Source organism: Bubalus bubalis, chromosome 9 (assembly GCF_019923935.1).
Source record: "Bubalus bubalis isolate 160015118507 breed Murrah chromosome 9, NDDB_SH_1, whole genome shotgun sequence".
Lineage (NCBI taxonomy): Eukaryota > Metazoa > Chordata > Mammalia > Artiodactyla > Bovidae > Bubalus > Bubalus bubalis.
The window spans coordinates 89,057,204-89,184,513 of NC_059165.1; the positions used below are offsets into that span (position 1 = coordinate 89,057,204).

At 46.0% G+C, this 127,310-nt stretch overlaps 4 protein-coding genes across 7 annotated transcripts in view; all 4 read left to right on the forward strand.

Annotated features, from left to right (window-relative positions):
• The first annotated feature begins 2,310 nt into the window (after nt 1-2,310).
• PDLIM4 (PDZ and LIM domain 4) lies at nt 2,311-16,795 on the forward strand. 2 transcript variants are annotated; one of them, XM_006054017.4, is made up of 7 exons: nt 2,313-2,496; nt 6,962-7,113; nt 10,647-10,728; nt 15,299-15,480; nt 15,688-15,851; nt 16,234-16,351; nt 16,471-16,795. In XM_006054017.4, exons 1-7 carry the CDS (start codon nt 2,404-2,406, stop codon nt 16,673-16,675), a joined length of 996 nt encoding a protein of 331 aa, XP_006054079.1. In that variant the 5' UTR covers nt 2,313-2,403; the 3' UTR covers nt 16,676-16,795. The 2 variants fall into 2 exon arrangements, with proteins under 2 accessions (XP_006054080.1, XP_006054079.1); XM_006054018.4 differs by lacking the exon at nt 16,234-16,351 and having other exon boundaries at nt 2,311-2,496; nt 16,471-16,541.
• Nucleotides 16,796-34,651: 17,856 nt separating this feature from the next.
• LOC102411035 (solute carrier family 22 member 4) lies at nt 34,652-86,544 on the forward strand. The gene is made up of 11 exons (XM_045166622.1): nt 34,652-34,851; nt 41,224-41,718; nt 56,175-56,278; nt 57,809-57,963; nt 65,455-65,626; nt 69,742-69,868; nt 73,889-73,989; nt 78,715-78,929; nt 80,169-80,351; nt 82,506-82,641; nt 86,150-86,544. Exons 2-11 carry the CDS (start codon nt 41,326-41,328, stop codon nt 86,223-86,225), a joined length of 1,662 nt encoding a protein of 553 aa, XP_045022557.1. The 5' UTR covers nt 34,652-34,851; nt 41,224-41,325; the 3' UTR covers nt 86,226-86,544.
• Nucleotides 34,850-36,031, forward strand: LOC123466172 (solute carrier family 22 member 4-like). The gene has a single exon (XM_045166623.1). The coding sequence runs from the start codon at nt 34,954-34,956 to the stop codon at nt 35,356-35,358; it is 405 nt and encodes a 134-aa protein (XP_045022558.1). The 5' UTR covers nt 34,850-34,953; the 3' UTR covers nt 35,359-36,031.
• A 27,082-nt stretch (nt 86,545-113,626) lies between the features above and the next one.
• Nucleotides 113,627-127,310, forward strand: part of LOC102399168 (solute carrier family 22 member 5) — a 26,438-nt gene continuing 12,754 nt past the window's right edge. For all 3 annotated transcript variants that reach the window (XM_006046050.4, XM_044947866.2, XM_025293075.3), the window contains exons 1-2: nt 113,627-114,329; nt 121,093-121,196. In XM_006046050.4, coding sequence (XP_006046112.1) covers nt 113,937-114,329; nt 121,093-121,196 — 497 coding nt within the window. In that variant the 5' untranslated portion in view covers nt 113,627-113,936. The remainder of the gene's footprint in view (nt 114,330-121,092; nt 121,197-127,310) is intronic.

A 127,310-nucleotide genomic window follows, 5' to 3' on the forward strand; every position in this document is an offset into this window, starting at 1 on the left:
CAGACCCTGTAAACTGCCCTGTGACCTGGTGCTTCAGCATAATAGGGATTCAGCAGTACAGCAATCCCCCAGGGAATAAGAGCAACAAGCCTGAAAAGGAAATTCTGAGAGTTTCCTGGAGGGCGCACTGGGGATGGACTGAAGCAGCTTGCCTAACTCACTGTCCAGAAGCAGGGCATCTCAGCAGTGAGCCTACAGTGTGACTCCTAAGAAGGTCTGCCTCCAATCTCCAGGAATACAGCCTTGCCCAGGCCTGTGTCCTGTGGGAGGGTGCTGTCCAAAGCGGGCCTCTGACGTCCCCTCAAGTCAGGGGTGCCATCAAGGACCCACTGTGGAGGATGACTGCCATGGACCCTGGAACTACCCCAGAAACTGCTCAATGAAATGGAAAAGTTTATACCTCTGATTTTGGAAGAGCCACTCCCCACCACACCCCTGTCTTCGACCCTAGGGGAGAAGCCTTCAGAGATGGATTACCCAGCCCAGAGCCTGAAGGGCTAGGAAAGACATACTCAAGCGGACCACCCCTGGACAGGGGTGATATACTTCCCCCAAAGGAAGTAAAGAGGAAGGCGGTGAAGGAATTTCAGGATGGGGGTGGTGGTCGGGAGTCCTGGGGGTGTGTAAGCTGGGAGAAGTCTGAGGAAGAGTTTCAGGAATCCACTATGGGATCCCTTGGGCAGGAACTTCCTCAGCCTCCTGAGGTCCCGCCTCCCCACAGCAAAGATCTGCACCATTTACATTCACCATGGCTCTTGGAGTGCCGATGAGGCGTCTGATCACCCAGTCATGCAGTGCACTTAGTTCTCAGACAGTCAGTGACAGTGTCAGCTGCTCCCAATCTCCACATCATTCAGTGGGGTCCAAGTCCTAGGGATCCTCTGGCCTAAGGGCCCCTGAGAGACCATCCAGCCACTGACTCTTTACTAGCCCTTCTGCTTGGTTGGTCCCTGTTGGACACAAGTCTGTACAGAGTTGAGCAGAAACCTCCTTGCCCACAGAATTGAAAGTCCGATGACTGGCACTCTCTGGTTATGTCCCCCCAACCCATACATTCCCATATATATCCTCCAACACACATACACACACCACTGCCACACACACTACTCATGTTTCTCTGCCACCTGAACAGACAGCAAACAGCACCCCTTCTCCCAGAGAGGCATCCACGTTCCACCTTGAAGAGCACACCCACTTCCTTGGACTACCCTAAGTACGTGCCTCTCAAGTGTCCTCTTTCTTGAGGTGTTATAGATCCGACAGATCCGTCTTACCCCATAACCTGTTAGCCTCCCAAGGGCAGCGTTCTTAACAGAAGTTGGACAAGAGGGCACACAGAGTTATCAAGAATGGCTAAATGAGGGGCCTCCTCAGGGTCTGGAACAGCACACAGTGCTTCCCTGATGTAGCCAGTCCGAAGTGTCCATGGTGGCCTAAGAGTGGTCAGTGGGGCCCTTACCAGGCCATAGCTCCTGCAAATGTGGCACCCTGAAGGACAATGGTTGAGAGAGAAGACCAGGAAGGTCCCAAGTGAAGGGCTGCCCCAGATTCCACTCTGCTCAGGTACTTCACACCCCTGCAATGTGGCACAGCCACAACTCTAGCCACACTAGTTGCTCCTTTCCTAGGTAGGTAGCTTTCCAAAACTCCTTACAAGGGAGGATGAAAAAGGGCCATGAATGCAGGAAGAAAGCCCGGGAGGATAGGGCAGCCGGAGAAGGCCTGAGTGTCCTGGGGAAGCAGTGACACTTGTAAGGATAAGACAGAGCACCCAAGAGAGCCTTCCTGACCTCCCCAGACGAGGTCGGGTACTTTTTTGTCCCCCCTCCCATACTCGGCACTGCCCGCTGTCAACCTGAGTCTGTGACACTAGCCCAGGTCTGCTCAGGGGCAGGGCTTCAGTGCTCGCGGTTCAGAGGACTCCTCGCAGAGGTGGGGCCCAGAACTGCCTGCCAGGACCCTGACGAAGCAGGGCGAGGCCCCATCCCCCATCTGGGCAGCCCCTGCCCCGCATCTTTCCCCGGGCTGGGGCGCCGCCCCTCAGAAGCAACTTCAAAGGACCCGGCTTGAGCTTCCGCAGCCGCAGAGCTGAGGCTCGGGCAGGATCTCGGACGTTGGAGCCTTCAGGGTCCGGGGTCTTGAGAACCTGGTGGGGGTGCCGGGCTGCAGGCAGTCGGGGCTGAGGAGCGGGTCCTCAGAGCCCCCCGAAGTGGGAGGGTCGGGTCAGCCGCGGGGCCAATCCCGGCGCGCAGGGAGCGGGGGCGGGGGCCGGGAGGAGGGGGGGTGAGGGGGCGGGCGGGCCGGGGGCGGGGCGCGGCGTCCAGGCGGCGGCGGGGACGGCGGCGGCTCCTCAGTGTCCGGCTCAAACTCCGGCTGCGGCTCCGGCTGCGGCTCCGGCTCGCGATGCCCCACTCGGTGACCCTGCGCGGCCCTTCACCCTGGGGCTTCCGCCTGGTGGGCGGCCGGGACTTCAGCGTACCCCTCACCATCTCGCGGGTGAGTCCAGCGACCACAGGGCGGCGGGGTGGTCCTGAATCTTGAGACCCAGCCCTTGAGGTCCACTCGGGACCCGGATCCCCGACGTCCTGGAGGCTCGGAGGCCAAGTGTTGGCCTCGGTGACCCACAGGCTGTAGAGGCGGCTTCCAGGCTGGGCAGCGCTGCCCCAACCCCCTCCCCCTCTCCCTGGGCCTGCCCGCCCTGCCCTCTGAGGACCCCTCCAAAGAGTTCACAAAGCAGCCTCCCTGCTGGCCTCATTTGGGGGGACTCAACCGCAGGCCATGGAAGGGCCAAAGTCATAGGCCAGGGATTGGGACTGGTCAACAGAGGCCCAGAAATGCGGCTTACATTTGAACCCCTCCTGAAGATTTGGGGCAAAATGACTGAGAAACCCCTTCCCTATCAAGGGTCCCTGCCAGCAGAGCTGTGTGACCCCAGAGAGGTCTGGGGTTCTCTCTGAAACTGAAGAAAGAAAGAGCCAGCCAGTTCCCCTCTCTGGTTTTGGTCAGTCTCTCATTCATGACCTCAGTTGTCCTAAGGGGAAGTGACCAGGAATTTCTGTCTTCCAGGGGAAGGGGAAGCCTGTCTGTGCAGTTGTGAGACCCCCACAAGACTCACAAGGCCAGGGGTCAGGATAACCTCAGCCCAGTTCCTCAAGTTTCCATGGCCATGCACTGCCCCAGGCTTAGGACAGCGGAGGAAGTGGAGGGGGCACAGCCCCGGGTGGTGGGTAATCCAAGGGGAACAGGGGAGCAGAGGGGAGGACTCGGGCCTTGTTAGGGGGCACCCAAACTGGGAAAGACGGGATCCTGGCCCAACCTTGGGGTCCCATATTTGAAGGGCCAGAAGAGAAGACCCAGACTCTGCCCCTAGGAGTCCCAGTGTAGGGGACCAAAGAAGACAGAACCCTGCCCTTGGAGGCTCCCAGTACGAAGGGAAGAAAGGCAGGGACCTGGGGCCATCCCCTGACCCCACACAGGCTACTTTGGCCTTCGAGACCCTGTGTCACGGGAACTGAGAACACCTTCCCCCACCCTTCCGCCACTTCTTGCCATGGGGGCTGGACCAAGCTGGCTGGGCTTTCCAAGATGTCTTTCTAGTTCTTGGGAGGGGTTGGGCACCTGGTGGAGCATGGCATCATGGAATACTGTTTCTGGGGGCCAGGGTGACAGGCAGGCCCAGCTGTCCTGGGAGGATTCCCACATCTGCCCTCACCCCACTGCCACTAGGTCTCTGGGGCTGAGTGAGGTGGGCCTTCGGCGCATCCGGGAGCCTTTCATCTCCCACTTTCCCGAGAGAGCCCTGCGGGGTGTGGGTGTGTGTGTGTGTGAGGGGGCGGGAACACATCTGTGTCTGCCTGTGAACGTCATGCTGTGTGTCCACCCACCAAGGCAGGCTCGTGGGGGCGCTAGGCAGGCCAGCCGGCCAGGCACCCTGGGTGTGAGGCCGCTGACAGGCTCAGCGGCAGCGGCTGACGGCCGTAGGCGGCAGGGAGCAGAGACATCTGTTGCCCACGCGGCTGCCTGCCTGCCGAGGAAAGGCCTCCACACGTCACAGCGGCAGCAGCAGCGGCCTTGTTTGGAGCCGATCAGGATGCAGGCCGCTGGCAGGCAGACAGGCTGAAAAGAGTTTGCCGGGAAGAACCCCTTCTTTGTCCCCCAAAGTCACACAGCAGCAGCTCAGGCCTGAGGAGCCAGGATGGCTAAGCCTGGATTTGGGTGGGATCTGGGGAGATTTACAGGGCTGAGGAGGCACAGGCCACGGCTTGCCCAGCAGGTACCTCAAGGGTAATTCTACAGACACTGATGATATGTGGGAGTGTCCTCACCAGGGGGGTTCAAAACCCAACCCCTCCCACGCTCATGGGGCTTCCCCCACCCAATGGAGGCAGCCACACTCAGACAGAGACGAGGCTGGCTGCCTGACAGAGCCGGGACTATGCAACCTCAGCCCACAAAGCCTCGGGGAGCCCCCCAAGAAAAACACTGTCCAGGGCTCCTTCCTTGCAAACTATAGTGACTGCTGCCTTGGCATCCTAATGGGTGTTGCTACTACCAGGTCCCTAGATGCCCCAAACAAATACCACCAACTGTATGCCCAACTCCCTGGAGGGGCTTTTTGCCTCTAGACCAGGTAGAGTGACACAGGGGCTTTAAAAGTAGCTGCTATAGGTGAGGCCGCTGGTTCATGCCCCAGTCTCTCAGCTGACCTCCCTGCTCCTCTGTCTCTTCCCTTTATCTGTCTATCCTGCATTCAGCATCCAGAAAAATCGGCCTGCATTCAACTCTGTCCTGTGATTTCCCTGTTTAGAATCCTCCCTTTTCCCCAACTGCCCGGGAGAGATGCCAGCTTCTCTCCTGGGCCTACAAGGCCCGCAGGTCTGGTTCCTGCGTTTTTTCTGATTTTGTCTCTTCCATTCTCTCCTCACCAATGATATTTTGGCCACAGAAGCCTGCGTTTACTCTCACTCCAAGATGAGCCATTATACTTGCTGATCCTTCTACTCAGAACACCTCTCTGTTTTGTAGAAATGCACACTGTGGTTAAGAGCAAAGGATTTGGAATCGGTTGGCCTGGGTTGAAATCCTAACTCTGCCGGTTATCAGCTGAGTGTCCTGTGCTTCTCTGGGCTTTGGTTTCCTCATCTAGGAAATAGGCTTGCCTTGAGGACTAGTGAAACAATGCATGTAAAGGCAATTGGGAGAGTCACGGTTTCCTGGCCTTGTGCCCTCTCTGACCAGAACTCCCAAGCTAGCAGCGCTGGCAGAGCCCCAGCCACCCCTGCTTTCGAGAACTTCCTCCACCCACAGGGGCCTGAATGCACCCCTTGTACTGGCTGAGTCATCCTGCCACTAGCCACCCCCTGAGGAAGAAGACTCCTCTCCAAAATGGGGAATGGGGCAAAGTACCCCATACCCCAAACCTCTCTTTCTTCATCTGTAAATGAGGATGAGAACAGCCTCTGTCTCATTAGGTGGTTGAGAGGTTGCCATGAGCTGGTTATGGCTAAAGCACTGAGCCCAGGCCATGCCACAGAGCAGGTATCCATGAAGGAGAGGGGCCTGGCAGGGCCCTGACGGGGGAGGGTGGGATGGTGCCAAGCAGGTGCCTCCCCTGGGAAGACAGACTTATCTTGGTGCCAGTGTCCAACAAGGGAATATTAATGGTGGCTGAGGGTATCATGCTGTAGAAGAATATTCCTTGAGGCAGCCTGTTTCAGGGCAGGTCAGCTTGGCAGTGCCCACACCAGAACTCCAGCCAAGGAGCTGCCAGCTCCTCAGCTTTGTCTACTCACTACAGCGAACTGGCTAAGCGGAGCCTGGCCAGGCTTCCAGGAGCTCCCGCCCCATAGGAACAGTGTCACTGACAGCTCTTGAGCCATAGCTTGACACTAGCAAAGAGGCTGGGAAGAATGAGGGTTCCTAAAATCTCTCTCCATAGGCTGTGCAGGGACCAGAAACAGGGTAAAGGATGTCCTATTGCCTGAATTCCCCCCAGGCTGCTTACTCAGGCATCCCATGAGTCTATCCCCAGCCTCATGTGACTCATGTCAAGGGATCAGCATTGAAGGAGGCTCCAGTGTGGACGCTGCTGACCCTCTGGGGTCCACAGTGGCACCAGGGTGGCCTCAGTGCCTGTCCTCCAGAGGAAAGGGAGCTGTGATCCAGGAATGCAGGCTGGCAGCTGGAAGTAGATGGCCCCCAACTTGCCTGGGGAAGTGACAACACAGAATGAGGTGCTAACACTGTTAGGGGAGCTAAGTGGTAAAGGGGGCACACAGGGTACAGTGGGGCCCCAGATGAGAGGCTCCAAGGGGAAATGCCTCTGTGGAGAGCCTAAGACCTGAAGGATGACGAGGTAACTAGGGTTTAGGGGCTCAAAGGAGTGTGTTCCGGGTAGAGGTAACAGCAGCTGCAGAAGTGTGGCGGTAAGAGAGAGCTCTCTGCTGCCTGTGAGTAATTCACGTGGTCTGGATAGAGTGTGGGTAGGTAGAGGTAAATATGGAGGGATGGGGATGAGAAGAAACAAGGTCACTAAGGGTTTGAGTGTCAGGTCAAGGGACTTACTATGTGGTCTGGCTGGATGGGGCAATGTAAGCTATGTGTCCATGTTTTGTATTAACTATCTATTTGAGAGCACTTATCCCTGTGTGTCCCCTGCATGTCCATGGGCATATATGCAGGCTGCAAGAGTGACATCGTACTTGTTCCAGCCCAGAGGAGTCTCCTGTCTTATGCCATCATATCCTACCAGACCTCCGTGAGCTGGAGTTGGGGCCTTTAGAGCAGAGGCTCCAGCCAGGCCATGTGGGAACTCAGTCAGTCTTATGGTATGCCCACCACAGGTCACACTGGCAGAAGGGCCGTACTGGCATGGTTCTGGGGTCAGCAGGGGTCTGCAGCAGAGCCTGCAGCAAGGCCATGTAATGACCAATGCCCAGCCATCTGGCTTGTCCATCCACAGGTCCATGCTGGTAGCAAGGCTGCCCTGGCTGCCCTGTGCCCTGGAGACCTGATCCAGGCCATCAATGGTGAGAGTACAGAGCTCATGACACACCTGGAAGCCCAGAACCGCATCAAGGGCTGCCGTGACCACCTCACGCTGTCCGTGAGCAGGTACGCACAGGGCAGACTGAGCCAGAACGATGGGGGTGAGTTAGGGGAGGGTGCATTCTGGGTCACCAGCACCCCGGGTGAGCAGGGCCTCACACAGCCTTTCTGCTTCTGTTCCCTGGCACCCCAGGCCTGAGGAGCAGCGCTCTCACAGGGGGTTGGCAGGCACTGTTTGGAGATGTGGGTGGCTTAAGAAAGGAATAAGCCCCCATTTAATCTGTTGCTGGAACTATGTTGGGGTCTTATGGCAGGGAGTAGACAACCCCAAATCAGGGCTGAAATAAGACCTGGGGTAGCCTCACGCTGGAGGTGTTGGTGGTGTTGATATCTGTCCTTTCCCCACCCATGAGTAACCAGCTTGATGAGCAGTTCAAAAAATTTAATCGCCCAACACCTTGTTTAACCGTCAAACCGATTTGATACAGTAAAATCTAATATAGGCTCCACTTTACATGTGAGACAACTGAGATTCAGAAAGTTTGGAGGGTGCTTCAAGTCACACAGTGGAGCAATGGGGAAGCACGATCTGACTGACCTCAGGGCTCTCTCACTCTCACCAAAGACGCCACTCCCTCTGCTTGACTGCTGACCCGTCAAGCCTTGCTGAGGCTGATGGCAGTTGGCTGGGTCCTGCCTCAGCGGGATCTCCCTCCCCCTGTCTTCCCTGGATCCAGAGAAGTCAGACGTAATTACTCAGCTCTGCCACGTTCCCTGTTAACAGGGACTTTCCACGACCCCCTGTGGATGTATGTAGGCGAATCCTCCCCAAACCACAACGTGGCCAACCAGGCCTTAGAGCCGGTGGGGCAGAGGGTAATCCATTGGCTCAGAGCTGTTAAATATGGTGGGAAGGCTTCTGAAGTAGCCCCATTTGAGTCTGGCCCTGCTCTGGGCTGAAGTCAGGACCTCTGACTCTTCTCCGGGCTGAGTGGGCCCAGCTGCAAGTCCAGGGCCTGGTACACTCCACCTGGCTCGCAGTGAGGAGGCCCTGGCCCAGGAGTTCAGCAGAGCTGGCCCTCTTCCAGACTCTGAGGGCTCTTAGGTACACGAGATGACCTCCATGAGCCTGCATTTCCTTCTCCATTAAGCACGATCACATTCATCACCCTCTCTGAGACGGGGGTACAGGCTGGCTGGGGGAAACATCAGCACTGCTCTGCCCACGAGCCACCCAACTTGGCTGGGTTCCTGGGCCCTGACTCACCTCTGGCCTTGACTCTGCTTGGCTGTATAAAGGAAGCCCTGGTAGTAGTGGGGCGAGGGGCAGGGGAGGCTCACAGGGGGCTGATTCAGGAGGTCCACAGAGGGAATAATGTCAGGGGAGGGTGGCAGGATGGGGGCAGGGTGGAGGTCCCCCTTCCTTCCTTCCTTCCCTGGTCATTTGTTCCGAGCCAGGCATGGATGGAGCCAGGGGTCCCCTGACCTGTTCCACTCTGGGTGTTTCAGCTCCTAGATGCTGCTGGACATGGAGCCGGGGAGAGCACATTCTCTCTTATCACGGATTCTGGGCTCCAGCCCCAGCTCTGCACTTGAGAACTGTTCTATTCTCCAGCTGGTGACTTAGTATCAGAGCCCTTAGCTTCCTCAACTTCAAAACGGAGGATCTGGGATTGAGTGATCATGACATACAAGGTCTGCTCAGTCAGGATGAAAAGCTGGGGTCCTTTCCCCCAGCCCCCTATCCCTAATTCTCACGCATGCAGATTCTGGGGGATCAAGACAAGGACCACCTTGACTTTCTGGGCCAGCATCTCTTGTCCTGGGGACTGTCTCACCTACAAGGCCCCCGATCCCGCTCTGTCCTGCCTGTTGTGCCAGCACTTATGCCTGAGGCCCTGACGTGGGCCTGGCGAACTGGCTGGAGGGAGCTTCTGTGTGGAGCTCTGCCCAGGCCATCCTCCCTACCTACTCTCTTGTGTACAGAGAGCTCTAATCGTCCACAGACTAATTCCAATTCATCACAGGATGAAAAGAGAAGTAAAGGCCCAACTTTCCCGCTATGCTTACTTTGTCTGGAACTCAGTCAGATATCCAGCAGTCCAAGCTAACCCACAATGTCTGGGTACGTTCTGTAGGTTCAGGACCTTCCTGGCATCAGCTCCAACCCCAGGGCCTCTGGTCAGATCCCTGTCACCTATTAGATGTGACACAAGATGGATTTGCACAGCCTACCCTTTGGGGGACTTAAAGATGGCAGATAGAGCTACCTGCCCAGCCTAAAGTATGGAGATCTGGGGGTGGAATTTGACATACAAATAAGCCTTTCATTCCAATCTGATGCCTTGGGCTACTCTCTTGGCTCTGGGTACTTTGTACCCTGTGATCCTTAGACCTCAAGTTTGTACCTCTCTTCTGGGCAGGACTTCAAGGAAGTATAAGGCCAAAGAGCCACACGAGATGTCCTAGGTTTATCCTGGCAGAGTTCTGAGTATGTCCAGGCCATAGTTAGAGCTGTGAGCTAGGGCAGTAACTTGGGAGCTTGACTGAGGGTGCTGGAGCCAGATGCCAGTGGGGGTGGGACAGCAGAGCCTTGATGCCACAGGCCTCTGAAAAGCTGTGGAGGAGAGAGGTAGCCTGCAGGGGACCAAGGAATGGGCAGTGGTGGGCAAGAGCACAGGGACTGTGGACTACAGGTGTGGTCAGATCGTTAAAATCCTCTTCTGAGTGGAGGGAGAGGGGCAGGGTTGAGCTGCTAGCCCAGTGGTGAGACTCCTGAGAAGTCCCAGGAGGCCCTGTGGGGTGGAGTTGGGACATTATTCCCCTTCAGTGTAACCAGCCTCACTCACACTCACCTGCCAGTCCAGGGTCCACACACCCTCCTGGCCTGCCTTCTCACAGGACTAGTTGGTGGCAGGACTGGGCCCCAGGCTTGTAGCCTCTCGGCCCCGCCTGCCCCACTGATGGCAGGTTTATGATGTTTTTCTCCCTCCTGAGTGGTGTTTGGCTTTTGGTTTCTATGGCGAAGCAGGAATTTCCTAATGGCCTGTTTCCCATCTGGGCTGGGCAGACATTGGTGATGACTCTGCCGGCGGCTACAGGAGGGGAGGTGCACCCCACAGAGCCTCCATCTCACCTCCCCCCACAGTCCCCGGGTGCCTGACCCGCAGGCCTGGGCAGAGCTGTGGATGGAAGAGAAATGAGCAGTGGGCTCCCAGCTGATCAGTGTGTGAGGCCTGGCTTGCCCCACCCCGCCATGAGCTTGGCCCTCTTTGTGTGGAGCTTCCGTAAGCGACAGAGAGGGTGGAAAAGTGGGGAAGCTGCAGGGCTTCCTTCCTAGGAACCAGACCAGAGTGGGAAGGAGCAGCTGGTGGAGAAGGGACACACAGCCTACCCCAGGATCCTGAGCTGTGTCTCCTTGCCATAACGGCTGCCATTCTGGCGCAGGGGAAAGTGCTGGGGTGGTATCCTTATCCATGCAGAGTAACGAGCCTGGTCCAGGGTGGCCCTGGGCCCAGACCCCAACCCTTCTTGGTCCTCGTCCCAGGCATAGTGGGCTAATAAGCAGAGATTTGTGACCATCCTAATTTCTGCCACAGGCCTGAAGGCAGGAGCTGGCCCAATACCCCAGAGGACAACAAGGCTCAGGCACACAGGATCCACATCGACTCCGAGGCCCAGGTTTGTACATATACCACTTGGCCTGGCCTGGCCTGGCCTGGCTCAGAGCAAGCCCAGGGCAGAGAGCCTGGGCCTCAGCCACAGGTTTAACTGCGATGTCCTCACCGTAGTTCTCAGGTGCCCACGCCAGAGACTGAAGCAGAAGGCTTCTTTGAGCCCTGTCCATGCCCCTTCAGGTGCTCCCCAGGTGATGGGTATCTGCAGTGGGCTCTGCCTGTACCCCAGGCAGTCCTGGATTCTGAGACAATAGTGCCTGTGATGGGCAGAGACTGGGCCAGGCTTTGGCTCAGGGCTACCACCTACCCAGCTGGGTTTCACTCTGTTGCCCAGTGACGCCAGATCAGGAGGAAGTCACCAGGCTTGGGGGCAGGGTGGGGGACAACCACAGGCTGTGGAGTGACCACAGGCTATGGGGTACTCTTCTGTCTCATCCTAACCTTGGGCACCTACCTGGCCAGAGCCAACCTTAGAATATAAGGCACTGCCTGCCTATCCAAGACTGAAGTTTTCTCCTGGCCATTCTGCAGTTGCATCTAGCAGACCTCAGGCTGCAGGCCTGTCTACTCATTTACCTTTCTGTGTATGACGAGAGTCACAGCTATGGTGCTGTCCTCAAGGAGTGTAAGGTGGGGCCAGGCTGCTTTAGGGCCTCATTTTGCCATGGGCCTGAGGAGTAGCCCAGGTGGCAAGGCTGAGGTATCCAGAGTGAACTTAACATCGCTGGGGCCACAGTTTAAACAAGGTGGAGACTCGACTGGTCTGTGATGGATCCAGAACTTGGGACCTAGCATGTGGGACTGTCTGTCTCTCCATGGCGGCTTTGCTGTATGTACCAGAGGGAAGGATTTGCTGTGGCCTCGCCCTCACCATCTATCCCAGTCCCCATCTTTCTCTGATGTTTGTTCCCAACCTTGCTTTTACCGGCATCCCTTAGGCGAGATATATACCATATGCAGGAAGTGCCCATTCTGGAAGGGGAGAAGCACCTAGCAGTTCCGGGATGGCAGAAGCCAGGGGTCAAAGGAGTCCAGAGAGGTATAAAACCCAATCAAGGGATCAGAGAGGACTGGAGGAGGGCATATCCAAGCCATGACCTGAGGGTCTGGGAAGAATAAGGCAAGCAAAGGGGCTTGGAGAGAAGTGTGCCACATACAAAGTGAAGCACATACAGAGGCCCAGAGGTGAGATTGTGCACCAGAGGTTCAGAGAAAAGTCCCAGGGGTCGCTGGGGGCAGAGGGGAGGGCTGAGGGCTCTCAGTTTCCTCTGCCCCGGACCTCAGCTGTTCTTGCAGAGATCTGTGGCCACACCTGCGTCTCAGGAGCTTGCTCCTGGTAGTCCCATGGACCCATGGGGACAAGGGGTGGGAGACACAGATAAGTCAGCCAGGCCTGATATGGGGCTGACCAATGGGGACAGTGTGGTGCAGGCCCCCAGCTCATGTGTGAGCCCGGCACTCATGTGTAAGTGTCAGGCTTTGCAATGTGAAGCTCAGGTCTGCTGAGTCCTCAGGGAGAGGCTCTGGGCCAGGGGGGCTGGGGTCTGGAGGGCAGTTGCCCCTGCCCCCACACTTCCCCTCACTGACCTCCTCAAGGGCCAGACTGCTGTTGGCTCAGGCTGGAAGCAGAGGGATTTTCCAGGAGCAGCAGGGCAACCCCTTAGCTGCTGCCCCCATTTTGTACTTAAAAGGTCATGAGCTCTGTGGGTGGTGACAGAAACATCCCCACCCAGCCCCTGCCCGGTCGTGTCCTCAGTAACACAGACACAGGGCCCATTGTCCCTAGACTGCTTCCACCCTCTGCCTGCAGGGGGGATGGGGGTGGGCCCAGCTGGAGCCATCCCAGGAGGGGAAAACCACAGCTGGCCCTCAGACCAGCACAAGGTACCCTGGCACTCACCAACTGGGGTTTCAGGCCCTCCTTCCATATAGGGTCATAGAAGACTTCTCTCAGGCCTCACATGGGAACACAGCCCAGAGTGAAGGAAGGATGGTGATCAGGAAAGGTTTCCCAGACAGGGTGGCATTTGAGCTGAGAACCAGGTGATGGTTTAAGGCAAGCCAGGTGCAGCAGGCAGTGCAGGACTCAGCCTGTCCTCTCCAGACAAGCAGAGAGCCGAAGCTCGGCCTCTGGGAGGTACCACCCACTCACCTGGATTTAGTGCCCACCTCTGTCCCAGTTGGGTGTCCCAGATTCTGACCACAGGCACGTGGGAGCTGATGAGCAAGCCCATGGTTACCCCCATGCTGTGGAGTGACACATCGAGGCTTCAACAACTAAATCAGCAGCTGGCAGGGACTCCGGCCCCGACAGCACACGGGCACATCATGGAGAGGGGAAGTTCAGGAGTTGGGGCTCAGGAATGCTCATGACAGCCATTCATCCAATGATGGATGCATGCCAGGCACTACGCTCAGCGCTTTATATGCAAAGGTCTCATTTTATACCCACCAGGAACTTATGATATAGAAACCATCGTGCTCCCCTTTCACAGGTGAGGAAACTCAGGTTCACAGAGGTGATATAACTGGCTCAGTGAGTGAGTGAGAAAGTTGGGACTCAAACCAACACTGAGGTCATCACGTGTGTCTTAACCGCTGAGAGGCTGCTGCATGGGTGGCCATGGGAGGGGCAGGGGCTCTGATGACCCTGCAGTAAACCCTCACACCCTGCTGGGCAGGGGTAAGTGGAGGGCCTTCTTTCTCTAGGTCCTTCCAGCCCCGCATCCTGTTGAAGCCTCCTTTGTATGGGGCCCAGCCCTGCCCCCACAGTCCATGGCCCATCTGGTCCCCATTAGAAGCCAGGCCAGCCCCGGCCTGCCTGCCCTGCAGACACACGTGGGAGAGTGCTTGGTTTTCTCAGGGGCTTTTCTTGGACCCAGTGGGGTAAAGGTTTTTCTGCTGCTGTTTCCTCATTGATGGGGGCCCACCTGGGCAGCGAGAGACCCTCTCCTTTGTCTTCTAGGGTGGGAGAAGCTGGGACTCCAACCCTACCCAGTCACTCAGCTGCTACTTCACCCATTCCTCATGCTCCTGCCCAGCTCAGAGCCTGTAGAAAGCAGCAGCTTGGGCAAAGCCCTGCAGGCTCAACTGTGCCTCAGCTGGAGGCTGCCCGAGTCCTAGGCTTGCTCTTTCCCCCGGTGGTAGGCCGCCTCTCCTCCCACCTGACAGCCCTGTTCACACTGTAGAATGGAGGAACAATTTATATGTCTCCTCCCAGACTGGGGCTGAGGACACCTTCATGGCCTGGGCTCTTGGGCCCTACCCTAAAGTCAGGGTGCTCTGGCCACCAACTGTGTCCCTGTCAATGGATAGGGACATGGTCATTCCCAGCATGACCAGCTCTGGTTCCAAGTACACATAACTCTGTGTGATTAGGTGTATGTAGGTGGACTGGCTGATCCATGTATGTTGCCTTCCTGCATGGGTATGTCTGTAAAGGTATTGTGAGAGTGTGCATGCCTGTTGTCCTACTGCTGAGGACAGGCCTGTGTGCCCACAAACTAGAGGCAACACAGCCCTGAGCACTGCAGGGACAAAGGTCCCCAGTCCCCATTCAGACCCGCACCTGCAAAGAAACTTCCCTCTTCCCTTGGGTTGAGGAGGCATATTCAGGGCATCCCTCCCCTAGATGACTCTGTCATGGGCATCAGGCTGGCTGTGGGGTCGTGGGATGGGGAGCTTTGAGCCCTGGCCTGCTTTCTGCCCCTCATCTGCTCCATCTATGGAAGGCCACCCATTTTTTGCCTGGGAAGCAGGAAGTGGGGGTGAAAATACAGGTCTAGAGGGGGCTGACCTCACAATGGTACCTTTTCTTAAAGAAAAAAGATTTATTTATTTGGCTGCACTGGGTCTTAGCTGCAGCATGAGGGATCTTTGAGCTTTGTTATCATTGCTTGCTGGATTTTTAGTTGCAGCAATCAAACCCTTGGTTGTGGTATGTGGGGTAACGTTCCCTGACCAGGGATCAAATCTGGGCCCCCTGCATTGGGACCCCAGAGTCTTAGCCACTGGACCACCAGGGAAGTACCACAATGGTACCTTTAAACCTCCTGCTCCTGCCAAAGGGTCCTGGGACACAATGATCGATGACCCTTCCTGGCTGTAGAACAGGAGTTCCTGTTTTGCATTCCCAGCCATGGGCCCATCTAGTACCCAGCACGGTTCTGACAGGTAAAAAATACCTGGCACCAGGACCACCTTCGCAAGGAAGCCACACACTCTGCAACAGACACGCTGGCCTTAAAAGGCTTCTTGGGATGGTCCTGCCCAAACACCACTCACATGGGCACTGGGAGTCAGAACCACCACAGGGCTCATGAGCCAAGGTTGAGTCTCAAGGATTCAGGGCTTTTGTGTCTGACTTTCCATAAGCATTTCTCATTTCTTCAGGGGTTGAACCAGGCCCAAGGCTCAGCCTTTCCTCCACAGACCCGTTCCCTGACTAGACACCATAGCCCAGAGATGCCTGAGCAAGAGTAGCCACCCAACACCCAAGAAGGCTTGGCGTAGCAGGGCATAGGTGGGTGTACCACAGAGGGTCTCCCAGTGCCTCCGTTTTCTCTCTCTCCTAGGATGTCAGTCCACTGACAAGCAGGCGGCCCTCAGCCACCGGCCTTGGGCCAGAAGACGGCAGGCCAGGCTTGGGATCTCCTTACGGGCAGTCACCTCGCCTCCCAGTCCCTCACAATGGCAGCAACAGTGAGGCTACTTTACTGGCCCAGATGGGTGCCCTGCACGTGTCTCCACCCCACAGGTAGTACAGAGGCAGGACCTTTGATGCCCTACCCAGTTCCTATCTTAATTCCTGATCCCTCAAATCTCACACCAGGTCCCATCTTGACCCTTAACCTTGGGTCTCAGCTGGTTGCATTCTAACTCATGAAACCTCACCAGAACCCTGAACTGGCAGGGGGAAGGCTAATACTGCAACCCTGTCCCTTCGTGCATCTCTTTCGTCCAGCACTGACCCAGCCAGAGGCCTTCCGAGGAATCGCGACTGCGGAGTCGACCTGGGCTCAGAGGTGTACAGGATGCTTCGGGAGCCAGCCGAGCCTGCAGCTGCGGAGCCCAAGCAGTCAGGCTCCTTCCGCTATTTACAGGGCATGCTGGAGGCCGGCGAGGGCGGTAGGACTCTTTTCTTTACCTCACCTGCCTTCCCACTCCTTGAAGTAGCAAACTCCGCCCTCCGAACCTGTCCCATCCGCGCTTTCGCGACCCCAAGTCTTGCTTCCCAGCCATTAGCCCCTCCCACGTGTCCCGCGTGACTGAGCGACTGAACAACAACGCGTGTTCTCTGCGCCTCCTCACACCCCTCGCTGCACCGGGGCTTTCTGATTACCACTCCACTTGTATCGCAGCTCCTCCTTTCACGCCCTTCCAACCCCCTCCCAATCTCTGTAAGGGTGGCTCCGGAAGTAGGGCGCAGCCCCGCACTCCGCAGAAGTGAAGTTTTCCGCTTTTTCTGACCTCCGCAATGGGCTCTTGCAAATCGCTCTCTGTCTTTCAGGGGAACGGCCTGGGCCTGGCGGTCCCCGGAACCTCAAGCCCACGGCCAGCAAGCTAGGCGCTCCGCTGAGTGGCCTGCAGGGGCTGCCCGAATGCACGCGCTGCGGCCACGGCATCGTGTGAGTACCTCCCCTGCCTTCCCCACCTGCCCCCAGGGTCCTCCGTCGGAGGCCCTGAGTAAGGCTGTGCTTTACGGAGCTGTCAGCCCCTGACGCCGTCCTCTCCGATCACCCACTAGGGGCACTATCGTCAAGGCGCGGGACAAACTCTACCACCCCGAGTGCTTCATGTGCAGCGACTGCGGCCTGAACCTCAAACAGCGCGGTTACTTCTTTCTGGACGAGCGGCTGTACTGCGAGAGCCACGCCAAGGCGCGCGTCAAGCCTCCCGAGGGCTACGACGTGGTGGCGGTGTACCCTAATGCCAAGGTGGAACTCGTCTGAGCCGCTCCCAGAACGTCGCATCCCCGCCTCTGCTTCTTTTAACGTCCCCGAGCGGTCCGTGTAAATATGTGTTTGCGCCCTGGCTCTCTAATAAACTTCCTCCGCTCCCCCTGCGCTGTATCGGTGCCCTGGCCTGCCTCCTTCCAACACAGGCTCTGGCTCCAGAGTGCTGCACTGGTTCAGATGCCAAGCATTTTCTCAGGCACTGGGTATAACGGTGAGCAAGATACATACTGTGCTGTCTGGCTCAGATGGTAGAGAATCTGCCTGCAATGCAGGAGACCTGGGTTCGATCCCTGGGTTGGGAAGATCCCCTGGAGAAGGAAATGGCAACCCACTCCAGTACAGTTGCCTAGAGAATCCCATGGACAGAGGAGGCTGGCGGGCTGCAGTCCATGGGGTAGCAAAGAGTCGGACGTCACTAAGCACCTTAGTATACCTGTCCTTAAGGAAGCCACAGCCTGGGTGGATGGCAGACATGAATCACAGGCGCAAGTCTATTAATAGGGAGGGGAGGTCTGAGGTGCTTAATAAGGGGACATCACTCCAAAGGGTTTGATCTGGATGGAGTCAAGGAAGGTGTCAGCTGGGAACTAAGGGATGAGGGAGGGAAGAGCTCTTCAAGGTGAGGAACTGTGTGTGCAAAGGAATGTTAAAAGCGAGCACAGGCAGGAAAAGCCCCGTGTGGGCACCACCAGGAGCGCGGGCGGCCCCTAGCAGCCGCAGAAGGGACTACACCGCGGGGATATGCCGGGAGATCACCGGTTTGGCTGCGGGCGGTATCTGCCTCCCGGCCAGCTCAGCATTCTCTCTTCCGGGTCTGCACCCGACCCCCGCGCCACCCCCCCCCGGCCCCGTCGCTGTATTAGTTCCTTTCTTTCTCCTTCCCCCGCCCCTCTGCCCACAAGAGGGCGCGCGGAGTGAGTGAATGAGTGAATAAGCGTGTGCGTATGTGTGTATGAGAGAGGAAGATTTTAGAAAAGAACACTCGCCTCCAAAGTCGAGAGTAAACGCCACTCTTCCTCGGAGGCCCGGCGGTGACAGCGTGGTAGGGCGGCCCTGAGCCTTTCCCTGCTCCGTTGCACAGTCCGGTACAGACTCGCACTTTTAAAAAATATGAGTGGTAGCAGAGTTGATGAATCCTGGCTATTCACACACGATAATGACGCGTCCTGGACTCCGGGTCACGTGGGTTAACCCTCTTGTTAAGTTACTCAGGACAGGAAGCAGCGTTGTTTATTTAGTGAGCCCCGAGTAGTGTACGTTTGTGCTGTTTTCAATTTTGTACTATCACAAACCAACCACAAAAGACTGCTATCAGTTCACACTCTCACCATCAGCATACGACAGTACTCATTTCCTCATGCTCCTGCCAACTCGGGGTATTATCAGGTTTTTGTTTTTATTTTTGCCAATCTGATAATAAAATGAGATATGTAGTTGCTTTAATTTGCATTTTTCTAATTACCCCTGGTGGTTCAGATGGTAAAGCCTCTGTCTACAATGCGGGAGACCTGGGTTTGATCCCTGGGTCAGGAAGATTCCCTGGAGAAGGAAATGGCAACCCACTCCAGTACTCTTGCCTAGAAAATCCCATGGACAGAGGAGCCTGGTGCAGGCTACTGTCCATGGGGCTGCAAAGAGTCGGACACAACTGAGCGACTTCACTTTCTTCTGATTACCAGGGATGAGCATTCATTCAACAAATATTTGTTGTGTTTGCTAGTGAGTGCTGAGTGAACAGGAAACAGAATGGTCTTCTCCTTCCAAGAATTCCTCTAAACCCTTCACTCATTTTTCCGAAGTTTAACTGCTTAATGATAGATAAGAACTTTTTATATTTTTGCAAGAATCATTGTTACTGGACTCTATTCCACTGAACTGTTTTCTTGTTATTGAGACAGTATCATATTGATTTAATTATTACTTTTTAAAGAGGTTAACGTGCCAATCTCTCCTCCTTGTTCTTCATTTACAAACATGTCAAGATTATTCTCGTACATTTCCATTTGTCCAGCAATTTAGACTCAATATGAGGTTCTGGAAAACAAACCTCTCTGAACTGTGACTGGGGTTGCCCTGAATCTACAGACTCAGGTAAGAACTGGCTACAGTCCTTTCCTCCCAGAGAAATCTGTGATCTCTGCTTATTCTGCATTTTTTCAGGTTGATGAAATAAAAATTCAGATCTTAAGGCAAGACCAAAAAAAAAGTAAAATATAGAACTTTCTCTGCCCTTTGGCCTCCTCCACAGGTGGTTAAACAGACCTCCACACTGGCAGAAATGCCTGCTCAACCATAAAGATCAGTTTTTCTCCAGGTACCAGCCATGTAATTTCTTAGAAAGTAACATTCCTTTCTCAACCTTCTAAGGGTTCATGCTGACCCACCACCACTTGCCTTGTGTGTGCAAACATATTTGAGGAACTTTATATGCAATGCCAATATATAATTTCCCTTAAAAATAGCGACCAGTGCAGAATAGACTGGTCAGACCACCTGGGTAAATACTGTGCCACAACCTAAAAGACATTCTTAGCTTAAATACTTAACTTATGAGCTTATTAAGTTACTAGATATATGTCTTATATTCTGCTTATTTTACCTGATTATTGTTTCTTGCATTATTAAACATGTGACTGAGCCTCAGATAAAATCAATGATGATTAGGCAACTTGAAATGACTGACCAAATATATAGTTCCATAAGATTCATGATAATGCTAGTGTAACTAGATATGTGAAGAAGCGACAAGAGGAAACAACTTCCTGGACCAAAACAGGCTAGTGAGATATGCAGTCCAAAGGCTTTGGGTTACTGTTAATAGGGCCTAGTCCAGTAATAGCACACTGAATGGCCCATCAGTGAAATCTCCAACTGACCTGGGAATGAACATTCCTAGTGCCGTGAGACAAATTGGTCATGAAATGTACCCCCTGCCCCAAAACCTTGGTTGAAATTAAGACCAAAAGGGATTGTAAAATCAAAAATGTTGCCATTCTACAAAAATGAAGTCAGTAGCCACTGCAGTCACTGACTTAAAACAGACCCTGAAAAGAAGGGGAAGATCAGGATGAGGCAAGGCACTCTGTGTTTTGGAAAAAGTGGCAGAAAAGGCCTTCAGATTTCAGGAGAAAATTTTTATGAACTTGGATTCTTGCATCTTCCCATACTAAGAAAAAGCACTAAAACCATTAACTAAGATGTCTGCTGCTCATGACTAGCAGCAACCTTCTCCTGAGATGTGAGCTGGATTGCTAGTATCCCCTTAATGAAAATCACACGTATACTGACCTCCCCACCTTTCCTTGTCGAACGGTCCTCATAGTGCTCTCAGACTGTCTGTTGGGGATAAACCTCAGTTTAACTCAAATAAAATCTTTCATTTCTTTCTTAGGTTGACTATTTTTTTTTTCATCCCCAGAGTGTTGTATAGTACTTTTGTATATTTTCATTTCCATTTTCTTCTCATAGATTTTGTGTTCCTGCTTTAATTTGTTTTCAAGAATTCCTTCTAAGGCTCCTCCCACATACCCTGCCCCTCCCTCAAGGAGCACAGTCCAGGGCAGTAGGCAAGTGTTCCCTGGAGAAGTGAACTTCCCACCACCCCTTGGGCCACACCCAGTAGGGTGGGGGCAGTGAGGAGTCTGCAGTTCCCTCCCCACCCGTCTCATCTGCAGACCAGGTCCCAACAGCACCAGGCTGAGCAGCGGCCGACATGCATCCCCAGCCAGGTAAGTCATCAGTCCCAGGAGCCCCTGTCACAGGCCCCCCACACCTCTCCCAGACTCAAACTTGTAGAGACCTGGCTCCTCACTCCCAGCAGCTGCCCTTGCTCACCTTAATCCCACAGTCACCACCACCCCACACATAGCCTACCCAACCAAATTGAGGGGTTCTTGAGTTGCCTATGTACCAACAGCCCCTCACGATCAAATAGGGCTGCAACAACTATTGCTAAACTCTGTTCACCAGTGCCAAATGGAAATTTGGAAACAGAGTTCTGGATAAAGTAGGGAAGAGTAACTTTTATTGCTTTGCCAGACAAAGGCTAATGAATGCCCTCAAGACTGTGTGACCCACCCTGGAGGAGGTAGTGAGGCATTTAATAGTGTTCAAGGGGCAGGGTGTGATCAGCTCGTGAATAGTTCTCCGATGGCTTGACATTAAGTTGAAGTTTCAAGTATCATCAACTTTCTGGTTTCAACCAATGTAGGGTCTCTGTTCTTGGGGTCAGTGGTTTTCATCTGGTTGGGGTCTGCTTCCTGGTAAAAATCCTAGAAGTGTGTGTCAGGCCTGTATCTGTATCTTTCAGGGAGCTAGGCCTTTGGAGATTCTGCCATGTGGCAGATTTATAGTCTAATTGTTACCAGTTCCCCAGCCCAACAGCCATTCTTTGTTTCTACAACTTCACATTTCCCAATCATTAACTTGTGAGTCGGCCTTTTACTCCAAAAGACAAGGGCAGCGGGACCTGTACATTGTTTTTCACAAGCAGATCAGCCCTTGCTGAGGTAGGCATCCTGGTGAGGGCTAGGAGGACAAGAGCCAAGGGGAGTGGCACCCAGAGCTGCCAGTCTTCCCTGTTTCGAGGCCCAGGCTCTGTGCATTCCCCCAACTACCAGGCAGGATCCCTGTGGAACAGGATCTCTGTGACCCAGGGTCCCAGTCCTGAGACAGAGCAGCTGAGTCTCCAGGAAGAGACACAGAGCCAGGATCCGCAGTTCAGAGTGCCCAGCCCACCAACCCCACCAGACCGACCTCTCATTATTATCCCCGAAACTGCCCCTCTTCAGGTCTTCACCTCAGGAGCCTTCAAATCAGAGACTTGGACATCATCCTTGACATCTCCGGAGCCATCCCATCCCACCCATCACTGTGTCCGGGGTTCTGCCTCCTAAGTATTTCTGGGGTCTGTTTCAGGACTCCTGGAGGATTCTCTCACTCTCTTGCTTCATGGACCTCCTTCCCTGGCCAAGGGCATGGCCCTAGGGCCCTCAGGATGGAGCCCATGACCGATCAATTACTGGCCTACCAGTTAAGGCCTCTCAGACTTCAGGTTGCTGACCAACTGCCTGTTTTTACTTTCTCTGCTACACAGGACAGGGGAAGGCGATGGCACCCACTCCAGTACTCCTGCCTGGAGAATCCCATGGACAGAGGAACCTGGTAGGCTGCAGTCCAAGGGGTCCTTAAGGATTGGACACGACTGAGCAACTTCACTTTCCCTTTTCACTTTCATGCATTGGAGAAGGAAATGGCAACCCACTCCAGTGTTCTTGCCTGGAGAATCCCAGGGACGGGGGAGCCTGGTGGGCTGCCATCTATGGGGTCGCACGGAGTCAGACACGACTGAAGTGACTTAGCAGCAGCAGCAGCAGCCACACAAGACAGTTCACCATTCTCTGAGCAATCCTGCCTTTTCATCCCCTCAAACATTTTCTCAAGCTCAAAATGCCTTTACTCTTTCTTCTTCATTCAGGAAACTCCTAATCACTTTTGACGGCCCAGCTCCACTCTTTCCTCCCAGAGTAGAGCATTGGCCAGCCCGTCCCCAGACAAAGTCAGTAGTAGCTCCCAACCACATGCCCTCCCTCCATCCTACCCCTTCCATTCCTTTCCGGTGCTTCTGGCACAACCTGTTGTCTCCTCAGTCAGAGCCTGGCCCATACCTCTCTCCATAGCCCAGATCCCACCCAGGCATGCAGAAGTGCAGGAGCCCTGGGGCCAGCACCTGCCCTCTCTCTGACACACACATACCCTGGGCCTCCCTGCCTCTTACCTCCTTCCTCCTCACCTTGCTGTCCTGGTTTCTGCTGGCATACTGCCTAAACCCTGAAAAGGAGGTAAGGCCACCTCAACTCATTCATTCAACTATTTACTAAGAATCTACTATGTTCCAGTCATTGTGCTGTGTAATAGGAAACATTTTGAACAAACATATTTAAATTTTTTTCCTTATTTTTTTGGCTGCACCATATGGCATGTGAAATCTCAGTTCTCCAACTGGGAATCAAATCCAAGTCTCTTGCAGTGGAAGTGCCAAGTCTTAACCATTGAATCACCAGGGAAGTCCCCTGAGTAAACATATTTTAAAAGCACAGATTATAAGCAGTGCCTTAAAGGAAATAAATAGGATTCACGGTAGAGAATAAATGATCCCTTCACATCAGGAGTGGGGGAGCTTCTGTGAGTACATCTGGGAAAACTACATTTCAGGCAGAAGGTACAGCGGACACAGAGGCCCTAAATGGGGCAGAGTGGAGGAGACACAGACTTGTGTGTTCTAAGAACAGAGAAGCAATGTCTGGAGTGGTACCAGTGAGGTGCTAATAGAAGCAGATGAGCTCAGAGAGAGGTGGGTGGAAATCCTGCCCATGTTAACCTTGTAAGCCTCAGGAAGGACTTTGGTTTTTACTCTGAGAAGAGAAGCCAGAGGAGTAGCATGACCTGGGCTTTTATGTTTTAACCAGGATGACTCTATCTGCTGTATGGAGAATAGACTGTCAGGGGCAAAGGTAAAAGTAGGGAGACCAGTTCGTAGACTTGACTGCATTCATCCCTAACTAATCCCTAACTAGCCCACTTCCTTCTGCCTCCATAGCTCCAGCTCCAGTTCAGTTCCCCATCTTCTCCTGCCTGGGGCTGTATCAGCCTCCTGCCTGGCTTTCCTGTCTCCTGTCTGGCTCCTCAATCCTTTCTCCACACAAGTCAAAGAGTTTTTAACATGCAAATCTGATTATGTCACTCTTGTTTTTTAAAGCTTCCATGGCTCCCCTTTGCTCTTAGGACAAAGTCTAAATTCCTGTACCCTGCACGCAAGGCCCCAGGAGGTGTTCAGTTCAGTTCAGTTCAGTCACTCAGTTGTGTCCAACTCTTTGCGACCCCATGAGCTGCAGCACACTAGGCCTCCTTGTCCATCATCAACTCCCGGAGTTCACTCAAACTCATGTCCATCGAGTCAGTGATGCCATCCAGCCATCTCATCCTCTGTCGTCCCCTTCTCCTCCTGCCCCCAATCCCTCCCAGCATCAGGGTCTTTTCCGATGAGTCAACTCTTCGCATGAGGTGGCCAAAGTACTGGAGTTTCAGCTTTAGCATCAGTCCTTCCAATGTACACCCAGGACTGATCTCTTTTAGAATGGACTGGTTGGATCTCCTTGCAGTCCAAGGGACTCTCAAGAGTCTTCTCCAACACCACAGTTCAAAAGCATCAATTCTTCGGCGCTCAGTTTTCTTCACAGTCCAACTCTCACATCCATACATGACCACTGGAAAAATCATAGCCTTGACTAGACGGACCTTTGTTGGCAAAGTAATATCTCTGCTTTTGAATACGCTATCTAGGTTGGTCATAACTTTCCTTCCAAGGAGTAAGCATCTTTTAATTTCATGGCTGCAATCACCATCTGCAGTGATTTTGGAGCCCAAAAAAATAAAGTCAGCCATTGTTTCCACTGTTTCCCCATCTATTTCCCATGAAGTGATGGGACCAAATGCCATGATCTTTGTTTTCTGAATGTTGAGCTTTAAGCCAACTTTTTCACTCTCCTCCTTCACTTTCATCAAGAGGCTTTTCAGTTCCTCTTCACTTTCTGCCATAAAGGTGGTGTCATCTGCATATCTGAGGTTATTGATATTTCTCCCCACAAGCTTGATTCCAGCTTGTGCTTATTCCAGCCCAGCGTTTCTCATGATATACTCTGCAGAGAAGTTAAATAAGCAGCATGACAATCAACAGCCTTGACATACTCCTTTTCCTATTTGGAAACAGTCCATTGTTCCATGTCCAGTAGTCCCTGCTGAACTTCACTGACAGCCCTGACGCAGGCCGCTGTAATCGCTGTTTTGTTAATCTGTATATTCAGCCTCTTCAAGATCCTTTGCCAGATTCTAACAGGCTTCCTTGACCCTCCAAAGAGTTAGCAATGAAAACTGACTTCTCCCTTTTGGTTCTATGTGACAAACTTTATTGCCCTCAGCTTCCACCTTGAGAACCAAGGAAAGGGGTGAGAGCAAGAGAAACTTAGATGTTGCTTCATGCTAGCTCTCCTTTCCTGTCCAAGGACTCAGACCCTCTGGGGGCACTGCAGCCTGGCTCTGGGGGGATAGCCCATGAAGAGCTGAGTCAGGGGTGTTATGACCCACACTGTAGTGCCCAGAAGCCTAGGCTATGAGCCCAGAGAGTCTCTCTGACCACTCGGGGAGTGCCCTGCCCCTCCTCCACCTGTGGGTCTCCTTGTGTAGCTTATCTGCACTCCAGCTCCATCCTGGAGCTCATTCTTACCCAAGGTAATAACCTTCTTGATTTTGGGCCCCTGACTTGCTTTCCACAGCTCTGGGTAATTTCCTGATTTATCCTTTTCTTACACAATATTCAAAATTTTCCCACAATATAGTCCTTGGTATCTCTAAAAAGTGGTGGAAGTCTAAAAAGAAACAGGTAGTAAAGGGGTCTCTCTAATAAGCATGGATTGTCCTTCTGTCCCCTTTCTACCACAAGTAGGAAACTATACTTGGAAACCAATTTTATCTTTGCTCCTGTCTGATGTGGACCATTTGTGGCTGAAGGCAGGGTCTAGAAATCCCAGGAAAGGCTGCCAGAGGCCTCACTTCTTCCTGCAGGGTCTGGTGTTGGCCTCAGCCATGTGGGCTCAGGGACCTGACTGACCAGCCCTGAGCAGGTCTGTCTCCCCTCTGAGCAGGTCTGTCTCTGCTGAAGCACCACATCACACACCAGCTTCTTTACCAACATAGGTAGCAGCGGAAGGACACTTGGCTGCTCCCCAGGGTATTCTTGGCCTAAAGGCACATTTCATGGGAAGCCAGAGCAATGTTACAGACGGAGAGGAAGTCTCAGGGGATGCAAATTTTGTAAAATACAATCGGACCTAATATGTCCCAGGCCTTCATCTTCAAGTCCTTAGTGAACTGATATTATTCTTCTTTCATCCTCACACAAACCTGAAAGGAGGTACAATTATTATCCTCATTTCATGAAAAGCTGAGAAACTCGCCAAGGTCACATGCTGGTTAGCTGATCTCATGGCGAGGACTCCCAGAGCAACTGCAAGCATGCGTCTTCCCTGGAGAATGTTGCCTGTCCTACCAATGGTCTGGAAACCCTCTGAAGGGTGCAGACCTATCTCTGCTTGTCAAGGTCCCCAGAGCAGCCCAGAGTGCAGGTTCAGATTCACCAAGTCCTCACAGAGCCAGGCTCCTCCATGGACCATGAAACAGTGGAAAATGAGTTGAGTCAAGGGCTTCCCTGGTGGCTCAAATGGTAAAGAATCTACCTGCAATGCAGGAGACCTAGGTTCAGTTCCTGGGTTGGGAAGATACTGTGGAGAAGGGAATGGCAACCCACTCCATGGACAGAGGAGCCTGGCAGGCTATACTCCATGGGATCCCAAAGAGTCAGACACGACTCAATGACTAACACACACACACACACACACACACACACACACACGCTTTGGGACTGCATGTAGACAAGGCTGATGCCCACAACACTTGTTCATAAGCTCTGGTCAGCACAAAACCACCCCCATACGTGCCTGACTTGTGCTTGAGGTCAGGTCCTGATCCCTGTGCTAAAGGACTACTCTGACTCCTCACCCCTTCTCCTCCTACTTCCTGTGATGCCTTCTCAGCCTGTGTTCCTGTCCACTGCCCTGCCTGTCCCTGACCCAGCTTCTCCCTTCTCCAAATGCTCATCCTCAAGAGTGATCCCTTCTAAACTGCTCCTCACCTCTTTCTATAGTCTCGCCCAGTCCCACTGAAGTTGGTCAGGGGAAATAGAGATCAGAGGCCCAGCCAAGAGACGGTTCTTCCTCTACAGGCTTGATGTTAAGCAGGCTATGATTCCAGTTAGGTTTGTCTACTTCTCAGCACTCAGAACCACTTCCACAGCAGATTTCTGCTTTTCCCTACCAGATATCCTACTCTCCCATCAATTCTTGGAGTTCTACAACTTGAAGTCTTTGTCCATGCACAGGGCCTCAGAAACTCTGCACTCAAGACCACTTCAAAACATTATACCTCCAGCCCAGGCCTCTAAACAACTGCCCATCTCTACCTGGATGTCCCAAAGGCACCTCAAGTTCAATACATCCCAAGTGCACTTCATCATCTTCTCTCCAACACCTCTTATTCCTGTGCTTCTCAGACAAAGACACCACCATCCACACAGCCATCCAATTCTCCAAATTTGTCGTCATCCTTGTCTTTCCCCCTCCCTAATCCCCGTATCTAGTTGGTCATCAAGACCTGTCCTTGCCACCTCTTTAACAGCTCTGAATGCATGTTCAGTCATTCAGTTGTGTCTGACTCTTTGCAACCCCATGGACTGAGCTCTGTAGAGCTCTGAGCTCTCTCCTCCCAGACCAATCCCAGTGGGGCTGGGTGAGGAGCCCACCAGGCTCCTCTGTCCATGGGATTCTCCAGGCAAGAATACTGGAGAAGTTGCCATTTCCTCCTCCAGGGGGTCTTCCTGACTCAGGGATAGAACCTGGGTCTCCTGCATCTCCTGCATTGGTGGGCAGATTTTTTTTTTTACCACTGAGCCACCTGAGAAGCCCCCTTAACAGCTCTAGAATCTAATTTCTCAGCCACCACCACCATCACCCTCTTGGACAGCTAATCATAGTCTCTTCCCTGGTGTCTCTGCTTCCATTCTAGCTCCCTCCTTTGCATTCTCAACTTGGCCACCAGAGGGAATCACCCTAAAACATAAGGTTTTCCTCTGACTTCACTGCCTCAGAATTAAATCTAAGGCCATTTAACAATTAAGAATTTTAAAAAGATGTTCAACATAACTAATTATTAGAAAAATTCAAATCAAAACTACAATGAGGCATCACCTCACACCAGTCAGAATGGCCATCACCAAAAAGCCTACAAATAATAAATGCTAGAGAATGTGTGGAGAGAAAGGAGCCTTCCTACACTGTTGGTGGGAATGTTAATTGGTAGAGCCACTATGGAGAACAGCATGGAGGTTCCTTAAAAAACCTAAAAATAGAACTACCATATGGTCCTGCCATCCCAATCCTGGGCATATATCTGGAGAAAACCATAATTTAAGTAGACACATGAACCCTAATGTTCATTGCAAAACTATTTACAATAGCCAAGGCATGTAGGCAACCTAAATGTCCATCAACAGATGACTGGATAAAGATGTGAGATACACACACAGACTCTCTCTCTCTCTCTCTCACACACACACACACACACACACACACTCACACACACAGTGGAATATTACTCAGCCATGAAAAAGAATGAAATAATGCCATTTGCAGCAACATGGATAGACCGAGTTCAGTTCAGTTCAGTCGCTCAGTCATATCCAACTCTTTGCGACCCCATAAATCGCAGCATGCCAGGCCTCCCCATCCATCACCAACTCCCGGAGTTCACCCAAACTCATGCCCATTGAGTCGGTGATGCCATCCAGCCATCTCATTGTCTGTTGTCCCTTTCTCCTCCTGCCCTCAATCCCTCCCAGCATCAGAATCTTTTCCAATGAGTCAACCCTTTTCATGAGGTGGCCAAAGTACTGGAGTTTCAGCTTTAGCATCAGTCCTTCCAGAACTGATCTCCTTTAGAATGGACTGGTTGGATCTCCTTGGAGTCCAAGGGACTCTCAAGAGTCTTCTCCAACACCACAGTTCAAAAGCATCAATTCTTCGGCACTCAGCTTTCTTCACAGTCCAACTCTCACATCCATACATGACCACTGGAAAAACCATAGCCTTGACTAGACAGACCTTTGTTGGCAAAGTAATGTCTCTGCTTTTGAATATGCTATCTAGGTTGTAATTTCATGGCTGCAGTCACCATCTGCAGTGATTTTGGAGTCCCCAAAAATAAAGTCTGACACTGTTTCCACTGTTTCCCCATCTATTTCCCATGAAGTGATGGGACCAAATGCCATGATCTTAGTTTTCTGAATGTTGAGTTTTAAGCCAACTTTTTTTACTCTCCTCTTTCACTTTTATTAAGAGGCTCTTTAGTTCTCCTTCGCTTTCTGCCGTAAGGGTAGTGTCATCTGCATATCTGAAGTTATTGATATTTCTCCCGGCAATCTTGATTCCAGCATGTGCTTCATCCAGCCCAGCGTTTCTCATGATGTACTCTGCATATAAGTTAAATAAGCAAGGTGACAATATACAGTCTTGACGTACTCCTTTCCCAATTTGGAACCAGTCCATTGCTCCATGTCTGGTTCTAACTGTTGCTTCTTGACCTGCAAACAGATTTCTCAGGAGGCAGGTCAGGTGGTCTGGTATTCCCATCTCTTTCAAAATTTTTCACATTTTGTTGTGATCAACACAGTCAAAGGCTTTGGTGTAGTCAATAAAGCAGAAGTAGATGTTTTTCTGGAATTCTCTTGCTTTTTCAGTGATTCAACAGATGTTGGCAATTTGATCTCTGGTTCCTGTGTCTTTTCTAAATCCAGCTTGAACATCTGGAAGTTCACCATTCATGTACTGTTGAAGCCTGGCTTGGAGAATTTTGAGCACTACTTTGCTAGCGTGTGCAATGACTGCAATTGTGCGGTAGTTTGAACATTCTTTAGCATTGCCTTTCTTTGGGATTGGAATGAAAACTGACTTTTTCCAGTCCTGTGGCCACTGCTGAGTTTTCCAAATTTGCTGGCATATTGAATGCAGCACTTTCACAGCATCATCTTTTAGGATTTGAAATAGCTCAACTGGAATTCCATTACCTCCACTAGCTTTGGTTGTAGTGATGCTTCCTAAGGCTCATTTGACTTCACATGCCAGGATGTCTGGCTCTAGGTGAGTGATCACACCATCGTGGTTATCTGGGTCATGAAGATCTTTTTTATATAGTTCTTCTGTGTATTCTTGCCACGTCTTCTTAATATCTTCTGCTTCTGTTAGAGTCATACCATTTCTGTCCTTTATTATGCCCATCTTTGCATGAAATATTACCTTTGTATTTCTAATTATCTTGAAGAGATCTCTAGCCTTTCCCATTCTATTGTTTTCCTCTATTTCTTTACATTGATCACTGAGGAAGGCTTTCTTATCTCTCTGTGTTATTCTTCGGAATTCTGCATTGAAATGGGTTTATCTTTCCTTTTCTCCTTTGCCTTTTCTCTTCTTTTCTCAGCTACTTGTAAGGCCTCCTCAGACAACCATTTTGCCTTTTTGTATTTCTTTTTCTTGGGGATGGTCTTGATCCCTGCCTCCTGTACAATGTCATGAACCTCTCTATCCATAGTCCTTCAGGCATTCTGTCTATCAGATCTAATCCCTTGAATCTATTTATCATTTCCACTGTATAATCATAAGTGATTTGATTTAGGTCATATCTGAATGGTCTAGTGGTTTTCCCTACTTTCTTCAAGTCTGAATTTGGCAATAAGGAGTTCATGATCTGAGCCACAGTCAGCTCCTGGTCTTGTTTTTGCTGACTGTATAGAGCATCTCCATTTTGGCTGCAAAGAATATAATCAATCTGATTTCAGTATTGACCATCTGGTGATGTCCATGTGTAGAGTCTTCTCCTGTGTTGTTGGAAGAGGGTGTTTGCTATGACCAATATGTTCTTTTGCAAAACTGTTAGCCTTTGCACTGCTTCATTTTGGAGTCCAAGGCCAAGTTTGCCTGTTACTCCAGGTATCTCTTGACTTCCTACTTTTGCATTCCAGTCCCCTATGATGAAAAGGGCATCTTTTTTGGGTGTTAGTTCTAGAAGGTCTTGTAGGTCTTCATAGAACCATTCAAATAATACTATTACTTAACTTGTATGACAACCTCACCCCTAAAATCAAGAGCTACTGATCAGAAGGCTAATGACAACTGCCACAACAGAAAATAGTATTTCCTTATAAATTTCCAAGATTCAGACCAGTTCACAAGCTCAGAACCTATTGATCGAAAAGGAGGCCAAATCTCTTTAAGAAATAACTCTCCTATACTGCCAAAAGTATATATGATAATTATTTCCCTAATTTTTCCCCACAAGGGATCTGTGACTGTCTCAGGCTACTCAGGCTGCTATAACAAAATACCACAGATTGAGGGGCTTAAACAATAGAAATTTATTTCCTCACAATTCTGGAGACCGGAAAGTCCAAGATCAACTGCTAATCAATTCAGTTCCTGGTAAGTCTTCTTCCTGGCTTGTAGATACCTCTCTGACATCCTTTTTTTATAAGGGCACTAATCCCATCATTAAAATCCCACCCTCATGGTCTAAACCTAATTATTTCCCAGAGGGCCCATCTCTAACCACACCTCTACATTGGAGGTTAGGGCTTTAACATATGAATTTTGAGAGGGCACAATCAGTCCATAGCTGTGGCCTTTTACCTAAATAACTCTGGCCTGAGAAGAAGGAAAGACCCAGCCTTTTTGGATACAGAGTATGAGCTGGCACTGATACCAAGGGACAGCAAGGAACATAAGTATCCCCTAGTTATACTTGGGGCTTATGAAAGCCAGGTGGTAAATGGGGTTCTCCTGCAAGCAAGTGTGATGGATCCAAAGATCCACACTGGATAACTAGGATAGATACACTTAGCAGCTGGCAAGACCTTAACATTTACTCCCTATTAAATAAGAGCAATTATGGTGAGAAGGACCAACTAGAAGCCTCTAACACACCCACATTCTTGACCAATTTATTTCATCAGAAGTAAAACCACCTCCTGGGAAGAAATGTAGAGATCCACACCAATAGAAGGTTTTCTTCTTCATATCCTTCAGGGAGGATAAAAATCTCTTCGCTTTTATGTGGAATAAATAGCAGGACATATCACTGTCTTGCCCTGGGGTTATGTTAATTCTCCTGCTCTGTCACAATATAGTATTTAGTGACTTTGATTGTCTTGATATTCCATGGAACATCATGATGGTCTATGGAATTGATGTATTGATGTATTAATGACATAATGCTAATATGTCATAACCTAGTGAGCAGATGTCCTAGAAGATGGGAGATAAGAAGTATGATTGAGGGCTTTCGATGCTGATGAAGTTGTGTTTTTTTACTTTTTTTTGTTCCAGAATGAGTTAAATGTATAAAAAGTAAACAAACTAGTAAAAAATGAATCCCTAGGGCTACTATTATGGCCAAACTTATTTCTTCTATATCCTTGCCCACTTCTTTCATTCCATATGATTTTGAAGCTAACTGGTGAAGTTATTAGGGATCCAGTTGTCTGGAGCATGCCAGGCCATCTTCTGTAAGGTAAAGGCAAGTTGTTGTACCTTGTATCCTCTACCACTAATAAAAAGACATAATGCTTGGTGGGAATACTACTGTAACCCACTTAATGGGTATTTTGGGAGGCTCCCACTTTTGAGTGAAGCCCAGAGCAAGAGAGAGTGCTACAGAGTATCCAAGGTTCCCTGCCACTTGGACTATGTGACCCATCAGAATCAATGGTGCTAGAGATGTTCATGGTGATAACGATGCTGGGCAGAGTCTCTGATAAGACCTAATAAAATAATTTCAGTAAGATCTCTAGGATGCCAGAGCAAGGTCATGCCTTCTGCAGCAGAGAGCTATTTGCCTTTAGAAAAGCGGCTATTTGGCTATAGTAAAAACTGAGTACCTGGCAATGTGACATCAAGGGTCTATGCAACTAGAAATATCCAGTAAGAGCTGGGCATTGTCAAATTCTATCAAGTCATAAGATTAAGCAGGCACATCAGCAATCTATCATGTAATAGAAATGGTAGGGTCAGAATCAGGACTGAGCAGGTCCATACAGCTCATGTAATTTAATGAACAGTAGCTCTAACTCCATGACAGCTACACCTCAGCTCTACCAACATTTCTCCTCAACTCAAACCTATGGTTTTATGGGGGTTCTCTATACCAACTGACAGAGGGAAGAAAATACTCAGCCCTGTCTCACAGATGCTATCAATCAAAAAACGGATTGTTTACTGCAACATAGCCCCACTTAGGAGTGGCCCTAAAGGACAATGGTGAAGGGAAATTTTCCAATGGTCCAGGTATAAGTAGGGTACTTGGGCATTCATTATGTATGGAAGGCAAAGTGGTTTAAGATATGGATTTACATATACTCATTGTCAAGTGGTACCTGTTGACTCTCACATACGTGTACAGCCTGGAAGTACAGGGGAGTTGACCAATGGAGCCAGAACTAGTTTTTTGTTTGTTTTTTTTTAAAAAGCCTCTTCATTCTCTGTGGCTCTTTACTTCATTCTCTATGGCTCTTTAGAAGATCCCAGCAGGATTGAACTCCAATTATCCATTGGAGTTCACTGAACTCTAATTATCCTAATTAGAAATTAGGGTTGAGAAAAAGCTGAGGCAAGTGAAATGAATGAGGCACTTGCCTCCGGTGCAAAATTTAAGAGGGTGCCAGGAAATTCAATCATCAAATAACATTTTAACACAGTATTTTAAAAAATCAAAACCAGTATGAGACTCTAGGAGGAACAAAGCTCCAAAACTTTAAGTAAAGATATGATCAGTTATTATTGATTTTTTCTTTGCCCTCAGGCTCTAGAGTCTTAGCGGCACTGTCACTGATCCTGGTCGCTACCAATGACCAGTTCAACTACACAGTCTTGTATTGGCTTTACCTCCTTTCCTGTTCACTCTCCCTGGTCCTTCATTCCTTTCCCTAGGATCACTACTATAAACAAATGATCTCCACATAAATTCTTATCTCAGGCTTTGATTTTTATTGGGGTTGAAGGGAGGATGAAATCTAAGCTAACTAAGACAATGACCGCAAGAAATACTGTTCAAAGAAGGATACTTTTGAAAGGAAAGGAAAACACTTAATAAAACAGTGCTGTCCTGGTACATCCAGACATAAGGTCTTATTACACATAAGGAAACAGGTTCCAAGTGGATAGAAAGCCAGCCAAGACTAGAGGTTATAAAAAATGGAGCAGAAATGCCTCCCACCTCTTAATCAGGGCCTGGATGCAAATGCATTTGTACAAAATCTCCAAGAGATGGGCCCTTCAGCCTGTCAATCCCTTCCACCTCAAGAACCCCAGGACTCCCATTGCAGTCCCAGACTTGCTCACACAACAGCAGAGGGGCCTTAGGCCTGGACACTAGCAGACTGGTCCCTGCTCTGGCTACCCTGCCAAATCTGGGCAACAAACTAAACCTTTTCCTCCTCCCTTCCTGCATCCCTCTGTTCCCCGACTGGGAGCGCTCCCTTCTGCAAACCAGAGGCCTCTAGTCCAAGAAGCTTCTGGCAGCCATCCTCGAGGAAGAGCCCCAGGGAATCAAAATCAGAGCCCAGGAGAATCAAAATCAGAGCCCAGGAGTGGTGACAGCTGGGTCTCCATTACCGTGCTCTCACAAAGGGTCAAGCTCCGCGTAGAATCTTCTCCAGAGGCCCCAACAGGATCCTGGGACCACCTGGTAGTCCCTGCTCCCCACCTCCCCTCAGTCCAAGCGTGTCTCTGACGAAATGTGACCTCGATCATCTCTTCAGGGCGCTGGGCCTGTTTCCCCCTATTCAAGGTGAGGCTGCGGGCTGTCCGGAAGCCGCCAGCAGGTGACTGAATCTGGCAGCCTAGGATTGGGGGTTGGGAGCTCCGGGTCGGCGGGCGCGGGCGCGCTCTTGTCACCCCTGCGCCCGCAAAGGTTTCCCGGGAGCACGGGCTCCACGGACTCGCCCATCCGCTCCCGGCCCGAGGCTCCCTGAGCTCAGACCCCGAGTTGGAAGCGGCAGCGGAGAGATCCCAGCCCCGGACGAGGCCTGAGGCGACGGCGACAGGGAAATCCGACCTCTCAGAGCCCTTGCTCTGCGGCCTCGACTCTGCCCTTACACGCTGCCCAACCCGGCAGCCCGGGGCTGGGCGCTCAGTACTTAGGGGGCTCCGGGGCGAGCAGGGGCAAGGTAGGGGCGGTGCTGGAACTAGTCCTCTTTTTCCTAAGCCCGCGGCCAGCTGACCTCCTAGCCGCCGCCCGGTGGCCGCGGACGGGGGGCGGAGCACCGGCGGAGCCGCCCTGGAGCTCCACCCTACCCCGTCCCGCCCCGCCCCGGCCGGGTTGGCGGTGTGGTCCCGAGTTTCTGCTTCCAGAAAGTGGCTTCCAGCTTTGCGTCCAGTGCCCAGCAACCTTCTAACGCCCGCAGCCCGTTTCCCAGGAAAGGCCCCGACCGCGTGCCCCGCCTTCCCTCAGCTTGCCGGGTCCGCGAGAACGTTTTGACGCCCACGCCCTGCACCGCGCGGCGCTGTTCGGGGAACGCGCTCTCATCACCCCACGTTGCCAACTGCAGAGCCGCGCCGAGCATGCGGGACTACGACGAAGTGACCGCCTTCCTGGGCAAGTGGGGGCCCTTCCAGCGCCTCATCTTCTTCCTGCTCAGCGCCAGCATCATCCCCAACGGCTTCAACGGTATGTCAGTCGTGTTTCTGGCAGGGACCCCGGAACATCGCTGCCGGGTGCCGGACACCGCGAACCTGAGCAGCGCGTGGCGCAACCACAGTATCCCTGTGCGGCTGCAGGACGGCCGCGAGGTGCCCCATAGCTGCCGGCGCTACCGACTCGCTACGATCGTCAACTTCTCGGCTCTCGGGCTGGAGCCGGGGCGCGATGTGAACCTGGAGCAGCTGGAGCAGGAGGGTTGCCTGGATGGCTGGGAATTTAGCCAGGACATCTACCTGTCCACCATCGTCACCGAGGTGGGTGTGTGAGCGACCCTTAATCTGCATCAGACCCCCTGGAGACATTCTAGCCGTCTTTGGCTCAGCGTCCCCAGTTCCTCATCAGACCTGGCTAGCAGTCATCTGGGTTATAATTTTAACACAGGTGTGCAACCCAAGAGGGCAGGACACGCTTAGGATCATTCCTGGTCAGTTTGTCCAGAAGGGAGGGCATGAAGAACTGAGAAAGGAGGCAGCCGTCAACTGCCTTTTTCTCTGGCAGTTTCACAAGAGGAAGTTGTTTCCCAAGAGCCTAGATACTGTCAACCCCAGGCTCCCCAGATGTACAGACTGAGTCAAATTCCTGCAGGCGTGAGGAGGGGTGTGGGGATGCTGCTGAGACCATGTGCAGACACAAAAAGGAGTCTTATTGCTGGGCAGGGCATGGGCAGGTCTGGTCTGTTCCCTGGTCACAGACTTCTGGAAGCATCAAGGGCTCTCCTGCTCTGCTATACAACTATGGTAAGGCTTGGGTCCTTTCCTGAGTCTCTAATTTCTCCACAAAGGAGCAGGAGGCCTCCTGATACTGGTGGAGAACAGGGAACTGCTAAGTCACTGCAGTCGTGTCCAACTCTGTGTGACCCCATAGACGGCAGCCCACCAGGCTCCCCTGTCCCTGGGATTCTCTAGGCAAGAACACTGGAGTGGGTTGCCATTTCCTTCTCGAATGCATGAAAGTGAAAAGTGAAAGTGACGTCACTCAGTCATGTCTCTTAGCAACCCCATGGACTGCAGCCCACCAGGCTCCTGCGTCCATGGGATTTTCCGGGCAAGAGTACTGGAGTGGGGTGCCATTGTCTTCTCCGAACAGGGAACTAGAGGAGGTATAACCCTGGTCCCAAGGCACTCATGAAGGGACAGACTCACAGAGACAGTGTAAGCATAGAGCTCAGGGGCTTCTCTGGCTTTGATCCCCTAACTGGGGCTCGTAGTGCTTACCTGCCTTCTGCCCACAGTCCGATCCTGAGGCATCTAAAAGTAGGGGTCAGCTCATCCCAGTTCCTGGAAGTGCGGTCAGCATCTGGGCTAGAGCTGGCCCTACTAACTGCAGTTCTCCTCAACAGTTGGGTTGAGGAGGACTCTCTTTCTCTTTCCCCTTCCTTAATAGTCTGTTCACCTCAGGATGTGAGGGGTGGGTAGGTAGCTGCTGGTTTACAAGTCCATGGCTATCCCTGTTACACCTGGCCCAAGTGGGCCTCTGGGAAAATACGTGGTTCTCCATCTGAGGATGCACAACATTACACACTCACAAACACACAACTGGATTTGCCTTTTTCAGCAGCTTTTCCCTTACTTGCTTTCTTTTTGGGTACTATAAAAAGTAGTATTTGAGTAAAATAAAAAGCAAAGGAGCACTAGTCATTGGGAGGAAGGAGGGGAGAAGCATGAAAGTGAGTATGGTGGGTGATTCTCCCTAGAGAGGTGGTGGGACAAAGAGTTCTGGAGTCAGATGGGTGGACTGGTTCTGGCCCCACCCGTAAGCACTAGTCTTCAAATATTTGCATATTCATGGAAGTATTATTCACAAAAGGTAAAAGCAACTCAAATATCCAGCAACAGATGAATGGATAAATAAAATGTGGTGTATGCACACAGTGGAATAGTATTCAGCCTTAAAAGAGGAAGGAAATTCTGACACATGCTACAACATGAATGAACCTTGAAGATATTATGCCAAATGAAATAAGCTAGTCACAAAAAAAGACAGCAACTGTTTGATTTCACTTATATACCATATGAAGAGTAGTCAAACTCATGGGAACAGAAAGTAGAATGGTAGTTGCCAGGGGCTGGGAGGGGAGAGAAATGGGGTGTTATTTAACAGATATAGAGTTTCATTTTGCAAGTTGAAAAGAGTTTTGGGGATTGATTGCACAATAATGTGAATATACTTAATACTACTGAACTGTACACTTAAAAATTGTTAAGGTGGTACATTTTATGTTGTGTGAATTTTATTACAGTTGTTAAAAATGAGGATCATAAGAATGCCCAGCTTATCTGAGTTGTTGAGAGGATTCAGTGAGATCATGTGCTATGCAACATCCCATAGCACCAGCAAATGGGCATCACGGGTGGGTGGATGAGGAGCGGTAAGGGCAGGACCTCGCCATCTCTGGCTGGGCATCATGGGCATTTGGGGAGCTGTTCTAAGGACCAGGTTTCAGCCAGTACAATGAGTGGCGAGACTTGCTGAGTGCAGAGCCCCTTTCCCAGGGTGGAATTCTAGGGCCAGAGAATAGGACACAGGTCTGAATCCACTGCCAGGAGAGAAACGCCCTCATCTCCCTGACAAGAGCAAGTTGGGGACCCTGAGCAAGTTCTCTGCACCCCTTTGGCCCCACACTGGCAGAGGGATCATCCTCAGATGGTCTCTGCTTTATACCTCTATATGGGATCTCCTGATGGGCATACCCTCTGAGACAGAGGAGCCCACCTGAACTGACCCCCTGACCCCTTCACAGGGAAGAACAGGTTGGTCAGGATCCAAAGGAGGGCATGTCCATGCAAGTACTTTCCAGGGGATGCCAGGAGGCGGAACCTGGTATCTGAGTTGGGACCTGTGTGAGCGCATCTGTCTGGGTATACAGGTGTATAAGGTAATTTCCTTCCTCAAGGACTGTTTGTGAAATGCAATCTGTTTGTCCTGTTTAGAGCTAAGAATCACTTTAAAAAACAAAACTTTATTTTGAAATAATTTTCATTTAGAGAAAAGTTGTGAAAATAGTACAGAGAATGTGCTGATCTCCAGGGGGCCTAGATTCAGGAGCAGAGCCACTGGACAAACCTTAGGGGTGAGTCTGGCTCCTGGCCAGAGTCTAGGCATGGGCTGGCCTTTGCCTCAAACATGTCTTCTTCTCCCATGGAACATCATTAGGTAGACTTGACCCTCTTTAGTCCATGGGCTGAGAAAACTAGGCAGTCATCTCTGAGCCAGGGCCCATACTCCAGAGGCCCTGGGCGGGGGTGGAAGGGGGGCTTGTTTGGTAAAGAGCAGCTTTCTGTGGCAGACCTCCTGTGACCTGAGGCAGGGCTGCTGCCCCACCATATCAATTGCTATCCTCTCCTTCAGCTGGAGGCATCCTCTAGGAACCCATGCGGGAGACCCAGGTTCGATCCCTGGGTTGGGAAGATCCCTTGGAGAAGGAAATGGCAACCCACTCCAGAACTCTTGCCTGGAAAATCCCATGGACGGAGGAGCCTGGTAGGCTACAGTCCATGGGGTCGCAAAGAGTCGGACACGACTGAGCGACTTCACTTTCACTTTTCATGCCCTTAACCATGATAGAATGTCCAACAAAGGGCCTGGGCCTCTGGAGGCGCTAGCCTTGTGCTATCTTTCTTGGGACCTGGGATTAAGGCTTGAACAGAATAGGACACACTGATTCTCCACCCACAGCTCAAAGGTATAAAATAGGAACAAAGGAGCCTTATCCTTTGCTAACAGGGCACTAGGAGCAGTGAGAGAGGGAACGATGAGATCAGAATGAGTCCAGCATCTGACAACTACTTGGGACTCCATATGGCAGCTCAAAGGGATGTACCTCCTTTGGGGCCTCTGCCAAAGCTGAAGAGTTTGAGCAAGAAGCAGGTTAGGCTGTTTTCTTCCCATCAGACTTACAGGCTGCCCTGGAATACCGCTGGCTAGTGTGAGACTGGCAGCTTGGCTGTCGGGACAGCCTGAATATCATACCTGCCCTCTGGCAGATTCCAAAGGGGATAAAGTGGGAACCTCAGCCTCCAGCCAACACCAACAGACTTTTATTTCCAGGCAGTGCTGCAGAAAGAGAACAAATACAGGAGACTGGGGGCCTTTTCCTAGCTGTGGCCTGAATTTGCTTCCCTGTTTATCAGCTGCCTCATGACAAACAGTTTGTCTGTTGCCTCTAAGTTCTGTTCCTCTGACAAAGGCCACCAGGATCTCAGAATGCCTTCGTCCAGAGGCTGCTTCACCCAAGCCTCCTGCCAAGTTTCTGGATAAAGATTTTGTCTATCTCTCCTGGTGGGCAGCAGACCCCTCACACTTTGTCCAAGAGATAGGGTGGTATATTGACAAAAACAAGGCTTGGCAGAGCTGGTCAGAGGAGCTGTGCCTTGGGCCTGTGAAGGGACTGTAATTTCTTCTTTGTGACAGGCTGTGTGTGTGTGCTAAGTTACTTCAGTCGTGTCTGACTCTTTGTGACCCTATGGACTGTAGCCTGCCAGCCTCCTCTGTCCATGGGATTCTCCAGGCAAGAATACTGAAGTGGGTTGCCATGCCCTCCTTCAGGGGATCTTCCTGACCCAGGGATCGAACCCATGCCTCTTATGTCCCCTGCATTGACAGGTGGGTTCTTCCAGGCTAATGCAGACCTGCCTTATTATCTGAAGTCTTGGTATAGTTTTAAGCATGTCTCTAGAGTCCAATAAATAAATAAATAAATAAATAAAATGGCAGGGATCTCCATTTGAAGTAGAAAGAATAGAGCCTCTGGGGAAAGGCTCAGTTGACTCACATATCCCAACAATTGACACAGACAGTCCAAGGCTGGTGGCTCCTGCTCTGTGTTTACAGGACTGGAAACAGCACTGAGTGCCCCTTCTTCTTCCCTCAGGCCCCTCCATTCCCATCCCTACCATCCCACTTAAACTCCCTGGGTCTTTTGCTTTGGCTCCACCTCTGATAAACACAGAACTCTTCACCAATGCCTCTCCACCTGTGGGTGCTTCTTCTTTACATCTAATATAAGAGAAGAAAGATACTGAGATTTTTAAGAGTTAGCCTCCCATCTTCTGAGCTCCAAGTACAGAGGCTTAATTCCTGGTGAGTGTAGCCAGGAGATTGGGGGATCCCATCCTCCACTCAGTCCATACTCATGTAGTGGCACATCTACTCTAGTGTCCACAGGCTGACAATATGGGGGCCCTGGATGCCCTTATCCCAGTTTGTTGTAGAGTGGAGATTCCATGCCAAAAGAGGCAAGCCAAAAAGGATGCTACCACCTCCAACGAGTGTCTAAACTCATAAGGCAGGGAGTGTCATTCAGAGGGCACTTTCCCTTACGCCAGCCTGGTGCAGGGGCTCAGATATTTTTCCCCAGGGGAGGAAGTAGTCCCCACAGGAAATAACTTCATTTCGCACAGGATGTACAGAAGTTGAAGCCTGAGAGTGTTCTTTAAAACAACAAAAATTGTGGTGGTAAACAATTATGAGGAGACTGGTAGCTCCATTAGAGCAACAAGCTAACCCATAGGGCAGCTAGATTACCGGAGAGAACCAGAAAAAGAGACAGCTCAGAGCAACACTCCTGGAGTCAGAACAAACCTCACAGACTTGCCTCAAAACTGCTCTTTCAAAGGGACTTGAATTTAATTGAACTAGTCTGTGGCATGTTTTGTGCCCCAGCGCACAATAAAGGAATGATATAGCAATTGCTGGAGCCTGACAGCTAGGATGGATGGCATCACTGACTCAGTGGACATGAGTTTAAGCAAACTCAGGGAGATAGTGAAGGACAGGAGGCCTGGCATGCCGCAGTTCATGGGGTTGCAAAGAGTCGGACATGACTTAGCGACTGAACAACAACAGCTAGGTGTGATATCAGCAGAGGGAGACAGCTTAATAGAAAAAATGGGGAAAGAGACAGTCAAAAAGAGTCCTGCTAACTCCATTGTTCTCCCGGGGTGACTGCACATGTGCCTAAGGATGTGTCCTCTGAAGAGCAACACCAGAGGCTTCACACTGCAGGGGAAATAGTCTTTAATAAGAGTCCAGCTTCCAGCTTTGCGTCCAGTGCCCAGCAACCTTCTAACGCCCGCAGCCCGTTTCCCAGGAAAGGCCCCGACCGCGTGCCCCGCCTTCCCTCAGCTTGCCGGGTCCGCGAGAACGTTTTGACGCCCACGCCCTGCACCGCGCGGCGCTGTTCGGGGAACGCGCTCTCATCACCCCACGTTGCCAACTGCAGAGCCGCGCCGAGCATGCGGGACTACGACGAAGTGACCGCCTTCCTGGGCAAGTGGGGGCCCTTCCAGCGCCTCATCTTCTTCCTGCTCAGCGCCAGCATCATCCCCAACGGCTTCAACGGTATGTCAGTCGTGTTTCTGGCAGGGACCCCGGAACATCGCTGCCGGGTGCCGGACACCGCGAACCTGAGCAGCGCGTGGCGCAACCACAGTATCCCTGTGCGGCTGCAGGACGGCCGCGAGGTGCCCCATAGCTGCCGGCGCTACCGACTCGCTACGATCGTCAACTTCTCGGCTCTCGGGCTGGAGCCGGGGCGCGATGTGAACCTGGAGCAGCTGGAGCAGGAGGGTTGCCTGGATGGCTGGGAATTTAGCCAGGACATCTACCTGTCCACCATCGTCACCGAGGTGGGTGTGTGAGCGACCCTTAATCTGCATCAGACCCCCTGGAGACATTCTAGCCGTCTTTGGCTCAGCGTCCCCAGTTCCTCATCAGACCTGGCTAGCAGTCATCTGGGTTATAATTTTAACACAGGTGTGCAACCCAAGAGGGCAGGACACGCTTAGGATCATTCCTGGTCAGTTTGTCCAGAAGGGAGGGCATGAAGAACTGAGAAAGGAGGCAGCCGTCAACTGCCTTTTTCTCTGGCAGTTTCACAAGAGGAAGTTGTTTCCCAAGAGCCTAGATACTGTCAACCCCAGGCTCCCCAGATGTACAGACTGAGTCAAATTCCTGCAGGCGTGAGGAGGGGTGTGGGGATGCTGCTGAGACCATGTGCAGACACAAAAAGGAGTCTTATTGCTGGGCAGGGCATGGGCAGGTCTGGTCTGTTCCCTGGTCACAGACTTCTGGAAGCATCAAGGGCTCTCCTGCTCTGCTATACAACTATGGTAAGGCTTGGGTCCTTTCCTGAGTCTCTAATTTCTCCACAAAGGAGCAGGAGGCCTCCTGATACTGGTGGAGAACAGGGAACTGCTAAGTCACTGCAGTCGTGTCCAACTCTGTGTGACCCCATAGACGGCAGCCCACCAGGCTCCCCTGTCCCTGGGATTCTCTAGGCAAGAACACTGGAGTGGGTTGCCATTTCCTTCTCGAATGCATGAAAGTGAAAAGTGAAAGTGACGTCACTCAGTCATGTCTCTTAGCAACCCCATGGACTGCAGCCCACCAGGCTCCTGCGTCCATGGGATTTTCCGGGCAAGAGTACTGGAGTGGGGTGCCATTGTCTTCTCCGAACAGGGAACTAGAGGAGGTATAACCCTGGTCCCAAGGCACTCATGAAGGGACAGACTCACAGAGACAGTGTAAGCATAGAGCTCAGGGGCTTCTCTGGCTTTGATCCCCTAACTGGGGCTCGTAGTGCTTACCTGCCTTCTGCCCACAGTCCGATCCTGAGGCATCTAAAAGTAGGGGTCAGCTCATCCCAGTTCCTGGAAGTGCGGTCAGCATCTGGGCTAGAGCTGGCCCTACTAACTGCAGTTCTCCTCAACAGTTGGGTTGAGGAGGACTCTCTTTCTCTTTCCCCTTCCTTAATAGTCTGTTCACCTCAGGATGTGAGGGGTGGGTAGGTAGCTGCTGGTTTACAAGTCCATGGCTATCCCTGTTACACCTGGCCCAAGTGGGCCTCTGGGAAAATACGTGGTTCTCCATCTGAGGATGCACAACATTACACACTCACAAACACACAACTGGATTTGCCTTTTTCAGCAGCTTTTCCCTTACTTGCTTTCTTTTTGGGTACTATAAAAAGTAGTATTTGAGTAAAATAAAAAGCAAAGGAGCACTAGTCATTGGGAGGAAGGAGGGGAGAAGCATGAAAGTGAGTATGGTGGGTGATTCTCCCTAGAGAGGTGGTGGGACAAAGAGTTCTGGAGTCAGATGGGTGGACTGGTTCTGGCCCCACCCGTAAGCACTAGTCTTCAAATATTTGCATATTCATGGAAGTATTATTCACAAAAGGTAAAAGCAACTCAAATATCCAGCAACAGATGAATGGATAAATAAAATGTGGTGTATGCACACAGTGGAATAGTATTCAGCCTTAAAAGAGGAAGGAAATTCTGACACATGCTACAACATGAATGAACCTTGAAGATATTATGCCAAATGAAATAAGCTAGTCACAAAAAAAGACAGCAACTGTTTGATTTCACTTATATACCATATGAAGAGTAGTCAAACTCATGGGAACAGAAAGTAGAATGGTAGTTGCCAGGGGCTGGGAGGGGAGAGAAATGGGGTGTTATTTAACAGATATAGAGTTTCATTTTGCAAGTTGAAAAGAGTTTTGGGGATTGATTGCACAATAATGTGAATATACTTAATACTACTGAACTGTACACTTAAAAATTGTTAAGGTGGTACATTTTATGTTGTGTGAATTTTATTACAGTTGTTAAAAATGAGGATCATAAGAATGCCCAGCTTATCTGAGTTGTTGAGAGGATTCAGTGAGATCATGTGCTATGCAACATCCCATAGCACCAGCAAATGGGCATCACGGGTGGGTGGATGAGGAGCGGTAAGGGCAGGACCTCGCCATCTCTGGCTGGGCATCATGGGCATTTGGGGAGCTGTTCTAAGGACCAGGTTTCAGCCAGTACAATGAGTGGCGAGACTTGCTGAGTGCAGAGCCCCTTTCCCAGGGTGGAATTCTAGGGCCAGAGAATAGGACACAGGTCTGAATCCACTGCCAGGAGAGAAACGCCCTCATCTCCCTGACAAGAGCAAGTTGGGGACCCTGAGCAAGTTCTCTGCACCCCTTTGGCCCCACACTGGCAGAGGGATCATCCTCAGATGGTCTCTGCTTTATACCTCTATATGGGATCTCCTGATGGGCATACCCTCTGAGACAGAGGAGCCCACCTGAACTGACCCCCTGACCCCTTCACAGGGAAGAACAGGTTGGTCAGGATCCAAAGGAGGGCATGTCCATGCAAGTACTTTCCAGGGGATGCCAGGAGGCGGAACCTGGTATCTGAGTTGGGACCTGTGTGAGCGCATCTGTCTGGGTATACAGGTGTATAAGGTAATTTCCTTCCTCAAGGACTGTTTGTGAAATGCAATCTGTTTGTCCTGTTTAGAGCTAAGAATCACTTTAAAAAACAAAACTTTATTTTGAAATAATTTTCATTTAGAGAAAAGTTGTGAAAATAGTACAGAGAATGTGCTGATCTCCAGGGGGCCTAGATTCAGGAGCAGAGCCACTGGACAAACCTTAGGGGTGAGTCTGGCTCCTGGCCAGAGTCTAGGCATGGGCTGGCCTTTGCCTCAAACATGTCTTCTTCTCCCATGGAACATCATTAGGTAGACTTGACCCTCTTTAGTCCATGGGCTGAGAAAACTAGGCAGTCATCTCTGAGCCAGGGCCCATACTCCAGAGGCCCTGGGCGGGGGTGGAAGGGGGGCTTGTTTGGTAAAGAGCAGCTTTCTGTGGCAGACCTCCTGTGACCTGAGGCAGGGCTGCTGCCCCACCATATCAATTGCTATCCTCTCCTTCAGCTGGAGGCATCCTCTAGGAACCCATGCGGGAGACCCAGGTTCGATCCCTGGGTTGGGAAGATCCCTTGGAGAAGGAAATGGCAACCCACTCCAGAACTCTTGCCTGGAAAATCCCATGGACGGAGGAGCCTGGTAGGCTACAGTCCATGGGGTCGCAAAGAGTCGGACACGACTGAGCGACTTCACTTTCACTTTTCATGCCCTTAACCATGATAGAATGTCCAACAAAGGGCCTGGGCCTCTGGAGGCGCTAGCCTTGTGCTATCTTTCTTGGGACCTGGGATTAAGGCTTGAACAGAATAGGACACACTGATTCTCCACCCACAGCTCAAAGGTATAAAATAGGAACAAAGGAGCCTTATCCTTTGCTAACAGGGCACTAGGAGCAGTGAGAGAGGGAACGATGAGATCAGAATGAGTCCAGCATCTGACAACTACTTGGGACTCCATATGGCAGCTCAAAGGGATGTACCTCCTTTGGGGCCTCTGCCAAAGCTGAAGAGTTTGAGCAAGAAGCAGGTTAGGCTGTTTTCTTCCCATCAGACTTACAGGCTGCCCTGGAATACCGCTGGCTAGTGTGAGACTGGCAGCTTGGCTGTCGGGACAGCCTGAATATCATACCTGCCCTCTGGCAGATTCCAAAGGGGATAAAGTGGGAACCTCAGCCTCCAGCCAACACCAACAGACTTTTATTTCCAGGCAGTGCTGCAGAAAGAGAACAAATACAGGAGACTGGGGGCCTTTTCCTAGCTGTGGCCTGAATTTGCTTCCCTGTTTATCAGCTGCCTCATGACAAACAGTTTGTCTGTTGCCTCTAAGTTCTGTTCCTCTGACAAAGGCCACCAGGATCTCAGAATGCCTTCGTCCAGAGGCTGCTTCACCCAAGCCTCCTGCCAAGTTTCTGGATAAAGATTTTGTCTATCTCTCCTGGTGGGCAGCAGACCCCTCACACTTTGTCCAAGAGATAGGGTGGTATATTGACAAAAACAAGGCTTGGCAGAGCTGGTCAGAGGAGCTGTGCCTTGGGCCTGTGAAGGGACTGTAATTTCTTCTTTGTGACAGGCTGTGTGTGTGTGCTAAGTTACTTCAGTCGTGTCTGACTCTTTGTGACCCTATGGACTGTAGCCTGCCAGCCTCCTCTGTCCATGGGATTCTCCAGGCAAGAATACTGAAGTGGGTTGCCATGCCCTCCTTCAGGGGATCTTCCTGACCCAGGGATCGAACCCATGCCTCTTATGTCCCCTGCATTGACAGGTGGGTTCTTCCAGGCTAATGCAGACCTGCCTTATTATCTGAAGTCTTGGTATAGTTTTAAGCATGTCTCTAGAGTCCAATAAATAAATAAATAAATAAATAAAATGGCAGGGATCTCCATTTGAAGTAGAAAGAATAGAGCCTCTGGGGAAAGGCTCAGTTGACTCACATATCCCAACAATTGACACAGACAGTCCAAGGCTGGTGGCTCCTGCTCTGTGTTTACAGGACTGGAAACAGCACTGAGTGCCCCTTCTTCTTCCCTCAGGCCCCTCCATTCCCATCCCTACCATCCCACTTAAACTCCCTGGGTCTTTTGCTTTGGCTCCACCTCTGATAAACACAGAACTCTTCACCAATGCCTCTCCACCTGTGGGTGCTTCTTCTTTACATCTAATATAAGAGAAGAAAGATACTGAGATTTTTAAGAGTTAGCCTCCCATCTTCTGAGCTCCAAGTACAGAGGCTTAATTCCTGGTGAGTGTAGCCAGGAGATTGGGGGATCCCATCCTCCACTCAGTCCATACTCATGTAGTGGCACATCTACTCTAGTGTCCACAGGCTGACAATATGGGGGCCCTGGATGCCCTTATCCCAGTTTGTTGTAGAGTGGAGATTCCATGCCAAAAGAGGCAAGCCAAAAAGGATGCTACCACCTCCAACGAGTGTCTAAACTCATAAGGCAGGGAGTGTCATTCAGAGGGCACTTTCCCTTACGCCAGCCTGGTGCAGGGGCTCAGATATTTTTCCCCAGGGGAGGAAGTAGTCCCCACAGGAAATAACTTCATTTCGCACAGGATGTACAGAAGTTGAAGCCTGAGAGTGTTCTTTAAAACAACAAAAATTGTGGTGGTAAACAATTATGAGGAGACTGGTAGCTCCATTAGAGCAACAAGCTAACCCATAGGGCAGCTAGATTACCGGAGAGAACCAGAAAAAGAGACAGCTCAGAGCAACACTCCTGGAGTCAGAACAAACCTCACAGACTTGCCTCAAAACTGCTCTTTCAAAGGGACTTGAATTTAATTGAACTAGTCTGTGGCATGTTTTGTGCCCCAGCGCACAATAAAGGAATGATATAGCAATTGCTGGAGCCTGACAGCTAGGATGGATGGCATCACTGACTCAGTGGACATGAGTTTAAGCAAACTCAGGGAGATAGTGAAGGACAGGAGGCCTGGCATGCCGCAGTTCATGGGGTTGCAAAGAGTCGGACATGACTTAGCGACTGAACAACAACAGCTAGGTGTGATATCAGCAGAGGGAGACAGCTTAATAGAAAAAATGGGGAAAGAGACAGTCAAAAAGAGTCCTGCTAACTCCATTGTTCTCCCGGGGTGACTGCACATGTGCCTAAGGATGTGTCCTCTGAAGAGCAACACCAGAGGCTTCACACTGCAGGGGAAATAGTCTTTAATAAGAGTCCAGCCAAGTCATTAAACAAATAGAAAAGCAAACAAAAACAAAGACAGGTACCCCTGGTGTGTGTCGGGGTGAGAAGTGGTGCGGGGGAGAAAATTCAATGCTCAGAGTTTCTACAATGTATTTTCTGAAATGTCCGGTTTTTAACCAAAAATTACAAGACATGCAAAGAAACAAGAAAACCTGACCCACACTCAGGAAAAAAGTAAAAAACAGAAATTGCCCAAAAGGGCCTAGATGTCAGATTTAACAAAAACTTCAAAGCAGCATTATAAGTATTTTCAAAGACCTAAAGGAATTCGTGCTTAGAAAGTAAAAGAAGGTACAATGACAAGGGCTCATCAAATATTGAATACCAATTAAGATTTAAAATGAAAGTTATATTAAAAATAATCAAATAAAGTTTCTGTAATTGAAATAAACAGTAGCTGAAATTTTAAAATTCACTAGAGAGCCTTACTCTAGTAACTTTGAACAGACAGAAGAAAGGATCAGCAAATTTGAAGATAGAGAAATAGAAATTATGTAATCCAAAAAACAGAAAAAAAAAGGAGTGAAGAAAAATGTACAAGTTCTTGGAGCAATGCGGAACATTGTTAACCAGACTAACGTGCATAAAGGGAACACTAGAAGGAGAAGAGAGAAATGAGCAGAAAAAAAGATAGTGAAAGAAATAATGACTGAAAACTTACCAAATATGATTAAAAACATTAATCTGCACAGTTCAGCAGCTCAATTCCAAGAAGAAACAAAAAGATTTTTGCACACAGACAAATCATGGTAAGATTACTTAAAATCAAACACCAAGGGAAATTTTTGAAAACAATAAGACAAATAGGACACATACAAGGGAACCCTAATAAGATTTACATTTGACTTGTCATAAGAAAGAAAGGAGGGGACTTCCCAGGTAGTCCAGTGGTTAAGAATCTGCCTGCCAATGCAGGGTCCATGGGCTTGATCCTTGGTCCGGGAAGATTCCACGTGCTGAGGGGCAACCAAGGCCAAGCACTACAACTGCTGAAGCCCACACACCCTAGAGCCCGCACTCCACAACTAGAGAAGCCACTACGAGAAGCCTGTGCACCACAGCTAGAGAGTAACCCTCACTCGCTGCAGCTAGAGAAAGCCTGTGCATAGCAAAAAAGATCCAGTGCTGCCATAAGTAAATAAATTTTTAAAAAGAAACAAAGGAGGCCAAAGGCAGGGGGGTAACATATTTAAACTTCTAAAAGAAAAAGCACATCAACCAAAAATCTTATTAATGTAACGAGCAAAACTATCTTTTAAAACTAAAATAGATATTCTGTCTCTTACACACACACACACGTAAGAGAATTTTTGACTAGCAGTGCTACCTTACAAGAAATACTAAAGAAAGTTCTTCAGGAATAATTATTTTTCTAAAGCACAACTTATTCTCTGAAAACTACAAAGCATCTTTGAAAGAAATGAAGATCTAAATAAATGAAAAGATATCTCATGTTCTGTTCACGAAGCAGAAGGTAATATTGTCAAGATGGCAACTCCCCAAACTGATCTACAGATTCAACACAAAACATATTCAGTATCGTTAGTCATTAGGAAAATCACAACCACAAACAAGTCAAAACCATAATGAAATACTTCTTAATACCTCCTGGGATGGTTAAAATTAAAAAGATATACAATAAAAGTGTTGATAGGAATATGGAAAAATGGAAACATTTGTTCATTACTGTTGGGTTTATACAATGATGCAGCCACTTTAGAAATACCCAAGAGAAATGAGAACATGTATCCTTGCAATATCTTGTATAAAAAAGTTTATAACAGCTTTATTCATAATAGCCAAAAAGTAGAAACAACTCAAATGTCTACCAACTGGTAAATGGCTAAGTAAAAGGTGGTATATCCAAACAGTGGAATATTATTCAGCCATAAAAAGGAATAAAGTACTGATACTTAGTACTTGAATGAAGTACTGATACTTAGAACAACATGGATGAACCTTGAAAACATTATGCTGACTGAAAGAAGCCAGTCACAAAAGATTGCATATTGTATGATTCCACTTATATTAAATGCCCAGTGTAAACCCATCTAACATTGTTCAAAATAGAGTAGCACCTGTCAAGGGCCACTATCAAGTCTCTTTCAGACACCCAAGGACTGGAAAATTACAGAAGACAAGAAGTTACAGATTCTCAGAAAAAAACAAAACCAAAAAACACAGCCTATTGAAGCACAGCTAGCCCAGATACAACTGTGGACCAGAAAAGATATAAACCCACCACCTCTTTCCTGCACCTTGTCCTTTGAACTCAATAAAAGACTCAAACCCCCACCATTAGGGGCCAGCAACCACTCTGTGCATCTGGCCCTTTCCTCCCTTGGAAAGGGAATAAAAACTCTCTCTTCTTCTCTTGTTAATATTTCTATGAATTCTTTCACAAGCCGTGTTGGTTCACCCAACACCCAGAATAGGCAAATCCAAAGAGACTGAGTGTATGTTAGTAATTGCCACAGGCTGGGAAAAGAGAATTGAAAGTGACTGCTAATGAGCATGGGGTTTCTTTCAGGGGTGATGAAACTGTTCTAAAATTAGATAATACTGATGACTGCACAACTCTGTGAATATAGTAAATTATAAATGAATTATACACATAAGAAGAATGAATTTTATGGTATGTAAATTATATCTCAATAAAGCTCTTATCAATTCAGTTCAGTTGCTCAGTCATGTCCGACTCTTTGCGACCCCATGAACCGCAGCACGCCAGGCCTCCCTGTCCATCACCAACTCCAGGAGTCCACCCAAACCCATGTCCATCGAGTCGATGATGCCATCCAGCCATCTCATCCTCTGCTATCCCCTTCTCCTCCTGCCCTGTCTTTCCCAGCATCAGGGTCTTTTCCAATGAGTCAGCTCTTCACATCAGGTGGCCAAAGTATTGGAGTTTCAGCCTTCACATCAATCCTTCCAATGAACACCCAAGACTGATCTCCTTTAGGATGGACTGGTTGGGTCTCCTTGCAGTCCAAGGGACTCTCAAGAGTCTTCTCCAACACCACAGTTCAAAAGCATCAATTCTTTGGCGCTCAGCTTTCTTCACAGTCCAATTCTCACATCCATACATGGCCACTGGAAAAACCATAGCCTTGACCAGACAGACCTTTGTTGGCAAAGTAATGTCTCTGCTTTTTAATATGCTGTCTAGGTTGGTCATAACTTTCCTTCCAAGGAGTAAGCGTCTTTTAATTTCATTGCTGCAATTGCCATCTGCATTGATTTTGAAGCCCAGAAAAATAAAGTTAGCCACTGTTTCCACTCTTTCCCCATCTATCTGCCATGAAGTGATTGGCCCGGATGCCATGATCTTAGTTTTCTGAATGTTGAGTTTTAAGCCAACTTTTTCATTTTCCTCTTTCACTTTCATCAAGAGGCTCTTTAGTTCTTCTTCACTTTCTGCCATAAGGGTGGTGTCATCTGCATATCTGAGGTTATTGATATTTCTCCCGGCAATCTTGACTCCAGCTTGTGCTTCCTCCAGCCCAGCATTTCTCATGATGTACTCTGCATAGAAGTTAAATAAGCAGGGTGACAATATACAGCCTTGACATACTCCTTTTCCTATTTGGAACCAGTCTGTTGTTCCATGTCCAGTTCTAACTTGCTTCCTGACCTGCATATAGGTTTCTCCAGAGGCAGGTCAGGTGGTCTGGTATGCCCATCTCTTTCAGAATTTTCCACAGTTTATTGTGATCCACACAGTCAAAGGCTTTGGCATAGTCAATAAAGCATAAATAGATGTTTTTCTGGAACTCTCTTGCTTTTTCATAAATGAAAATAATTAAATAGTAAGCTTTCCCCCACCACTCCATGGTCAGTAAATTTCTAGCTTTAAGTTTACAACTAAGTTATAAAGAAGACATTGTGGATGGAGGGATATACTATTATTAACTAACTACTACTTCCTCTTTTCCCCTACAGAATGAAAAATAAGAGAACACAGAAATCCTTTCTTAAATGAACTATTGCTAGTTTTTCATTCATAGTTGTCTCTGAGGTTGAAGTCCATTTATAAAGGGATTTTACACCTTGTGGTGAAAACTTTTCTGGTTTTCAGTCATTGAATAGAAAGTTCTCATTTCTAACAATCTCTTCTGCCTAGTCAGGTTTAAGTACAACCTGCTTGCTTATTCATTAATGCTGTTAGTAAAAGGCATGAGATTAGTAGAAAGGGAACTACCCTTTAACGAGGTCTGTAATGTGTCTGACGCTGTCAGACGCTCTACTTACATTTCCCATCCAATGCTCACAGCAGCTTTGGGAGGGAGTACTGTTGTCGCCTCTTTGAAGATGAGAAAGCAGGCTAACAGGGGTGAATGAGTGGCCCAAAGTCACACAGTCAGAAATGGCAGAACCCAAGACAGCCTGTGCTCTTTGCTCAGCATCAAGCTGCCTTCCAGAGTTCTCAGTTCTATGTAGTCACAGGGATACTCTTATCTTTATGATCTTTTATGGCTTTGGTAAAGGCTAAAAATGACTAGACTTTGGCTACTTGCAGAGTTCAAGGTTGAGGGTGGTTTTCAAAGGACTGTGTGATACCACACATTTCCAAACTAGTTTTCCATTATTCCTAACTGTTCAACATTTGTTCATCGACAATTTGTTAAGCATCTGCCACGTGCCTAACCTTGTACACTTTAGTTAACTAAAATGATTATATGAATGTGCTCAGGTTTTAGAACTCTGTCCATCTGGAGGAGGTTGAACAGGTAGGGGGCGGGGTGCCTCTTTTCCTTTCCTGCTGGAGAGCAAGGACACAGTGGCCGAGAACATCCTACCCAGGATGGCTGGGCTCATGCATGCACATGTGCACACCTGATCTGTCCTCTAAAGCAAGCTTGACCTTCAGGTTTGTGGAGGCAGTGACCATGTCTGCTTTGTGCCCCTTCAGAATCTGGCCCAGAGCAGGTGCTCAATGACTGTTGAATAAATGATTAAGCAGTTCCTTTTGCCAGTCCACTAGAACTGGGGCTACTCACTTCATTGCTGTGTGCCTTCATTTGCTCATTTGTAAAATGGGGATAAAGGGAATACCTATTTTCAGGTGGCAACGTTGAGATCCCATGAACAATGCAAGGCACACAGTGAGCAATCGATACACTGTACTTGTCCTTTCTTCTATTACTGTTGAGGGCACGAGATGCATGTTCTTCTAGGTCAAGTGTCCTCATGTCACCTATTACCTGGGGACCTGGTTTTTTGTTCTTTAAGGCTAAATGACCCAGTCAAATGGGGAATATTGGTCTAAGACCTGGAGGATGAGACAGACACAGTAATCCTAGGACAGTATATCCCGTGCCTCAACCCTGCACAGTTTGGGACATTCCACTCTTTGTCCAGAGTGCATGTGGGAGTGTGGGTTATGTTTCAGAAATGGTAGCGTTTGACCTGAGGGCATAGCTCCAGGCCAATGCCAGGCAGCCTCTCACCAGGCCATCAGCCATTCGTCTCTAAGCGGACCCTGTGTATGTATGTTTGTGTGTGCACGTGTGTACACACATGTGCAGAGACCCACAGGACACTTCTGTCTCATTAAGGAAAAGACCGTCTCCCACTGGTCCTGCCATGTCATTGTCAACCACAGGGAGTTCCCTGGGACCTGACAATTGAGGCCCTAAGATACACCCCTAAAACCCCAAGGGGCTGGGGCAGGCACAGCCTGGCCTTCTCAAGAATGGCCCCATGGAGAAAACGGTCCCCCTACAGGCTGGCAGCTGATTTATTGGAACCCCAGTCCTGTGAGCTGAAGCCAATATTTTATCTGCCAATTTTGTATCCTGTTACCAGGCCTTTTGCAACTTTCAAAGAGACTCTTTGGGTACAGTGACTCCCCAAGAGGGAACCCAGCCTTGGAAACAACCATAAGTAGCATGAGGTCCAGCTGCCCTCCTCTACCAGACATAAGCAGAGACAGCGCTCTCTACCAAAGACAGACAGCACCCCCACGGGCCTGGGGCGGATGCTGCTGTGTGCACGTGGCCAATTTCTGTGCTGCACGATGCTGACAGCTTCGGGAGCGCCTCTTCAGGCAGGGAAGGGGGACCTAAAACCTGGCCTCATGGCCTCCAGTAGGAGAGCAATGGGGAGCTGGCCTTCACCTCACCTTTCCCAGAACCCAGTTCATAATTCCTTTCCTTGCTGCATTCCCCAAACAGACCAGGCTTGACCCACCATCAGGGCCAGCTTGATGGATATCAATCCTTGCAGTCACCTAGGGCCCCACATTTATTTTTAATGCTCTGCTATTGACATCTTGAAATTCTTAATCATTTTGAACAAGGAGTCCTACATTTTCAGGTTACACTGGGCCTGAAAATTAGGGAGCCCGTTCTGTTTACTATTTTGCTCATGCAAGGCCTGACATCTGACAGCTGTCCTCTTTCCTTTCTGTCTCTTAAGTCCTATCTATGTTGCCCAAAGGCAACGTCCTGATAGGAAAATGTTTTTAAAACCGCAAAGGAGAGCACATTATCTTGGGAAGAGCTTTTCTGCTTGGCTACAGATGGAATGGTGATGGTTGATAATGGACACTTAATAGCCCCACCAAACCTGGGATTTTCTTAGTTCTGTTCAAGGTTAACGGCTGTGGTGGAGGTCTTCTGCCCCTAGTCTTGATGTCACATTCCTTGAAGAAGTGTAGGGGTGGTATGTCATAAACTCATTTTATCTGGCCTTTGGTATTCTTGTCCAAAGCAGAACATGGATACAAGGTAAAGTTCTGAGGCCCAAGTTGTTATCTCACTTGCCCATTTACTTGCTTTGACTTCAGGCAAACACTAGTCTCAGAGACTAAGTTTAGTCTTCTGCAAAATGGGTTATGAACCACACCATGAGGCTTTGGGGCTTCAGTCTGTGACTTTTAGAAGCTGGTGGCCATTAATTCAGGTACATGTCTCCCTTCTGACCTGTGGCCTGGCAGAGCACGTGAATCTGGCCGTACAGTTTTGGAGGGTTTGTGCCTTTTCCCCTGAAGCCCATTCAAGGTACCCCAGTTGAAGCAGCCTTCCTCTGGGTGTGGTTTCAGTCCTATCCTCAGCTGTGCCTGACGGTAGAGAGTTTCTGGTTCACATTGTTTTTTCTTCTGCAGAGCTGTGCTCGGGCAGCCTGCCTGTGAGCAGCATTGTGAGCACAATCCGAGGCAGTCCCGTGAATCTTGCTGTTGTCTCCAGGATGGGGGTGTTCTCAAGGACATTATCCTCAGCATCACAGAGTGGTCCCTTCATGGAAGGAAGTATAGAGGAGAGGCTTCTCCCCGGTTTCGGTACTCAGACAAACTGAGCTTTTGCAGAATGAGCTTATTACTCTGTACACTGTGATCCTGAGAGCCGAGCTGCTGGGATATTCAAAGCCAGATTTCAGGGCTTCCCTGGCAAGCTGACAGGCCTTTGGGCAGGACAGCCAGAGGTCAGTCTTATCCCTGGCTTGGTTATTTTTGTAACCCCTGCTCCTCTGAGATTTTCATTTGCCACGATTCCCTTAGCATTTTGTTGTACACATTTTTCTTGTATGTATCCTTATATCCACCTCTCTCTGCTGCAAATGGGGCATGATACAAATATGTGAATTCACTTTTAAATCTATGTCAGGGAAGTTGAAAGGATTAAGAACCAAACTGCCTTAGGAATGTCATGGGTGCAGTACCACTGCTGGGTGGGGGGCTGGGATTGGATGGAAGGCAGGGGTTTTTTCCTACAGACTTTATCATCTTACCACACACAGCAATCCCCTGACCCACTATCCCAAAATACTTATTGGCACCTGCTTCTTTTTTAATTCACAAAAGCTCACTGAACATATTTTGAAATTTTTGCAACCTCCCCTTGAGATTATGCTGAATTGACTTAAATCAAGAGCTGGTAACAAACTCTAGCTGAAACTCTCATTTTGTGGGTCCACAAGCAGGGACTTGTTAGAGCTACAACAGCCCATGGCCCCTGGGGAGTGGGAGGGACCACACTTCTGGGAGGGCTGCGTGGAAAGGAGGGTGGAGGAGTGTAGAGGGGAGATAAGAAGCACTGAAGAGGGGCGGGAACACCACCCCCAGCACAGTGGGGCTCCGGATCAAGCCCTACGCGTGGCCTACAGTGTTGTGTGGCCCAGGGAACACAGGGTTCTCTGGAGGATTCTGCTCAGAAAATATAATCACAGGTGTTTGGGGACCACTGGCATTTTTCAACAGGTAGAAGAAGCTTTTCTACCTGGATCAAGTGACCATGCCCACCACCCTGACCTGCAGGCATTTAGAACACTGTCCCTCCATGCAGGAGGGACGTGCTTCAGTAACTTCTGAAGCAGAAATGGCACCTCTGCTTCATACTACTTCACAGTTGAGGGGTCGCCAGTCAAAGCCATGCCACAGCTCACTTCTCAGTACACAATGTAAGCAGGGTCAGAGGTATCACCCCTCCTTTCAGAAGGGGAGGGTGAGCCTCAGGCAGGACAGTGACTTGCCCCAGTGACTGACAGAGTCAGCAGTCAACCCCAGGGCTGTGAAGCCTATGCCCTTTGCACAATAGTGAGCCTGGCACCGGGGAGGAGAGCCTGCCTGGCTGCCATGCTAATATGCCCTTGGGGCTGGGCAGGGGCCGGACCTGCTGGGGGGCTGGGCTCACACTTTGTGTTTTTCCCTGGCAGTGGAGTCTGGTGTGTGAGGAGGATTGGAAGACGCCCCTCACCACTTCCCTGTTCTTTGTAGGCGTGCTTCTCGGCTCCTTTGTGTCTGGGCAGCTGTCAGACAGGTAAGGACGATGGGAGGGAGGGAAGGTGATTGTCAGTCAGTACGCTGCCTGTCCTGGGGTTGGACTGAATTTAGGGTATTTTCACCAGAGAAAGGGAGGCCCCATAGGCCACCAAGTTGAGTGACAGGAGCAACTATGACGTATCCTGTATCCTCTGTGCTCAGCCCCTTGTGGGGAACCACTGGAAAATGGGGCCCTTTTATCACCAACTGTTAGTTGCTTAGTTGTGCCCAACTCTTTGCAACCTCATGACTGTAGCCTGCCAGGCTCTTCTGTCCACAGAATTCTCCAGGCAAGCATACTAGGGTGGGTTGCCATTTCCTACTCCAGGGAATCTTCCCGACCCAGGGATCGAACCAGGGTCTCCAACATTGTGGGCGGATTCTTCACTATCTGAGCTCCTCAAAAATATATACTGCTGCCTCGCCAGGGCCTCCTTACCCCGCCCTCAGTTTTTTGTTGCCATGTGATCTATCCACAACCAGCCATTAGCCAGAGTCAAAGCCAGATGGTGAGTACCCTCCTCAGCTGTGCACCTGCCTCTGCTGCAGGTCAGGCCCCTGGCTGGACACTGGGGCCGCAGAGCTGATCAAGGCTGCTTCAGGGCCTCCTGGAGTGCACTGTCAGGAGGAGACAGCATCGCAGCTTGGGGAGACGTGACCACACTGACCCCTGAATGTTCTGTAGGGACCAGAGCAGGAAGGTGGGAGTGCTCAATGGTAGTGCTGGGGAAGGCTTTCCAGAGGAATGGCTGTCCCTCCCTTAGTCGTGAAGCCCAATGGGATCCCCGACCCAAAAGCCTGAGATGACCTGAGTGTGGAAGATGAGATGGGAGGTGTTGTCCTGTGTTCCCTTTGAGTACTGGACACTATCAGAAAATGACATTAAGACTTAAGCCAGCTGTTGTGTCATTTACGGATGTTGCTGGAAGCTACTTTCCACAGGGCAGTGGTTCCCAATTTGGGATGCACAGTAGAGTCACCTGGGAAATAATATCTTTAAGCCCTGATACCCATACTGCATCCAGCTGTCTACATCCAGACAATAAGAATCTCAGAAGGCTGTCACAGTATTTTTTTTAAACTCTCTTGATTCCAAGCACAGCCTAGGTTGGAGACCACTGACACAGAGGGACTCTTGGCTCTGGGTTGACAGAATTCTCATGTTGCTGACATTAGACGTATCTTCAGTTTGTACTGTGCTCATGTTCCAGAAATGTGACGGCAGCTTCTACCTACGACTCATTCTAAAGAGCAAATTTCCACGTGGTCCTTACATAAGCTGCTCCATGATTTTGAGATAGGCTGCCTCCACAGGAGGCTCAGAATCTCAGAAAGTTACCTCCTGGGCAGAAGGATGCCTGAGACCTCACCCAGGAAGAACCTGGGAGGATGTGATAGGAGAAAAGCCTGTCACAGTCCTGAGAAAAATAGTCTGCAGGGATGCCTGACTCGGGCCTTCCCCAAGCCCTGAGTACGGTGCTGCTGTGACCTGCACAGGCCACTTCTTGTGTTGTGCTATGCTCTACAGATTTGGCAGAAAGACCATCCTCTTCGCAACCATGGCTGTGCAGACTGGCTTCAGCTTTCTGCAGATTTTTTCCATCAACTGGGAGATGTTCACTGTGTTATTTGTCATCGTCGGCATGGGCCAGATCTCCAACTACGTGGTGGCCTTCATACTAGGTAGGAATGGCTTCTGACCTGCAGGGCCCCTGTTTCCAGTCCTCAGAGAGGCCTGGGAAGAGGGGGCCGCTGAAGAGGGCACAGGAAGCGCTCTTACTCAGCGCAGAAGGAAGCACTGTAATTCATGGTCTGTGCTTCCAAAACACGATCAGCTTCAGGGATATATGTGCTGGGGAGAAGGCTGTGGTCACAGGTTCTTTGACAGGTCACAGGCAAGGCAGGTACTCATAGGGAGCCAGCTCTTCGCTGGCCCTGAAATGTGACTGTGAGTAAGAGCCAACCAAGTGATAACTGAGACACATTTCAGGAGCACAGGGCTTGAGAGGGACACAGAGGAGGGATTCTTGAGGGAGAGACAGTCCGGGGATGTGTCTGATCTGGGCTATGAGGGCTCAAGACTTCTGCCTGGGCCACGGCTAAATGGTCTCCTGGCAGCTGGGCCTGGCCCATAGAGGGATTAAGGGTGGTCGGTGCGGCTGGTACACAGGTGGATGAGGCACGTGCCAGACAGGAGTCCGGTGCCAGCTGTCCATCTTTGGGCAGATCTGGCTTCACCCCTAAGTCAAAGCCCACCCCCAGAACATATCAGCTGCATACAGGACAAGCCTCATTGCTGGGAGCCATCCTATCTCCTAGCAGCAGCCTTGCTTCTGGAATATCAGGCCGCATGAGGGGGACTCACAAGCTAAAGGTCAGGAGGAGGCCCCCAGGGCCTTCAGCAGCTTTTCCCAGGAGGCAGCAGGGTAAGCTCCAGATGTGTTGATAAGGGTCATCTGCAGGAGTGAGAGTCCCCAGCAGGTTCTCTGAGGCCACCTCCTCAGGTGAGAGAAGGGGCAATGGGGCCACCTCTGGAACAATAGATACTCATTCCCATAACCTCTAGTATGATCATATTTCCTTGTTGGCAGTCCCAGTTCGTCCCTGTTGCCACAGTGTAATTACCAATAGCATCCCTTTAATGTAAGTCTAATGATTCTTATCTCAGAAGTCTGAATCTAGTAAGATGATTCTGATAGGTTTTAAGATTCTGGATGACTCGTTGGCTTTCAAGATCCTGTGTTCTCTTTGTTGAGGATATGTACACCCTGTCAGATTGCCAACTTGGAACTGTTCAAATTCTACTCCTTTAATCATTTGTGAAGCGCTCCTTGCCAAAGGCCTAGCCTTGGCATCTGAAGAAGGAGGTGGGGAGGGCATGCTGCAGTCACACGGCCCCAGCAGAAGCACCCTCTTCAGCAGGAGAGGACCTCCCTCCTTTCTGCAGGGGGAAGAGGGGAGGGGGAAGGATTTGTTCAGAGGACACAGAGAGCTGCCAGCCAGTGGGGCTAGAAACTGGAGACTGGAAGAATTCAGGACAGAAGTTGCAACCTCCTAATGCCTGATGACCCCAAGGACACAGGGCTCTTGGACACAGCAGAGTTTGTTGTTCTCATGGTTTAAATCCCACAGACTCCATCTTCCTTTTGGTGACCACCCCATACCTGGAAAGCCTGATGGGTAGCTTTGCTTGGGCCAGAACATACTAGAGACTAAACAGAGGAATCTGCCTGAAGTGAGCAGAGCACCTTTAAGAGAACCTAAAGAATCACCTGAAATGGAAGGGCACGAGGTCATAGTGAAGCCAGAGAAGCCCTGTTTTTGGGATCAGGAGTCAGGCGGTGTCTGCGCTGTGCACGGTATTCCCCAGGGCCTGCTGAACGGCAGCCCTTAGACCTGTCTTTCCAGGGGCACAGGGTGCTTCTGAAGCCACAGAGCCTCCTCCCCCGTGTGAGTGGATGAGCTGGGAGAGCCCACCCCAGGCTTCCTGCACAGAAGTCTCTGCCCAGCTGCCCCTGTCACTACAACCAACTTCTCTCCCTGCTCCTTATGTTGACACGAGTGGGAAGGCCAAGGGAAAAGTAAGAGCTGTAAGATCAGTCGGAGCCTAGATGTACGGCCAGCAGAGGGCGGGCACTGGGTGTAGCAGGCTCTCCATCAGCCGTGCAGGGTCTGGGAGCCTCCCTGGCTATAGTGTTACTCTACTGTGTTCTACAGGAAACTGCTGACATTTGTGTGCTGGTTTGAAACTCCTTGTCCCGGATTCTCAGGCCTGAACATTTCAGTGTCACTGAAAGTCAATCTGCCCCTTGGAGCAGCCAGAAGCCCTCGCGAGCGCCTGGAGTAGGGTGGGGATGGGAGACACAGAACCATCTCTGGCTTCTGGCAGCGCAGCAGCGCTCTCTGGTGTTCTAGAACTGAAACAGCCAAATTGTGCGTTTCATTTAACTAAAAGCAACCTAAGCTTTGGATCTGGTCTGAGTTCTGTCTGGCCCTTCACCTTCACTTTTGCCCTCTGGCTCCAGGGAAGGGTTGGCAAGACGCTGTGGTGATAATCTGCCATTTTAGGAGTTCTCACATTAACTCAGGAAGCTGAATTACTCCCACTCTCCACACAGTACAAAAATGGATTCTCTCCTTGCTCTGCTTTTTAACAATTATAAAGCCTGCCAGAGTCACAGGAGACAAGAAAGGGGAAGAAAGGAACAGTGCTTCTTAAAGAAACAGAACATGGGTACACCCGAAAGTGAAGAGGCCGCCAGAACGATGCTGGCTCAGCAGCAAGTGACCACTCAGGACCAAGGACACCGACCCCACCCACATTCCAGCTCTCCCCTCACAATCTCCCACTGTTTCCCAGAAGTAACACCCTTGACCTGTCCAAAGCCTCTGGGTGAAACACTAGTGGCATCCTCCTCTATTTCTCGTAACTAGCTGCTTGAATTTATTTTGCAAAGTTAACTGTCTCCTGTCTTGAGTGATTCATTCATTCAGTATTTTCCCAGCACTCTTAACAATATTTGTTCCAGCACGCTGAACTACTTAAAATGCTGCTTCCTCTGATGTCTTCATGTTTTCTTCCTTTTGATGAGTACATAACTGATGGCCTCTTTCTTTATAACTTTGGCTACCAGGAAGCTCAGGCTGTTATGCAGCCTTTATTAGCCACATAGTTTTTAAAAGTTTTAAAATTGAGTTTACATAGCATAATGTTAACTCTTTTCAGTTCAGTTCAGTTCAGTTCAGTCACTCAGTCGTGTCCGACTCTTTGCGACCCCATGAATCGCAGCATGCCAGGCCTCCCTGTCTATCACCAACTCCCGGAGTTCACCCAGACTCACATCCATTGAGTCAGTGACGCCATCCAGCCATCTCATCCTCTGTCGTCCCCTTCTCCTCCTGCCCCCAATCCCTCCCAGCATCAGAGTCTTTTCCAATGAGTCAACTCTTCTCATGAGGTGGCCAAAGTACTGGAGTTTCAGCTTTGTGTATAAATTCAGTGGTTATTAGTATATTCACAAAGTCATACAATCATCGACGGTACCTAACTCCTCAACATTCCATCATTCACAAAAGAAACTTATCAGCAGTTAACTTCCCCATTCTCTTCTTTCCCCAGCTCCTGGCAACCACTAATCTACTTTCGGTCTGTATGGATTTGTCTATATTCTGGACATTTCTGATAAACAAAAATTTTACAACAGGTGGCCTTTGTGACTGACTCCTTCACTTAATGCTGCCAAGGTCGGTCTGTGCTGCAGAATGACCCAGCACTCCACTGTGCGCAGATACCACGTTTTGGCCATCTCTTCATCAGGTGACAGACGTCTGGGTTGTTACCATTCTTTGACCAATTTGAAGACCGTTGCTATCAGCGTTTGAGTACAAGTCTTTCGTGGGCCTATGTTTTCAGTTCTCTTGGCTGTGTACCTAGGAGCGGACTCGCTAGATGATATGGGAATTTTAGGTCTTACCATTTAAGGAACCGTCAGACTATTTTCCAAAACGATCTGTTGCATATTTTTGCTCTTTTCTCTAGGTCATAGCTTTTCACCTTTCTTTGTATTTTACTTTAATGTTACCATTATTTTATTTTATTCAAATTAAAAGCTACTTCAAGGGAGAAATGGGATATAAATACATAAGACGCAGAGATTTGCTGGCAACCCTTATTTGCACTGCCCCGAGAGGGAAGAACTGGGGGACACAGGCAGGAGGTAGGACTCACTGCTGTCTGTCCTCCAAGGGCTCAGATCTGGTTGGCAGAGGCAGCCAAGGCAGCTGTTACAGAGAATGTGGGCTGTGGGTCTAGGAGTGTGGGGGGAGCACAGATAAATTGTCTGCGTATATGCATAGACAACAAAGGTCCCTTTTAACTAGAATGATCATGAACATTTATAGAGAAGAAAGAGGACAAGGGAATATCTGCTATTTTGATGAGAATTCTGAGTATTTTCCAGGAGCAAAGAGAGGTTTTTGCTGTCTTCTGTTGGATCTCTTGGTCAAAGGCTCTGTGTTTTCCAACATTCCCCTGACATCTGGTCCATTTCAATTGTTTGACCAGGATAAAAGAGTTAACGATTCCTGAGTACCTGCCACATGCCAGACACCTGACTAGGCTCCTTACCTACATTAATCTCAGTCCTCATAATAATAACTCCGTGAAGTAGGACTTATCAAAGTCACCCTAGTAGCCAATGAGCATCAAGCGGCCCAAGCCCTGCACGTGGCTGATAGAGGACCCTGGGTCCTACCCTATATCCTGGCAACTGCACCACAGCCATGTTTCTTGAGCTGGGGTCTGCAGACCTCTGCGGGTCATTCATGGAGGGGCAGATCCTGCCTCCACGTGGAAGGGATCCAGTGGTTCCTGAGCTGACTACCATAGCAGGGCCCTGAGCAACATGACGGTAAGCCTGGCCCCCTCCGAGTCACTCACTCTCGGGGAGAGCACTCAGATTCTGGAGGTGGTGACAGGCAGTAGGCAAACACTCCTGGCCAAGACATGCTTCTTTGGCTTAGAAGTCAGCATCTCACTCACAAGTGATACTCAGAGGCCCAACCAGATCAAGACCAAGCAGGCTTTGCTCTAGGAGCAAACACCTAAGGGGTAAAGGAGGTCAGGACAAGGAGCCCCTAGTGAGCAGAGCCAGAAGTCACCAGTCACCTCTCTCACTGCCAGCAGAACACATGGAGTTTGTGACACCTGCTGGCAGTGAGAGGTCTGCAGGAAATAAGACTCCTCTTCCGGTGTCTCTGAGAGGACTGGTTGGCCTCTAGTTAGTTTGAAGACCAGTCCAAGTGGGTGCAATGCAAATCCTAACTTCTAAAATGCAGGTATGGCCCCACCCATCTCCCACACACGTCTCCACTAGAACGCAGTCGAAGGACAGCTTGACAGGGTGAAGGCTTTGCTCCCATGTAATTGTGTGTTTTTTGGACTATATCCATAGATTAAACTGATCAGGCTTAAATCCTATCTGTCCCGCTTATTGCATATGTGTGAATTTAGGCAATTTGCTTCAACAAGTCTCAGCTGATGACATGTAAAACAGAAGTAATATTAGTTGTTATATGATTGTTGTGAAGAGTCAAAGAGATAATATATGTAAACACTCAGTCTGGAACCTGGCTCAAAGTGCCTGCTCAAAACAATACTAACTATGAAGATGATGATGATGCTCAAGGCAGGGTGATTTTCTAAAAGTCAGAGAGCAGGAAGTCGTGCTCCCAAGGAGCTATTCAGATTTGTGCCCTCCCTGTAAGGGAGGTGATTTTCTAAAAGTCAGAGAGCAGGAAGTTGTGCTCCCGAGGAACTATTCAGATTTGTGCCCTCCCTGTAGCTCCACATAAGGGCAGAAGGGTAGATTAATGAAGCTTCTGTCCCCCAAGGGTACTCTGCAAAGCTAGAGCAACTCTGTCCTGGCCTGAGACCCAAGCTTAAAGAGGGACGTTATCCAGAAATTCAGTGGGGTAACTTCTTTCTTTTCTCTTATCAGGATCATGGAAGTGTGAGGGAGCTCCCTTGGCCTCTTGAGTCTACAAGATTCTCACTTGGTCCTGTGCACTCTCTCTTTTCCACAATCGCATCCTCTGCTGCTTCACTTCTGAATCTCTCCTTAGGAATAAAGCACTATTCATTCCCATATCATGATAATCACAGCCAAAGTATTTAGAAACCATGGCATGGTGAGTCTTCTTATGGAGTGACAGGAAGGTCATTAATGAGGTAAGAAAAGATCTGGGAACAACGCTCATGATCCTGAAAGAAGTCCAGCCCTTTTCTTGGAAATGAGTTTAAAGGCTAAGAAATGCCTTGGGTGGTTAGAGCTATTGTCTGCAGTCCAAGATGTGAGAGATACACAATCCTGGCCATTTCTATCAGTCTGGGTTTTAGAAGTGGCTGTTCAAGACAGAACCACTGAGACACATCGTCAGTTATGCTGAGTGAGGAAGAAGAGAGGTGAGGATAGGAGCACGAAGGAGGGGAGAAAGGGAAACCAGCAGAAAGGGTCATTTTACTGCTTCTCTGGAATTAGTCCTTAATTCCTTAGCCTGTGCTCAGAGCATATAAACACATCTAAGAAACTCCTTCTTAAAACCCAAGCCTGAATAACCTTCAAATCATCTGTTTTGTATTTTCTGGGCTACTTTTCAGTAGTGGTGGGCAGATCTCAAACAAAAGATGGAGCTATTGCCATTGGCCACATCTCCACCCTGGGGCAGAGGACCAAGAGTGGACTCGGTGGAAAGGGCCTGAGTTTTGTGACAACAGAAGGAGCCTGTTCTCAGACTCCTTGTCTCAAATCAAGCACACTCCAAGAAGAAAGCAACATCTCTTGAAGAGCTGGGGCTGAGCCATCCACTGTGGCGCTGAGCAGAGCAGGAGCCTTTCCCAAAACAGGGCTGGATGCCAAGCATCTAGTGGTTTTGTGGTGTTCTGGGAAAGCTCTGTGAGTTCTCTCCATGTGCGGCTAGCTCCAGGGCTGCCGCCTGCCAGGCCAGAGGAGCAACTTCTTCTTGTCTTTCATTGGGCTATAAGGACTGTGTCTGCCTGGGGCTGATCCCTGGGCACAGTGTAGCCTCAGTGGAAATCAGCCCTGGGCACTGAGGCCCTGCTCTGTGGACCTCCAGAGCCAGCTGGATCCTCTTTATCATTTCTCAGGGCTCAAGGATAGCTAAGGGTGTCCTAACACAGCTCAGTAACTGAACTCTCTGCTGTTTCCGAGAGACCCATATCTGCTTCTTTACAGTGGTGAATGGTGGGAGAGGCTGAATGCCGCATTAGCCACACACCCTCAGGAGAGTTCCCACGCCTCCTGAGACACCCTCACTGCTCCTCACCCTGGGGCTTTTATTTTGGAAATGTGGCATTCTCAGAAGAGGTTACCTCTTAGGGCTGAGCACGATATTCATATGACATGAGGAGACATTTAAAAAAAAAATCTACAGCTCCTTTAAAATCTCATGAAAACTCATCCTTCTATGAAGTGGTAAGTCTTGGGTCATGTCCCACCTTCCTCCACACTGACCACTCCTGCTCTGGGCCAGGAGGTAAATAACTCCTTCCTCTTCTAAGTGGTTATATTTTAACTCTAACTGCCAGGTAATGATGCAAAAAAGCAAATATTAAAGTGAGTTAAAATGCTAATACTCCTCCCTTGTTTTGAACAGGAACAGAAATTCTTGGCAAGTCAGTTCGTATTATATTCTCTACGTTAGGAGTGTGCACATTTTTTGCAATTGGCTACATGCTGCTGCCACTGTTTGCTTACTTCATCAGAGACTGGCGGATGCTGCTGCTGGCGCTGACGGTGCCGGGGGTGCTGTGTGTCCCGCTGTGGTGGTGAGTGTGGCTCTGTCTCAGACAGCCGCCTACTGCGGGCCAGCAACCTGGAGCCCAGAGCGTGGTGCTGACCTTGGCGTGGGCCTGCTGATCTCACTGGAGTAGGCTGAGGCCTCAAAGCCCAGAGACCGTTTCCCTTGTTGGGGGTGGGCATGTGTGCTGGGGTTTGATTCCCCACCGTCCCACAAAGCACCATTCTCAGGAAACCCAGTCCCCCTTCGGCTGTCCCAACTCTTCTCTGTTAGTGGGTGGTTGCTGTTGTTTGTGGAGATGGTACTGTTGGGTTTTGTTATTTTTAGCTCTGCCCCCCTGCTCTTCACTGGAGAAGGAAATGGCAACCCACTCCAGTGTTCTTGCCTGGAGAATCCCAGGGACGGGGGAGCCTGGTGGGCTGCCGTCTATGGGGTCGCACAGAGTCAGACACGACTGAAGCGACTTAGCAGCAGCAGCAGCAGCAGCCCTGCTCTTCTGACACTTTTCTCTAGGAAATCTCTTTCTCCTATGGCTTCAACTAATGTAACTTCCTCAAGCTTCCCTATCATATAATGAGTAGCATCTAAGATGTGCCTGTTTATCTGCTTTGTCTTGAAGAGCTAGAAAATCACATCTGTTTAATTAATTGTTAGAGAAAATATTCTCTTCACTCCTCCCACAACCCTTCAACCAAATTTTGACACATTAATGTAGGAATAACAAAGTGTTGAGATGCTGACCCCAATTTTACTGAGTATGGCTATGGGGAAGACTTTATGTGAGAGAACAGAATGACAGTAATGGAATAAGGTCCCAGCCATACGTTTTATTTAGGGGAGACTTCTCATTTCTTTGGTTTTTCCATATTTAAACAAGAGGAAAGGGGATTTTTCCCATTACTGAGTTCGGTACTCTCTCTCTCCCTCTCTCTCTCTCATTGATTAGTCTTGATTTGGTTTCATGATATCAAAATCAAATCTCCCAGCAGTGACTGGTTTTACTGAATTGCTTGACCTCTCTCTGCTTACAAACAATGAAAGTATTTTTGATCATGTCTGGGGGCTCACAGGTTAGACTAGCCCTCATGGTTGCCCTGTCCTATGGACATACTTAGGAAGTGTGCCTTAGGAAGTTTCCTAGAAGGACCTTCATCTTGCTGCAACTGTTAGGCAGCCATAGAGGCTGACAGAAGTACTTCTTGGCCTTGTTAGACCTGATAGCTCTGGTTAGACCACTCCAAACTACTGTCCTTTTATGATCTCTAAGGCTGCTATGATTTACCAATGCAAATCCTTGGCATGAGTGTGCATGGGAAAAAGAAAGCACTTTTTTTTTTTCTTATTTCCCTAGAATTTGAGAAACAGCGTGTTAGATACTATTCTGATTTCCTGACCCAGTCTGAGAGTAGGGCAACTTTCTTGAATGAGAATCACCATCCTCACCATCATCATCACATCACATCAGCATCACACCCTCTCTCCACAACACGCCCTGCTAACTGAATTTATTGTAAAAGGTGCTGGTGGCCAGACAGTCTCTCAAGTCACAAGACAAGATTATTCAGAGGTTACTTACTGCCTCTTCAGTTGAATGATTTTGGTAATCTGTGTTCGTTGGTTCTAGTTGTCATTTCAGCATAAGAGACTAGTACTTTCAAAATATGTTATAGTCAACTGTATTACTATATGATTCTATCAGAGAGAGAGAACAAAAATAGAAGGGCCCGACTGACTGTAAGAGATTAGTACGGATTTTAATTTGCGGGGCTTGGATCTTTGCCTCGGAACAAAATGCCACAGCAAGGAACAACTCTGACAGGTCAGCCTCTTGGGTTTCTAGTACAGAAGGTCCATCCCACAAGGAGCTGCCTTACTCTTGCCCTGAGGACAGTTGTTTCTATGTTGCCCACGGGCTGCTCCATGAGTGCTCCTGGCTGTGGGCACATTGTACCCAGGACAGAACTGCCCCAGACAGAGCACAGCCCGGGGCCAGGACAAATAAGCTGAGTGCTTGTCCTGAAAGTTTAACAGTCTTATCAGTTTTCTATAAAAATAAAAACAAAATAGCTCTCTTTTGAACATTTCGTCCTTGAGGGTAGGATTTCCTGAAGCAGTGCCCGTCCATCGGGGTGGGCTGGGATGATGTGGCGACGGCTTCGGGCTACTGTGACCTCTGTTGCCTACTCAGTATGTGATATAGACTCTCCAGCAACACTCTTCCCCTGTTCAATTTGAATTAAATCTACAGAGAGGCTGTAATGTAAACCTTATTTGGCCCTCCACTAACTTGAAATGATGAGCTAGACTTGATTATTTATGCACCAAAAAACCATGGCAATTCACAAGTTAAGATGGCAGCAACCCTAAGTACAGTGGGCTTAAAATTGGAGCAGGTGGTTTGGGGACTTTTTAATGTCCCCAATTTCCTTTAAAAGGCTTGGCAGTAAGTGACCACAAGTATGAATGGAGTGTTGTAGGTGGGGAAGGAGCCCCTAGGTGTGACATGGGGGAAGTTTTGCAATATCTAGCTGACTAAGCATTTGGAACTTGAGGCCAGTGATGGCCCTCAGAGCTGATAGTTAAGAAAGGTAGGATATGTCTAAGAACAACTTGGTTGGGAAAAGATACCTCTCAGAAGTAGAAGTGCCCAAGCTGTGTAGTTCTTCATTAATATAGTTGCCTCTAGCCACATGCAATGACATATTAAAATTAAGAAAGTGCAAGTGTTAGTCTCTCAGTCATGTCCGCCTCTTTGCCACTCCATGGACTATAGCCTGCCAGGCTTCTCTGTCCATGGAATTCTCCAGGCAAGAATAATGGAGTGGGTTGCCAGTCCCTTCTCCAGGGGATCAGACGTGGGTCTTCCACATTGCAGGAAGGTTCTTTACCATATGAACCACCAGGGGCCACAAGTAAATATAAAATTGGATTCTTCAGTCACTCCAGTCACACCAACTCAATAACCCCATTTGGTTAGTGGCTGCTGCATTGAACAGCACAGATACACAGCACCAGAGAAAGTTCCCTGGGACAGGACAGCTCTAATTACCAAGGGTCAGTGGCCTAACATCATCACAGTTGCTACAGGGACCAACCAAGCGTGTATTCCAAAAAATGCAAAGTGGGTTCATTTTTCAACTCATGTGCTTGTGGTAGGCTGGGGACGGAAGGTGGGGGTTAGCTATTTGATATGTTGTGTTTTGCTCTGAGATAATTCCTGTTGAGGCTTTGCAGGGGCCTGTTAATTATAGGAAGACTATATCTGCTACATATAATTTATTTTCTAGGACAGCTTAATACTGACAAATAGATAAGGAAAACAAGAGCCAGCAAAAGAATGGCTAAGCAATTCTGAGAAATAAAGATTAGGAAAGAATGATAAAAAATAAATAAAAATAGAAAAATTAGGAAAGAATAGAAGTCAGCCATGTCTGAGCATCAGTTAAAAATGTGGGTAGATTGTGTAATAAAAAGTCAGTTTCTAACTAACACAACATTGTTAATCAACTATATTCCAATATAAAATAAAAAATTTTTAAATGTTTCTAGACAATAAAAAATAAAAACACCACATTGGCTACCTCCCTACAACTGATTTGGGTACTCACTGAGCTGAGAATCTGTTGAAAGCCATGGGACATCCCACAGAGGTGTGTCAATGCACTCGCCGCCTCCTCTGACTGCCTAAGGAAAAGCCCAAGGAACACAGGTGCCTTCTTTTACCCAGTAAACCTGTGAGCATCACCAGCTGGAGCACCAGGAATTCCCCTAGGGATGGACACACTAAAAAGACACTAGACTCTGTTTCTGTAATGAGCCATGCTGACTATGAAGTTTTGGGTGGTATTCTCCAGCTGCCCTGGTTTCAACATGCCCATAGTTAATGCTACCCCTTGTAGGCGGGCCCTGGCTTCAAGTACAACTAACGACTGGTCTTATGATTTGATCAGAACTTTCAAACATGAAGGTACTTTCATTTATTACTACAAATAATAGAGATCTTATGAAGCCTCCCCCCTGATGTTCTTTAAAAAGACAAACTAGAATTTTACAAAATAAAAATTATTTGGGGGCAACTTAACAGTTGATAGCATAAAAACTTGTTACTGTGAAAAATTATGAAACATCCAAAATGAATTTTAGGTTTATTCCTGAATCTCCCCGATGGCTGATATCCCAGAGAAGATTTAAAGAAGCTGAAGATATTATCCAAAAAGCTGCAAAAATAAACAACATAACTGCCCCAGTGGTAGTTTTTGATCCCGTGGAGGTAAGAATTTGCAAATGTTTTCTCTTGAGATCAGCTGTGCATTCTTGATTATGGAATTTAATTTGATCCAATAGATTTTTGAGTGCCTACTATGAACCAGGCACTGTTCAAGACCTTAGAGACAAAATGATGATGAAGTTCTGAGATAAAACCCATCTGAAAGGGCTGTGGACCAATTAAATATAATAATATATATAAATTGCTTAGCAAATAGCAGTGAAAGTGTTAGTTGCTCAGTCATGTCCGACTTTTTGCAATCCCACGGACTACAGCCCACCAGGCTCCTCTGTCCATGGAATTCTCTAGGCAAGAATACTGGAGTGGGTAGCCATTCCTTTCTCCAGAGAGCATACAGCAAGTGTTGATTAAATATTAGTTCTTGCTCTGTACCACGGATGCAGCTACATACTGGTGATTTTTTAATATCTATATTAAGTGGGAAAAAAATGTGTTTGAGAGATATTCCACCCATGGGTTCCCCACTGTATTCTGAACCTTACCAAAGTCTGCTGGGGAAGCTGTACCTGTCTTTAGTCTTGCTATATCGTGTCTAGAACCCTAAGGCCTGAGAGCATAGCCTGGTGGATTCACACCTGCAGGAAGGAGGCCATGGGAAAAAGCAAATATTTAGTGGAGGCATACTCACTTCCTGACAGTCAGTAAGGACTCACTGTGTCCTTGGCCATACCTCGTGCCAACTCCCAGAGAAAACAAGAAAAATTAGACACATGAGGAGCATAGAATATAACCCAGAGTGTTAAGAGAATTAGATGGAAGATAAGTGATGAGGTGAGGAAGGAAGTCCTCAAGGAGCAAACAGGGTGAGCCAGCAAAGACAGCAAAGTGATTCAGGGCTGGTCCAAACCAGGGAGGACACTTAAATGATAGGGCAAGGGCATTCATGGCCAGAAGGGTCAGGGACTGCTCAGGACACCCCAAGAAGACTATATACTTCTTAGTCTGTACGCTTGCCTCCACGCTTACATCTGTGCCCCTGGCCACCCCAGGACTTTGGATGGTGATGAGTGTGCCAGTACTCTATCCTTCTTCTTGGCCTTTGGAACCTTTTACAGAAGCAGATACCTTGGTGATGGCTGGAGGTTTAATTACAGTGGCCATGAACCCAAGCTTTCAGAGGGCTGCCAGGAAAAATATGTCTTAATCCTTTGCTCTTCGGATCAAGAATTCCATTCCCAGCCTTGGTCAATTTAACTGGATGCAAAAATAACATTGGGAGTGTCTAACACTTCTGGATCTCAGGGCTGTGCTGAATTTTTTTTTTTTTTTTGATGTTTAATGGATAAATGGTCTGACTTCTGTTTTGAGGACCTTAGAGTCTAGTAGTAGAGATAAAGCCTATGTGGATGAAAGCAATCATAAAACATTTCAGAGATACATAGTTATATAGACAAATGAGAACAAAGTCCAATGTCAAAACACATGCTTTCTTCCTGCCATGAGGCATATTGAACCTTAGCTGAACAAACCCGAGGAGGAAAAGGGAGCTTGTGCTTTCCTGAGGCCAAGTCATCTCTCCCTGTTCACCTTCCAGCTAGGGTCCTCTGAAGGAGGATATATAGGGCCCTGTGCCAACAAATGCAAACTGCTCGGAATGGTAATAAAGAGCCCACCAGATGCCAGGCACATTGTTCAGCTCATCTGATGCTCATGCCAGTCATTGCTAGTACATATTATTATAGGCCTTTTCACAGGAGGGGTAACTGAGTCACAGTTCTTCTTAGTTTAAAAGTTAAATTATTTGCCCAGGATTACACAGATAAACGTCTCACTCTGGTGCCTCATGTTAAGGGCAGTGGCATTAACTTGGACAGGAAGAAAAACCATGTCATACCATCTTCAAACACAATCTTGGGCTTCTGTGGCTTCCTTTCTGAAGCACCTCCAGCCTTCTCATGGTGCCTGGTCCAAAGGCATTTTGGCAGCTCCATACAGGCCAGAGACAAACACTGGATATGGAAATGTTCTTGTCCTGAGGTTTCCAAATCTGGCTGCTTATCACCACCACCTGAAGAGCTTTTAAAAATTACAGATTCCCAGGCCCTTGAGCCCTAGGAAAGATTCAGACTAAGCAAACCCAAGGTGGGACCTGGAAATCTGCATTTTCACAAGGACCCTGTGGAAGTGCCAATTGTCAGCATAGGCCTGATCCCCAGGTCTTGTCTGTGCTTGGTCCCATTCCCATAAAACTTTCAGAAGGACTGCTAGTCCCAGCAGTTTACACAGGGACTTTCTTCCTTGTGATAATTGGGTAATACTGCCAGGGGCATGTTCTGGACGTTTTCACTCCAGATAGTCCAGAAGCAGAAAGGTAACATGACTGTAAGTTGCATGAGGAGGTGCCTGATTGTTCTCAAAAAGAAAGATGCTAATATTTGGGAAGCAGCTACAAGGGCAGGTCTGGCACTCTTACTTCCTTCATTGTGGAAATTCTTTCCTCGGCCTCTTGCTGAATACACGCACAGAGTCACAGAGTTTAACTTTATCCTGAAGAGATTCTCCAACTCAGAGCCTTGTAACTTTTTTAGTTTCAATTCCTTTTTTTTAAATTGAAGTATAGTTGATTTATAATATTGTATTAGTTTCAGGTGTACAAGAAAGTGATTCAGTTATTCTTTTTTTTTTAATTTTATTTTATTTTTAAACTTTACATAATTGTATTAGTTTTGCCAAACATTCAGATTATTTTCCATTATAGGTTATGAAAAGATATTGAATATATTTCCCTATGCTGTATAGTAAATAATCCCTGTTGCTTATCTATTTTATGTATAGTGGTTTGTATCTGTTAATCCCATACATCTAGTTTATCCCTCCGACCCTCCTTCCTCTTCCCTTTGATAGCCATGTTTGTTTTCTACATCTGTGAATCTATTTCTGTTTTTTATATAGATTCATTTGCATTTTTATTACATATATAAATGACTTATAATATTTGTCTTAATCCCTCTGACTTACTTCACTAAGTGAAATATTCTCCTGTTGCAAATGGCAATATTTCATTCTTTCTTATGACCAACATTCCATTGTGTATATACCATATTATCTTGAGCCAATCATTTGTTGATGATTGGCACTTGGGTTGTTTCCATGTCTTGGCTAATGTAAATAGTATAGTTTCAATTCTAATAAGCTTGATTATCTAGATTCCTAACACATGAAAAGTTAACTTCAGTAAATTAAAAGTAAAGGAAGGAAGCCCATTAACAGTAGTAAGAATACCACCAACCATTGACAGCTTATGTGTTTTCCTCAATGGTGCAATAATTAAAATAAGAGTTAAAATGTATGGGGTGTTAACAATGGTTCAAATACTATGTTAAGATTTATATATATGACCTCACTTAAACTTCTCAATGCTTAATTATTAGACCCATTTTACAGAGAGGTAAACTGAGGCTCACAGAGGATAAATAGTGACTTTTTCAAGGTCCCCTAGTTAACCCAAGTGTGTTCTGACACTGAGACAAAAACAGGAAAAGTATAAAAAGCAGATATGAACCCCAAGGGGCTATATGGCCCTACCCACTCAAAAGGCCCTAAAGTTCGGTGTGATTAAGGTCACCCATAGTGATGCCCATGAGTCAAGGCAAATCTATGTTAGCAGTCAGGCTTTACATAAAGAGATACTGAAGCCAATTTTTATGTTTTAAAGGTTTCTGTCTAAAATGGGCCACAAATATTTTTAAATGTTAGAATAAGCATCCTTTATTTAGATGCCCTTATTGCATGCAAGGGCTTCCCTGGTGGCTCAGAGAGTAAAGCGTCTGCCTGCAATGTGGGAGACCTGGGTTCAATCCCTGCATTGGGAAGATGCCCTGGAGAAGGGAATGGTTACCCACTTCAGTATCCTGGCCTGGAGAATTCCATGGACTGTATAGAAAATTCCAGACTTCTAAGCATGTTCAAAGTGAAGTGAGTTACATGCATAAGAATATACTGTCATAGCCAAAGATACTTCCTCATCATTTCTTAATCTCATAGTTGTGTACATTACTTTAGCAACAGGAGCAACTCCCCCTGAAGCAGCAGAAAGTTTTCATTTTGGACCTGTTTAGGACTCGGAACATTGCTACAATAACCGTTATGTCTTTGCTGCTATGGTAAGTAATAAGCGATCTGGAAATGTGACATAAAGCATATAAATATAGAACTGACTTTCTTAAATTCAAGGGACAGGGTCAAGGCCTGGGTCCTCCTGAGACAAAATTAAAATTTTACAATCTAAGTTATTTGGACAGCCCTTAATTTAAGGGCTTCCCTGATAGCTCAGTTGGTAAAGCTGCATTGCTCTCGGCCTGCAATGCAGGAGATGACGGTTCAATTCCTGGGTTGGGAAGATCCCCTGGAGGAGGAATAAGCTACCCACTCCAGTATTCTTGGGCTTCCCTTGTGGCTCAGCTGGTAAAGAATCCACCTGCAATGCGGGAGACCTGGGTTTGATCCCTGGGTTGGGAAGATCCCCAGAAGAAGGGAAAGGCTACCCACTCAAGTATTCTGCCCTGGAGAATTCCATAAACTGTATAGTCCATGGGGTGGCAAAGAGTTGGACACAACTGAGCGACTTGCACTTTCAACTTAATTTATGGAACTGGATACTGAAAAAAATGTCAAAGGGAACAATATTTAAAGGGAACTTTGAATCAATCAATGTAATACACCACATTAACAAATTGAAAAATAAAAACCATATGATTATCTCAATAGATGCAGAGAAAGCCTTTGACAAAATTCAACATCCATTTATGATCAAAACTCTCCAGAAAGCAGGAATAGAAGGAACATACCTCAACATAATAAAAGCTATATATGACAAACCCACAGCAAACATTATCCTCAATGGTGAAAAATTGAAAGCATTTCCTCTAAAGTCAGGAACAAGACAAGGGTGCCCACTTTCACCATTACTATTCAACATAGTTTTGGAAGTTTTGGCCACAGCAATCAGAGCAGAAAAAGAAATAAAAGGAATCCAAATTGGAAAAGAAGAAGTAAAGCTCTCACTATTTGCAGATGACATGATCCTCTACATAGAAAACCCTAAAGACTCCACCAGAAAATTACTAGAACTAATCAATGACTATAGTAAAGTTGCAGGATATAAAATCAACACACAGAAATCCCTTGCATTCCTATACACTAATAATGAGAAAACAGAAAGAGAAATTAAGGAAACAATTCCATTCACCATTGCAACGGAAAGAATAAAATACTTAGGAATATATCTACCTAAAGAATCTAAAGACCTATATATAGAAAACTATAAAACACTGGTGAAAGAAATCAAAGAGGACACTAACAGATGGAGAAATATACCATGTTCATGGATTGGAAGAATCAATGTAGTGAAAATGAGTATACTACCCAAAGCAATCTATAGATTCAATGCAATCCCTATCAAGCTACCAACAGCATTCTTCACAGAGCTAGAACAAATAATTTCACAATTTGTATGGAAAAACAAAAAACCTCGAATAGCCAAAGCGATCTTGAGAAAGAAGAATGGAACTGGAGGAATCAACCTACCTGACTTCAGGCTCTACTACAAAGCCACAGTTATCAAGACAGTATGGTACTGGCACAAAGACAGAAATATAGATCAATGGAACAAAATAGAAAGCCCAGAGATAAATCCATGCACATATGGACACCTTATCTTTGACAAAGGAGGCAAGAATATACAATGGATTAAAGACAATCTCTTTAACAAGTGGTGCTGGGAACTCTGGTCAACCACTTGTAAAAGAATGAAACTAGAACACTTTCTAACACCATACACAAAAATAAACTCAAAATGGATTAAAGATCTAAATGTAAGACCAGAAACTATAAAACTCCTAGAGGAGAACATAGGCAAAACACTCTCTGACATACATCACAGCAGGATCCTCTATGACCCACCTCCCAGAATATTGGAAATAAAAGCAAAAATAAACAAATGGGACCTAATTAACCTTAAAAGCTTCTGCACATCAAAGGAAACTATTAGCAAGGTGAAAAGACAGCCTTCAGAATGGGAGAAGATAATAGCAAATGAGGCAACTGACAAACAACTAATCTCGAGAATATACAAGCAACTCCTACAGCTCAACTCCAGAAAAATAAATGACCCAATCAAAAAATGGGCCAAAGAACTAAATAGACATTTCTCCAAAGAAGACATACAGATGGCTAACAAACACATGAAAAGATGCTCAACATCACTCATTATCAGAGAAATGCAAATCAAAACCACTATGAGGTACCATTTCACACCAGTCAGAATGGCTGCGATCCAAAAGTCTACAAGTAATAAATGCTGGAGAGGGTGTGGAGAAAAGGGAACCCTCTTACACTGTTGGTGGGAATGCAAACTAGTACAGCCACTATGGAGAACAGTGTGGAGATTTCTTAAAAAACTGGAAATAGACCTGCCTTATGATCTAGCAATCCCACTGCTGGGCATACACACTGAGGAAACCAGAAGGGAAAGAGACACGTGTACCCCAATGTTCATTGCAGCACTGTTTATAATAGCCAGGACATGGAAGCAACCTAGATGTCCATCAGCAGATGAATGGATAAGAAAGCTGTGGTACATATACACCATGGAGTATTATTCAGCCATTAAAAAGAATACATTTGAATCAGTTCTAATGAGGTGGATGAAACTGGAGCCTATTATACAGAGTGAAGTAAGCCAGAAAGAAAATCACCAATACAGTATACTAACGCATATATATGGAATTTAGAAAGATGGTAACAATAACCCTGTGTACGAGACAGCAAAAGAGACACTGATGTATAGAACAGTCTTATGGACTCTGTGAGAGAGGGAGAGGGTGGGAAGATTTGGGAGAATGGCATTGAAACATGTAAAATATCATGTATGAAACGAGTTGCCAGTCCAGGTTCGATGCACGATACTGGATGCTTGGGGCTGGTGCACTGGGACGACCCAGAGGGATGGAATGGGGAGGGAGGAGGGAGGAGGGTTCAGGATGGGGAACACATGTATACCTGAGGCGGATTCATTTTGATATTTGGCAAAACTAATACAGTTATGTAAAGTTTAAAAATAAAATAAAATTAAAAAAAAAAAGATAAAGGGAACTTTGACCCACATGGAAAGGGTCCCCTGCCCCTCCTAAAGTTACTGGGATTAAAACTAATGATATCCCAGATGCCTGAAGCTGAGATGCTAACTCACCTCCTGCTTCCACAAGTTCTACAGGCAATTAATCAGTGAGCTTAGAATAACCTGAGTCCCCACTGCCTGACTTGGAGTTTTGACAAGCTTGTTATTCTTGTGAATAGCAATTTACTGAGTGATTTTTAAGACACATAAATAATGAACTGACTTTGTAGGCAAGATTTAAAAATATATCTGCCAAGAAATTAGGAAGAAGACAGAAAGGAAAGAACATGCCTACTCCATGATGGCAGCACAAAAAACGATGGTAATCAGAACTACCAGGCTCACGCTGCAGCTAGTCTAATTTTAGAGCCACCTTGTATTACAATTAGAAGTCATCAATAACAGAGTTTATGCCCCTGAATTAAGCAAGTGTGTTCTGGACACGTGGCTTTCCGCACAATGGACCTACTTAGTTCTTACATATCAGCAGGTATCACTGATGCAAATGAATCTTGAGAAGGGGCACTCCTGGGCTAACAATAAAGTAGTCGTTAGTTTTATTCATGCTGCTCTTATTATCAAATGTGAAAATCACTAAGATCCTAGAGGAAAAAAGTTTCATTTTTTGTTTTGTTTTGGATTAGCCCTTGTGCTATCCAACCTAGTAGCTGCTGCTAAGTCGCTTCAGTCGTGTCCGACTCTGTGCGGCCCCATAGACAGCAGCCCACCAGGCTCCCCCGCCCCTGGGATTCTCCAGGCAAGAACACTGGAGTGGGTTGCCATTTCCTTCTCCAATGCATGAAAGTGAAAAGTCAAAGTGAAGTCGTTCAGTCGTGTCCGACTCTTAGCGACCCCATGGACTACAGCCTACCAGGCTCCTCCGTCCATGGGATTTTCCAGGCAAGAGTACTGGAGTGGGGTGCCATTGCCTTCTCCTCCAACCTAGTAGAGTATGTGTAAAAAAGATCCAACAGTGTTCCTGAAAATATTTTTCAGATGTTCTCTGCTTTTCAGTCATATTGATAATAAGCAAGTTTCTCCACAGAGGAGTCTGCATAGTGTTATATATAACTTAGTGTTTTTTCCACAGAAAAGCTTTTATGTGGAAGTTAACTATAATGGCGGGATATGCAATGTGCATTCTGTGATACCTTGAAGCATTATGAGACTCATTTTTTTCCCTAAAGTGAGTTTTACTAAGTCAATTGGAATTTACTGTAAGTGGATCCCACAGTATTACCTATGTATCTTTTTCTTTTTGGGGGGAGGGGAGGAGCATGAAATATGGATTTTATGTTCACTGATGTGACAGTCTTTCTTCAAATAATATCTCTAAAGGGATGAGAATGTGTTGTACAAGCTATTCTACTGAAACCTGAAATTAGCTAGCTTAGGATAGGTAATTGTTGAATATTTGTATATTCAGACTTAGTGCTGTCCACTTTCTGCAGTGATAAAAACATTTCATATCTCTGTTGTCCATTATAGTAGCCACTAGCTCCACGTGGCTACTAAGGAATTGAAGTGTGGCTAGTGCCAAAGTGAGGGATGAAATTTTAAGTTTTATTTAACTTTAATTTTTACTTTTAAATAACCCCATGTGGCTAGTCACTACTTGTAAGGTACCAAGATATGGACAACTTCCTATCCATCGTGAAATTGTAAAGTGACTCAAGCCATCCTTTTGTCGTTTCTGTCTTTCGATTTCCAGGATGTTGACCTCAGTGGGTTACTTTGCTCTGTCTCTCAACACTCCTAATTTACATGGAGATCCCTACCTGAACTGTTTCTTCTCTGCCTTGATTGAAGTTCCAGCTTACATTGCAGCCTGGCTGCTACTTCGAACCCTACCCAGACGTTATGTCATAGCTGGAGTGCTGTTCTTTGGAGGAAGTGTGCTTCTCTTAATTCAGTTGGTACCTGCAGGTAAGAAGCTATCCAATATTAGCAACTTACCAGAAAAGATCCACACCTCGACCAGGCTAGTTATTAGTTGTGTGTGCTTAGTCATTCAGTCGTGTCCGATTCTTTGCGACCCCATAGACTGTAGCCCACCGGGCTCCTCTGTCCATGGCAAGAATGGGCAAGAATACTGGAGTGGGTAGCCATTCCCTTCTCCATGGGGTCTTCCTGACCCAGGGGTCAAACCTGGGTCTCCTGCATTGCAGGCATGTGCTTTACCATCAGAGTTACTGCTGCTGCTGCTGCTGCAAGTCGCTTCAGTCGTGTCCGACTCTGTGCGACCCCATAGATGGCAGCCCATCAGGCTCCCCCGTCTCTGGGATTCTCCAGGCAAGAACACTGAGGGAAACCCTAATTATTAGTCACTTCCCTATTTATGTAGCTTTTACATAATAAACCATTCATAAGTCGGTTACACAAGAGATAGCTAACTCTGTGATTTCCTTTGTTCAAAATTAGTCCCTTCAAACACAAGGGTTAGCGTCGGAGAGTCAGAAATCACCACCAGAAGAAGAGTAATGCTCCCGGTGCATCCCCTTCATAGAAGCTTTCACCTAATCCCTCAAACCTTTGAGTCATAAACCTGAGTGCTAATTTCTTGGTACTTTCAAACCTTCTCTCTGATTGATGTATATATACAAGTGTTAAGAGTTGGTAGTACATGCCAGTTCCAGTATAAATTCAGTGATTCTTATGGTCTGTAATCTTTAAGTAGTTAGAAAGCACATGAAAAGATACTTGCGTCTCTTTTCCTCTTATGTCCAAGTTTCTCATACTGTTACAACATTAAGTCAACAGATTATTGATATATAGTATTATATATAGAAGTATATATCTCAAGAATAATAAGTAGGATAAAAGGATTGGTTCTTCTGTTCAAAGATTAAACTTAACTGCATTAACAAGCTAACAATTGACTATGAAACTGTTGTAATTAAAGTGTAGATAAGGTCACGGAATGCATAAATGATCTAGAATGACAGAAGAGTGAAGCTCAAAGCACCCTTCACTCTCCATCTTTTTCTACGTCCAATTAGTAAGCCTTTGAAGAAGAAGTGTAATTTGGGGAATATCTTTATATTAGAAAATATTTATATATGAAACATAAAACATTTCTATACAAGCAATAAGCGCAAAACAAGCAACTGTTAAGAAAGTATTGTTTCTACAAGTACCTCTGTTTACACTGGGTGTCTTCTCCAGGTTACAACTTCTTGTCCATTGGTCTGGCCATGTTGGGAAAGTTTGGGATCACGTCTGCCTTTGCCATGCTGTATGTCTTCACTGCAGAACTCTACCCAACCCTGGTCCGGAACATGGCAGTGGGGGTCGCCTCCATGGCCTCCAGAGTGGGCAGCATCATCGCTCCCTACTTTGTTTACCTAGGTGAGATGCATCTTATCAGTCTATCCTTTTTTTTTTTTTAACATATCTATAAGTAATAGACTTTCTGTTGTGAAAAATGCAAACAGCACAGAAAGTACTAGACTCCTGTACAAGGTCACCTGTACTCTCTCAGTTCCTCAAATCACAGCCCTCAGAGGAACTAACACTAACCTTTGGTGAGTAGCCCTCCAGACATTTCATTTTGTACAACACACACACACACACATTTTTAAATACACAAAATTATATCATAAATATTGTTTCATGACTTTTTTTAAACTTAACACTGTATCAGAATATCTTTCCTGATTGGTATATATATAGTCTTCATCTTTGCCTTTCATCTTCCCTATACTTTCATACCATGCTCATGTGGTCTAATTGGTATATATGTAGTTCTTTTATCTTCTCTTTAGTTAGTACATAGACTTCTAATATATGTGTACACATAATTAACTAGGTTCGTGGATGAATATTTAGACCATTTCCAAGTTTTTGTTATTGCAAATAACATTACAGTGAACATTCCCCTACACCCCCACAGCCTTTGTATATATGGATCAATGGATAGCTGGAGCAATTTAAAAATGTCATAGATATTGCCAAATTGACTTCTGAATACTATACCGGTTTACAATCCAACTATCAGTATATGAGAGTGTCTGTTTCTCCACATCCTCACCAACAATGGGAATCATTCAATTTTTTAATCATTGATAATCTGTTGTGTGAAAAATGGATATCATTGTTGCTTTCATTTCTTTTTCAACTATGAATGAGGTTGAACATTTTTTCATGTATTTATTTTTAAGATATCTGACTGTCCATGTCTTTTCCCATCTTTCTAATGGTTTATTCAACTTTATATTTTGAGGGGGGAGCTTTTTGTAATTGAAAAAATTAGCCCTCTATATATATATTGTAAATATTTTTTCCTAGTTTATCATTTCCCTTTTGACTTCATGACTTTTTTTGCAGTACAGGAACTTTAGCTTTTATGTGATCATATTTATTCATCAGAAGGGCTTTCATGAGATGTTCCATGTATGTAGGAGCTAGCACTCGAAGCCTAAACCTCATAAGAACTTTACTGGTGAGAGATGGAGACACAGTTCCTTATTCTTCCTAGTTATTCATTGATTATCTACTGGTTCAAACACACACAAATACATCCCCAAAGACATATGTGAATTCTCAGACAAGGTACACTCTAAAACCTTACAGAGAAAGAGAGACATTTTCCACACAGCTGCCCTGAATACCTGAGAAAGTACATTATTATGTAGAATGGTGTCTTTTCATCTTCCCTATACTTTCAAACCATGCTCATGTGGTCTAATGGGGGACCACTTACATAAGAAATGCAGGAGTCTGAGAAAGAGCTTTCTGTTCCACAGTAGCAGCTCCTGTTGGTGACAACAGAGGCCTTAGAGAAGCTTCAAGATTTATATTTTTTTTGTCAAATAAAATTCTTGGTTGTGTTATTCCTCTGTAATCTCTGTATGTAGAAGGGAAGCAAGATGAAGATCTATTATTCTCCTGTCCGAGTAACACCAGATAAAGAAGAGGTGGAGTGGTTCTTCCAATTACATATAAAACCAAGACATATAAATACTGCAGAAAGAAACCACAGTGCCTGACATTTATTGATTTAAATTGGATTGAATATATTACTTATATTTTCTTTGAGAGTCTCACAGCTCTGTGGACCTAGCTTTCTACAGCGGCCTACTGGTCTGGGCAAGTGCAAAGGTCATATCAGTCATCACAGCCAGTACCTGTCCCTGCAACATCCTGGTCCACCTCTTTCCCTGTGGTGTCCTCCCATCCCCCATCTCCAGTGACTTTTACCTTAAGAGAACTTGGGTAGGCAAAGATTTCTATCAAAAGAACATCTATCACACCTGATTAAGTAGCAGCTTAGAGAATACCAGTTGACATGAAAGACTTTTTGATAATGCAAGATCAAGGGTGAACAATTATGGAAATTCAGAGGCAATGACATCTGCCAAACAGAAACTGTGTATTTTGCACACTTTTTTCTTCTGTAAGTATTCAGATTTAAAACTGTGTGCCACCATTACAAAGTGATTCTCAAGAGCATCTGGAGAGTCCCTCTATCTAACTGATGTCCTTACATCCTGTGTCTTACAGGTGCTTACAACAGAGTTCTGCCCTACATCCTCATGGGTAGCCTGACGGTCCTGATCGGAATCATCACTCTTTTTTTCCCTGAAAGTTTTGGGAGAACTCTACCAGAGACCCTAGAGCAGATGCAGAAAGTGAAAGGGTAAGTGGAACTTTATTTTTTTTTATTATTATTATTATTTTGACTTTGCAATATTGTATTGGTTTTGCCATACATCAACATGCATCCGCCACGGGTGTACACATGTTCCCAATCCTAACCCCCTCCTCCCACCTGCCTCCCCATACCATCCCTCTGGGTCATCCCAAATTATATGTAAAAAAAAAAGAATAAACATGATAGAATAAATAGGAAGGTTCTGAAAAGGAAGAGTAACAGTGGAGAGTAGCACTATCAGATAATAAAGCATATTATTAAGCAACGGCAATTAAAACAGTATGATAACAGTATAGAAAAATAAATCACTGGGATGGGATAGGGTTCAAAATTCAACTGAATAAAATAAGAGAATTTGGTGTGAGATAATAAGTAGCACTTCAAAATCAGTGGGGAAAAGTTAGATTATTCAGTAAAAAGTGGTAGAATATTCAACTAGCCATTTTGGCTACATCAAAAGCTGAAATCCTACTTCAAAATATGTCATGATAAATTCCAGGAAGATTAAAAATTGAGACCTAAAAATATAAAGTCATAAATGCACCAGAAGAAAACATAAATATTTTATAACCTTAAAGAAGGCCTTTCTGAGCATGATATGAAAAACAAAAAGCCATAAAGGAAAAGATCGACATATTTGATTAAGCAAGTTTAGATATTGTCAGTAGATCAAAAGTGAAACCATAAATTAGAACAAAGGTCGACAAACCAGGGGGAAAATATCTGCAACACACTAGACAGAGTTAATAAACTTAAGATATAAGATAGACAGAGTTAATAAACTTCAGATACAAGAAGCTCTTAGAGGTCAGTGGGAAAAAGACCAACAACTCAGTAAGAAAACTGGTAAAGGTCATGAACAAGCAGTTTATAGAAAAGAACATTTCAGGGGCAAATATATTTATGAAAAGGAAATACCTGTCCACATTAATAGAAAGAATTTTTAATGCAATATCATTTTTTGGCCTATGAGATTGTGTGAGAGTTTTCTTCTTGATATCAACCAATTCTGACACCAACAAAGTGTCCTATAATATCATCCAGTTATGACACTAATTACCCAGGACTAGCATCATCCTCTACAGGTTAAAGGCTCAGTCCCATAAGACAGCTTACTCTTCAGCTGCCAGTCACAAGTAAAGTAATGGGTCCCCAAGGTTATCCACATTTCTGGCTGTTGGGGAGGGGGAAATTTACTCCCTTACCCCTTTAAGTTCTTGTGGCTGAACTAATGATAAAATTGACACAAGTCAAGTCAAGAGCAGAAAAACACATTTGAATTCATGCATACAGAGATCTCTCAGAAAGAGGACTGCAGACATGGCCAAAGCAGGCAGCTTTTACACTTTTTAGACAAAGAAACAATAAAACTGAGAGGAATCGATAGGACAAAGAAACTTAGGTTTGAGTGCTTAATTGCTGTTGTTCAGTCGCCAAGTAGTGTCAGACTCTGTGACCCCATGGACTTCAGCAAGCCAGGCTTCCCTGTCCCTCACCATCTTCCGGAGTTTGCCGAAGACATGAACTTGGGTACTTAATTAGTAAAGAATTTAAATGAAGTGTGGTCCTGGGTGGTAAATTAGTAAAGCAGCAGCAAGGTTTATTTATACAGATTTTTTGGTCCTGCCCTGAATTCTCCATCTCTGGTGATAAGGGTGTCCTTCTACCTCCATATGTGGGGAGTGAGCATTTTCCAAGAGGGATTTATTTCCTGCTTTCAGGGGCACAGAAGAGGCCAGAGCTTCTTTCTGCATCAGCTCCTTCACAAGCAACTTGAATTCAAAATAATCAAAATGGGGACTTCCCTAGCAGTCCAGGGGTTAGGATTCAGTGCCTTCACTGCTGAGGGCGCAGGTTCAGTCCCTGGTTGTGGAACTAAGATCCCACATGCTGCGTGACCAAAAGCAAAAACAAAATCAAAATGCAAAATAATCAATATGCCATTGTGGCATATTTGGGGGCAGCCTGCCCTGAGCTCCAACATGTCCAACGTGACTACAAAGTCTGGTGTTTCCACAACACCCCTCCTCACGTTCAGGAATTTGCTAGAATGATGCACAGAACTCAGGAAAACATTTGACTTACTATTACCCATTTGTTATAAACAACACAAATGAACAACCAGGGGAAAACGTGAGGTCCGGAAGGGCCCAGAGCACAGGAGTCTCTGTCCTGTGGAGTTGGGGAGCATCACCATCCTGGCACGTGGATATGTTTGCCAATTCAGACGCTCTCCAGACCCCAGTAAACGTTTAGGAGATTTTATGGAGGTTTTTACCACATTGGCATGATCAGTATTGATTTAACCTCAGCCCTTCTCCCTTCTCTGGGGGCTGGGGGCTGGGCTGAAAGTTCCAGGCTTCTAGTCAAGGCTCGATCTTTCTGGAAACCAGCCTCCATCGTGAAGCTATCTAGGGACTCACCAAGAGTCACTTCATTAGAATAAGAGGCAAGACACTCCTGTTACCCTTGTCACTCAGAAAATTACAAGGGATTTTAGAAGCTCTATTCAGAAACCAGGGACAAAAATCAAATATCTTTCTATGACAACACAGACTGGCAAACATTTAAAAGATCAGTGGTATGGTAGTAGAAGTTTAAGGTTCATTTATTTTTATTTATTTATTTTTGTCCACACTGGGTCTCCGTTGCTGCAGGGTTTCTCTAGATGTGGCAAGCAAGGGCTCCTCTGCGCTGTGGCGTGCAGGTTTCTCATTGCAGTGGTTTCTCTTGTTGCGGAGCACGGCTCTAGGCACGCGGGCTTCAGGAGCTGGGGCTCGCAGGCTCTAGAGCGCTGGCTCAGCAGCGGTGGCTCTAAAACTTATTGGCGCCGCAGCGCATGGGAGCTTCCCCAGCCAGGGCTTGAATCCATGTCCCCTGAATTGTTAGGCGGATTCTCAACCACCGGGCCACCAGGGAAGTCGAAGAGAAGTTCAGATTCTAGAGGGAAACTGCCTGGTTTCAAAACCCAAATCTACTGCAAACTTGGGCAATTCGCTTAGTTTTCACTAGACCTCAGTATTCCCATCTGTTATATGGGAATAGTTCATATGGCTTTTGTGACATTATATAAGATAATGTGTTTTTTATTGTTGTTGTTTACTTTTTATTTTATTTTATTATTATTATTATTTTTTACTTTACAATATTGTATTGGTTTTGCAGTGCATAGCCATGATAAAAAATAAGTCCATATGTGAATGGGTTGTGATCCAGACTGGAGGTATATAGCAAAAGATGCCCAGTTTTGATAGGCTGTTTCTCCTAATGATGAAACTACTTCAATATCAACTTTACCTTACCAAGTACTTCATGCTTACCACTCTATTCTTTCCTCAGTGAAACTATAAAATTGTGAATACTAGTGCTAGCTATACTCATGAGGTTCTTTTTAAAGTAATTACTTGTTCATTGACTAGAGAAATGTTTTTCTGTGTCAATTTGGCTTTTTTTTTTTTCATTTAATTTTCTTTGGCGTTTATCTTATTTTCAGGTTCAGATATGGGAAAAAAACAAAAGGTTCAATGGAGAAAGAAGAAAATTCCAAAGTTATAATAACTTCATTCTAATAAAATTCCCATCCTATTTGGTGAATTGAAAAACATCCATAAGCCTGTGAAGAAACTAAAGCTGTTCCTGATGAAAAGGACTGACTAGGAGGAAAAACACTAAAATGGACCTTGCCATTAAGAAATGCTTGCTGTATGGCAAACTCTGGACCAGACTTACAGATAACTCCTTATTTTTAAAAACAAACCATTTCTAGAGACTTTTCCTAATTAATTCGATGAATTGGGCTTGTCGGATTTTTAGAAAACGTGTTGGTCAAGGACTGGAAAACCCATATATAAAGATTAAACTCATTTCCAAATACAAAGACTATCTAAATTTTTAAAAAATTCATTGAATTAACTCAACTGTCAGGCTTGTGTGTGTGTGTGTGTATGTGTGTGTATAAGTAAACCAGCTCATTCAAAATGACCAATTATATGCAGTATTCCTACCCAGCAAATTTTATACGCTCCTTTGAGAAGAATTGATGGCAGATACTAATAGTATTTACAAGTGAAATGCATCAAGAGATGAGACAGCCTGGCTCTATGGCCTGTCAGCATTCAAGAAGGAAAGAAGGCAGCTCCTGGCTACAATTTCAGAGGCTATGGCTCACAGGCTATCGAGTGATTCACATTTGTTGTGCTCTTTGTGAGCACTTGACTAAGCTTTCTGTTCCCTAAGACTGGCTTAAGAGGCCTTTTTTTTGTTTGTTTTCTTTTTTTTTTTTTTTAGGTAAAAAAAAAAATCAGGAAAACCACAAACTAGTTAGACTGGTAGAGGTGGTTTGTGTGCCCCATAACGAAGAGAAATCAGCACCACAGAAGAAGACTATCCAAGCTAACTATCTGGAGATCCTTTTAAATCAGTTCTTTCCCTTAATACATACCTCCCTAAGTACAATACGCAGTTGTAGCCTCTTTAACCACAGGTGCATTTGGTCAGCAATAGCGGAATCTCAGTTCCAGGAATGAGCAAGGTAAAAGCCACAAATGGGATAATGTATTGACATAAGCTCAGAAGATAAATGTCAGCTCTGTGTCTCACCACATTTGAGGCATGCTGAGATGATAACATAGCAAACAGTTCCTCTCGAAGACCTGGGCCCCATACTCTCACCAGGAGCAGCTCCTTTCTTAGCAGCAAGAGACAAGCTGCTGCTGCTGCTAAGTCACTTCAGTCGTGTCCGACTCTGTGTGACCCTAAAAAAAAAAAGATTGAGGGCAGGAGGAAAAGGTGGTGACAGAGGTTGAGATGGTTGGATGGCATCACCAACTCGATGGACATGAATCTGAGCAAACTCCGGGAGATGGTGAAGGACAAGGAATCCTAGCGAGATGCTGACCATGGGGTCACAAAGAGTAGGACATAGAGACTGCTGCTGCTGCTAAGTCACTTCAGTCGTGTCCGACTCTGTGCGACCCCATAGACGGCAGCCCACCAGGCTCCCCTGTCCCTGGGATTCTTCAGGCAAGAACACTGGAGTGGGTTGCCATTTCCTTCTCCAATGCATGAACGTGAAAAATGAAAGTGAAGTCGCTCAGCTGTGTCCGACTCTTAGCGACCCCATGGACTGCAGCCTACCAGGCTCCTCTATCCATGGGATTTTCCAGGCAAAGTACTGGAGTGGGGTGCCATTGCCTTCTCCGAGAGACAAGCTACTAACCCTTTAACACTACCAGGGCAATGGTGTGTTTACAGTACAGGCAGCCTCTGGTTTTTAACATGCTGCTCGTTGGCATCATCTCCTAAAATTAATTATCCCCAAATATAAATATTCACTATCTAAATATTTTTCAAAGGAACCTTTGATGAAACATCTTGGTAAACAATCCTTATTGCTTCAAGACCCTTATCTTGAACTTTTCAGATTAACTCAAAAGTTTTTCTTTATATTGCCATATTTCTAACACATATTTATATCCCTACTGATACACTGATCCCACTTGTGAGTGTTACCTTAAAACCCACTAGAATTCTTGAGATAGTTTACACTTTCTCACTGGAGACTCAGGTACACAGCTTCATCTACCCGGCACCTTTATCTCCCCCACTGGTGAGACCTGTCTGGATCGCCTTTCTACCTACCCTGCTGGATACTAGCTGCCTGTCATGCAAAGAGCAGGTCCTGCTGCCTTCCAGGAAATGCTCCTTCAACTTCCTTCCCACCAGCAATGGCTGTTCACTCCTCTGTGCTCTTTTGGTACTTGTTTTTATACCTTGCCTCTGTTGGGTTCTTGTCTAGTTGCCCACACCCTTCCCCTACCCAACGTGTCTATAAGTCTCTGGGAGGCCAGGGACCTCACCTTGCTTATCTTTTTATCCCTACTGTAGTGCTTTCTAGCATGTAACAGGCATTTGATGATATTCCTTTCAATTAAAATACTTTGTAATGCTAGCTTGGTGAAAATGTTGTTTGAAACATAGACATTCAAATTTTTAAATGCTGAAGTATAAAATGCTCTTAAAGCTTTTTTTTTAATGTAAAAATGAAGGATATGATCATTGCCTTTTACTGCAATGATTATATGCAGATTATATGGGTGCTTTATAATTATATTTTATAATTGTAAAAACATGACTTTTTAAAATCTATTTATAAAAAAGCAACGAGTACACAAATGCATTATCTCTTTGGTAGTTCAAAGCCCAAATAGATCAATACATGCCAAAATAGATGTATTCCTGATTTTTAAAAACAACTTTTAAAATTAGGCCTACAAGGCAATGACCTGAACTGGCTTATGAATATCAGTCTCAGACTGACAGCCAGTATTATACTGTATGTTAGAACAAAATATTGGAGACATCCCATTAACAGTAATTTTATGGATATGTGTTTTAGCACCTTTTCAACATTTTTGGGTTTTAGTAACTGTAGTCATAGTATAAAATATAGGTTAAAAAAAAACTATTAGAAAATAGGCAAAATTGTCAATATTACAAGGATTCTAAAATAAAATTCTATTTTATTTTTAAAATCCAAGAGAATTAACTAAAAATTCTAATATTTAGGAGTTTCAGCTTAAGTGGAGGCATATAAGAAGTGTTCCAAAATCAGCAACTATTTATGTACTAGAAATAATCAGCTAGAAAATACACTAGAAAAAAACAAATTCCATTCTTAATAGTCATAAAAACATAAAATACCTACAAATAATCTCTAAACAAACATATAAAGTCTAAGTGAAAAAATTATTCCATTTTATTAAGAGTTGAGTAGAGACATGCTGTGTGTAAAATGAATGCTGTGGACCTACCATTCTTACCAAATTAACTCACTAAAATTAATATTTCAGTGACAGATTTTAGGAGCTCAAAAAATAATTTTAAAGGGCATCTGAAAGAATAATAGGCAAGACTAAGAAATTTTAGGGAAAGAAGAGTTGTAAGGTAAAACATTCTTCAGATTTAAAAATACAAAGATAAATAGGAAGGCCAGAAACAGACCCAAATGTTTAAAAATTATAACATATGATAAAGTGCATTACAAATTATCAAGAAAAAGATAAACTATTCAAAACTAGTTCTGAGACAACAGACAAGCTGGGGGAAAAACAGCATCTTACCATAAAACACATACCAAATTAATTCTTAGTGGATTAAAGATTCAAAAGTAATAAATAAGATGAAAGAAAATACAGGTGATTATTTACTCTCAGGATGGATAGGGAATTAAAAATAAAGTAAAATAAACAGATTTTGCTATAAACTTTAAAAATTTTCTGTACACCAAAAATCTTAAAATTAACTCAAATTTGAAAAATGTTAACAAAAATATATTGGACAAAGTCCTTTCTGTTTATTCATCAATTTAAAAGCACCAGCTAATACTCCAGTTGAAGCAAATAGTAGGAAGGTTAAGTGCATCTTTGGAGACCGGTGTTCTTGGGCCTAGCGCAGGGTCTGTCATTTACTGGTTGGGTAGCCTTGAGCAAGTTATACAGGCACACCTCATTTTATTGTGCTTTGCTTTATTGTGCTTCACTGATACTGCATTTTTTTTTACAAAGTTTTGTGCAACCTTACATTTTCAGATGATGGTTAGCATTTTTTAGCAATAAAGTATTTTTAAATTAAGGTTTGAACATTTTTTTAAGACACCATGCTATTACACACTTAACAGACTGTGGTATGGTGCAAACATAATTTTTATGTGCACTGGGAAACTAAAAGATTCATGTGGCTCACTTTATTGTGATATGATGGTGGTCTGGAACTGGACCCGCAGTATGTCTGAGATATGCTTGATATCTCTGATATACTTGAGTCTTCATAAATCTTAGCCTCTTCATCTCTGAAGGAGGCCAAGCAGTTCCATGGGGTGACTCTGAGGAGCACATGAGATAATGCACATATTTAGCCCCTTACCTAGCAAACTTAAATGTTTTCCTCTATCTCACATCTCACTGTACTCAACAGTTAATCATTATAATCAACTTCCTTGCCCCTTTCTTAATCCACCTTACTCTCCTGGGCAAACTGCAATCTGGTTAAATCCAGCCCCCCTCCTCCTTCCACCAGCACCTGCACAGCTAGACAGCGCTGGGGAAAAAAATATGCAAACATGCTGACTGGTTTCATTTAAAATTAATCATCAGTCATCAAGAGGAACTTTAATGCTGACTGACAGTCATGCTCCACTGCCCTGGTCCATTCTCTATCCTCAATGACCTTTGTCTTCAGAACTCTAATATCTCCTCCCCCATGCTCACTCTCAGCTGTGCCTTTTCTTCCTATTTCACTTAAGCTCTTATGTCTTAATCTACCAATCTAACTGCATTTGTATCCACACACTCTGTCTTTTCTATTATTTGAGATAAATGGTCTCTGCTCCTAGCAGAGAATTCTCTCTCTCTCTCTCTCTCCCTCTGTATGCGTGTGTTTCTGTACTTGGTGCCCCCATCCCCTCCTTACCTACTCAAGGACATTGCTCCAGCAATTAATTATCCTGTCTGCTCTATGATTGATCTATCAATCTTTTCTCTCCCTACTGGATCTTTATCATTCAGCATGCAAACGTTATTATTTCTACAATACTGAAAAAGCTCTCCCTTGACCCCACTTCTGCCTTCAACTACTGCCCCGTCTCTCCCTATCCCTTTACAGCATAATTTCTCAATAGATATAGATAGCTCTATATTTGCTACTTCCAGGTTTTTCCTTCCAGTTTTCTCTTGAGCCCACTACAATTAAGTTTTAGCCCCCACCTCTTCACCAGAGCAACCTTCAAGGTCCCCAATGGCCTATATGTTTCTGAACTGAATGGTCAATTCATAGTCCTCATCTTATCGCCCCTCTCAAGGGATCAGACAAACTGATTTCTCTCTCCTTGAAACGTTTTCTGGATATCACATTTGCTTGGTTTTCCTCTTGCTTTGTTGACTGTTCCTTCACAATTTCCTTCACTGGTCCTTTCTCATCTCCTCTACTGCTAACCATTAGTGCACCCAGAACTTAGTCTTTGGTCTTCTTCCTTTTGTAAAAAACCAATGTTAGTTTTAAATACCACTTCTATATTAACAACCACCAAACACAGAGGGAGCTTAACGTCAGACTCACACACCAATTCTCTATCCTCACAGATGTCTAATGGGAATCTTAAACTCAACACGCCCCAATTTACTTTGTACTCTTACTCTCCCCCACTTCCGTCCCAAATCTGCTTTTCCTGTTCTGTCTCATCGGTCTGTATATCTGTCTTTCTGCCAGTACCACAGTGTTTTCATTACTGTAGCTTCATTTTATTCTTCTCAATTTGGTTACTTTTTATTTCTTCTTCTTGCCTAATTACTATTATGGTCAGAACTCCCTACACAGTTCAGTTCAGTTTAGTCGCTCAGTCGTGTCTGACTCTCTGCAACCCCATGGACTGCAGCACACAAGGCCTCCCTGTCTCTTTTACCAACTCCCAGAGCTTGCTCGGGAGTCTCATGTCCATCCAGTCAGTGATGCCATCCGAACATCTCATCCTCTGTCATCTGCTTCTTCTCCTGCCTTCAATCTTTCCCAGCATCAGGGTCTTTTCCATGAGTCAGTTCTTCGCATCAGGTGGCCAAAGTATTGGAGCTTCAGCTTCAGCATCAAGTCATTCCAATAAATATTCAGGACTGATTTCCTTTAGGATTGATTGGTTTGATCTCCTTGCAGTCCAAGGGACTTTCAGGAGTCTTCTCCAACACCACAGTTCAAAAGCATCAATTCTTCGGCACTCAGCTTTCTTTACGGTCCAACTCTCACATCCATACATGACCACTGGAAAAACCACAGCTTTAACGATTCAGACCGTTGTTGGCAAAGTAATGTCTCTACTTATTAATATGCTGTCTAGGTTTGTCATAGCTTTTCTTCCAAAAAGCAAGCATCTTTTAATTTCATGGCTGCAGTCACCATCTGCCATGATTCTGGAACCCCAAGAAAATAAAGACTCTCACTGTTTTCATTGTTTCCCCATCTATTTGCCATGAAGTGATGGGACCGGATGCTGTGATCTTAGTTTTTTGAATGCTGAGTTTTAAGACCTAGAATCTAGCTTCTGTTAGCTTCCTAACTGGTCCCCCCTCCTTAATCATGCTCCTGCTTTCCTTCAGTCTGTTCTTAGCATAGCAATATGAATTACCTAAATCAGATCATATCTTGTTACTACTCAAAATCTTTCTGTAGATTTCCACCTCAGTCAGAGTTCTTAAAAGCTAAAGTCTTTACAGTAGTCTATAAGTAGGATGATCCCATGTCCCAGTTTTCCCAGGATACTTGCAGCTTCTATCTATAGACACAGTGTAATACCTATTAATAGACCTCCCCAGTGGCTCAGACAGTAAAGAATCTGCCTGCAATGCAGGAGACCCAGGCTTGATGCTTGGGTCAGGAAGATCCCCTGGAGAAGGAAATGGCAACCCACTACCGTATTCTTACCTGGAAGATCCCATGGACAGAGGAGCCTGGTGGGCTACAGTCCATGGGGTTGCAAAGAGTCTGACACAACTGAGCGACTAACACTTTCACACACTTACCAATACCTACTAATACCTCCCACCTTTCCCTCTAAAAATGTCCCAACTTGGATAATAAATTGTATATGGTCACCCAAATTTTAGGACCCTCCTCCATGTGTCCCCACTTCAGTTCCCTGACTTCATCTCCTATTACTCTCTCCTTTGCTGTCTTTATTCAGGTTACTCAGGCCTTGTTCTCCTTTGAACATGCTTCTTCATTTTATTGAAATATAGTTAATTTACAATGTTATGTTTAATTTCTGCTATACAGCAAAGTGACTCAGTTGTGTATATATACACGCACTCTTTTTCATGTTCTTTTCCATTGTGGTTTATCACAGGATACTGATTCTAGTTCCCTGTGCTGTACAGTAGGACCTTGTTGTTTATAACGTGTGCTTCTGCATGTTCCATCTTCTTGGGAGTGCTCTTCCCAGGTATCTACGTGGCTGGGTCCCTATTTCCTTTATGTCTTTGCTCAAATGTCACCTGCCTAATCAATCCTTCCTTGAAGACCCTATTTAAAATTATAGCCTGTTCTCTCTTCATCTAAACTTATCTGTTCCTGCTTCATGTTTCTCCATATCACTCCCTGACATCCTAACTATTTACTTCATCTTCACTTTGCATTCTTCTCTTTTCTCATAGAATTTATATCCCATGAGGAATACGTTTGTCTCCTCAGCAGTTAAAATAGTGCTTAGCACATAGTTCAGTTCAGTCGCTCAGTCGTGTCCGACTCTTTGCGACCCCATGAATCGCAGCACGCCAGGCCTCCCTGTCCACCACCAACTCCCAGAGTTCACCCAGACTCATGTCCATCGAGTCAGTGATGCCATCCAGCCATCTCATCCTCTGTCATCCCCTTCTCCTCCTTCCCCCAATCCCTCCCAGCATCAGAGTCTTTTCCAATGAGTCAACTCTTCGCATGAGGTGGCCAAAGTACTGGAGTTTCAGCTTTAGCATCATTCCTTCCAAAGAGTAGTGCTCAATAAATGTTTGTGAATGCATGTGTTACTGTTATCATTATTATAGTTAAATGGGTAAAAGAAATTATTAATTTTCAAAGAAGAAAACATTGGCTGGCCAATAAATATGCCAAAAAAAAAAAAAAAGTGTCCTTGGGAATTCCCCACTGGTCCAGTGGTCTTGTGGTTAGGACTCTGAGCTTTCACTGCCCAGGGGCCAGGTTCAATCCCTGATTGGGGAACTAAGATTTCATATGCCTTAAAAAAAAAAAAAGGTGTTCCTGCTTCACAAGTGAAGTGACAATGTGATTCCATTTTCCATGTAACACTTTAACAAAGATTACAAAATGACTGTGTCAATATTTGAGTATGATGAGATACACATTCATACTCTTCTGGTGGAAATGTAAACTGGTTTATTTTTTCTAGAAAGAAAATGGCAAAGTGTATCGAGTCTTAAAATGCCTGTTTGTTTTTTTTTATATAGTAACTCAACAACTAAGAAATAATCAGAGATACATGAAATATTTATGAACATACATGTTTATCAAAGCATTATTTGCAATCTTAAAAAATTAAGTATGGCCTAACAAGGGACTTCCCTGGTGGCTCAGTGGTAAAGAATCGGCCTGCCAATGTGGGAAATACAGGTTCAATCTCTGGGTTGGGAAGATCCCCTGAAGAAGGACATGGCAACCCACGCCAGTATTCTTGCCTGGGAAATCCCATGGATAGAGGAGCCTGGCAGGCTACAGTTCATGAGGTTGCAAAAGTGTCAGACACGATTTAGTGACTAAATAGCAACAACATGGCCTAGCAAAGGAGGTAAAAGACTTGTACACTGAAAATATGAAGCACTGCTAAAAGAAGTTAGAAACAGACAGAAAGACATGCTGTGCTTATGGATTGGAAGTCTCAGATACCAGTGAAATGTCCATACTAACCAAACTGATCTACAGATTCAATGTCATCATTATCATAATCCCAATGGCATTTTTGCAGAACTAGGAAAAAGAATCATCCTAAAATTCATGTGGAATCTTAAGGAACTCTGAAGAGCCCAAACAATTTTGAAACAGAAGAAAAGAATTGGAGGCCTCTCACTTCCCAGTTTCAAAAGTAATACTAAAGAGCAACAGCAATCAAGATAGTTTGATACTGGCATAAAGCAAGATAGATGAACCAATGGAACAGAGTAGAGATACCAGAAACAAACTCGTGCACATACAGCCAAACGGTTTTCACAAGCAAGCCATGACCTCACAATGGTAAAAGGACAATCCCGTCAACGTATTTTTTAAAAACTGTACATTCATGTGCAAAACAATGAAATTGGACCCATACCTTACATCATATATAAAAATGAGCTCAAAACAGACTGAACTGTAAGACCTAAAACTATAAACTCTGAGAAAAAAAGCTTCAGGACTTTGAATTTGGCAATGATTTCTTGGCTATGACATTGAAGCACTGGCAACAAAAGCAAAAACAGACAGATGGGACTGCATCATAATTTAAAACTTCTGAGTGTCAAAGGAAACACCAGAACAAAAAGGCAACCTAGGAAATGAGGGCAAGTATTTGCAAATCATATATCTGCTAAAGGTTTAATACCTAGAATACAAAAAGAACGCATACAACTCAACAACAAAAAAAGCAAATAACCTGATTTTAAAATGAGCAAAGGAACTGGACAGTTCCCCAAAGGAGATATGAAAATGGCAGGTGTTTGTAAGAAATGATGCTCAACATCACTCATCATTCAGTTCAGTTCAGTTCAGTCGCTCATTTGTGTCCGACTCTTTGCGACCCCATGGACAGCAGCATGCCAGGCCTCCCTGTCCATCACCAGTTCCCTGGGTTTACTCAAACTCATGTCCATCAAGTTGGTGATGCCATCCAAACATCTCATCCACTGTCGTCCCCTTCACCTCTTGCCTTCAATCTTTCCCAGCATCAGGGTCTTTTCCAAATGAGTTAGTTCTTCGCATCAGGTGGCCAAAGTATTGGAGTTTCAGCTTCAAAATCAGTCCTTCTAATGGATATTCAGGACTAATTTCCTTTAGGATCTCCTTGCAGTTCAAGGGACTCTCAAGAGTCTTCTCCAACACCACAGTTCAAAAGCATCAAGTTTTCAGTGCTCAGCTTTCTTTAATAGTCCAACTCTCACATCCATACATGACTACTGGAAAAACCATAGCCTTGACGAGACGGACCTTTGTTGGCAAAGTAATGTCTCTGCTTTTTAATATACTGTCTAGGTTGGTCATAACTTTGCTTCCAAGGAGTAAGCATCTTTTAATTTAATGGCTGCAGTCACCGTCTGCAGTGATTTTGGAGTCCCCAAAAATAAAGTCTGCCACTGTTTCCACTACTTCCCCATCTATTTGCCATGAAGTGATAGGACCAGATGACATGATCTTAGTTTTCTGAATGTTGAGTTTTAAGCCAACTTTTCACTCTCCTCTTTCACTTTCATCAAGAGGCTCTTTAGTTCCTCTTCACTTTCTGCCTTAAGAGTGGTGTCATCTGCATATCTGAGGTTATTGATATTTCTCCCGCAATCTTGATTCCAACTTGTGCTTTATCCAGCCCAGCGTTTCTCATGATGTACTCTGCATATAAGTTAAATAAGCAGGGTGACAATATACAGCCTTGACATACTCCTTTTCCTATTTGGAACCAGTTTGTTGTTCCATGTCCAGTTCTAACTGTTGCTTCCCGACCTGCATACAGATTTTTCAAGAGGCAGGTCAGGTGGTCTGGTATTCCCATCTCTTTCAGAATTTTCCACAGTTTATTGTGATCTACACAGTCAAACGCTTTGGCATAGTCAATAAAGCAGAAATAGATGTTTTTCTGGAACTCTCTTGCTTTTTCAATGATCCTACAGATGTTGCCAATTTGATCTCTGGCTCCTCTGCCTTTTCTAAAATCAGCTTGAACATCTGAAAGTTCACGGTTCATGTATTGCTGAAGCCTGGCTTGGAGAATTTTGAGTATTACTTTGCTAGCATGTGAGATGAGTGCAATTGTGTGGTAGTTTGAGCATTCTTTAGCATTGCCTTTCTTTGGGATTGGAATGGAAACTGACCTTTTCCAGTCCTGTGGCCACTGCTGAGTTTTCCAAATTTGCTGGCATATCGAGTGCAGCACTTTCACAGCATCATCTTTTAGGATTTGAAATAGCTCAATTGGAATTCCATCACCTCCACTAGCTTTGTTTGTAGTGATGCTTCCTAAGGCTCACTTGACTTCACATTCCAGGACGTCTGGTTCTAGGTGAGTGATCACACCATCATGATCATCTGGGCTGTGAAAATCCCTTTGTATAGTTCCTCTGTATATTCTTGCCATCTCTTCTTAATATCTTCTGCTTCTGTTAGGTCCATACCATTTCTGTCCTTTATTGAGCCCATCTTTGCCTGAAATGTTGGTATCTCTAATTTTCTTGAAGAGATCTCTAGTCTTTCCCATTGTTTTCATTATTAAAGAAATGCAAATGGAAATTGAAACCATAATGAGATACTACCTCATATTCATTAGTATAGCCATTATCAACAGAACAGAAGAGACGTATGGGTAAGGATGTAGAGAAACTGGAATCCTTGTACAACACTGGTGAGAATGCATGATGGTACAGCCATTATGGAAAACAGAAATTTTCCATAACACACAGATTATAGAGTTTCCTCAAAAAATTAAAAAATAGAATTATCGTATCATCTATCAATCCCAATTCTGGGTATATATCTAAAATGATTCAAAGCAGGATCTCAAAGAGCTGTTTTGCACACCCATGTTCATCACAGCATTATTCACAATAGCAAAGAGCTGAAAGCAGCCCAAATGTCCATCTACAAATTAGTGGATAAAGATAATGTTGCTTATACATACAATGGAATGTTATAAAGCCTTAAAAACAGATGAACCTCAAGATACTATGCTAAGTGAAATAAGCCAGTCACAAAAGGACAAATTCTGTATGATTCCACTCATAGGAAGTATCTAAAACAGTCAAAATCATAGAAATTAGAAAGACAGTTACCAAGTCAGGGGGAAAGAGAGAAAAATAGATGAGGAGGAATTAGTGCTTGGTACATTTTGGTTTTGCAAGATGAAAAAGTTCTAGAGATTTGTGCACAACAATGTAAATATATTTAGTACTACAGAGCTGTACTCATAAAAATAGGTAAGATGGTAAATTTAAATTTTTTTAATTACAATTTTTAAAACTCAGTATGGAAATAGTTAAATTAATAATGGTGTGTTTTTATGAAAGAACGCTATTCAGCCTTCAAAAATATTGTTTAAGAATTATTTTTAATAACATGATACAATACTTGTGATATAGGGCAAGTATTTTTAAACGTATACAGTAGTACTGACCAATTAATTAATTCATGAATGAATAAACTATGTTTAAAAAACATGAAAAAAAATAACTTGAAGAAAATATCTCAAGGTATTAACAGTAGATATCTTTGGATGGGGGATTATAGATGACTTCTATTTTAGTTTCTTTTCTGCAGTCTTCCATACTTTATAATTGCTTACAAATAACATTTTTATAATCATATAGAAGTTAAAAAATTAAATTTTTATTTTTTACTTTCATTTTATTATTATCTTAATAAAAGTTTTTCTTTTTTAATTTCTATATGCTTATAAGGTACAAAGTCCTGGGGAGCAAAGATGAAAAACATAAAGAATATAAAACTGGAGCTCTCCAAGGACACAGTCTAGCCAGATCGTAAACTCCTTCCTTTTGGCCTCAGTAACTAGGCCAGCGCCCCAACCTGGACCTGAGCTCTGTGGAGTTGAAACCCAGGTCAAAGTCATTTTCTCCCATCCCAACCTGGCATTTTTATCTCTCCTCTCCCTCTGCCTAAGCAGCAGTCATCTCTACCCTGATTTAGATCAAGTCAAACTTGCTCTGCTGAGGTAAATTACCTTATCATGAGGTCATATTTAACAGACTGATGAATGGGTCATAAAAAATTATGAAGATCTGAACTATCACTCAGTGTCTCTGAGTTAGAACAAAAATGTCTGAAACCTGATTTTTAGAACCTTGAAACCAGCGCTGCAAATTTAATCCCTTTCATTGAATACTCTTATTCTGGCTCCCCTCTGGCTGCTCCCTGTCCCTACATAGCCCACCGTCTCCCGCTCCCACTGTCCCCCTCCCTGCTACTGTGTCCTCTGAAACCCTGCTCCACTGTAGATAGGCAGCTTTCCTCCATCAAGAAAATCCCTGGTTGCTCTCTCCACATCCTCGCCTTGACAGAGCTCCAGCTTCCCCTGAACACTCCACTTCCTCATGCTCCTGTCTTTCATATGGAGGCTCTTTATTTTCGACCTCCTGTGAACTTCAGAGCCAGGTAAGATCTCAGGACTTTGCGTGTTCTCCACCATAACTCCCTCACCTTCACATATATAAAATGTTTCCTTCAAGGTTTATGCTCTGCCCTTCTGTTTGCTGTTACCAACAACGTGCCAGTTGTTTATCCACATTCTGTGAGTTGTCTGGAATCCAACCTGAGGTACTGATGACTTTTGCGCTCAGGTAATGAGTAATCCTACACCACATCCTCATACTAACTTGACCTTTACAGTTCTATAATCCCTCCCTGACAAGGACACACCCTGGGCCCCATCATCAGTCACAACAACTCCACCTCATTCCAGGACCTTTTATTTTCTTCACAACTGTTCAGCTCTGACCTTGACATCCATTCCTTTCCCTTCCAGTTTATACCTCATGATCCCTTCATTATACTCACACTGCTACCCAAGACATACTGTTTACCCATCTCGCAAAATCTAAGCCCAAGATAAATCAAAACCATTTTACTCTTCACTCTCAATCTGCTCCTGAATCAAGATGAAGAAGGGGAGGGGGGTCACTGATGGACTGGAGGAACATGTGGGCTGGAAGAATAACAAGTGAGGCAAAAGTCCACCTGTGATTGAAACAGTAAATTTGTAGAGACACCAATTCACATAGTTGTGTGATCTTCTCTACTGTCCCAGGGTAGGAATGAAATACACAAAGGGCTGGATTGAGGGTTTTGCAGTACAGGAGAGGAGAATGACAAGACAATGGAGGAACTGAGACTGAAGCAAAGTGAGCGAGTGAGAGTGAGAGTCGCTCAGTCGTGTCCGACTCTTTGTGATCCCATGGACTATACAGTCCATGGAATTCTCTAGGCTAGAATACAGGGGTGGGTAGCCTTTCCCGTCTCCAGGGGATCCTCCCAACCCAGGGATCAAACCCAGGTCTCCCGCATTGCAGGCAGATTCTTTACCAACTGAGCTATCAGGGAAGCACTTTTGAAGCAAAGGACCATAATATCTAGGTAGAAGATGAAAGGGAGTAAAAATGTGACTACTTCTGTTGTTTCTAGTGTGCTGTGTCCATCAGTTTTTTTTCTTTTCTTTTTGGTGTATGAGAACCTGGCACAGTTTTAAGATCCAGAGTGTTCAAAAGAAGAGCCTGCAGATTAGCCTAACTAAGGTGTCAGGATTGGTTCCACATTTCCTGGACCATTTACCACCAACAGAGAGGTGACTATGGTGATATGAAACCTAAGGAGACTGAATGCAGTCAGTTGGTAAAGGGCAGGGGATAGATTTCATTTTTCATAATAATGAGATTAATAATTAATAGTGTAGACTTGAGGTAGGCCAACCAGAGTTTTAATTTGGCCCTGCCACTTACTAACTGTAATAACTAGGTGAATTACTCACTTTGGTTTCTTTATCTGTAACGTGGGGACAATAAGAATATCTTAAGCAGCCACTGTAAGGACTAAATGATGTCTTGGGCTATTGTTAGTATTATTATGGTAATAATACAATAGCAAAGAGGGTTGATACTTTTCCAGGAGTTTCTAATTTCTAACCAAGCATCTAGCTCAGAAGATTAAGATCTTAAATAAACTCATATTACTCGAATTTAACTCAGTCAAAACTTTCTGATATTTTCCTATGAAACCTGATTTCAGTATGACTGTATCCTATTAGGAGACCTATGTGTTCCTATGTATCTTCTCTTCTGGTTGGTCTCATATAGCCCCATGGTTATAAATACCATCTATACATGGATAACTCTATACCTCATTCAGACCTATCCTATGATCTTCAGACTCATATGTCCAACTATCTTCAAACTTTACACTTAAATATTAGTTTACTTTTATATTTAAAATAAAACTCTTTTGCACAGGCAACAAAAGAAAATATAGATAAAATTGAACTCCATCAAAACTTAAAACTTCTTAACATAAAGGGATCTAATCAACAGAGTAAAAAGGCAACCCATAGAATGGGAGAAAATATTTGGGAACTATACATCTTATAAGGGGTTAATACATAGAACATAAAAAGAACTCCTACATCACAACAACAAAAAAATCACCCAATTAAAACTGGCAAAGAATTTGGATAGACATCTCTTCAAAGAAAACACACAAATGACCAATAAGCATATGAAATGATGCTCAACATTACTAATCATCACAAATCGCAATGAGATATCGCTTTGTACCTTATTATTAATAGAATAGCTACTATTTTTAGAAAAGGGGAAAGTAAAAAGTCAAGGAGGAGCTTGTTGCACTGTTGATGGAAATGGAAAATGGCGCAGTCCCTATGGAAAACAGTATGGCAGTTCCTCCAAAAATTAAAAATAGAGTTACCATATAATCCAGAAACCCCATTCTGGCTATACATTCAAAGAATTGAAAGCATGGACTTGAAGAGATATTTATACACCTATATTCACACTATACACAACAGCCAAAAGATGGAAGCAACCCAAGTGTCCACTGACAGATGACTGGAAAAACAAACTGTAGAATATCATACAAACAACAGAATATTATTCAGTCTTAAAAAGGAAGAAAATTCTGACACATGCTTTTTAACACAGATGAACCTTGAGGACATTATGCTTACTGAAATGAGCAGTCACAAAGAACAAATACCATATGATTCCATGTAAATGAGGTATATAGAATGGCCAGATTCACAGAGACAGAAAGTAGAAAGGTGCTTACTAGGGGCTGAGAATCCCAGGGATGGGGGAGCCTGGTGGGAGGCCGTCTATGGGGTCACACAGAGTCGGACATGACTGAAGTGACTTAGCAGCAGCAGCAGCAGCAGGGGCTGAGGAGGGTGGGGAATGGGCAGTTATTGCTTAATGGACACAGAGTTTCAATTCTGCAAGATGGAAAGAGTTGGTGATGGTTGTAAAACATCATGAACATACTTAATGCCACTAAACTGTACACTTAAGAGTCATGATGATAAATTTTACGTTATGTGTATTTTATCACAATAAAATTTTTAATTAAAGTAAAATTCTTAATTTCACAAGTCCCCCACCCCACCCAATTTCCTCATTCCAAAAACTGGCACCAGGTTCAGTTCAGTTCAGTTCAGTCACTCAGTCGTGTCCGACTCTTTGCGACCCCATGAATCGCAGCACGCCAGGCCTCCTTGTCCATCACCAACTCCCGGCGTTCACTCAGACTCACGTCCAACGAGTCAGTGATGCCATCCAGCCATCTCATCCTCTGTTGTCCCCTTCTCCTCCTTCCCCCAATCCCTCCCAGCATCAGAGTCTTTTCCAATGAGTCAACTCGTCGCACGAGGTAGCCAAAGTACTGCAGTTTCAGCTTTAGCATCATTCCTTCCAAAGAAATCCCAGGGCTGATCTCCTTCAGAATGGACTGGTTGGATCTCCTTGCAGTCCAAGGGACTCTCAAGAGTCTTCTCCAACACCACAGTTCAAAAGCATCAAATCTTCGGCGCTCAGCCTTCTTCACAGTCCAACTCTCACATCCATACATGACCACAGGAAAAACCATAGCCTTGACTAGACGGACCTTTGTTGGCAAAGTAATGTCTCTGCTTTTGAATATGCTATCTAGGTTGGTCATAACTTTCCTTCCAAGGAGTAAGCGTCTTTTAATTTCATGGCTGCAGTCACCATCTGCAGTGATTTGGGAGCCCAAAAAAATCAAGTCTGACATTGTTTCCACTGTTTCCCCATCTATTTCCCATGAAGTGATGGGACCAGATGCCATGATCTTCGTTTTCTGAATGTTGAGTTTTAAGCCAACTTTTTCACTCTCCACTTTCACTTTCATCAAGAGGCTTTTTAGTTCCTCTTCACTTTCTGCCATCAGGGTGGTGTCATCTGCATATCTGAGGTTATTGATATTCCTCCCGGAAAGCTTAATTCCAGCTTGTGTTTCTTCCAGTCCAGCGTTTCTCATGATGTATTCTGCATATAAGTTAAGTAAGCAGGGTGACAATATACAGTCTTGACGTACTCCTTTTCCTATTTGGAACCAGTCTGTTGATCCATGTCTAGTTCTAACTGTTGCTTCCTGACCTGCATACAGATTTCTCAAGAGGCAGGTCAGGTGGTCTGAGTCACTCTTAATTCCTTCTCTCGTGCTCATATCCAATAGTTAGTAAGTCACATTACCTTTTGCTTCCAAATTGTATTCTGAATTCACCCACTTATCTCTTCCACAGATAACACTCCACTTCAGGCCATCCTCCACTCTTGCCTGTGATGCTCCAAAAGTTTCCTAACCAGTCGACCTGTTTTCATTCTTGTCCTCTACGGTCAGTTCTCCACATATCAGCCAGAGTACTCTTTTTAGGATAGAAACCATGCCTTATCCTTTCTCTGCTTAAAAATACTCTGATGGTTTCTCATTGCACCAAGTATAAAATTCAAACTCCTTGACACCGTCTACAAAGCTCTAGATGGTCTGGCCTCTTGCCAATGTCTCTGACCGTATGCCTCATCAGTACTCACTTTAATCACTATGTTCCAGTAACATAGGTTACTGGAACTTCCTATGCTGACCTTCCCTGTGTTGCTCAAACACCCTAAGTGCAGGTCCTCACCTCACAGCCTCTGCACTTGTTCCTCTGCTTGGAACACTGTCTTCCAGTTCCTCATATGATAGACTCCTTCTCACCCCTGCGTCTCAGCTCAGATATCACCCTCTCAGAAAAATATTCACTCACCCTTCAGTCTAAAGTAGCCACCCACTGACTGTCACTCTTTACACCCTTATGCTCTTTTATCTCTACTTGGCACTTAACCACTATTTGACATTCATACTTATTTTCACAAATTTATGGTTGGTTTCACCATCCTCCAATTATCTCACTATCTGAGCTCCCTGAGAACAGTGTCTTTCTCAATTCCAGAACAAGGCTGGGCACATAACCTAATTTGCTGAATGAATGAAGAAGTAAATAACATTAACAATCCAATTTTCTTTCTATGTTCCAGATGCTCATAAAATCCTTTGGGGTAAATTTGTATTTCTAATGTTAGCTGTCACCAAGGTCTCTTCCATCTAGTCTAGAATGTGCTAACCAGCCTTTAAAATGCAAGCAACCTATTTCACATCTCATTCTCTGTATGTGTACCTGAAGGGAACAAGTTTATATTTCTACCCCCACTTTTGTGGCAGTGAAATCTTTAAACTCTCTTGTGTTTCTTGAAGCTAGATTGTGGGTTTTTGTATTGGAAATTACACTCATTCAAAAAAAAAGTCTGGATATCTGATAAGTCCTTTGAAAACTGTTCAAAGTATTTGATTATATAATTTTTTAGTCTGCAGAATGTTTCAAGGTCCATTCTCTTCATGATTAGCTACCTATCTGTCCAGGACAAAATAGTCTAGCACAAATGTGATTTCTCTGGCCCTTCTATTTGTGCAACTCCAATATCCAACCACAGTTGGGCTCATGAACATAGACTTCTCTTTTTTTTTTTTTTCCCTGAGATGTGTCTGTAGTAGACACCTGGATAACAGCACAAAAGTGCTGCATACCCACTGACAGCTGAAGTCCTGCATGCCAAGCTCAGCTGTAGCTGCTCTACTGTGCCCCAAATGCTGATATACATAGGTGATGACATGCCACTTGGGATGGTGTCTGATGACGTGGATAGAGTCCTGTTCCTTCACTCGAGTCACACTCTGGTGTTTTGAGGCCAAGGCAAACAATGTCTCACAGAGATCTTGGGCAAAAAAAGAGCTATTTAAAATTTTACTCATGGTCCCCTTTCTATAAAATCCATACACAGTCTAGGGGATCACCTGAAGAGGCTGGACAGACCTTCTGCATCCTCCTCTATTCTGATGCAGAAGCTCTAATATTCGTCTAAGCCTGGACCCTCTACTCTTTTTTTTTTCTCAAAGGAGTTCTTTAGAGCTTTCCTCTTCCTCGGGCAAGTAAGTACTGACTGCTTCATCCCACACAACCCACAGACACATCCAAAGGTGTTTCTTTAAAGTCAGTAATCAAAATAAAACCATTAGTTATGGCTAATATTTACTTCACACTTAATGGGTCCTAGGTGCTGAGTTAAGCACTGCCCTGAGTTAAGCACTATCATCTGGGAAATTGAGGCTTGGAAAGCTTTAAAAACTTGCTAAGCTAAAGGGCACTCGGCAGCGGCCACAGCGCAGATTCGACTTCACTCGCTCGCAGTTCGCTCCGCGCCCTCTGCAACCATGTCTGACAAACCTGATATGGCTGAGATTGAGAAGTTTGAATCAGTTCTAATGAGGTGGATGAAACTGGAGCCTATTATACAGAGTGAAGTAAGCCAGAATGAAGAACACCAATACAGTATACTAACGCATATATATGGAATTTAGAAAGATGGTAACAATAACCCTGTGTACGAGACAGCAAAAGAGACACTGATGTATAGAACAGTCTTATGGACTCTGTGGGAGAGGGAGAGGGTGGGAAGATTTGGGAGAATGGCATTGAAACTTGTAAAATATCATGTATGAAACGAGTTGCCAGTCCAGGTTCAATGCATGATACTGGATGCTTGGGGCTGGTGCACTGGGACAACCCAGAGGGATGGTATGGGGAGGGAGAAGGGAGGAGGGTTCAGGATGGGGAACACATGTATACCTGTGGCGGATTCATTTTGATATTTGGCAAAACTAATACAATTATGTAAAGTTTAAAAATAAAATAAAATTTAAAAAAAACTATCCTATTAAAAAAAAAAAGAGAGAGAAGTTCGATAAGTCGAAATTGAAGAAAACGGAAACGCAAGAGAAAAATCCACTGCCTTTGAAAAAAACGATTGAACAGGAGAAGCAAGCAGGCGAGTCGTAATGAAGCGTGCGCCGCCAGTATGCACTGTACATTCCACAAGCATGGCCTTCTTATTTTACTTCTTTTAGCTGTTTAACTTTGTAAGATGCAAAGAGGTTGGATCGAGTTTAAATGACTGTGCTACCCCTTTTCACATCAAAGAATGGAGAACTGCTGACAACGTAGGCCGCGCCTTCCTCTCCCATCTGCCTGTGTGGCTGGCAGGGAAGGAAAAGAACTTGCATGTTAGTGAAGGAGGAAGCTGGGTGGGAAGACAGTGAAATCTAGAGTAAAAAGCTGGTCCAAGGTGTTCTGCGGGCTGTAAAATGCAGTTTAATCAGAGTGCCATTTTTTTTGGTTGTTGTTCAAATGATTTTAATTATTGGAATGCACAATTTTTTTAATATGCAAATAAAAAGTTTTAAAACCTGAAAAAAATAAATAAAATATAAAAACTTGCTAAGCTAAGACTTGAAGGAGTCAGCAGTTGAATACTGATCTTTATTCAGAGGTTATGCTTTTAACCAATACACTATGCTATCTCTTATCAGGGAAATAAATTATAAAGCTTATCTGTAAAATTCTATCCTGTCGTTTAGAAGGTAAAACAAATCAAGGAGTTACAGATGTTTATTCTTCTGTATTTTAAGTCAACATATTGTTCAATAATCTATGTATTAGTTATATATTGCTGCATAACAAGTACCTCAAAATTTAGCAGCTTAAGACAATGAACTTTTATCTCTTACAATTGATGAGGCTCAGGAATCTGGGAGCTACCTTAGCTGGGTGGTGTTAGCTCACAGTCTCTCATGAGGTTGCAGTCAAGCTATTGGTTAGGGCTGCAGTCATCTAAAGATTCAACTGATGCTGAAGTTGCCCCTCACAAGCTCACTCATATCAGGTCAGAGTGCCTTGGTTCCTCATTGGCTCTTGGCAGGAGTCTTCATTCTTTGCCATCACTTGGGACAGTCAAAGGGCTGTTTACAACATGGCAGAAAGCTTGCTTCTCCCAAAGAAAAAGACAGAGAAAAGTGTGGGAGGGGTATCTAGGAGGGAGGTCACTTTAAAATGTAGTCGCTGAAGTGATGAAATATCACGTGTGCTATACGCTGTTGGTCACAAAGACCAATCCTGGTACTAAGTGGGAGAAGCCTACACAAGAATATGAATATTGTCAACAACAACAACAAAAAATTAGAGGAGGCTGTAAATAAGAATATAGTTTACCTGGGTCTTAAGAATTACAATTCAGGAGACACAGATTACAGTAACCCTGAAGGAGTGTTCCATGGAAGAGAAAGAGCCAGGGACTTATAAAGATAAAAAGGCATGGAAGTTGTTAAAAGTTGCCTGGCAAAAGGTGTAACTGACTCTGATGCAAGTCAGAAAGCAATTGCCTTTAAGGAACCATGAGCTGTTTTAGGGTAGGAGTCTGAAAAGTAGATAGCCTATTACAAGTTAAATCAGAGTAAGGGTCCCAAACTGATCACATGGACCACAGCCTTGCCTAATTCAATGAAACTATGAGCCATGCCATGTAGGGACACCCAAGATGGATGGGTCATGGTGGAGAGTTCTGACAAAGTGTAGTCCACTGGAGAAGGGAATGGCAAACTACTTCAGTATTCTTGCCTTGAGAACCCCATGAACAGTATGAAAAGGCAAAAAGATATGACACTGAAAGATGAACTCCCCGGGTCGGTAAGTGCCCAATATGCTACTGGAGAAGAATGGAGACATAACTCCAGAAAGAATGAAGAGATGAAGCCAAAGCAAAAACAACACCTAGCTGTGGATGTGTCTGGTGATGGAAGTAAAGCCCGATGCTGCAAAGAACAATATTGCATAGGAACCTGGAGTGTTAGGTAAATTGCATGTGTCAAGGTATGTATCCATGAATCAAGGCAAATTGCAAGTGGTCAAACAGGAGATGGTAAGGGTGAACATAGACATTTTAGGAATCAATGAACTAAAATGGACTGGAATGGGTGAATTTAACTCAGATGACCATTATATCTACTACTGTGGGCGAGAATCCCTTAAAGAAATGGAGTAGCCCTCACAGTCAATAAGAGTCCGAATGCAGTACTTGGGCGCATCTCAAAAACAAAAGAATGATCTCTGTCTGTTTCCAAGGCAAACCATTCAATATCACAGTAATCCAAATCTATGCTCCAACCAAGTAATGCTGAAGAAGCTGAGGTTGAACGGTTCTATGAAGACCTACAAGACCTTCTAGAACTAACACCCAAAAAAGATGTCCTTTTCATTATAGGGGACTGGAATGCAAAAGTAAGAAGCCAAGAGATACCTGGGGTAACAGGTAAATTTGGCCTTGGAATACAGAATGAAACAGGGCAAATGCTAATGGAGTTTTGCCAAGAGAACACACTGGTCATAGCAAACACCCTCTGCCAACAACACAAGAAAAGACTCTACACATGGACATCACCAGATGGTCAATACCAAAATCAGATTGAGTATATTCTTTATAGCTGAAGATGGAAAAGCTCTATACAGTCAGCAAAAAAGAGACTGAAAGCTGACTATGGCTCAGATCATGAACTCCTTATTGCCAAATTCAGACTTAAATTGAAGAAAGTAGGGAAAACCACTAGACCATTCAGGTATGACCAAAATCAAATCCCTTATGATTATACACTGGAAGTGACAAATAGATTCAAAGGATTAGATCTGATAGACAGAATGCCTGAAGAACTATGGACAGAGGTTCGTGACATTGTAAGGAGGTAGTGATCAAGACCATCCTCAAGAGAAAGAAATGCAAAATAGCAAAATGGTTGTCTGAGTAGGCCTTAAAAATAGTTGAGAAAATAAGAGAAGTTAAAGGCAAAGGAAAAAGGAAAGATATATCCATTTGAATGCAGAGTTCCAAAGAATAGCACGGAGAGATAAGAAAGCCTTCCTGGGTGATCAATGCAAAGAAATAGAGGGAAACAACAGAATGGGAAAGACTAGAGATCTCTTCAAGATAGTTAGAGATACCAAGGGAACATTTCATGCAAAGACAGGCACAATAAAGGACAGAAATGGTATGGCTCTAACAGAAGCAGAAGATATTAAGAAGAGGTGGCAAGAATACACAGAACTATACAAAAAAGATCTTCATGACCTAGATAACCATGATGGTGTGATCACTCACCTAGAGCCAGACACCCTGGAATGCAAAGTCAGGTGGGCCTTAGGAAGCATCACTACAAAGCTAGTGGAGGTGATGGAATTCCAGTTGAGCTTTTTCAAATCCTACAAGATGATGCTGTGAAAGTGCTGCACTCAATATGCCAGCAAATTTGGAAAACTCAGCAGTGGTCACAGGACTGGAAAAGGTCCATTTTCATTTCAATGCCAAAGAAAGGTAATGCAAAAGAATGTTCAAACTACTGCACAATTGCACTCATCTCACACACTAGCAAAGTAACGCTCAAAAACCTTCAAGCCAGGCTTCAACATACATGAACGGTGAACTTCCAGATGTTCAAGCTAGATTTAGAAAAGGCAGAGGAACCAGAGATCAAATTGCCAACATCCGCTGGATCATCAAAAAAGCAAGAGAATTCCAGAAAAACACCTACTTCTGTTTTATTGATTACACCAAAGCCATTGACTGTGTGGATCACAACAAACTGTGGAAAATTCTGAAAGAGATGGAAATACCAGACCACCTTACCTGCCTCCTGAGAAATCTGTATGCAGGTTACAAAGCAACAGTTAAAACAGGACACGGAACAACAGACTGGTTCCACATTGGGAAAGGAGTACGTCAAGGCTGTATATTGTCACCCTGCTTAATTAACTTACATGCATAGTACATCATGGGAAATGCCGGGCTGGATGAAGCACAAGCTGGAATCAAGATTGTGGGAGAAATATCAATAACCTCAGATATGTAGATGATACACCCTTATGGCAGAAAGTGAAGGAGAACTAAAGAGCCTCTTGATGAAAGTGAAAGTGGAGAGTGAAAAAGTTGGATTAAAACTCAACATTCAGAAAACAAAGATCATGGCATCCAGTCTCATCACTTCTTGGCAAATAAATGGGGAAACAATGAGAACAGTGAGAGACTTTATTTTGGGGGGCTCCAAAATCACTGCAGATGGTGACTGCAGTCATGAAATTAAAAGACGCTTGCTCCTTGGAAGAAAAGTTATGAGCAACCTAGACAGCATATTAAAAAACAGAGACATTACTTTGCCAACAAAGGTCTGAATAGTCAAAGCTATGTTTTTTCCAGTAGTCACGTGTGGATGTGAGAGTTGGACCATAAAGAAAGCCGAGCACTGAAGAATTGATGCTTTTGAACTGTGGTGTTGGAGAAGACTCTTGAGAGTCCCTTGGACTGCAAGGAGATCCAAGCAGTCCATCCAGAAGGAGATCAGTCCTAAATATTCATTGGAAGGACTGATGCTGAAGCTGATGCTGCAATACTTTGGCCACCTGATGTGAAGAACTGACACATTGGAAAGGACCTTGATGCTGAGAAAGATTGAAGGTAGGAGGAGAAGGGGATGACAGAGGATGAGATGGTTGGATGGCATCACTGACCCAATAGACATGAGTTTGAGCAAGTTGCAGGAGTTGGTGATGGACAGGGAAACCTGGCATGCCACAGTCCATGGGGTCGCAAAGAGTCAGACACAACTGAGTGACTGAATTGAACTGAACTCAACTGAAAGGTCCCCAAATCAGCTTGAGTTTCTGGTAGGTGTTTTGGATGACTTCATCAGGTCAAAAGGTCAGATTCCACTCAGATTAAGATGTTCATAAATCAAACTTCTTTAATGGCCTCTGATTCAATTTATAAAGCTCTCTTAGCAATACTGACTCTGTTTTGATTTTTGTTTTGTAATAACACAGGACACAATAATCATTGTGTACTATCCTGGAGACCAACTACCACATCTGCTAACATTTTAATCCATTTAATATAGGGTTCTAATCCTGAATCTGCTATCTACCATAAAAATCAGTTTTATTTTCTTTTATTTATAAAGTAAGAACATACTAATTCAGAATCTTGAGGGTTAAAGGAACTCAGGTAACTGATTCAGAGTTCAATCTCTTTTGAAAAGATGCAATTCAAATAATAACATTCAGAGAGTAATCCCTGCCCCACCAAGAAATGGAAGGCCCTGAGTTGCTCTTGGCTTTGTGCATTTGGATAAGCCATACACAATAAACGGTTTTTCTTTTCAAGATCTGCAACCTCTTTGGTAGCCTACTGAATTGTTTCTAAACCCTTTCAGGTCTGTTTTCTGATGCCCAGCTGATTATTTCTTAAAATAAGACTTTTTTACTTCCTTTGGTCTGGACACAGGTCAGCATTTTTCTCACAGAAGCTTTCATTTATTTTGCAATATTAAAACAATTCTGAAAGTTGATAAAAAAAAAAAAAGTTTATGTTCAAGAAGCATCGTTTTCCAGTTAGTTCCAGCAAAGGACTGTTACTTGAGATAAGATGCTGCTGCTAAGTCACTTCAGTCGTGTCCGACTCTGTACGATCCCATAGATGGCAGCCCATCAGGCTCCCCTGTCCCTGGGATTCTCCAGGCAAGAACACTGGAGTGGGTTGCCATTTCCTTCTCCAATGTAGGAAAGTGAAAAGTGAAAGTGAAGTCACTCAGTCGTGCGACTCTTAGGGACCCCATGGACTACAGCCAACCAGGCTCCTCCGTGAAAGGATTAAGTACATTTAATCCTAGCCAGGCATCTTCAGGAGGCAATAACAGTAGTAGGTTACCAGTTGGTGTAAACAAGCAAGACCTGTTTAGTAAGACTAAAACCTGTATTAAGAATTTGAGCCTAATTTTTAAAAAATCCTTGCATTTTATGGAAATGTTTATTTCTTTGTGTAAAACATCCTGTCAAGGATAGCTTCTCCTCTATTTTTATTTTCAATGTAGAATCCATCACAATTGGTTTATCCAACAGGTTATATTTAAAAGTGAAAGTTTAGTTCTCTATCACTAAGCCACTATTATTACAAAAAGGAAAATGCGCCAATGTTAAATTTAACAACCCTAATTCTTAAAGGCCTTAGAACAGCTCTGTCCAATAAAATAGCCCACAAGCTACATGTGGCTACTGAGCTCTTAAAGTGTGGCTAATCCATACTGAAATGTGCTATAAAATTACACACTAGATTCTTATGATTTAGTATGAAAATTATAAAAATATAAGATCTTATGTAAAAATGTAAATTATTACAATAATTTCTATATTGATTACATGATGAAATATGGGTATATTGGATTAAATAAATGTTATTAAAGTTAATTTCACCCATTTCTCTTGACTTTATTATGTAGGTTTGCTCTACACAATACATTTGAATTTCATATATCCCTGTGCACATTTTATTAGTATAAAATTATTCATTGTTTGAGAGTTCTCTAGTGGTCCAAAGCTTAGGATTTCCAGCTTTCACTGCCGTAGCCAGAGGTTCAATTCCCTGATCTGGAACTGAGATTCCACAGGCTTCACGGTTTGGTCAAAAAAAATTTCTTGTATATAAAAAATTCAAATTTTAACTGGGTGTCCTACACTTTTACCTGCTAGATCTGGTAACTTAATTAAAATGACTACTAGAAAACTTTAAATTACAAATGTAGCTACTTATTCTATCGGACAGTGAAGCTTTAGAATCACGTAGTTGCTTTTTAAAATTACCCTTCAACTCTTAACTCTGTGCAGAAATAACTGATCTGAGGAACATTTAATCCTAGACGGAGATCGTCAATAACACTGAAGTTAAAATTTTACATTTGCTTGAACAAGTTAAAGGACAACAAAAAGGGCTTGTTACAGACCACAGTGTGAAAAGCGCATGTGGATTAGAATTAAGTCCTTGTTCCCAGTCTCTCCATTGGGGTAGTTAACGGTTCCGGTTTCAAAATAATCACGGTCTCTTTTACAAAAATGGGCGGTGTCAAGGGCAGTATACTAACTACAAGACCCTGGGCTAGTCACCTACCCCTTTAGGCCTCTGTAAAGGGAAGGGTTGGGGGGAAGGGACGCTGCAGTATTTTTAATACCTGAGCCTATCAGCCGGCTCGCCCACTCGGGCACTCCCCGGGCTCCGCGCTGGGCCAGCGAGCTTGGCCTCAGACGCAGGCGAGGTCACAATTCTCGCGGCCTTCCTCCGCTCAGCCAGGGCTCCTTCGGCTGTAACCTCAGGGCTTGGCCCAGAGGCCAGCGGAGACCGAGAGCGCCCGGGGGCAGCGACCAGCCGGAGCACCAGGTGCGCCGGCGGCCCGAGCCCGCCCACTGCCGTCACGCGCGGTCCAGCTCCACCCCCGTCCGCGCCGCGCCACCGGCGGGCTGGGCGGGCTTGGCGGCTCAGGCCCAGAGCCCGCCCCGGCCTCGCGCACTATGTAAGGCCAGTCGCTTCGGCCGCCGGGGCGGCAGGAGCTTGCGAACCTGTTCAGTCAGCTGGCCGTCCCCAAGACCCTTGCTCGGTCGCGTTGTGGGGATCCGCCGCGCAGGCGCGCAGGCTCGCCACGCTCCGCCCCCGCGCGCCGCCGCGTCCTCCGACCCCCGGCCGCGGGCCGCGCGCCGGGCGCCGGCAGCTGAAGGCAGCATGCAGGACTACGACGAAGTGACCGCCTTCCTAGGCGAGTGGGGGCCCTTTCAGCGCCTCATCTTCTTCCTGCTCAGCGCCAGCATCATCCCCAACGGCTTCAACGGTATGTCAGTCGTGTTTCTGGCAGGGACCCCGGAACATCGCTGCCGGGTGCCGGACACCGCGAACCTGAGCAGCGCGTGGCGCAACCACAGTGTCCCCATGCGGCTGCAGGACGGCCGCGAGGTGCCTCAGAGCTGCCGCCGCTACCGACTCGCTATGATCGTCAACTTCTCGGCGCTCGGGCTGGAGCCGGGGCGCGATGTGGACCTGGAGCAGCTGGAGCAGGAGGGCTGCCTGGATGGCTGGGAGTTCAGCCAGGACATCTACCTGTCCACCATCGTCACCGAGGTGGGTACCAGCTCCGCGCCCAGGGCCTGAGACCTAGACGTAGGCGGGACCTTCACTGTCTTTAAAGTCGCACACTCCACCCACTCGCCGCAGACTCACTACATACTGGTGATGGACATCCTCCAGCCAGGTGGCTCGGGAGCACTTTTCATGGTGACTTCCAAAGAGATCGTGGCCATCGCAGCACGGTTGTCAGTCTTGCCACCCCTCCTTGTTAGCTACCTTGGAGAGGAAGCCAAGAAGGCCCTGGCAATTCCTTGTAAATACTCTAAGATACTGAGTAGTCAAAGTCATTCCCCATAAAAAATTGTTTACTTTTTACTCATGGTCAGTTATCATTAGTCTTTTAGGATTCTGTGCATCTGAAGATCCATTTGGAGTGACTTCTTGACCTGAAATGTTTTAGGGTATTCTAAGGAAATGTCTTTAGCCAGATTTAGTTAAAGCATATAGCCTTAGTTCATCGGAAGCAGGGGGAAAACCTTTCTCATTCCCCAGCCCCTTGGATTTTCCTTTTGGGTGGCCTTTTCTATCACCGGTGACCTTGTAGTTATTAAAGCTGGATGTATGATGTGATATTTATGGATGCATGCGGTTCTGCTTTGCATCTTACTCCAGCTCTGGCACTCTGTGTAGTCTCAGCAGAACTGAGCAAGCAGGACATTAAAAAGAGCACTTCTTGAAAGACTCTCAGGTGCCCAGGTTCACTGCGTGTCAGGAACAGGGGTTTGAGGAGTAGGGAAGGCTTCTTGGAGAAGGAGGCTTGTCGATGAGTCTGGGGTGTATAGCTCAACAGAGACAAAGTCTGGAACAGTATGACACAACCTGGCATAAGGTCAGGATTCACAGGGAAGAGGCCGAAGGGAATGGCCCATAGTTCCTGGTATGGCATCAAACCCTACTGGAGCCTCAAGGAGGCTTACATGGGTTCTGGAGACTGTGTGTGTATGTTGCTTCTGGGGATTGTCACCCTTCAAGGTAGTCTGAGTGCTGCCGCAACAAACTTGTGTATGTGTGTTGTTTTTTGTATATTTGGACATTTGATGTCCCCAGCATCTGTGCCTCCTTACTCCACATGTGTGTAGTAGGAGTGTGAGAAGAGCCCCACTGGGATCTCAGCAAGTGACAGCATTCCGGTGTCCTCAGGCACTGCTGCTTGAGAGAAGAGGCACTGGTTGGAGGTAGTTGACTGTGATCTGTGGCCAAAGCGTGCACGGAGTATTAAAACTTACAGTCATCGCAAATCCTCTATCCCAGCCTCCCGAGCGAGTCTGTCACCCTCCTGGAATCCAGTGAGCATTGTGAAAGTAGAGGCTGTCCCTCAGATTGCAGGCAAAGACCACGGAGGGGAAGCCATACTCCATGACTTAGAAGTCCCTGCAAATTCTGCATCTGGCTGCCTGCGGAAGGAGAAGGCAGTGAAGTCAGGAGCAGCTCGTGGCATTTCTTAAGACTTTGCCCTAACCCCTGTGTTTCTGACTTACTCTAATCATTTGCTCTTTCTTTGCTGTCCCCATCCTGCCTTTGGATGAGAGCAGTGATGGCGTTGATGAGCTCCCAAAGGCAGACTGTTCCAGAAGGGTCCTTGAGCTATGTTGCTACCAATATCAGCCTTTCCTTTTGTATATTTAGGCTGTTTCTTTAGCTGTCTAAACAGTTTCGTAAGAGCTCTGTGCCCTTTCACCTACTTCCAGGTTGTCAGTCTTTGCAGGGAGGCAAGATTAATACATTACTTAGCTCTTTGTTTGAGGATGCTGGTATGCCAGACTTTTAGGTTCAAGGCTGCTCATTCTCTTCTGGTGAACAGTCACTGTTGGAAGCTGTTACATTAACATTCTGATGGCTCCATTTTTCTAAGGCCCGTTTTCTTTCAATCGGACCTGCCCGGCTGACCACTGCAGCTAGTCCTGTGCCTGTTAAATGACTTCAAGCCTGCCCTCTGCCCCAAATCATGCCTAGAGGTATTTGTAAGTACATTGGTACAGAATTCCTATTCGTGGTTTTCAGCAGAAGATGAAAACCCCTGGTTTCCTGTTGGATTTTTTTTTCTTTGTGGAGTTGAGTGCACACAGAGTACTAAACTTTGTGGTGTACTTATATCTTGCAAGTCCTGACATTGATGCTGGATGCAGATTGAGTACTCAGGAGCATTTTTGTTGAATGGATTAATGAATATTTTGAAATCTTCTCCACCGTGGGAGAACTGAAGAAGAAAAGGACAGGTTTAACTCATAGAAGAGGAACTCAGGGATGGTCAAAAAGCATTAAGTGGAATATTTCAAAGTAAATGTAACCCCCCACTCCAGAGACTGGGGCTTGTGCCCGTGTGGATCTGCAACAAGGTTTTGGGATTGGCAGAAAGAAGGGGACACTGTTTATGAGGTGAAAGAGGTTGTTCTCCCATGTTTCTGGAATAGGTGGTTCATGAGCTTCTAGGCTGAACCCTTCTGTAGCCCTTCCGTCACCCCAGGGATGCGAGGGCATCAGCCACTCCACTATGCAGTGGCACTCCAGTCCCTGAGTGTTCCTTGGCCCAGTGCTGCCTCCTTCTCTGGGAACATGGGTGATTTTCAGGCTGCCTGGGTCACCTGCTTTTTGGTGTTGCCATAGCACAGCCTGTGGCTGTAGAGTTTTCCTTTGGAAATGTCTAGCTACTCCGGCACTCATGAGTTAGGGTCTCTTCAGCCAAAAATCCAGCAGTTCTCTGTGTCCCCTTTTCCTCTGCTTCCCAGAAGCCCCCTGCCCCGGCCCTTGGCAACACTCTTACTCACTCCCTGTTGTCCTGGAAAGCCTCTTTTTCTCGACCAGCTTTTCCATCAGCCTTATCTCGTAAGTGCATAGTCTTAGAAAATAGGAGAGCACCCACTGTTATCTCCACATCCACCCAAAGAAAAAGCTGCATCAACTGGGGAGGCAGGCCCCAGGCTGACTATAGGGGTGGGGAGACCAAAGAGCCCTGGAGCCAGGGCCTCACTGCTCTGCCTTTCTGACTCCCCTCACTCTAGGGAAGTACGGACCCTTTTCCCTGCCCCTGCAGCTCATGGCAAATCCCCGAGGGCCCCTGTGTACATACAGTCACAGCAGACCCATCTGACCATGAGCAGTCAGATTGAGACTCTAGCTAGCTGGGAACCAACACCCTGGGTCAAAGTTCTGACAGTGGACCCAGAGAAGGGATGAGGGAGAAAGGAAAATAATCTGTTCTTGAGAAAGAAGTTCAGGGTTCATCTGGGCTTTGGGTAGCCAAGCCCAAGGACGAAACCCAGGGGATAGTGTGGTTTGGAAGGTTAACAGTCCTTTATCCATCGAGTCACTCACTCACCTAGGTATCAAACAGGTACTGAGTCTCTCCACTGCAGGGCTCTGACAGGCTTTTAGAGGATGTGGTCGCAAATTCTTCTCCTTGCCCTGGCAGCCTTGGGTCAAGGATTCACCATTAACTGCAACAGGAGGCAGGATGAAACGTGTGTAGGACTGCATGGCCTTCAGTAACAGGTAGTGCTTACCAGTGTGTTTGACCACTGATCTGGTCAGGCTGGGTACATCTTAGGAAAGAGCTTCTGCCCTGTGGGCACAGGCTCTCTCACTTTTTTCTCCCAGTCAAGTCACAGGTAAGAACATTTAGTCCCAGGGAACTACATCATCTCTGTACTTCCCATAACTGAGAAGTAGCACCAACTACATGCTGCGTTCAAGAGACACAGTTCTCTTTCTTTTTAAAAATTTAAACAGCTTTATTGAGGTATAAATTACATAAAACAAACTGTGCCTCACTAAAGTATGTAATTTAAAAAGCTTTATATATATAAGCTATCTCCAAGAAGCCATCACTTCTAGAAAGGCACATTTCTAACCAGGAAGGGTAGCAAGCCTAGGCCGCTTGCCAGGGTTACTCTCAGATTTTTTTCTTCTCAGTTTGCTCCTGCTTTTATAGCTCACCCAGCTGAGGGGTAATGATGCTAGACTCATGACATAAATCTTAAACCTACACGTTTAGTTCTAAGGTTAATACCTATATCATCAGCCAGCACAGTTCATCCTTCATTCCAGGTGGCGTCTTCAGTGAGCTGATCTGTAGCCGCCTTAGTCACGGCTGCCAAGCCAGGAACTCAGTATAGAAATACTAGATTCCTTTTGCTGTAAAGACAGCAAACCTTGGGTCATAACCTGGACTCTATGGGCTTCTCATCCCACCCCTCCTTAGGGGGGTCAGGCCAAGTCCTAGAGCCCGCTGCAGTCCATCTGGTGGTTGCCAGGTGGGTGGGTTGGGTTGGCTGGGTGGAACCCAGTCCGTGCTTGCCCTTCTGTTCATTTTTTGAAACCTAGTACCTTTCCTGACCCTATATACAGGCCCCTTGTGGCCAGTAGGAAGGAACTGCTAACCCATGCTTGCTTTTGGAGGGCCCAGAGCCAGGCCATGAGGATTGTTAAGACATGTCGATAGTAGATGGAGAGCCCAGTTACTTCAGGTAGTTACACGCTTGCCCAGAGTAAGGACAGTGAACCAAGTGGAGGGGGTGAGGCTGCTGGAGCCGGAGAGACGCCCTGGGGATCCACTTGATGAGCACTACAGTCACCTTATCTCCTGCAGAGCATTGTTTGACCTGGTTTCAGGTAACATCTGGCCTCGCCAGTCGAGAAGTCCCCAGAAGCCTATACTGGGAGACCTGACATGAGGTAGGGGGTTAGAGGTTCCACTCCAGAACTCACTGAAAAAGTCCCTCTGGACTTCTAGTCTGGCTCAGCTGTATCAGACCCCAGCTCTCATGAGAGACCTATTGAGAAGGAACTAATGACTCTATTCAGTCTTTTTTAAAATCTCTGTCACTACAAAAGTAGTGCCTGCTATCTGGGAATAGATCCCATCATATTCAGTTGTGACCATAACCATAATCTGGCCCTGAAGCTCTAACACCCAGAGGCTGGCACTCCCTCACCGAGTCCCTCAGCTCTAACTCCCTGCCACTCCTATCCTGACTTCAGCAGCCGTGTCTGGATGGCAGCTGCCCTAGGAGCACATACCCTCCTAGAAGGAAGATGGTATCTGGGTGCTGGCACCACTGAGACTGCAGAGATGAGAAGGCTGCCATTGCCTGAACATTTGGGCCTTAGTGCTCCTTGCTTGTCCCCTGATAGTCTGGGCTTCCTCTAGACTCAAGAGTTGGTGACCCCCAACTCTTCCCTGGAGTGGGGATCACCACCCATTCTCAGTCCATCCAAGGCATAGGCTTGCTCCAGAGTGGAGAGCCAGCTTGCGGCTGAGTGAGCCTTATCATCTTCTGCAGGGGTTCTTAATCCATCCTGCTGCTACTGCTAAGTCGCTTCAGTCATGTCCGACTCTGTGCAACCCCATAGACAGCAGCCCACCAGGCTTTGCCATCCCTGGGATTCTCCAGGCAAGAACACTGGAGTGGGTTGCCATTTCCTTCTTCAGTGCATGAAAGTGAGAAGTGAAAGTGAAGTTGCTCAGTCGTGTCCGACTCTTAGCGATCCCATGGACTGCAGCCTACCAGACTCCTCCGTCCATGGGATTTTCCAGGCAAGAGTACTGGAGTGGGGTGCCATCGCCTTCTCCAATCCATCCTGAGGGCTGCCCTTCTACCCATTCTGAGGTGCCTGGAGGCTTTCTGCATGCACTGCCCAGCAGGGCTGAGAAGCAGACTTGTTTTTCCCTCTGACCTTGACCTGGAAGAGATGCTTTCTTCCTGGAAGCCGTGCACTCCCCCAGGAGCCAACAGGATCCATGGAGGGCAGGCATGCAGCCTGTCACCGGGCAAGCAAGGGGCTGAATTCCCTGGAAGGTGGCCTTCTTGGTTATTACAGAGCACCATCTCTCTTGTTTTGGGAAACATTTTTCTGGGAACCAGCAAGCTTCCTATTTTGGTTTCTCATCCTTCTCTTGGCCCTTGTTAGGCTGGAGCAATCTCATGTGTGAGTGTTCAGTGCTTCCCTGTGCCCGCAGATCTCTTCCCATGCCAACTGTGGGTGAAACTCTACACCAGGTTCCGGGAACCAAGCACTGCAACCTGTTCCCGCCCCCCAGTCACTGTTTCATAAATGGGGAGATTAAGGCACGATGGGGTTGGGTAGCTAGTTAACAGAGTAGGAGCTACAACCCAGCTTCTTGGCTCCCAGCTCAGTGCTCTTGGCTGTAATCGGGCCTTATGTTGGCACAGCATCAGGGATACCAGCTCTAAATGTCAGCAGGAGCCAGGAGTCATTGGCCCAGAGTCAGGACCTGAGCAGAGCTGAAGGAACAGATCCAGAAGGTGCATACTAGGCCTTCTGACTGCATCTCCTTGCTGGATGCCCTGACCCTTGGAGCTGCAGAGCCCTGCTCCGGAACCACTCATATGCCATCCGTGCCAATGGCCTGGACCCCACTGAGAGGTTGCCTGCTCTACTCACAGTCCCAGCCTCAGCCCAGATCCTTAGAAGTGACCATGTGAAGCCTCGCCTTTCCTCCTTGGTTGGCACGTGGGCAGAGTACCTGGTCCCTGCCTGTCTCCCCTCCTGAAACTGATAACAAAACAATGAGGCTGAAAGCCGTGAAAAACAAGATGGCCAGTCTTCCCATTGAGGGGAAACCTGTGCCATGCCTTGCTGCCCAATGGGCCATCACCTGCCTTAGTGAGCTCACACACCCTTGCGGTCATGTAAACAAAGCATGCAGGGATATGGGATGTTCTGATTTCATTTTCCAAGAAGCTGAACATTTACACACTTTAAAAAAGAAGTAATACATCCCTCTCTCCTCTTTCAGTGGAACCTGGTGTGTGAGGATGACTGGAAGGCCCCGCTCACGATCTCCTTGTTTTTCGTGGGTGTGCTGATGGGCTCCTTCATTTCGGGGCAGCTCTCAGACAGGTAAGGTGGGTATCTGTCTCCTGCAGCTGCTGGGGCCCCCAGCACAGAGCCAGGTAGTATCCTCTCAGCCTGGGCTGTGTGTTTGAAAAGAGGGAAGGCACATCAATACTATAGACTCCATTCCAAGTAAGGAGAGTCAGCAGCCTCCTCTCACTGATGTTTGTTGAGCAAAACAACCTCAGCTGAGTGTATCCATGATCCAGTTGACCAGGAAATATGCCTTGATTCACTTCTGTGGCTCCTGGCTGGCCTTCCCTAGGTAAGCATAACCCTTTGGTGTCTTCACACATTAGGAGAGGGAGACACCACACACAAGCACATGAGCTGTATTGTAGATCTTCAGTTCAGTTCAGTCACTCAGTTGTGTCCGACTCTTTGCGACCCCATGAACCGCAGCACACCAGGCCTCCCTGTCCATCACCAACTCCTGGAGTCCACCCAAACCTATGTCCATCGAGTCAGTGATGCCACCCAACCATCTCATCCTCTGTCGTCCCCTTCTCTTCCTGCCCTCAATCTTTCCCAGCATCAGGGTCTTTTCAAATGAGTCAGCTCTTCATATCAGGTGGCCAAAGGATGGGAGTTTCAGCTTCAACATCAGTCCTTCCAATGAACACCCAAGACTGATCTCCTTTAGGATGGACTGGTTGGATCTCCTTGCAGTCCAAGGGACTCTCAAGAGTCTTCTCCAACACCACAGTTCAAAAGCATCAGTTCTTCAGCACTCAGCTTTCTTTATAGTCCAGCTCTCACATCCACACATGACCACAGGAAAACCATAGCCTTGGCTAGACTTAGGGCGTTCCATAGATAGTTGCCTCTGTGTTCCCAAAAACCATCACTCTTTCCTCAAGGTAAGAGGAGGTCTCACTAGCCAATGGCAGTGTGATGGGCAGAACTCTTATGTCCACAGGGCTGATTCCCTTTAGCTAACAGGCTTGTGGTTATCGCACTTCACAGCAATCAGGAAGTGTGCTATTTCAACCCATAAGCAGGTGATTTGTATAATTCCAGGGCTCTTGACTCAAGGTCTGGGGCTTAGGGAGTTCATCTCCGCTGGAGATTACCTACAAAATTTTAGAGGTTGTATGCAAGCATTTTTCTGGAGAAAGTTCCAGAGTTGCCACAATATTCACAGAAGGGTTTATGATATTGTGTCTTTCTATCTCAGGACTTCAGGGTCTGTGAGAGAAGCCTGTGGCAAGGAGAATAGCCTTCAGCAAGCTCCTTGGCCACACCGGATCACCCAGTAGAGAGGAGCATCCTCCCAGCAGGGGGAGTCTCTCATAGAGAGGTTCAAGCTGAGGATGTCGTCCTGCTTTGAGCACACAGCCATTGTACCCTGTAGCTTTCATGCAGAGGGATGTTTGGGCATATTGCATCTATGGATTAATATCTTTACCTGAGGAGTCTTTCCTCATAAGAATTATGTGCGTTTTTCACTAGATTTGTCTTTTCCAGTGTGTCATCTAGTGATTTTTGAAAGGGACAAATTCCCACAGCCACCTGTAAGTATTAAAGAGTTCAGTAGGCTGTGACCACTGACTGTTGATTCTAGATGAGCCTGAGAAGCTTGCTCCTTTAGGGGAAAGGCCTTTGCTTCCCCAGACTCTTAACCTAGCAGCAAGTATCAGTTAGTTACTTACATTTATTTAATAAGCATAGAGGATCTGAGAATTCCTTGGTAGTCCAGTGGTTAGGACTCTGTGCTTTCATTCCCAAGCTCACAGGTTCAGTTCCTACTGAGGGCAGGGAACTAATATATCTCAACATTTACATACTTAAATACATATTTTAATGAAACTTTTTTTCCTGTTTATCCTTTATAAATACACTTAGAGCACAGCAGTATTTACTGAAGGTGAATATACACTTACTCTGTGACTCAGCTACCCCACCCAAGAGAACTCTTAACCTACAGCAAGTGTCAGTTACTTACATTTACTTAATAAACACAGAGCATCTGAGAATTCCCCAGTGGTTAGGACTCTGCACTTTCATTGCCAAGGTCACAGGTTCAGTTCCTAGTTGGGGCAGGGAACTAAGATCCCATAAGCTGCACAGCACAGTCAAAGTAAATGAATAAATAGATAAATGCATACATATATGCGGAGCTTCTAATATGTGCCATTCACTCTTACAAGTGCTGTACAAATAAACAACAAATAATTTGATCTTTGTAACCCTATGATACAGGAAGTATTATTCTTCTCATTTTACAGATGGGAAAAATGAAGCCCAGAGGGATTAAATGACTTGCCCAGAGTCACACAGCTGGCAAGTGGCAGAGGTAGGATTAGGGCCCAAAAAGTCCTGATCCTGTTTCCTGTGAACTACCGTTCCAGGTGCCCACTCTTCTAGAAATTGCCTTCTAGCAAGGCAGAATGTATTAAACAACGAATTGAAGGAAGTACTTATTACCCTTTGTGATGGTAGGTGATACAGAGAAGTACAAGGTACTCAGAGAGGGTATGACAGAGGAGGCCTGAGGTGATGAACCATGTGCTAGGGGTTGAAAAATGAGTAGGCATTAGCCAGCTAAAGGGCTGGAGAGAGGAAAGAGTGTTCTGTGCAGGAAAGCTGAGAGTGCTTAAGCCTAGACTCAAGAAAAGGCATGGCACACCGTAGGAGCTTGAAGACAGTGCTCTGGGGTGGTGTGGAGAGTGAAATAGAGACACCACAGTGAGGCAGGCTGAGTCCCAAGCAGAAGAGCAGCCGGGCATAGCAGGTCACAGGAGTCTGGGCTTTCAGCACATAGCAGGGTGGAGCTTTTGAGAGTGTGACATCATCAGCTTTGCATTTTTTAAAAAGTTGTTTGATAACTTGGTGGAGAAAGGATTGAAAGGAAGCAAGAGGGATGGCGGAAAGACCAAGCGAGAGGTTATCACAATAATTTATACAGGAAATGAAGGTGACTTGGACTAGGCTGAAGGCGGTAGACATGGAGAGGAGTGGAAGGAGGTAGAACCGACAGGGCTTAGCTCTGTGCGCACAGGAAGTGAGGGGAGGGAGACTCCTGGCCTGCACAATTGTGCAGGTGATAATGCCCTTCCCGAAGACAAAGCCCTGTGGAAGAGGACAAAGTTTGTAGGAGAAGATACTGAGTTCCATTTGAACATACTTAATTCAGGGTGACTATGAGACTTCGGGTCTCATAGGAGTAATTGAGTATGGAGTTGGATGTATGGATAGGGTGCTCCATGAGAGGTTTGGGCTAGAGAAACACATTTGGGAATTGTCAGTTCACAGAACCCTCATCAAAGCCCGGAAAGTGGATGGGAACAGTGTAGAGTGAGAGGAGGGCATGCCGTGGACTGAGCTTAGAGGGCCTCCTGGAGCTGAAGTGGGAGTTCCTCCTCACAGGGTGGGGTGGCAGCTGAGACTCAGAGTAATTACCTTGATGTGAAAAACTAGGAGGAAGTACCCCAGTTTCAGAGTTGAAACCCAGTGCATTTCTCTGGTCAGCTGTGTCATAGAATAGATAGATCATTGTGGGTTAGCTTCAGAGCCTGATGACCATGTAACACCATGATGATCTGAGGAAAGTGTTCAAGTTTCAAAAGGTCTGCTCCCAAGGAAACAATAGAAACAAAGTTAGTGACTGTGTTGAAGACCACCTTATTCTTCAGAAGGGCTAGTACAGTGCTTCTCAAACCTTTAAATAACTTTTTTTTGCTAGCAGATGTCTTCTTTTAAGTACGATCCTTTAAGTCCAGTATATGAAATAGCCAAAAATGTGGCTGTTCTGGCTGCGGCACCTGCCTTCAGCTCCTTGTACCACCCAAGCTTGTCTGCACCCCCTTGGGCGGCCCCAGAGCTCTGCGGGGTGGACAGTTTTCTCCTAAGTGAGCCAGGTCAAAAACCTAAGCCTAACAGATTGCCTTAGAGCAGTGCATTCATGCCCTCCAGTGTTGTCTGTGATATCAACAGTAACTTTTTATATAGGACTCCTTTCAGGAATATGAATAGGCCTAAAAGTCAAGAGCAATAACATAATCCTGGGTTGCCAAAGCATTTTATCTGATGTCACTGAGTTACCTTTGGGTGCAGAATTATAAGGGAGGCGCAACCCTAGGGAAGAAGTAGCTGATCTTTTTTATTTTTGTGGACATGTGTGTGTTTAAGCTTGTGTTGACAGATTTTAAAAGTGAGCCTTTCTTGCAAATCAAAACTACAGTGAAAAGTATCACCTCATACCAGTCAGAAGGCCATCATTAAAAAGTCTACAAATAACAAATGCTGGGAAAGGAAAAAAAAAAAATGCTGGAGGGGGTGTGGAGAAAAGGGAACCCTCCTACGTTGTTGGCAGGAATGTAAGTTGATGCAGACACTGTGGAGAACAGTGTGGAGGTTTCTCAGAAAGCTAAAAATAGAACTACCACATGACCAACAATCCCACTCCTGGACAAAACCGTAATTCAAAAAGGTACGTACACCCCTGTATTCATAGTAGCACTGTTCACGATAGCAGAGACATGGAAACAACCTAAATGTTCATCAACAGGCGAATGAATAAAGACGATGTGGTGCATCTGTACAATGGAATTCTACTCAGCCATAAAAAAAGAACGAAACAATGCCATTTGCAGCATCATGGATGAAACTAGATATTATCATATTAAATGACAAGTCAGAAAAGGAAAGACAAATACCATACAATATCACTTATATGTGGAATCTAAAATATGACACAAATGAACCTGTCTACAAAACAGTAACAGACTCACAGACATAGAGAACAAAGTTGTGGTCGCCAGGGCAGAGGGAGGTGGGGAGAGATGGACTGGGAGTTTGGGGTTGGTAGATGCAAACTATTATGTTTCGAATGGATAAACAACAATATCCTATTGAATACTATATAGCACAAGAAACTATATCCAATCTCCTGGGATAAACCGTAATGGAAAAGAAGAGGAAAAAAGAATGACTGTATGTGTATAATTGAGTCACTTTGCTGTACAGCAGAAATTAGCCCAACATTGTAAACTGGCTATACTTCAATTTAGAAAAATAAAGAAAAAAAAAATGTTAGTGGCTGTCAGAGAATATAGCTGATTTTTATTTTCTTCTCTGTGCTTTTCTGTATTTTACAAATGTGCTGTGTACACATAAATATAATATCAAAGAATAAAAATAGACAAATGTTTCTTTTAAAAAGTGACTGTTTTGAGCCCCAAACCCAGATTGCCAAGGATTGTTGCAGTGGAAGGGCTCCCTGAGTTGTCCTCTTCACTACTCTCCAGGGAGCCCTTGGGAGGGGAGAGCAGGGTAGGGAGGCCCCACCCCTTGGTTGGTGTGCAGGGCGCTATTGTTCAGAACAATGCAGAGGAGTCTCCTTTAGGCCAGGGTTGCTCGGCACTGTTGACATTTTGCCCCAGAGACTGCTTTGTTGTGGGAGACTATCGTGGGTATTTTCAGATGTTCAAAACATCTCTGGCCTCTATTTACTAGATGCCAGTATCATCAAAAACAACAAACCCCTGTTGTAATGGGGAGAAGCACCAAACTCGACCGTGGCTGAAGGCCTTGTGCACTGGCCCCCTGGCACCCTCTGCAGTCTGACCAGCTGCCCCTCGTGTGCATTCATCTTGCCCCTCCAACCACAGTTGTACGTGCTCTTCTCATAGTCACAGCAAAACATTCCCGGACCCCCATCCCCATGCCACGGCCTTCCTTGACCACACAGGTGACCTCCTCAGGGTGTCTGGTTTACATTATTACACTGGTTCCTTGTGCCTTGCCTTCACATTGCCTATCAGAAATAAATAAAAGATGTTATCATAGGATTAATGTTGACCTCCCCCACTGTACTGTGAATATCATCAAAAGCTTGGTCACTCTCCCCTACCCTCTCTTGTCAACAACTATTTTACGTTTGGGTCTGATCTTGGTGCCCCATCTTCAGGGAGACCTCCCCTGAATGCCCAAGTCCCCAGCCTTTACCTGCAGTCAGGATAGGTTCCTTCGTTGGGTCCCTTGTGGGTCAGGATGCTGATCCTTCAGCACTCTTGTTTCACTGTGTGATCATACATTGAGCAGAGTGATTAAAATATGACTACTGTCTGTCTCTGCTACACACTATAAGCTCCTTGAGGGCAGAATCCATGTCTTTTT

Excerpts from the sequence above, each read along its gene's own strand:
- PDLIM4 (XM_006054017.4), top strand. The coding sequence starts at position 2,404 with ATGCCCCACTCGGTGACCCTGCGCGGCCCTTCACCCTGGGGCTTCCGC. Across the intron at positions 15,481-15,687 it reads CACGTGTCTCCACCCCACAG|CACTGACCCAGCCAGAGGCC; the intron begins GTAGTACAGAGG and ends TCTTTCGTCCAG. Across the intron at positions 16,352-16,470 it reads CGCTGCGGCCACGGCATCGT|GGGCACTATCGTCAAGGCGC; the intron begins GTGAGTACCTCC and ends ATCACCCACTAG.
- LOC123466172 (XM_045166623.1), top strand. The coding sequence starts at position 34,954 with ATGCGGGACTACGACGAAGTGACCGCCTTCCTGGGCAAGTGGGGGCCC.
- LOC102411035 (XM_045166622.1), top strand. The coding sequence starts at position 41,326 with ATGCGGGACTACGACGAAGTGACCGCCTTCCTGGGCAAGTGGGGGCCC. Across the intron at positions 41,719-56,174 it reads TGTCCACCATCGTCACCGAG|TGGAGTCTGGTGTGTGAGGA; the intron begins GTGGGTGTGTGA and ends TTTCCCTGGCAG. Across the intron at positions 69,869-73,888 it reads TAGTTTTTGATCCCGTGGAG|CAACAGGAGCAACTCCCCCT; the intron begins GTAAGAATTTGC and ends ACATTACTTTAG.